The sequence below is a fragment of the Ceratotherium simum genome, chromosome 22 (assembly GCF_057802395.1).
Source record: "Ceratotherium simum simum isolate JZ-2026a chromosome 22, ASM5780239v1, whole genome shotgun sequence".
Lineage (NCBI taxonomy): Eukaryota > Metazoa > Chordata > Mammalia > Perissodactyla > Rhinocerotidae > Ceratotherium > Ceratotherium simum.
Window position 1 is genome coordinate 39,157,026 of NC_141921.1, and position 141,951 is coordinate 39,298,976.

At 46.2% G+C, this 141,951-nt stretch overlaps 5 protein-coding genes across 7 annotated transcripts; 3 read left to right on the forward strand and 2 right to left on the reverse strand.

Annotated features, from left to right (window-relative positions):
- Nucleotides 1-19,852: 19,852 nt before the first annotated feature.
- On the forward strand, nucleotides 19,853-28,472 carry AGMAT (agmatinase (putative)). The gene is made up of 7 exons (XM_004425606.2): nucleotides 19,853-20,160; nucleotides 21,177-21,379; nucleotides 23,529-23,577; nucleotides 24,615-24,810; nucleotides 25,533-25,712; nucleotides 26,937-27,021; nucleotides 27,715-28,472. The coding sequence occupies exons 1-7, from the start codon at nucleotides 19,853-19,855 to the stop codon at nucleotides 27,786-27,788; spliced, it is 1,095 nt and encodes a 364-aa protein (XP_004425663.1). The 3' UTR covers nucleotides 27,789-28,472.
- Nucleotides 28,473-28,558: 86 nt separating this feature from the next.
- DNAJC16 (DnaJ heat shock protein family (Hsp40) member C16) lies at nucleotides 28,559-64,156 on the reverse strand. 2 transcript variants are annotated; one of them, XM_014783889.2, is made up of 15 exons: nucleotides 63,900-64,156; nucleotides 61,873-62,057; nucleotides 57,435-57,501; nucleotides 56,065-56,404; nucleotides 46,267-46,451; nucleotides 44,273-44,377; nucleotides 43,359-43,517; nucleotides 37,852-37,982; nucleotides 35,771-35,954; nucleotides 34,832-35,014; nucleotides 34,598-34,674; nucleotides 33,491-33,571; nucleotides 33,287-33,385; nucleotides 32,524-32,694; nucleotides 28,559-32,000 (listed from the first exon to the last, which is right to left on the reverse strand). In XM_014783889.2, the coding sequence occupies exons 2-15, from the start codon at nucleotides 62,037-62,039 to the stop codon at nucleotides 31,601-31,603; spliced, it is 2,349 nt and encodes a 782-aa protein (XP_014639375.1). In that variant the 5' UTR covers nucleotides 62,040-62,057; nucleotides 63,900-64,156; the 3' UTR covers nucleotides 28,559-31,600. The 2 variants fall into 2 exon arrangements, with proteins under 2 accessions (XP_014639375.1, XP_087302891.1); XM_087446765.1 differs by lacking the exons at nucleotides 46,267-46,451; nucleotides 57,435-57,501; nucleotides 61,873-62,057; nucleotides 63,900-64,156 and having other exon boundaries at nucleotides 56,065-56,133.
- Nucleotides 64,157-65,875: 1,719 nt separating this feature from the next.
- On the forward strand, nucleotides 65,876-88,898 carry CASP9 (caspase 9). Of its 2 annotated transcripts, none has more exons than XM_014783888.2 (9): nucleotides 65,876-66,055; nucleotides 69,383-69,764; nucleotides 75,351-75,385; nucleotides 76,275-76,451; nucleotides 76,915-77,004; nucleotides 78,182-78,329; nucleotides 84,716-84,895; nucleotides 85,522-85,631; nucleotides 86,673-87,453. In XM_014783888.2, the coding sequence occupies exons 1-9, from the start codon at nucleotides 65,924-65,926 to the stop codon at nucleotides 86,760-86,762; spliced, it is 1,344 nt and encodes a 447-aa protein (XP_014639374.1). In that variant the 5' UTR covers nucleotides 65,876-65,923; the 3' UTR covers nucleotides 86,763-87,453. The 2 variants fall into 2 exon arrangements, with proteins under 2 accessions (XP_014639374.1, XP_087302893.1); XM_087446767.1 differs by lacking the exon at nucleotides 86,673-87,453 and adding an exon at nucleotides 87,837-88,898 and having other exon boundaries at nucleotides 65,899-66,055.
- Nucleotides 88,899-90,381: 1,483 nt separating this feature from the next.
- On the reverse strand, nucleotides 90,382-115,918 carry LOC106801108 (chymotrypsin-like elastase family member 2A). Its single transcript, XM_014783740.2, is given in 9 exon segments — nucleotides 90,382-90,491; nucleotides 90,494-90,620; nucleotides 91,612-91,721; nucleotides 91,724-91,756; nucleotides 93,038-93,174; nucleotides 113,362-113,487; nucleotides 114,374-114,471; nucleotides 114,575-114,675; nucleotides 115,879-115,918. Coding segments are annotated over 9 exon segments (882 nt in total).
- A 15,840-nt stretch (nucleotides 115,919-131,758) lies between these two features.
- LOC101387287 (EF-hand domain-containing protein D2-like) lies at nucleotides 131,759-133,757 on the forward strand. Its single transcript, XM_014783739.2, has 3 exons — nucleotides 131,759-131,764; nucleotides 131,897-132,031; nucleotides 133,083-133,757. Exons 1-3 carry the CDS (start codon nucleotides 131,759-131,761, stop codon nucleotides 133,212-133,214), a joined length of 273 nt encoding a protein of 90 aa, XP_014639225.1. The 3' UTR covers nucleotides 133,215-133,757.
- The last annotated feature ends 8,194 nt before the right edge of the window (nucleotides 133,758-141,951 follow it).

Genomic DNA, 141,951 nt, shown 5'->3' on the forward strand with positions numbered 1-141,951 from the left:
ACTGCACTGGTTTAGTGACTCAATGATATCAGGGCCAATATTTCTACAAATCTTTTGGCCTTTCCCCAAGGGTCCTGATATGGCTGGCTGCCTCCACTCCATGCATCTTTTTCTTGTTCGAGGCAGTAGTTTGGCCAGAAGTCCCCAGCAGGTTTCTGCTTACATCTCACTGGCCAGAATTATGTCACCCAGATGCAAGAAAGGCTAGGAAAGGGAGTGTTTAGCTTTTCTCACCTCTTTAAGGACATGGACAGGGGAAAAAGGGTTGAGAATGGGTGCTAAGTGAGACACACATAGTGCGCACTACAGCAGAGAAGGTTTGAAATAACCATTGCAAGTTGAAGGAAGTTGAGCAGAGAAATAATGTAGGATTGCCAGGTGGTGTCAAGGATTCAGTTGAGGTTGGAAACATGAATTGATTAATTTTTCTGTGTTACATTTCTTACTAGTGGTGTTCAGGTGCCCAGGTGTGACATTTTATTTTCCAAAGATGGGCAAGACAGTATCTCCCATCTTATAATGTTCTTCCTACAATGTGATCATGACATTCTTCCCATTAAGAGATGAGTTCTGGGCCGGCCCCGTGGCTTAGCGGTTAAGTGCACACGCTCTGCTGCTGGTGGCCCGGGTTCGGATCCCGGGTGCGCACCGACGCACCACTTCTCCGGCCATGCTGAGGCCGCGTCCCACATACAGCAACTAGAAGGATGTGCAGCTATGACATACAACTATCTGCTGGGGCTTTGGGGGAAAAAATAAATAAATAAAATTATTAAAAAAAAGAAGACACGAGTTCTATGTCCCTCCATTTGAATCATGGCAGACTGACCCTGGCATAGTGTCATTGTGTGACTTCTAAGGCTAGGTCATAAAAGGTGATATAGCTTCTGCCTGGTTCTCTTGGAACACTTGATCTTTTTTTTTTTTCTTTTTTAAACTTTATTTATTTATTTTTCCCCCCAAAGCCCCAGTAGATAGTTGTATGTCATAGTTGCACATCCTTCTAGTTGCTGTATGTGGGACGCGGCCTCAGCATGGCTGGAGAAACGGTGCGTAGGTGCGCGCCCGGGATCCGAACCAGGCCGCCAGCAGCGGAGCGCGTGCACTTACCCGCTAAACCACGGGGCTGGCCCCAGGAACACTTGATCTTGAAACCCACCGGCCATGCTGTGAGGAAGCCCAAACTACCCCAGGCAGAGACCACATGGAGAGAACATGTGTAGATGTTCCAGGCAACAGCCTAGATAAGATCAAAACCAATTACCAGGAAAACCCACCAAGCACATGAATGAAGACACTTTCAGTTGATTTCCACCCCAGCTGTTGTCATCTCCAGCCTTTGAGTCTTCCCAACTGAGGCCCCAGACATCACGGAGCCGTCTCTACTATACTCTTTTTGAACTCCTGACCCACAGAATCTGTGAGCATAATAAAGTGGTTATTTTACATGACTAAGTTTGAGGCGGTTTGCTAAGAAGCGATAATAACTCGTACACTGAAAACAAGAACGGTCAATAAACTCCTAAATAAAAGAGAACTTTTCATTGCAGTATAATATACAAAAAAAGTGCATATTTCTTAAGTGTATAGTGTACGTTTTCATAAACTGAACACACCTGCATGATCAGCACTCAGTTCATGAAACAGAATATTATCATTACCTCAGAAGCCCCCCTTATACTCCCTTCCAATCACTAACTCTCCCTCCTACTCTTCTGCAAGTATAACCACTATCCTGACTTTTAACAGCATAGATTAATTTTGTTTGTTTTTCTACTACATATAAATGGACTTATGCAGCATGTAGTCTTTTTTTCTTTTTAATTTTATTTAGTTATTTATTTCCCCTCCCAAAGCCCCAGTAGATAGTTGTACGTCATAGTTGCACATCTCTCTAGTTGCTGCATGTGGGACGCGGCCTCAGCATGGCTGGAGAAGCGGTGCGTCGGTGTGCGCCCAGGATCCGAACCCGGGCCGCCAGCAGCAGAGCACGCGCACTTAACTGCTAAGCCACGGGGCCGGCCCAGCATGTAGTCTTATATCTGCCTTCTTTCACTCAACAGTAAGTAGGTTTTGTCCAAATCAATGTATGTAATTATAGCTCGTACATTCTCATTGCTGTATAATATTTTCTTTTGTGAATATACCAAAATTCATCCATTCTGTGGTTGATGGGCATTTGATAGATACCTTTTTCCTTGAACCATTTTGAATTATAGTTTCCAAAATTTGCAAGTATGAGTGTCCTAAATAACATAAGCTCACATCTGCAAACCCAGGGTATGCATGCCATGAGCAGTTCTGAGCTCCCCCACTTGCACACACTCCACTCAGAAAGTTTAAGGTATTCACACAGTCATTGAACATATATTTTGAGCACCTCCTATGTGCAAGATATCATTTTAGACAGAGGGATTTGAAGCCTAACCAGACAGATAAGGTCCCTGCCTCATGGAGTGCACATTGTAGTGGAAGTGACAGACAATAACACAAATAAACAAATAAATAAACAAAATAAGTACAGGCTTTGATAACTACTATAGAAGAAATAAACAGGATGATGTCATAGAGACTAACTGGAGGATGGAAGGTTCTGGAATAAATATACCTTAGATAGGATGTTTCAGCGAAGACCTCTCTGAGGAGGTGATATTTGAACTGAGACTTGAGGAATTAGAAATCGGCCATCTGAAGCTTGTAGAGGATGTTTTCAGGCAGAATAAATAGGAAATGCAAAGGCCCCTAGGTGAGAAAGAGTTTGGCATCTTGTTAGAAGAAAGGCTAGGAAGAGAGGAAAAAGTGGTAAATGAGGTCACCAGATCATGTAGTGCCTTGTAGGACATAGTGAGGCATTTGGATTTTATTGAAAGTGCAAAGGGAGGCCATTATGAGGGTTTTAAGTAGGAAAATTATATCATCAGATTTATGTTTTTAAAAGTTCATGCTGCCCAGAAATAGACCCTTACATTTATGGTTAATTAATTTTTGACAAAGGTGCCAAGACAATGTAATGAGGGAAAGAATAGTCTCTTCAACAAATGGTATTGGGACAATTGGATCTTCACATGTGAAAGAATGAAGTTGGACCCCTACCTCACACCATATACAAAACTGACTCAAAATGGATCACAGACTTAAGTGTAAGAGCTAAAACTATAAAACTCTTTAGAAGAAAATATAAGAGTAAGTCTTTGTAACCTTGGATTAGGCAAAGCCTAAGAAGGCATAAGCCTTTTTAGATATGACACCAAAAGCACATGCACGAAAAGAAAAAACAGATAAATTGGACTTTATCAAAAGAGAAAGAGAAACTTTTGTGATTCAAAGGACACCATCAAGAAAGTGAAAAGACAACCCAAAGAATAGGAGATAATATTTGCAAATCATATATTTGATAAGGGACTTGTATCTAAAATGTATACAGAACTCTTACAAGCCAATAATAAAAAGACAAATGACTCCAATTTTTAAAATGGGCAAAGGGGGCTGGCCCCGTGGCTTAGCGGTTAAGTGCACGCGCTCCACTGCTGGCGGCCCGGGTTCGGATCCCGGGCGCGCACCGACGCACCGCTTCTTCGGCCATCCTGAGGCCGAGTCCCACATACAGCAACTAGAAGGATGTGCAGCTATGACATACAACTATCTACTGGGGCTTTGGGGGGAAAAAATAAAATAAATAAAATCTGTATGATTCCAATTATATGAAATACCCAGAAAAGGCAAATCCATAGAAACAGAAGTATATCAGTGGTTGCCTAAGGCTGGCGGGGAATGGAGAAGTAGGGTTATATGGAGAGTGACTGCTAATGGGTACAGAGTTTCTTTTCGGGGTGATGAAAATGTTCAAAAATTGATTGTGGTAATGGTTACACAACAATGTAAATATACTAAAAACCAGTGAATTGAATATCTTGAATGATTTGTATGATATGTGATTTATAGCTCAATAAAGCTATCAAAAAATTTTTTTAAAGTTCATAGTGGCTGCTAAATGGAGAATGGGTTTTACTGGGGCAAAAGGGGCAACAGGAAAATGTTTAGGGGTCTACAGTAGGAGTCCAGATGAGAGAAATGGCGGACTAAGGAGATGGCAGTTGAGACTGAGAAGCAGGTGGATTAGAGGGATATTTTGAAGATTCAACAGAACTTGCTAATGGATTGGACTTGGAGGATGAAGGAGAGGGAAGAATGACTCCTGAGTTAAGAGAAAAGAAACTCGAGAAACATACATTCAACACATCCCGGTAACCAAGATGTATTCCGTCCCTCTGTTGCACCAGGATTCAGACCCAAGATCCCAGTTCTTGAAATGGAGGAATCTTCTACAACCCCCTCTCACTTGGATCCACCAAGCTTGTGTGGCAGAGCCTTCTGCCATCAGCTCTGCTCACTGGCCTAATGTCCCTCAACTCCTCAGTGCCCACCCTCCTGCCTCTCTTGAGGGAACCACTTCTGGAGCAGAGAGCTCCCACAGCTTTTCACCAATCAGCTCCTTTCCTCTCGGGCCTCACCCCTTTTGGACTCTGCTCAGTTGCCTCTTGGGATCTGGCTCACAGTGTGGACTCCCACTTGTCTTTCATCACTCTATGAGATAGACTTTGCACCTCTATTACTTGCAACCACAAATGGCGTGAGACATTTCCAGTCCTTAATTCTAAGTCAGGATGGGGTGGGTGGACCTTGAGAGAAGGCCTAGACAATCAGGGCTTCCAAAAATAATCAGTCCCATGTATTGATCATTGCTGTGTGTCAAGAATCTTGCAGATTATTGCTAACATTTACTGAATGCTCACTTTGTGCCAGACACTCTTCTAAGTACTTTATGTTGCTGAGTCATTTATCCTCACAAAAATCCTGTGAGGTATTATTTCTACTGTACAGATGAAGAAACTGAGGCATAGAGAGGGGTCAGTCACTTGCCCAAGGACACAGAAGTAATAAATGGTAGCTCCAGGATTCAAAGCAGGCAACCTGACTCAAGTCCACAGTCATAACCACTATTTTACACTGCTCCATGTAAGACCTCATTTCATCCTTCTGAAAGCCCTCAGAGATAGGAACTGTTAGTATTTGTTCCCATTTCATGGATAACGAAACTGAGGTGTGGGGATTTTAATTAACCTGCCCAAGTTCACACAGCTAATGAGTGGCAGATTCTCGAAACTGGAAGAAACTTTAAGAGTGAAAACATCTCTTCCCAACCTTTAACTAGAGCACAAATGCTCTGCCTGCACATTACGTGTGGAGACACCTTGCTGTGGTCCAAAACCCTGACTCTCATCACTATATGGTCACTCCAGCAAAGTTTCTTTCTACTTCAGGAATCTTGCCTAATTCTTCTGTACTAGAGAGAACTAATCAGTAAAAGCATCTACCCTAATTGATGTTTTTTTTTTTTTTTTTTGGTGAGGAAGATTGGCCCTGAGCTAACATCTGTCGCCAATCTTCTTCTTTTTGCTTGAGGAAGACTGTCACTGAGCTAACATCTGTGCCAATCCTCCTCTATTTTGTATGTGGGATGCTGCCACAGCATGGCTTGATGAGTGGCGTGTAGGTACACCGCTGCGATCCGAACCTGGGAACCCCAGGCCGCCAAAGTGGAGTGCTTGAACTTAACCACTACACTACCGGACCGGCCCCTACCCTAGTTGATTTTATACACTTGTACAATAGGAACTAAATCCCCCAAACACTGTAAGTACTTGTTTGATATATGCGACCTGTTCCTTTTTTTTTTAAGCAGGTATGTATTATTCTTTAAAATTTTCCCTCATCATCAGTTCCTGGTTGCTCAAAGAAGCCTATCTCACCTTACTGTTTCTGGCATGTCAACTGATAGCAGATAGTGCTCCCTTTTCCCTTAACACAAAAACTCTTTCTCATTTGGTTTCCTATTTCTTAGGCCAGGATCATGTGCGTATGTAATGCAATGCCTTCTCCCTTTCCTGCTTATCTTTCCTAAAATCTGATAGCGTTTCAGTCGCACTATATTTTAGGTCAACACTTCCTGTTCATTTCCAATGTACCTTGTACTCATTGGGTTATCAAAACATTTTGGGTAATTATGACTGTAACTTTAAGCGCCATCATTTGCCTACTCAGAAGTTTGGAGCTAGAGATCAACATGTACTTTGATTACCAGAGTCAGCCCTTGGCAAAACTACAAAAGAGGCCAAACTTTGTCCTTGGCAAGCTCAACTTGACGCTCCTTTCTTGGCTCCTGAACTTTCTCTCCACCTTTTCCTCTTAGTTCTCATGTGCTCCTACTTTCTTCCCCAGCCTTTTCAAAACCTGCTCTCAAGAAAGGATCTGCACTAATTCACAATAAAATACTAATGACTGCTGAAACTCAATATGATCATTCTTAGAGTATTTGCATTTTAATAGGGGATAAAGGTATCAGTCATCAGTTGCAGATTTCTGGGCTTTGGGGAACTTGGTGGGGAAAATAAATTTTCCCAAGAACCTTCTGGATTGACACAAGCCTACTTCACCTACTCTGCTGACATCTGAGCAGGGCTTTGTTGATCTATCCTTGATATACCTAGTTCAATACTTGATATATCTACTTGGTAGTTAACTAAACTGCTCTTTTCTCTCTCTTTTTTTTTTTGTGAGGAAGATCAGCCCTGAGCTAACATCCATGCTAATCCTCCTCTTTTTGCTGAGGAAGAACAGCTCTGGGCTAACATCTATTGCCAATCCTCCTCCTTTTTCCCCCCAAAGCCCCAGTAGATAGTTGTATGTCATAGTTGCACATCCTTCTAGTTGCTGTATGTGGGACGTGGCCTCAGCATGGCCGGAGAAGTGGTGCCTCGGTGCGCGCCTGGGATCCGAACCCAGGCCGCCAGTAGTGGAGCGCGCGCACTTAACCGCTAAGCCACGGGGCCGGCCCCTAAACTGCTCTTTTCTACTCTTCTTTCTCTTCAAGAAACTCCTCTTTCTTCATGAAAAAGTGGAGTGACTTTCTTCTTGGAACACAACATCACAGTTGTGGAGGAATCTCAGTTGTCATGGCTAAGAGTATAGAGCCATCTTTTAAGATACAAAGTGGGTACAAAGCATTCTGAGAGTGGGCACTGCCAATGTCTGAATCACTACAGTATTGTGGGTATGTTCAAAGTCTTTTAGCCACTTGGAAAAACTTTGGTCCACTCAGCATAATCAGCAATAGAACCATATTGGGCATGGACCGCTTATTTATTTCTTCAACAAACAATTAGTAACACCTACTGCATGCCAGACATTGTTCTAGGTACTAGTGGTGCAGCAGGGAACAAGACAAAGTGCCTATCCACATGAAGCTTACATTCTACTGGGGGTGGTAGACAAAGAACATATAAAATGTGCCAGGTGGTGATAAGTGCCATAAAGAAAAAAAACGCAAGCAGCGATAGGGAGTGTTGGGGAGGGGGATGGAATTGTGGCATGCAGTGGTTGCTACTTTACACAGGGTGTCAGGGCAAGTCTGTCTTATAAGGTGACATCTGAGCAGAAGAATGAAGTAGTAAGTTATGAGAACATCCAGGGAGAATACTCAGCACAGGTAATAGCAAGTGCAAAGACCTAAATGAGAAAGCATACTTGCCCTGTTCAAGAAACAGCATGAAGAATAGCACTTCTGGAGACCTATGAATGAGGGGGAGAGTGGATAGGAGCCCACGGGACCAGATTATGTGGTAAGGGATTGTAAGGACCTTGGCTTTTACTGGCTGAAATAGGAAGCCACTGGAGGGTGTTGAGCAGAGAAGTGACATGCTGTAACATGCGTGTTAAAAGATCACTTTGGCTGACTTGTGGAGGAAGTCGAGTGGACTAGTTAGAAGGCTATGACAATAACCCAGGTGAGAGATCATGGGCATTGTGACCAGGGTGGTAGCTGTGGAGGTAGTGAGAAGTGGTCAGATTCTGAATTCATTTTGAAGGTGGAGCCAACAGGACTTGCTGATGCATTGGGTATTGAGTGTGAAAGAAAGAGGAATCATGGAGGGCTACAAAGCTATGTGCCAGTGCCCCAGAGTAGACATAGTACTTCAAACTTCTCTGTTTGCTAGAGGGAAATTTATCAGAATGAAAGGATGATATGGAAAACAACCTCCTGGGCAGTTTTAAAAAAGAAGAGGAGGGGCATCCCAATTCTCTCCTCAAATCCCTTTCATATTGGCGTTTTATTGGCCAGGCCTCACAGGCCTCTGGCGGGGTCCCCACACAGCCTGGTCTGCACACCGGGATTTCATGAACCGACATGTGGATAACTCGGCTCTGCTCCCTGGCTCATGAGAAGCCGAATTAGCTCTCCAAATCCACCATGGAAGTTCTACCTTTCCTATGACTACTTCAGCAAGACGCCCCCCCCCCCCAAAAAAAACCCTCCTCTTGCCCCAGACGCAGTCTCTCTCTTCTAGCCAAAGCTGAATATACTGCCCAACTCAATATGCTTAATATCCCTAATCTTCACTCATTTGTCACGGAACTTCTAGCCGTCCTAACATTGGCTGGTGTTGAATCGGTCGGTCAGAACTCTCTCTGTTCCCACAGGAGGCGGATTTCAGCATCTGACGAGTCTTATTCTGAGGAAATGCTCCTGCACGACCAAACTAGCCTCACGAGTGCACTTTGCACCGCCTTATCGCTTCGCTACAGCCGGCGCGGAAGAGCCTCAACTGCCTGTTTCATCTCTCCTTGGTCACGCCACCCATGGCCAAGCACTTCGTGCGAAGCCGAGGCGGAAACCCAGGAAGCCCTCCTCCGCCCCCATCACCACGACCGCCGGCCCAGATGTTTGCCGAAACGCGCCTGCGCAGCATCACGTGGCTGCAGGGTGATCTCCCAGCGGGCAGTGGCGCCCTCTCACGTGACGCACATCGAGCAATGCCTGGCGTCTGCGCCCTGGGCTCCTGGTTGCTAGGCGACCCCAGCCCCGGCCGGGCTTCCGCTGCTGGGGTTTAACCCGAGAGAGAGCAGTGGAAACTTCAGACACTGCCTATGGTGTTGGACGTGCTGGTGCCTGCGAGGGCTTTTCGCGGGTGCCGCCTTCTCCCTGGCGGAAGCCCCAGTGGCGGCCCGCCGCAACCCTTGCGTCTTTCAGGCTCGATCGCGGGCGTCCCCGCACGCGCGGTGGGGCGCGCTCCGGTTTCTCCGGGACGGCCGGGTGGCTGGGGTGCTGCAGGGCCGCGCTGCTTAGGCCCGGTCCACTCACGAGCTCCCTGCTTTGGCCAGCTCAGCTCGAGAGAATCGGCTCAGGCTCTAGTCCGGGCAGGGGTGTGACTGAGGCAGTGGCAGCCGAGAAACTAGCACCTGGTAGTAGTGCCAGGCGTGGCTTCCTGCGGTTTCCGTGCGGCTCGTGTCAACGCTTAGACTTGTTTAGCAAAAGAAGGGAAATGGGCAGTGGGGACTCTGTGTACAATGCTTATTTCCTGAAACGATTGTTACTTAAATAGTTGCAGACTGAAGGATAACAGATTTCCATTAAAATAAGATAGTCCCAGAAGTGAAAAGAGTCGAATACTTTTTTTGGTGTGTGAGAAAGATCAGCCCTGGGCTAACATCTATGCTAATCCCCCTCTTTTTGCTGAGGAATACCAGCTCTGAGCTAACATCTGTTGCCAATCCTCCTCCTTTTTTCTCCATAAAGACACAGTGGATAGTTGTATGTCATAGTTGCACATCCTTCTAGTTGCTGTATGTGGGATGTGGCCTCAGCGTGGCCAGAGAGGCGTGCGTAGGGTGCGCACCTGGGATCCGAACCCAGGGCCACGAGTTGTGGAGTGCGTGCACTTAACTGCTAAGCCACGGGGCCAGCCCTCCAATACTTTTTAAAAACAAGTTTACATATTTGACGTTTTTTAAAATAGGCCTTGTGTTTGGGATTTATAATAACAGTGGTAGTCTTTTTGCTGTTCAGCATTTTCAATCCAGAAGTGGTTGTGGTGTGCTTGGGACTTGCATGTGGCTCACTGTTTATTAGAAAAATTGATATTTCATGTGCACCTAACTTATATTTGGATTGGGTTTCACTTATTCTCATCAAATTGTGAAATAAGGTGTGTAGGGTTTTTTTTTTCCCATGCATAAGGAAACATGATCAGAGAAATTATTTACCAGACATCAGTGCTTCTCAAGCATGAATGTGTATAGCAGCCACTTGGAGATCTTGTTAAAAATGCATGTTAGGAGTCTTTAGGTCTGGAGCAGGGCCTGAGAGTTTCTGCATGTCTAACAATCTCCCAGGTGCAGAGGATGCTATTGGCCTGATGCATACTTCAAATAGCAATAGCCCTAGGTAATTGCTATTCCTAGGTAAGAGTACAACTCCCTCCTTTCTGTATCTGATTTTGTACCAAACAATTTCTTAACATCTATGAACTTTCAGTTACATATGAAGGGACAGTCATAGGATGGAAATGACAGATAGCACAGATAGTCCACATAGAATTTCTATTCAGCATTCATTTTGGTTATTTTGTTAGTTTGATCATCTGAGAATTTACAGGATTTGAAATAACAAACTTAAAACTATCAACTTTTTTGTTGTTAAAAAGGCTTTAACTAAATAGAGGAGGTGAAATTTCCCCTGACTTTGAAGGACATTCTTCCCTTAGAGGACCTATATAGATCCAGAGTTGACTCCCACTGACTCACCAAGCATCCCCAGTCCTTTAGTTCTTTTAAAAGCTTCATCATTCGGGGCTGGCAGCGTGGCTTAGCGGTTAAGTGCGCGCGCTCCGCTGCTGGTGGCCCGGGTTCGGATCCTGGGCGGGCACCGACACACTGCTTCTCCGGCCATGCTGAGGCCACGTCCCACATACAGCAACTAGAAGGATGTGCAGCTATGACATACAACTACCTACTGGGGCTTTGGGGATAAAAATATAAATAAATAAAATTATAAAAGCTTCATCAAATGATAACACACCCGCAGTTCTGAACACAGAGACTAAGCAGTGAAGACTAGCCAATTTATGCTCTGTGTACGAGAAGAAATTTTAAATGATATAAGAAAAATTAGATATCCAGAAACCCATCACAATGATTTATAGAATTGATGGGATTTCACATATGTAAAAATTAATGAATATCATTATATTATCATTAATGAAAGATTTGAATGTCCCAAGTAGACTCTCTGACTCAGGTATAGTACTGTGATTTTCTTAATGTTTCTTGTGCTTGGGGTTCATTGAGCTGCTTGGATATGTGGGTTTTTGGTTTTCATTAAATTTGGAAAAATTTTGGCTAGTCTTTCTTCAAATGCTTTTCTGTCTACCTCTCTCCTTTAAGGTCTCCAAGTACACACATATTAGGCTGCTTGAAGTTGTCTGAGCTCAATGATGCTCTTTTTTAAAAAATTCTTTTTTTCTTTCATCAATTTTAGATAACTTCCATTGCTGTGTTTTCAAGTATACTAATCTTGGGGGCAATATTTAGTCTACCATTAATTCTATCGAGTGTGATTTTAATCTCAGAATTATAGTTTTCCCAAAGCATGATGACTAAGGTGCCAGTGTTTACCTGGAGGAGATCTCTCCAGATGGTGCTAAAGTACTTTCTGCCTTGTTCAGCATTTTTACTGTCAACTTGGATGAAGTCAAAGAGAGCAGGCTTGTCAAGTGCTCAGTTGACACAGTCAAGCGACAGCACTAATAAGTCAGCTGTCAGGAACAAGTTTCAAAGAGATCTAGACAGATTAGTATGTTGGATCAAAACTAACAAGACATCTAGAATCCATAGTTGAGTTCAAGCAATTAGATGCACCAGGTAAGGGAGACTTGAGTTCATGCGTGAAAAATGAAAGCAATGATTTTGGTTGATTGCACACTCAATATAAATTACTAGCCTGATGTATTTATTAGAAAAGGGAGAGAGAAAACGTTTTTGCAGCTTTATGTTGCATATATAAAGTGGTCATATCCAAAATAAAGGAGATAATTATCCCCCTGCCAAAAATTGTAGTTTTCATCTCTGAAAGTTCATTTGTAATCTTTTTTATATCTCCCATGACTCTACTTAACATTTTGAACATATGGAATACAGTTATAACAGTTTTAATGTCTTTGCTTGCTGCTAATTCTAACATCTGTGTCATTTCTGGGTCGATTTTTATTGATTGATTTGTCTACTCATTATGGGTCATGTTTTCCTGTCTGTTTGTGTGCCTGATAATTTTTGATTGGATGCCAGATATTGTGAATTTTATCTTGTTAAGTGCTGGATATTTTTGTATTCCTATAATTCTTGAGCTTCGTTCTGGGGTGCAGTTAAGGTACTTGGAAATATTTTGATTCTTTTGGGTCTTGCTTTTAAGATCTGTTAGACAGGACCACAGCAGTGCTAATTTTAGGGCTGATTATTCCCCCTGAGACCTTCATGAATACTCTTCCCAATGACCCATAAATTATGAGTTTTTCTAATCTGGCTAGTGGGAATAGGCACTATTCACAGGCCACTGTGTGCATTAAGCACCTTTCCCTGTAGTCTTTTCAAGTGGTCCTTTCCCCAGCCTTGGGTAGTTTTTTTACATACATGTGCTAAGCAGGACTTTGGTGAATACTAGAAGACTCTCTCTCCCTACAGCTCTCTCCTCTCTGGTACTCTGTCCTATGACCTTTAGCTGCCTTGGTCTCCCTGGACTCTCAGCTCTGTCTCCTCAGCTCGGGGACTCCCCTGAGCTCTGCCTCGGTTTTCCTTCCCTGCACTGTAGCCTGGAAACTCAAGGCAGTAAACGGGGGCAGTACTAGGGCTCATCTCCTTTGTTGTCCTTTTCTCAGAGTATTGAAAACCATTTTTTCATATTTTTGTCCCTCTTTTGGTTGTTTTAGGTGGGAAAGTAAATCTGGTCCCTGTTTCTCTATCTTGACTTCTGCAAGTGGAAGTCCAAATGTCACAACCATCTGGAACACTTTTACCACTCAAAACCATTGAATATTGAAACTCTTAAGTTAGGTTGCATACTATTGAACTCACGTCCAATTTATTCCAGGCGAAGACAGCTATTATCTTGTCTTTATATCCCTACAGACTTAACCAATAGCCTGGCACTTGGCTGACACTCAGTAAAAGCTGGCGGATGAATAAACTATTTTGAGTAAACAGCTGTCCATCAGCTTATGGTGTTTTCTTCCAACATTTGTTGATAGGCTTTTGCAATTTTCTTCTTGCCTGCCAGCAGCAAGTGAAAGCTAGGCAAAATGGAAATTTCTGGGACTTGTTATTCATGATTGTAATCATCCACAATATGCACCCTTTAAAAAAGCTTACTTACAGGCATGAGGGAACTTTTGGGGATGATGGAAATGTTCTAAAACTGGGTTATAGTGATGGTTGCACAAGTTTACAAAAAATCATTGAATTGTACACTTAAAAATAGGTGAATTTTGTGGTATATAAATTACACTAAATAAAGCAGTTTTTTAAAAAAGCTTATCTTGAAGATTTCCAAGGTATTTTAAGGTGAAAAAAGGAAGTTGCCAACCACTTTCTACAGACTAAACCCAGTTTTGATTTTTTCAAAAGCCTATATACATTGAAATATAACCTTGATTGGGTAGGGGTAGACTATGATGGACTTTCACTTTGTACAATGCACATATATTACTTTTGTCATGAGAAAAAAGTTAAAGATTTTTAAAGGAAGATTAAAAATTTTAAATTAAAAGAGAGAAAATCAAATAAAGGGCGATACCAAGAGAGAAAAGATCTATTTGACTCATCCACAAGGCAGTGGACAGGATGCTAGATTAGAAATCAGAAAGCCTGGATTCTAGTTCTTCTGTTCTTTGAACTCTTGAGCTAAGACAAATTATTTAGCTGCTGGCTATCGTTCCAGAAACCAGGTTTAAGTGATGAAGTGAATATTTGGAGCCTGGATCTTAAATTTAGTGTCAAAAATGAAGCTCCAAAACAATTTGACGGTAGCTATGGGAATAATGTCCATACAGGGGAATCCTTTTATCCTCTTAGCTATCCAACAAGTGATGAGACTCACTCCCTCCCAACTACTCTGACTGAAACTTTTGACAGGTAAGAGCATCTCTAATTCTGGATCCTGGGGAAGAAATTGCCTTGCAATATACAGCGACGTCACTCGCTTAGCACTTCAATTTCCTCATCAAATATAAATAATATGTATTATTTATTTTATAGGATAATTGGAAGGACAAATGGGATAACATTTATCAAGTGTTGAATTCAGAAGGAAATTGGGTTGTAAAAGCAAGTCATAATAAAACAGAACAAGTACTTGATCATGATACCACTGATGTTATTACACTACAGGAAACATTGTATCATACATGCTTTACTTGTATTAGATCTCTATCTGTACTTCAGGCATTGATCCTTACCCTCCAAACATGTACAGTGATGTTCTCCTGGCTTGAATTGCCCAGCATGAGTTGGCTCAGATGGATTTGGCTAAACAGCATTTTCCCATGTGTCCCAGAGCTTTGTGTCACTTTAGAACTCAGTTTTAAGCTACAGTCCCTTTAGTCATTAATTGTTGAGTGTTCAGTCTAACTAATAACTGGAGTCAGATCTATTTACCCAAAGTATATAGTTTATAATTAATAATCAGCCCTTGCATTTGTCTAATGCCTTTCTGTCTAAGGACCAGTGTGATGATGTACTTTCAGCTGACATCATCACCAGGAAGTCAGGGAAGGTGAGCTCTTACAGTCCTCACTTTGCAGATGAAGAGGAGCTATTCAGAAGTAGCTGACTTCCTTAGAGAGGCAAAGAGGAATGCCCTCTAAAAGAAATGCATAGGAGACTGGCTGGGGCTTGAAAAAAATCTGAGCATTTCTTCAAGAAAAAATTAAATGGTGCAAAGATTACATTGATAGCCTATTGTGTAATAAAATTGGTACAGGCTCAGGATGAAATCAGACTGACTAACCGACCCAAATTGTGTGTCACCTGATTGAGTGATTGGAGGAGAGCTCTGTCCATTTCCTGAATTCTCCTTTTCTTTGGTAGATGATCAAGCACAAGTTTTCTGTGCCCTCTCCTGGCTTGACTTGGAAACTGCATAACAGTGATACTCCCAACTTCACTGGTTGGGACTTTCATTAGATAAATTCATGCTCTCCCCTCCCTTTCTCTTGCCTTAGGAGGCTCTTTTGGGTTAAAGAGAGACAGAGAGGGCCAATTACTTGGCATCTGGATAAAAGTGGTCAGATTATTCAGGCTCCAGATATCCATTCGACAAGCTGAATAGAGAGACTGAACAACCAATCTTTTGTGTTCCAATAGTACATATTATTATTTTCTATATTAAAAAATGAAGCTATTATTGGAGGCAACTCCATGCGAGTGTGTAAAGTATTCTCTGAGGCATTGTTGAGTGTGTAACGTTTTAGGGAAAATAAATAGAAGAGGGGAGATTTTGACAAACTTTGATAAAAGTATTCTGAACATCTCAAAAATATCTGTATTTTTCTTTAGGGCTAGGGGACAAGGAAGGTAAAGATGAGCATTGATGATGTAACAAGGTGAGTGGAGTGTCACAGAAAGCCCCCAGCCAGGCGTCTCGGGGAGGCTGGAGTTGCTGCAGGATCGTTTCTGAGCCTCCACAAGCACAGACAAGTTCAAAGTGTTGACTCCTTCTGAGGAACCCTTGCATCATTCACTAGGCCAAAGGGAATCCACGCGGACAGCTGACACGTACACGGTGTTTACTTCTCTCTCTTTGGCTGTCACAGTTTTTTGGCTGAAACAGTAATCACCCCAGAGCTGCTCTCCACAGCTTCCAGATCTGTTCACACACTGACTTGCTCACCAAACATTTATTATATTACTTGTTCTTTATAAGGCACTGCCCTTAGAGGCCAGCCAAAAAGACGAAGCAGATATTGGAACTTATTAGAACAGTGCTTTGGAACGTTTTTCCTATCATGGCACACATAGAAAATTATACAATTTGTATGTCCTACTGAGGTAAACTAGGGGGTGAGGGTGTGGTTTTAGGGGCATCTGCATGGGATTTGGTAAAAGAATTAATTACATTTTCTACATATTATATAATTATGATTTGAAAAATAAAATGAAAGTATTAGAGACAGCATTAAGTATTGAGCTTATATAAAATTTCCAAATAGAGTATTTTCAAAATTTTAGTTTTCTTCAGTGAATGTAGCTTTTTAATATCAGGTTTTATGCTTGAAATGGCTATCTGCAATAATGACCAGGACTTTTCAAGAAGGATCTCTTTAAGTTCTTGATCGCCATGAGCACTTAGAAACTCAAGTGAGTAATAAAAATTTAAAAAGACATTTTAACATTAAAAATTTTACAAAAGTTAAAATATTTGAAGAAAGGTCTTATTTTCTTTCATTAACAATTGTACAATTGAAATTTCTTGTGATAACATTAATGGATTTTGAATTCAATTAAAGTCTTTCATGTCAAGCATTTAAAATAATGACAGAGCTCTGATTTAAAGCACGTTCCTTCAGGGTTGATATCCATTTGGTATGGACTGGTATTCACTGCTTATGGCTAGCTGGCATCTGTTCTGATTGGTCGATGTCTGCGCCAACTCAGATGTTAAATGTTTTTAATATCACCCTGCCCATAAGCATTGTTAAAGCAGTCACCCTGAAATTAGCTTGGACACTGCTTGGGCATCAGCCAAAAATGGACAGAAATATCTGATACTATGTGAAGACAGATTTGGGTCAGCCTTCTGTAGCTGCTCTGGCCAGACTCTGCCAACCAGTCTCCTGGCTCCTCCACCCCTCACCAGCTGCGTCATGGGTCAATGCTCATTCTCCGTGGACCCCTGGAACCCAACTCGTCTAGCAGGACCCTGGCCCTTGTCTGTGATGTGCAGCAGTGCACCATGCACTGGACTCTGAGGTGGACGCCCAGGGGGTGACACATGGCAAGCAGCAAATGCCGCTGATCCTGCTGCCTACTTGGGATCACAGGGCAGGATGTCAGACTCTGCTCTGCGTCAGTTGTCCTCCGAGGAGCTCCCCATGGGCTGCATGCGCCCAGAGGTGACTGGCCTAGCTGGCGGCCACAAGGGCCGTGGGATCTTTATGTTGTGTCCACCTGTAACCCAATTGCGATACACCAGTGTGCAATGGCCACTGGTTAGGAAACTCTGCAGTAGAGGAAATAAAACATACAATGATAACACTACCTATTATTGATCAATATATGGTTTATGGGGCCGGCCCCGTGGCTTAGTGGTTAAGTGCGCGTGCTCTGCGACTGGTGGCCCGGGTTTGGATCCCGGTCGCGCACTGACGCACTGCTTCTCCGGCCATGCTGAGGCCATGTCCCACATACAGCAACTAGAAGGCTGTGCAGCTATGACATACAACTATTTACTGGGGCTTTGTAGGGAAAAAAACAAAAAAAGGAGGAGGATTGGCAATAGATGTTAGCTCAGAGCCAGTCTTCCTCAGCAAAATGAGGAGAATTAGCATGGATGTTAGCTCAGGGCTGATCTTCCTCACACACACAAAAATAAATAAATAAATAAATATATGGTTTACGATGCTTTCACAGTGGACCTCATCTAATCCTCATAAGAACTACCAGCAAGGGTTATCATCCCATTTTACAGAGTAGGAAATAGGTTCAGAAGGGTGAGTTGCTCGGGTTGACATGTTAAGTCCACACTTCCCTGACTGCGGTGCCTCAGGGACGTACACAGGGATGGCCTGGGTTAGACGATGCGTGATTGGAGTGACAGCTTTACTTGAAAGTTTTTTGGGAAAATTTAGCTGATTAATATAAAATATTTTATGCTAAAATAAACGTGTTATGAAATCGAATGAAAACTGCACAAATTGCAAGAACAAACATGAAACTTCAAAGAAATGTTGTGCTTAATGGAGGGCTACTTTGAGCTATGTCCCCAGACCCGTGGGGAATGGGGATGAGGTCTCTCTTCTGCCATCAATGGTTGAGATACATTGATGGTGGAGCCAGGATTTAACTTTTTTCTGATTCCAGATCCCGTACTTGTCCTAGGCAGAAAATTGTTAAGGTTTTAAGAGTGTTTCAGAGACAGTAGTTTGAGTGTTTGCTTCAGCTGAACATTGGCCATGTGGAGCTGGGAGCTGGGGAGAGAGCATTCCAGGCAGAGGATATGGCCTGGGCAAAGGAAAGGAGACAAGAGAGTGGGCTGTGTAATGTGAACAACAGCTGGAGGGGCAAGTATGGGAAGACGCATAATGGGAAATACGAGTAGCAAGGTGGCTTGGCTTCGGAAGCCTCATCTGGCAGGAAAGTCTAGGTGATACGAGCAGTGATGAGACTAACTGGAAAGCCACAGGAGGGAAGGCCGGAACGAGAGTAGCAGCAGAGGAAAGCGGGGGAGGGCTGGCATGCAGGAAACCATCAGGACTTAACCAAAGGATGGGGCAGAGAGCAGGTTCAAGAGAGGGAGGTGGAAAGTCACTGGCTGAACTGGCAGCCCACCTGAGGTGCTGTCAGAACATCCGGGTGGGGAGTTAGCAATTGGGCGACTGGAGCCCAGGGCTGGGATTTGACATTGTGAATTACCGCCTGTAGGTGAAAACTGCAGCCTTGATATGGAAAGAGATACCTCCGTCAGAGAGGCGGAAGGAGAGCAGGGGCGCACATGGTCAAAGAGGCCCCCCCAGGAAAGTTTAAAGGAAAGGAGTGTTCAGCAGTAGCGAAAGATGGAGAGAGGTTGGAGTCACTGTCACATAGTGCCTGGCACATAGTATGTACTCAAATATTTGTGAGAAGAAGGAAAGAAAAACCAGGAGTAAGAAAATGATACATTCAGGACAAGCAATATGAAAGAAGTATTGGTGGACTCTCGGTAGTGGGGTATTAAGAGAATAACTAAGCGGTGGTTGCATTTGTTCCAGGAAATGGCGGGGACTTACTTTGCAGCCTCTTCCAACACTGAATACCTGGACTGACCACTAGGGAACTTTGCCCCTGGCCTGCAGAGTGGAGGCAGGGCAGGTGTGGGGGTGAATGTGCGACTTTCCTGTAAAGGTTACGATTTAATGCAAACTCAGGCCTTTTCCAGGCAATCTCAACTTCTAGAGATTAAAAAATACATAATACCACCAAGTGGCTCACAGAACTTCATTACAAATCACTTCTTTTTTTCCCTGTGTTTTTTTTTTTCCCCCTTAGAAATAAAAAGAACTACAGACTAGTGGGCTCTCCTCCAAGTCTTTTAATAAATTAGAAACTGACTCTCCGGCAGCCTGGTGGCCTAGCGGTTAAGTTCCTGCGCTCTGTTTTGGTGGCACGGGGTTCGCAGGTTCAGATCCTGAGCGCTGACGGGCGACGGCTTGTCAAGCCATGCTGTGGTGGCGTCCCATATAAAGTAGAGGAAGATGGGCATGAATGTTAGCTCAGGGCCAAGATTCCTCAGCAAAAAAGAGGAGGATTGGCAACAGATGTTAGCTCAGGGCTAATCTTCCTCACACACACAAAAAAGAAAGACTCTGCCTCCTGAGAATTCTACCCAGACATTTCTTAATACATTATTTTTTTAAAATGCATTTCCAATTTCCCTCGCTTAGAGAAAGGGCTTTTCTCTTCAAATCTTTTGGCTTTTAAAATATTACTCTGAATGGGAGAAGCAGCTGCCAAGGGCCTGGTTTTGGGGGCGCAGACCCACCGGGACGGTGCAGACCCACCGGGACGGTGCAGGTGGGCGTGAGTGGGGAGCCCTGGCCCGGCTCTATTTACCAAAATGAGGCAGAGGACGAAGTCCAGAAAGGGCTGTGGGGACAGAGCGGCCCGTTAGCTGGGGCCCCTCCCCCGCCCTTGATCCCCAGGAGGCCCCCGCCCTTTGAGCCCCGGCGGCTCGGGCGCTGGCACACGTGTTGCAGAAGGGCGGGCGGGCGGCATGCTGCTGCTGCTGGCGTCCGGCTGCGCCCGGGGCCTGGGGGCTGGCGGGGGCGCGCGGGGGCTGCGCTCCAGCCGCTTGGGGCGCGGCGCGCGTCCTGCCGCGGGACTCTGCGACCCTGGCCGCAGCCCCAGCCACCAGGCCTCTGACGGCCCCCGGAACCAGCCCCCCAGCGGTGACGTCGTGGCCCGGCCGGTGGGCGTCTGCTCCATGATGCGGCTGCCCGTGCAGGCTTCCCCCGAGGGGCTGGACGCCGCCTTCGTCGGGGTGCCCCTGGACATTGGGACCTCCAACCGGCCCGGGGCGAGGTAAGGCCCGCAGCACTGGGAGACACGTGTGCGCACAGCCTGGCGGCCACTGCGCACACAAAACACGGGGATCGGCATCTCGCTTCACCAAGGGTCAGTTTGGAAGCTGGTGCCTGGCTCCAAAGTGCCCCTAACAGTTTGAGAGACAGTTGATTTCCCTGGTCCCTCATCAGGCAACCCCGAAAGCTCAACACACGTGTCATCCCTTGGTAAAGAAAGGGGGTTAGGGGACCCAGCCTTCACCACGTCCCATCCCTGGGCCTTGCTGGGACGGGGCTGTCAGTAACCCCCCAGCTTACAGTGTCAGAGGACATTACCTTTGAGAACAGAGGAGCTGGCTGCCCCTTCTCAAAACCTCTAGATGTCACCTGCCTCAAGAATTGCTCAAATTAAGGCAATTTTCCTGAGATCAAGTCAGAGGAAGTAAAATCCATTTTCCTAATTATTGAGCATCAGCTATTTTGATTCAGTTTCGCAGCATTACATCTGACTACGGTCTGAATTATAAATGTCACCATTTATTAAATGTCTACTAAGTGCAAGGCACTTTGCATAGATGACCTCATTGGTTCTTACAACAACAGGCTAAGGTAAATATCATTATTATTATTTTACAGATTAGGAAACTGAGGTTCAGGGAGATTAAGAAATTATCTAATGCCGTTTAGTAAATTGGTGATAGATGGGCTCCTAAGTCTGTGCCTTTGATCTCTTCAATATATAGTCTGGATTAGTGGTTCTCAAGGTGGGGTGGCGGGGTGGATTTTGCCCCCAGGGGATATTTAGCAGTGTCTGGAGGCATTTTTAGTTATCACGACTTGGGGGAGGGGTGCTACTGGCATCTAGTGAGTACAGACCTGGGATGCTGCTAAACATCCTGCAATGCACAGAACAGCCCCCACAACAAAGAATCATCCAGCCCCAAATGTCAACAGTGCAGAGGCTGAGAAGCCCCAGTCTAGGAAGGCCCTCTAAACCTCTGTGGTTGGCTCACAGGATGATTCTTCCTCCTCCAGATTTGGACCCCGCCGGATCCGGGAGGAGTCAGTGCTGCTCCGGATAGCCAACCCCAGCACGGGGGCCCTCCCCTTCCAGTCCCTCATGGTTGCAGACCTAGGAGATGTGAATGTCAATCTCTACAACCTTCAGGACAGCTGCCGCCTAATTCAAGAGGCCTATCAGAAAATTATAGCAGCTGGCTGTATTCCTCTGACCTTGGGTAATGGCATGTGCAAGGATGAGTGCAGTTCTCTGTGCTGAGTTTATTTATCATGGACTTGAGTACGGCTCCTTCTCCAGGGCAAGCCACTGCGAATATGCAGCCAGTAGGAAAGAGAACATTGCTAATTCATGTATTTTAACCCCTGGGGAGAGGATATTTAAATTTTTGGACTAGTATGACTGACAGGGATGGACTAGGGTGAGGCACGTGAGGCATTTATCTCAGTGCAAAATTTAAGGGGCGCCAAAGAAATGAACAATAAGTGTTACTGATTTTCCCCTTTTGCCTCAGGCTCAATATGGCTCAGAACAATGCAGTTACTGAGCTATCTTTCTTTTTTTTTTTTTTTTTTTTTTTTAAAGATTTTATTTATTCAGTCTTTTCCCCCCAAAGCCCCAGTAGACAGTTGTATGTCATAGGTTCACATCCCTCTAGTTGCTGTACGTGGGACTCGGCCTCGCGTTGGACGGAGAAGTGGTGCCTCGGGGCGCTCCCGGGACCCGAACCCGGGCCGCCAGCATCAGAGCGCGCGCACTCAACCGCCAAGCCACGGAGCCGGCCCTGAGCTATCTTTCTTTAAAATTTATCATGGATTTTTTTTTGCATTGATTTTGATAAATATTACATTAAAATAGTATTTATCTTGATTATTGAGTTTTTTTAGCATCCCTTAAATTTTGCATCCTGACAAGTGCCTCTACCTACCTCACCTTTGTCCTAGCCCTTGATTCCACGCCTGGGGAAGGCTGCCAACGGGGGCTCAATTGTGGCTTTTAAACTATTTCAAGGACATTGTTTTAATGACTTTATTTGAGAAGAGGACTGCACAGGGGTCTTTTCCTGCTCGTCAGGGTCTATATCAATCTGTAGGGCAGCTTTCCCCTATCCCCCCCACCCTGCCCCTCTCTGACTGTAGCATTTCTTTTTTTTTAAATAATTTTATTTATTTATTTATTTATTTATCCCCCAAAGCCCCAGTAGATAGTTGTACGTCATAGCCGCACATCCTTGTAGTTGCTGTATGTGGGACGTGGCCTCAGCATGGCCGGAGAAGCGGTGTGTCGGTGTGTGCCCGGGATCCGAACCCGGGGCGCCAGTAGCGGAGCGCTCGCACTTAACCGCTAAGCCACGGGGCCGGCCCTGACTGTAGTATTTCTTTCTCTCGTGGTTCACAAATAGTTAAAATGACATGCACCTTTTTCTAAACATCCAAATTTATTTTTTGCCAAATCAGAGGGCCTAGCCTGCAGAGCTCAGTGGTGAGGAGTGTGGTTGCTGGATGGCATGGTTTGAAATCTCAGCTCCACCTCTCACTAGCTATTTATGCTTCATTGTTTCATCTGTAAAATGGGAACAATAATACCACCACCTACCTCATTATGTCCTGTGAGGGGCATATAACAAAAGTGCATATAAAGTGCCCACCATGGTACCTGGCATATTTTAAGCTTTGATAAATGTTAGTTATTGTTGCTGTTAATAATTATCAATAGTAATACTTTTCTAGGCCTGTGCTGTCCAGTAGCCACTAGCCACATGTGGCTATTTAAATGAAAATTAATTAAAATAAAATAAAAAATTCAGTTCTTTAGTTGCATGAGCCACATTTCAATGGCCACCATGTTGGCCAGTGCAGATATAGAACATGTCCATCATTGCAGAAAGTTCTGTTGGACAGAGCTGTTCTGGGCATTTTTACCTGTAAGCCTTAATTTGTTTAATTCCCTCTTTTAAGATTTTATTTATTTAATTTTTCCCCCAAAGCCCCAGTAGATAGTCGTATGTCATAGCTGCACATCCTTCTAGTTGCTGTATGTGGGACTCAGCCTCAGGATGGACGGAGAAGTGGTGCCTCGGTGCGCGCCCGGGATCCGAACCCGGGCCGCCAGCATCGGAGCGCGCGCACTTAACCACCAAGCCACAGGGCCGGCCCTAATTCCCTCTTTTAAATGACAGTGTAATCATCTCAAACATCTAGTGGCCATTTTCCCACTACTGAACAAGATCTTATTTTAGCTGTGGTTATAGTTCTTCAGCCTAATCGAAAGGGTGGCAGAATTGGGCAAATTGAAGACTGTTCTATGTGATACATGGTCCTCTAATCTTATCCACATTCCAGATGTTTTCTTCTTTTTCCTCTTTGCAGGTGGAGATCACACAATCACATATCCTATATTGCAAGCGATGGCAAAAAAGTAAGTCCCAAGTGGCTGGCCCCAAGCGAGGTTTCAAAATTCAGGAGCGAGGGAATGCGTTGTTTGCTGCTAGACGGCACCAGGTGACCTCGCTGGCTCAGGTTATTGGGGCTGATTGGCAATTCCCAACTGAGTTGCTTCCGTGGATCAAAATAAAGGTCGAGCTCCAGGTGTTTCTGTCAGTCACCAGCTGGAAGCCAAGACAATTTATTATTAACACTTCTGGCCACCCCTCTTGCCTTAGATCTGCTCTCCTGTGCGTGCTCAGCATTTGCTTCTGTTTTTGGAAGATGAGCCCTAGTGAAATACACAACCCCAGTTAACTTCAGTTTCTGTTTTGCTTCGAAGGCCAAATGCAAATACTGACAGGCACAGTGGTGGTGTTTGCTGAGCAGAGGCCCTGTTTTTTCCCAAAAGGGCCCCTTTCCCAGAAAATGAGAAGATGGATTTTCCAGGAGTGGAAGTCTACCATGGGTTGACTGACTTTGGTTAATTAGTTTGAGAAAGAGAGAGGAGGGCCTACGCAGCTCCTGAATCCTTATATGGAAAGCACATGTGGGTAGTATTCTCCTTCGGGGTGGGTGGGTACAAGTCTTTTCTCGAAGCTGTGTTTGCCTAGCACTGAATTGTATTGTGTGTTTATTTTGGGTGGCTGGCAGGGTTGATGGAGATATGGAGAGAGAGCTGGGTTGAAGCTGCTTCTTCGTGCCACAGTTGGAGAAATGGTGGCTCTGATTAGTTCAGTGTTCAGTGGAGCTCCCCTGAGCCACCACCCTTTATTCTCATCCTCCCAGCCTTTTCCATCTCTAAGTGAAGAAAATTCTGGGTGACAGGTAGTGAATGGCAGCTAAAGCACGTCTATTTTCTGCCTGACTTTTCTGAGTTTATTATTCTTCTGAGATGCTAAGTGGTTTGAAGACAGAAACCAGTTGCAAGCCCCTCCGTGGCTATGAATTGTCATCAAGTGTTGGTGGCTTGGAGGGTGGCTGTTCTCAGGCCCCAGGGAGCCTGGCCTCTGACTGCCCTGTTGTCATCAGGCATGGCCCTGTGGGGCTGCTCCATGTGGACGCTCACATGGACACGGCCGACAAGGCCCTAGGAGAGAAGCTTTATCACGGGACACCCTTCCGCCGGTGCGTGGACGAGGGACTCCTGGACTGTAAGCGCGTGGTGCAGATCGGCATCCGGGGCTCTTCCATGACCTTGGATCCCTACAGATACAGCCGGAGCCAGGTGACAGACTGAATGCCCTCCCTCTGTCCCTAGCCCCCAAAGACCTTCCTCTCCGTTGCTCACTCAATGGCGGCCACGGATTCAATAGGGGCTTTGCTAATCGAGTTCAGAAAGTGGAGATGAAAGGCTGAATTTGCATCAAGAGAGTCCTGTGGAGCAGAGAGGTGGGAGGATGTTAGTTCACGAGGCAGAGGAGGCCTCTTATCGCTGGGCTGGGGAGACAAGCAGAAACAAACCAAGCCCTCAATGTTGTTGGCTTGGAAAAGAGCTGAGGAGGTCCAAGCCCAAGGCGAGCGGCCGCCGCCTTAGTTCTCAAGCTCATACTCACTAGGCAGAGTGGCCCCCAGGTGATCACACACAACAAGACCCCAACAGCAAAGACCCAAGTGCCCTGCTTTTACAGCGTGCAGAGGCCAGTCTTCTGGACAGAGCTGTCCAGGGGGTGCTGGCAGGAGCTGTCCTGAGTGTCTCTTGCTTTAGCCAAGCTTCTCTCTGATCCCGTCTCCATAGGTCAGCTTTGACTTACTCGCTGTTTCTTTACTTGTCATCCTCCCTCCCTTCCTCACCTGTAACATGGGGATGATGTTCCCTCCTCCTGGGGATTGAGGGTCAAATGTGATGTGCACGTAGGAGCTTAGCATGGGGTAGGCACATGGGAAATGCCCAGTAAATGCTGCCATGCAGAAGCATCGACCTCCCGCTCTTCATTCCTACCTCCTCAGGGCTTCCGGGTGGTCCTGGCTGAAGACTGCTGGATGAAGTCGCTCGTTCCTCTGATGGGGGAAGTGAGGCAGCAGATGGGAGGCAAACCCATGTATATCAGCTTTGATATCGATGGCTTGGATCCCGCCTATGCCCCGGGGACAGGGACCCCCGAAATTGCTGGTCTCACCCCCAGTCAGGTAAGGAGGCTCCACCAGTGACAACTCCTGGGGGTGAGGATACTTAACTCCCCACTTTCCCGGGACTTGTAGTGAGTCTGCAGGAATCAGGAGACGATTTTAAAAGCAGAGCACCTGGGCCTTTACTCTTGTTAGGGCTGAGTGTAGGTTTGAATACTCACTTATTGAAGAATGACTGGTTTTGCCAAGGGCCCTCATTGCTTACCTGGAATACAGTAGTCTTTTATTTGGTCTTTCTGCCTCTGGTCCACCTGTAGTCGGTTCATGGGGACAATATTGTAGTACCCCCTTAAGAAAACTAAACATCTTTTAAAAGTGCGCACAATGGGATTAACCACCTACCAAGGTAGTTCAAGAGTTTTAGCAACACCCTAATAAGGCTCCCTAAGGTCTGCTGAGCGTAAACGCAGGGAGGCAGAGCTGGAGTGTGATTGTCACTAGAAGGGAAGCTGCAGGAGGGCAGCCTTTGTTTTGGTCACTACTGTATCCTTGGAGCCTAGAATATGCCTGACATACAAATAGTAGGTTCTCGAAGATATTTGTGAGTACATGAATGCAGACTGCTTAAACTTAATCAATTGTCTCATATCCTCTAAGAAACGAGGATGGTCATAACTACCTCTTCAGAGCCACCCTCAGTTCCCATCAGAAAATTTTCTAAAACACAATCATTATCCCTCAGCTTTTCATCCTTCCGGGCTTTTCACCTGCAGAATGGAAACCCTTTCAGACAAAGTGACTCTCTTCCACCACTCCCCTCACCTACCCTGTCTTCCAGCCACCTCTAACTGCTGGTACTTCTTCCATCGTGGCGCCTCTGCATGTATCTTTTGCTCTGTCAGGGCCACCCTTCCCCTAGGCATCTGCTTGGTCAGTTTCTTGTGTTTCCACTTTGGAGAAGCCTTCCTCCACCTCTTTGGGCTGATATGTGTGCTTCTATTCTTCTATGCTTGCTTTTCTTGAAGCCCTGAATGCATGACATTGAAATGACTGGTTGGCTCGTCTCCATCATCACACTTTGGAGCCCTCCTCGGGAGCAGAGACCGTGTTGGTCATTTGTGTCTCTGTGATGCCCACCAGTGTGCCTGGCAGTCAATAACTGTTTACTGAGAGAAAGCAACAGTTCCAAGTCAAAAGGTGGGCATACGTTGGGACAAATCCACTGAGGCCTCTATGGCTGCTTTTCCTTGTAAATGCTTACCGCTGTGGCTTGACCTTGGGCAGGCTCTGGAGATCATCCGGGGTTGTCAAGGCCTGAACGTGGTGGGTTGTGATCTTGTGGAAGTTTCACCGCCATACGATCCTTTCGGTGAGTACGCGAGAAAACTGTGATCCATAGGCAGCTGCTAGTTTAAATTATATGAATCTAGTTAATAAGTAGAAGATGGATGGGTCCTTTTGTATAACTTGGGAACCTGCTGGGTATGTCCTACAGTGAAGAAAATAAACCTGTTATTGCACACCTTACAAACACGAGCTCATTAACCCTAACAAAACCCCTGGGAGGTAGCTAAGTATCATTAGCTTGTCCAGCAGTCAGCGAAAGAGAAAGAAACCGGCCTGCAGTTTAGTGACAGGGTGGCACAGTGCCATCCTCCTTTGATATTTCATTGAAAAGTGAATTCTCAAAGGATAAATATTAACATTAATAAAGTGAGGAGTTGGCTGGTTTAGGAGAGAGAGTCAAAGCAGATGCCATCCCAATAATTTTAAGTTAGAAAAGCTTAGAGTTAGGTGTATTAGTCTCAGAGGCTACAATACATACCATTATTATATAGGTTTTCCTTTGGGGGAAATCTGTTCTCAAAGTAAAGAACCTTCTGAATTTTAATGTACTATTTCCAAGTGATGATGGAGCAGAATGCCAGGAGCATGTCTACGGGGTGGCTGGGCGGCCCAGAGAAGAGTGCGGAAGGAGGGACCCTGGAAAAGGAGGCTCAAAGGCAAGAAGGCTGAGGGGTCCTGAGAGGCTCTGTTCACATCGGGTTTTACTTCCTCGTAGGAAACACGGCCCTCCTGGCGGCTAACCTGCTGTTTGAGATGCTGTGTGTGCTCCCCAAAGTGACAACTGTCTGAATCTCGTGTTCTTCAAGATAAAACAACAGAGTGCGTCGATGACAAATCCTCAGGAAGAATTTATGAGCAAGCAGTCTGACTACTAAAGAGTTGATGCCAAGAAAACTTTCTGCTAAAAGTGTCACTGGTGGAGTAAAATCAGGGCATTCGGTAGAACGCGAATCCAAACAGCTCTTTTCTAAGTGAGTTTGGATTAACTTAAAAAAACAAAAACAAGTGGTACTTGTGCTGCTTTGATTTTTTCCTTTAATGAAAGACGGCAAAGGATAAAGGGGAAAAAATAAAGGATGGAGAATTTAGTTCAAGATTATCTAAAAATGAGTGGGATGAAATGAAAAAAAAACCCTAGGAAATAATACTGCATAAACGTTCCGTATTTGTCTAGCATCTTCCTTTGAAATGTAACTGCTCTTCTGAGGAGCTGAGGGCTGCATCTTGATGTGTCTTCACAAACATAAACAAAAAGTTTGAAAGAAAATAACACACAGATCCTAATAAATAAACTTCCCACTCAAAAGCCCAGGAAGTGTCTTCTAACCAGACGCTATCAGCTGGCCTCCAAAGAGCCAATGACACTTCCTTAACCCGCTCCCCGCCAGCCTCAGGTCCACGTTCTCTCCTCTTCAAGCCGACGCAGCCTCTAGGACAATTCCCGAAATCTGCAGTTAAGGCGTGATCGTGAGCATGTGTTGAGTTACATGCAAATTAAATTTTGTTGATGTGTCCATGATCAAATCATCATCTCATAATGCAAGAGCTACCCATAATCATCACACATTAAAATAGTTTATTTCTGTTTCCAGTCTGTAATATTCTTAAAACAAAAATAACATCAGCTTCAGTGCCTGTTCACGATACAAAACAAAAACAACATAAAAAAGACACCATTTGCCAAATAAGTTATTTGTTCCTAAGAGTATCAAAAGTGCAAAATATTCACCTTCTTTTCAGATCTGTCTCAAAAGCATAATTATCCTCCTTGACAAACTGAGCAGACAGATTCAGCAGCTGCCTCGCTGTGTTTGTTTTCAAGGACAACGTCAGGTATTTGGACGTGAGCAACATTTCATCTGTGAAGATGTTTCGCATCAGCTTTTAAAGAATTTTACTTAAAAAAAAGGTCTGAGTGTTCGCTTCTAATCCTTTTCCCAAACAAAGCAAATCACTTAAAACACAATCAGATCCCATTTCTTTTTATATCAGGAAAACATTTATGTACTGAATGAGGAGGAAATCAACCTATTATTTGAAAACTACAATCAAATTTTCATGGTCAGTCAGTGATGGCAGCCAGCCCAGGGGCCTACTGGAAGTCAGGGCAGTCTTGCTCACTGAAATGGCTTATGAGGAGCTGACGAGCTCTATGTTAGACCAATCGTACCACGGACGTCTGGGCAATAAAAAAGTATTTTTTCAATGGGCATGTTTTCTACAAAGACTTGTCTTAGGCCAGTTTTTATCCCATCTGCTAAACATGATGCATAGTCTGTATCAACCAGAAAAACCTACCTTTAAAAACATCAGTGTTGTCAGTTTAAAGATATTTGAAGACTAGGAAGGTAACTTAAAACCAAAATTGGGTCTGTGTGATTACCTACATCATAAAGAGAAATGCGAAAGGGAAATAGTGGCACTGGCTGAGCATGACAATGGCTCATCCATTTGACACAAAAGTAAACAAATTCATGGGAAAGAACATTCAGGAGGAAAGGCTTGGGTGGTCAAGGGTAAAATTCAATTTAAAATAAAAGCTCCCTAGCGTCCTCTTGGGGGACATATCTACCAGCCCCCAAACAGATCTGTAGAATTTTTGGACTGAAATATTTGCCAGGAATGTTTTCAATCCTTTTATCACTTTCCTTTCTTAGTACAAATGGAAGGTGCAGCTGTCTGAAAGTGCTTTTTATTTTAATGATAAAAATTTAAAAAATGAACAACTCTGGGGAGTTTTTGGTTTTCAGAAATTAAGGTCAGGAATCCCATTAGTACCAGAATTTAAAAATAAAAACCTACCACTGAACCAAAACATTATTCATATAAGCAACCTGGCCATAAAAGACCCAGAAAATAAGTCTGAGGACCGGTGCATCAAGGAGTCAAATGAATTCCTTGGTCATTCCCGCCTGGGCCAGGTGCCATGAGATAGGGCAATCAGAGTAAGCATCCATTTTTAGAGGATCATGTGGAAAAATGAAGCCCAGCAGTGATTTGTTTGTTTTTAAATAAAGCTATAGATTCCATTAAAACTAGGAATTCCTGGACTCAATTAATTTATTACTTGCTACGGTAGCTCAATATTTAAATTATTCAGGACCAAATGGCTTCATTTAAAGCAATTATGATTAATGAAAATACCAACTTATTTTGTCCCATCACTGATTTTGACCCCTCACTTTACAAAAGGGTTTGCTTTGACATTTGAACAGACCACTCTTTCAGGCTGTTCAAACTCCACTGATGGCTTTGCCTTAAAAAGGAAAGGTAAGCTCTCGAACTGGCTGGTATAGTCCAGCCTGGAGTCCATCATACCTTGGAGCTGAGCAAGCTGGGGTGCTGATGATAGGTCTGACCCTGTTACTGGTGAAGCAGTTGTTAGTTAAGAGCGAAAACAATTAAGGTGAGTCATCAAAATATAGGCCAGAAGCTCAAAGTAAGCCTTTTGCAAAACAGGAGTCTATCTAGAACAAGTCTTGGTTCACTTGTCACAAAAGAGGACTTGAAGATACAGCACTTTTGGGGTAACAGTGTTCAAAATACAACTGTCGAGAAATTTTAGGTTCCTCGATACAAAGACATGTCTAGCATTTTGCTAAAGAGACACCACTGGAGTGAAGAGGTTCCTCGAGCCCGACTCATCGCAGGTGAATAACGTGTCTTCTGTTTAACATCTACTGGCTTATAGCAGCTTATCTCTACGTTCAGAGAACAAGACTACAAGTTATGGCTCCTAATATCCATACCCTAAAATCGACAGAGGCAGAAAGGCAGCTGAGAACATACACGTAAATGGCTCAAAGTCTTTACAGTACTTCTTGCTGTGTGGATCCCTCCCCGGCTATGTTTAGCGCTGTGGAGGCGGCTGACAGGGCACTCACAAAGGGTCACTTCAATCACTGCCCAGCTCTCCCTTCTCTTGTCTTGGGAAGAAAACCAAACTCACATGCAAAACCCCCCCTCATCCTTATCCTTTTAAAACCGTGGCTGACAAACTGCTGTAGGGGGATACCCCCAAAATATACCTTTGGCCACTTACTACCAGAAAAACCACGAAATGTAAGACTGCTTGGAACCAGGCCTCTTTCAAGATGCAGGGCCTAGAAGCTGCTGTGGGTTGTTCCACTGTTACAGCATGCACCGTGGCAGAAGCACAGCGGGGGCCAGGAGGGGAGGGTGGGGGGAGAGGGGTAAAAGACCCGACCAGCACACCAGGCTCCTGAGGTTCCATCCGGGTACTGCTGCGGGGTTGAGCCCTGTGCTTCTCCCACAGCACAGAGACTGGACAGGGGAGGGTGCTGTGAGCATGTGACAGGGACAACAAAGGAACAGGGAATGAGCAGTCTGTTTTAAATAGTGCGGCATTCAAATGAGGGAAAAAACCCAAAGGAAAATATTTGGATCTAGGGAATTCAACTTGTGGTGCTTGTCATTCCTAGGTTAGAACAGAAAAAAGGAAAGATTCTTCTAGCCATTGTTCTAGAAGAATAATCTAAAATCTATACTCTGTCCATTGTGATAGTTTGAGTCCTAAAAATACCTGTTCACAGGGGCCTGTTAAAAAGTCGGAAGAGTTCAAGTCTCTTTTTGAAATCCTCTCAGTCTAGTTCAGGCCATGATGGGATATAAAACCTCTGTAAGGAGCCTTCCAACAGGCGTTCCATCCATAAGGACAACTTGCTCAATTTTCCTTTGATGGGCTTGGATCCAAGGCCACAGGAAGATTTCCCTCGAGATTCACCCAGATGGAGGGAAGAGTCAAGATCACTGCATGACCCCATGGCTTCCTCCTCTTCGACTGTTTTTTGGGGCTTGAAGAGGCAGAAGTATTTCTTGTGGCCGTTCAGAGCCAGTACATAACCAGTGTAGTCACGTTCCATGAAATGTTTATCATACTGGTTTGGAATCGGGGCTGCATCTTGAGCAAATTCTAATAAGTATTCTAGCCATTCTCTGTGTTTATCTAGACTCAGGAAGGAGAAGTGTAGGCAGCTGCTCCTGGAGGAAGAACAGAATGAGGATTGAGGGTATTTCCGAACATTTAATTGCAGGGAACATAAATACCTCAGCCAAACTTCACATAATAGGAAAAGGCTTTGTGTTGGATGGGGCCCGACTACAGAAAAAATGAAGGATTTCTGTGGGAGCCGAGGGCTTCCACAACAGCTGCAACCCTTCACTTACCCATTTCCCCATCCCTTGCTGGGTGTCACTTTTGTCACTCTTAGAGTCTGACTTCAGGAAAATACACAAGAGCTAAAGATAGTCAGTTTCCTGAAAGGGCTCAGGGAAGAAGACTGAGTTAAGCTCTTCTGTTCAGAACCAAGAGAACAGGAAGTCAAGGGGGAGAAAAGGTCCCCTCATGGTGGCTTAGATTTCTGGATTGGAAAGGTCACAGCCGACACCTTGCATGGGCAAAGAGGAAAGGACGTAATTTTCCTCCAGTCCCCTCCTTACCTAAATGTGCATGTTCTTTCACACACACACACACACACACACACGCAAGCACGCGCGAGCTTACCCAGTGAACGTGTAGACTTCCAAAGCGAATTTCTGCAGTAGGCTGGTCTTGGTGGAATTTGACAGGATGAGGACCACGTTCATGTGGCCTGGCCTCAGGCGTACCAAGTTACTGGTGTATGTTACATCTGTGAGTTCGGTTACCTCCACAAAGCCTTTTTTAGGAATCTTGCTGTGGAGAAATAGTGAGGAATTAAGATGTTATCAGGATAGGGTAATGCTATTACTTTTAAAAGGAATAAGCAGAAGAAAATGCTACGTTCTAATAAGACTAGATATGTTATTTAATATTCTTAAGGCTGACACACTGGCAGGATGGAGATGACCCCACCCTCGTAGTCCTGGGCCTACAAAGAGCCTTTCAGATGCTGCCGTTCAGTCGGTGCAGAAGTGGCTGTAGGACAGGAAGAAGGTCGTCAACACAGTTATGGTGACGCACCACGCTCTGCTTCTGGCTCATCTAGCATCTCTTTGATATGCTTCTTTGCTCTCTGCCCTCGTTATTAAATCTGAGATTGAGAAACCGAAGGTACTGAGTAGAACATAACCAGCCCTGTGTCTAACTGCCTGGAGGGTCTCAGTAAACACTAATCAGCAGTGACTTTTCCCTGCATCCACATCTCCCACACAAGGACAAGGAGCAGAGTTCTTATATAGACTCTCTATACAAGAACTATATACAAAGCAAACACTGCTTTATTAGCCACACGGTCTGTGGGTCTGCTGCTGAGGGGGAGGTGGGTTTGGTGTTTTGTGACAGAAACCTGCTGTTTTCTTTGGTGAAGCTTGGCTCCGTCTTCCCGGCCTTCTCATGGGCTTCCTCTTTATCTGGAGGGTTTGACTCTCGCTCATCGTTTGAGTCACTAAAGTAAGAAAAAAGAAGTTTTGTGGAAAAAAAATACCAACAAGCATGGAGGTTTGGGGCTCACCCTTCAGAAATCACACTGAGAAGCCATGGAGGTATTTACCTGAAAGCCTGAACGATGACGGTGCCGAAGAGGATGAAGAGGGCAGAGAAGACCAGGGACAGAAGGGGCATCATTTCCCGCCTAAAACGAAGTTAAACTCTGGTCAGCTCTAGCTGGGCTGCTGTGATGTGTCGATTAACGATTTTAGGTTTCTTCTCTCTGGCTCAAAAAAAACCCCCCAAAACAAAAAACACCCCAAACAACCCCAAACCAAAAAGCTTTCATATCCACAAGTACTTCCTAATTTCATACAAATAGAGGTTTTTTTTTGAGGGGTGGTGGTGGTGGGGGGGAAGCAGAGATTTTTTTCCCTCACTGTTCTAATTCACAGATAGCTTATTCTAAAGGTTTGATTTTGTTTCTCAGTATAACAGGCTGTGCTTAATAAACTCTGCAGAAGGAAACAGAGGGGTAACAAAAAATTTAAGTTGTGAACATGGAAGGATTCTGATGTTGAGGGTAGTATCAGTGACGAAAAAGTCTGTGGAATTATTTCCTTTATTTTAATAATTTTTTTCTGGCCAGAATAATTCAGATGTGACCCAGAGGGATGGAGTAGGGAGAAAAAGTTGGCTTTTCAAGATTTCTTCTAGGACCAGTGTTCTAAAATTTTATTCACCCACAAACACCCATCAAAGGCCTGCTGCTTTTCAGGTGCTGTGCTGGGTGACATGAATCACAGACATGAACGAGGTGTGGTCTGTCCCTCAGGAGCCCGCCGTCTTACTGGGGGTGGGAGTGGGATATCTAAGTCACTGATTCATCTGCACATCTATACACTGGACTCCATGTATGTCAGGCCCAGGGCTTGGCACCAGAGGTGCCCTGGTGAAGTGGACAGTCCCAGGCCCTGCTGCCTGCAAGGGCCGCCAGGGGTGATCCTTTCTTTCCCAACTAGTGGGAAAGGGTCACTCAGCAAATATAAAAAATATCAAGTTACTGAAAGAGGACAAACGGAACAGCTGTTGAAAGTGTGTAAACATTCTTCCACTTGCCTACACTGAGTATACTCTGAAATCAAAGAAAAAAGAACAAGAAAATTTCAAAGGAAAACCGTGGTCCTGGTATTAGTGGAGAAAAAGGAATTCACCCTAGCAATATTCCTACCAGTTGTTGTGAAAGACGCTGTCCCAGCAGTCCGACATGTAGTCAGAAGCAGAGTAGAGCCACCGGAGGAGAAAAATCTATTGAGAGAGAAAACGGAAGACGGTCAGGACTGAGTCCCTGAGCCCCAAGGGAGAAGTCCCTGCCCCCAACACAGCGCTGTTCCCAAACCTCCGTGTGGGCCCTGGGAGCTCACGAGCCCTGCCTGGAGCCCACTCTCCCAGGCCACGTGCTTACAGGGGCAAGTTCATCGGTCAAGTCAGGCAGCACAGCTTCCGAGGACAGTAGAGCCGGGTCTTTCCGCAGCTGGTCGAGATAACCCAAAAGGATGAATTTATCGCTCTCACTCCCTGTCCAGGGATCCTCCAGGGTTTTATAGACCACCCTTCCTGCCATGTTGCGCCTTTCTAAGATAGACACCTGCAAGAAAAAGAGAGAAAAACCATTAGGTGTCTCAAAAGAATGGTAAGTTGTTTGGTTTTTTTTTCAGGGAGGATGGAAAAAAGAGTCTAGTAAAAGTCATTTAAATGCTCAAACAGATATGGATGAATATAAAATATCTGCAAGGGATTTAAATTTTTCCTTCAAAAGAAATTATTTTTATGGTGACTTTCCAAAACTTCTGTTAAAAGTTAAAGCTCTTTCTTCTCGATAGACTTTGTTTTACAACCTCTAACTTATCATTACATTGAAGGAAACTTTTGTTTTTTAGGTCAATTTTCCATGATTACTAAAATGATGAAAAAGAGAAGAATTTCATGCCTCAGTAGAGAGTGATGACAAAGGAGGGGCAAAGAAGGAGGATTAACTAGGATGGAGTGAAAGAGGCAGAAGTAAAGGAGGGAGGAATTTTGAAAGCATATTATTGGTAGCCTAAAGAAGATTTCACAGACTAGGTCCTGCAACACTAGACCATGGGGAGAAACTGGTGAAAAGGATCAATGCTCTTTGATCTGTACTCATAGGAAAGATGCCTTCTGTGAAGGCCCAAGGCTAAAAATCTAGGAGGTGAAATAATCAGGGCAAAAGACTGTTTTAAGAGTAGGCTTTCAAAACAGGCTCAGAGATTTCTGGATTTCCTGGAACCTGTATTCAAAACTCCTGAGGAAGGAGGAAACAGAATCGAGCGCCATGTGCTTGTGAAGAGGGTGGGGTCAGAGAGAATCCATGACTTACCGCTGATTTCCCTTGAAACGTATCACTGTCTGGTAGGAGGGTGTTGGCAAACTCCTGCTGCCGATTGCTGTAGACGTGCACGAATCTCACCGTGTCCTGTGTGTTTGCCAGGGCAAAGGACAGGAAGGCCTCAAAGGGTTTACTCAACTTGGTAGCCTCGGCAGTCAGTAAAACCACACAGTACCTGCACAACAACCAAAGAGAAGACTTCGTAACCAAGCCCCGAGGCCATGGCTAAAAGCTGTAACGGGAAGTAAAGGTGAAGAAGAGGAGGTGCTCATCTCATAGAAGTGAATACATTTTATTAATGAAAACTGTACGCGGGAAGTTTCTAAGACGATTTCCAAGCCATTAATGACCCGCTTCTTTTCCAGACTGGTGATCTTTTCCCCAAACCAAAATTCACAACACTTAGGAGTTTCTTTTAAGGTGATGGTCACTGAATCTTTGATGCAGAAGGGCCTTTCAGAAGCCATCTGCTCTAGTTCTTCTACCACAGACAGGGCTGGTTGAATCTATCTCAGGCCAGAGGTCATTGAGCCTCATTCTGAAGGGCTTCCTTTGCCATGGTTCCAGTGGAAAGTTGAGCTAATCATTCGTTCATTCTCCCAAGTATTTACTGATCACGTACTATATGCCAGGTAAGACACAAAGTTCTTGCCCTCATGGAGCTTATATTTCAGTGTGGAAGACAGACAACAAATAAACAGATACATCATAACAGTGTCAAGTGTTATGGGGGGCAAAAAAAAAAAAGAAGAAGAGAAGGAGAGAGAGAGAGAGAGTCGAGGCTGGGGTGGCAGTCATACTCCATTAGACAGGCTGGTCAGGAAAATGTCACCTAAAAAGGTAACGTTTGAGCAGAGACCTGAATGAAGAGCATTCCAGGCACACAGCACTACAAGTGCAAAGACCCGGAGATGGAGAGGGACTTCATCCAATTCACAGTTCTAGGAAGATCACTGGCTGATGTGTGGAGAGCTGACTGGAGGGAAACAGAGACTGATTAGGCTAACACGGCGGTCTCGACGAGGGATGACAAGGGCCTGTTCCAGGGGGGCAGTGGTAAAAAAGGTGAGAAGTGGTGGATCTGGGATGTTTTCTAAAGGCTGTGTAACTAATAATCCTTAAAGTCCAGGATATTCTTCTTTATATTTAATTAAAGTCTTTCTTTCTTCTCTCTTAGGTCTCTAGATGTATCTGAAAAGTCTGGAAACATAAGGAAATTTTCTTATTTATTTATTTTTTTTTTGTGAGGAAGATTGGCCCTGAGCTAACATCTGTGCCCATCTTCCTCTATTTTGTAGGTGGGTCACCACCACAGCATGGCTTGATGAGTGGTGTAGGTCCAGGCCCGGGATCCAAACCTGCGAACCTGGGTGAGCGGGTGAACTTAACCACTATGCCACTGGGCTGGCCCCAGAAATTTTCTTATTTTAAACAATATTTTAGGTATATTTTCAAATAATATGATCAATGTTTCTTTCATATCCAGACACCTGTCACAGATGAAACAGTCCTAAATTTAAAGCCACTGACTCATTAATCTGAAAGAGGTATAATAAATATTTTCCCTGTATTTCTAGATTTTTTAGACACTTTGTATGAGTAAGTATACCTCAGCCTTCCCATTCCCAGCTAACTTTAACATTTCCTCGGTACCTGACACTTCCCTACTGTTTAGTCATTGTCCTGGCTCCTCTCCAAGACCCTCTCCAAGACCTGCAAAGACTCACCCTGTGTGGAATTCTCTAGTAGGAACAGTAACTGTCTCATACTCCATGCTTCTTTGAAGTGACCGAGTCTCTCCCTGACACCTGACTGATGTCTACTCATCCTTCAGGTCTCAGCTAAAGTCTTACATCTTAGGGAGATCTTCTCTGACCCCTAGCCAGGCTGACACATCCAATAATTTGGTCTTGGACTAATACACCCTACTACTATCACAGTTGTTAATCAATATTGTTAAGTGAAGAATAACTTCTGACTGTCACAGGGTAGATGTTGAATTGCCCTCTAGTAAAATGCGACGTGTCCCCTCTATTGCAACGACAAGCAGAGGCAAAGCCTTGAGTTCTTACTTCCTCTGTCGGTGAGACCGTTTCACGGGGCAGAGTTCATGGAACAACTTCTGGCTGGTGAGCCTGGTTGCCAATAGATACTTGTTTTGGTTGATGAAGTCGTCAATGACCTGTTTCTTCATACCTCGGGCCTGGAGAAAAACCAAGAAACAGCTGGTTTTTATTCAGTTTTCTCACTGCAAATAGATTTCACTTATAAGCTTAATAAAAAGGCGGCTGACCCTGGCTAAAGTAATATAACCAAATAAGACAGACCTGTTTGAGCAAACAAACATGTGGCTATCTAATTCAACAATGCAGGACCGAAAGTAATGATGTAGCTATTTCAGGTCAAAAGAAAAATCAAGTGCTCTTTTCACTGGAAAACACTTGTATACTGTTTTATGCTGGCAGATTAAAAAAGTTAATCATTTTGAATTTTAGGCAAATTTACTTCCATTCAAGATTTGTAGCAAACTGATCAATTAAAAATAAACTCCAGGGGGCGCTTAAGTTTGCGTGCTCTGCTTTGGTGGCCCAGGGTTTGCAGGTTCGGATCCCAGGCACGGACTGATGCACTGCTTATCAAGCCATGCTGTGGTGGCATCCCATATAAAGCAGAGGAAGATGGGCACGGGTGTTAGCCCAGGGCCAATCTTCCTCAGCAAAAAGAGGATTGGCAATGGATGTTAGCTCAGGGCTAATCTTCCTCACCAGAAAAAAAAAAAGAAAACCACAAAACTCCAAACTAACAATGTTACTAAGTGTAAAATATAAAAGGCAGACTACAAAATTGTATGATGACTGCTTTATTGCTAACTTTCATATATTTTGAAGGACTGAAATTATATACAGCAGGTTCTCTGACCACAATTAATCTAGAAATCAATATAAAACGTAAACCAGAAAATCCCTTTATGTTTGGAAATACTTGGGGATGCAGAAAAAGTATTACTTGGAGAGTACTGTTAAAATGAATATAATAGAACAGAAATTAATGAACTAGACATTCATATCAAGAAGTTAAAGAGAAACAGCAAAAATATAAAAGTAGAAAGAAGGAAATAATAAAAACAGAAATCAATGAAACAAAACAAATATATAACAAGAAGAATTAACAAAGCCAAAATTGGTTCTTTGGAAGAGCTAATAAAATTGACAAACCTCTGGTAAAACCAATCATGACAACATGGGAGACGGCATGAGTAACTATTACCAAGGATGACAAGGAGGAATCACTACCTATGTTGCGGAAGTTAAAAAAAAAAGTTGTTTAAATCTGAAAATTTAGATGAGATAGAAAAATTTCTAGAAAAATACAGCAATATCCGGGAAAAAAAAAAAAAACTTAAATAGTTCTATAACCATTAAAGAAGGTGAATCAGTAGTCAAAACTCTTTCCTTGGGCCGGCCCTGTGGCTTGGTGGTTAAGTGTGCGTGCTGCAATGCTGGTGGCCTGGGTTCGGATCCCGGGTGCGCATCGAGGCACCACTTCTCCATCCATCCTGAGGCCGAGTCCCACATACAGCAACTAGAAGGATGTGCAGCTATGACATACAGCTATCTACTGGGGCTTTGGGGGGAAAAAATAAAATAAATAAAAATTAAAAAAAAAACAAAAAACAAAAAACTCTTTCCTTAAACACAAATTCAAGGCCCAGATGGCTTTATAGATGATTTCAACCAAAATTTCAAGGAACACAATCCAATATTATTTCAAGTCTTGCTGAGAATAGAAAAAGGGAGAACACACCCCAACTACGTTCATGATGCCAAGCCCTACATGGGCATCATGAGAAAGAGAAGTTACAAGTCAATCTCATTTCTGAACATAAATGCAAAAATCCTAAACAAAATGTTAGCAAACTGAATCCAGCAATATATTGAAAGCATAACATGAATCAGGATCCTGTTGGATTTATTTCATGAATGCAAGTTGGTTTAACATTAGAAGTCGAACTAATAAGATTTAGCACATCAGAGAAGATTAAAGAAGAAAAAATCAGGATAATCTCAAAAGATGTGGAAAAAACATTTGATAAAAATCAATACCATTCGTGTCAACAGTGAATAGAAGGGAACTTCCTTAATCTGATAAAGGATATCTACAAAAAGCCTTCTGCAAACATCATACGTGTTGGGGAAATGGAGATCGAGAACAAGGATGGCCCCACCACTACGTTTCTATTCCACGTCACACCAGAGGTCAGCAGTCAGGTAACAAAACAAAATAAAATAAGGGCTGGAAGAAGAAGCAAAACTGTCATTAATCTCAGATGATATAATTGTGTACTTAGCAAATCCAAATGGTGGTAGAAATGAATGACTAAAATCAATAAGAGAGTTTAGCAAGGTTGCTGGATACAAAGTTAGTATTTAAAAAACACTTGCATTACTTAATACCAGCAAACAGAAAATGTACTAAAAAAAAGATGTCCTTTAAACAAGTATAAAAAATACACAGAAATAAGCTGGAAAAAAATATGATCTTTCTCAAGACTATTATAAAACCTTATGGAGACATAGTACAGAAGACCTAAACAAATGGAACAGAGATATGATGTTCATAGGTTGGAAGGCTCCATTTTGTCAAGATGTCTCTTCTCCTCAAACTAATGTAAAGAATCAATACACACCCAATAAAACTCCAATAGGTTTTTTTTGGTTTGTTCTGATGGAACTTGACAGAATTTAAAATGTAAAAAGTACAAAAACCCAAGAACAGCTAAGATGCTTTTGAAGAAACTCCTCACCCCCCAAAATCCAAAAAACAAAGTGAGATTTGCTTTATCAGATATCAAGACTATTTCCTGATGGTTTATACCTAAATATAAAAGGCAAAATCATAAAGCTTTTAGAAGCTCAATGAGTCTTCATTATCTTGGTGTATGGAAAGATATCTTAAATAGTAAAGAAAAAGAACCAATCATAAAGGAAAATATTGATACAAGTGAATATATTAAAAGCAATAACTTATGTTCATCAAAAAGTCACCAAATACAAGAATATATTCATAGCATGATTAGTCAAATAACCAAAAGCTGGAAAGACGCAAATGCCTGTCAAGAGGAGTGCACAGATATGTGGTATATTCTTACCACGCTCCACAGATGATGTGTGAAACTCACAAACATAAGCTGACACGAGCCAGACACAAGAGATATACACTGCATGATTCCATTTGTATAAAATTCAAAAACAGGCAAAACTAGTCTATGATGCTGGAAAACCGGAGAGCGCTGACCTTTGGGAAGGAGGGGAAGTGATCGGGAGGGAGGAAGAGGGGACCTTCTGGGGTGCTGATAATATTTTATTTCCTGACCCAAGTGATACTAACATGGATGTATTCATTTTGTGATAATTCACTGAGCTCTACACTTCTGATCTGTGCACCTTTCTACATGTGTATCATACTTCAATAAATAATTTAAAAAGGGGGGGTTACCATAGAAAGAATGAAAAGACAAGCTACAGAACGGGTGAAGATATTTGCCATACATATAAATAATAAAAGATTAGGAAAAAAATGACTATAACATATAAATGAACTTCTACAAATCATTAACAAAAAGGCAAATAATTCAATAGACGAAAAAAGAGTAAAAGACTTAGGCATGTTACAAAAGGGGAAATCCAAAAGGCCCATAGACACATGAGAAGACACTCAGCTTCCTTGTAATTAAGGGAAATGCAAAGCAGAATCATGACCAGATACCATTACATACTCAGTCAACTCAGAAAAATTAAATTGGACTAGCGTTGGCAAGGATGTGGAGTAATGGACCTTTTACACATGATTGGGGGAAATGTAAATTGGTACCATCACTATGGAAAACACATTACCTAGTAAAGTTGGAGATTTGCATATTCCAGGATCCAGCAATGCTGCAACGAGATATACCCTAGAGCATGTTACGCTGATGGTCTGTCATCTCCTTCAGAACACAAGACAGGGAGTCCTGCTGGTTTTGTTCAGCGCTGTATCCCCAGCATGCAGAGCAGTGCTGGGCACAGAACGGGGACTCAGGAGTACTCTTTTGCTGAATGAATCTAGGCAATTGATACATTATCACCCAATCGCTTTTCTGAAAACCTGGAAATTTCCGAAGCTTCCTCTAGCAAGGCAAAAAAAAAGGGTGCCTGTTTCTCTATATGCTCAACATTACTGAGTATTTTTATTTTTAAAATCTTTAACAATTTGATGGGAGAAGAAATAAATTTGCCTTTCTTTGATTATTAGTAGATTCAATTTCTTTTTTTTTTGCTGAGGAAGATCAGCCCTGAGCTAACAACTGTTGCCAATCTTCCTCTTTTCGCTTGAGGAAGATGGTCGCTGAGCTAAGATCCGTGACAATCCTCCTCTACTTTGTAAGTGGGACGCGGCCACAGCACGGCTTGAGGAGTGGTGCACAGGTCCACACCCAGGATCTGAACCCGTGAACCCCGGGCCGCTGAAGCGGAGCATGCGAACTTAACCACTAGTCACTTGAATCTATTCTCAGAATTTTCTTCATATTCTTAGCCCATTTTTCTTGGGAAGTTTTATTAAAAATTTTTTGTTTTATTGAGGTGAAATTCATATGACATAAAATTAACCATTTAAAGTGTACAATTCAGGGGCATTTAGTACATTCACAATGTTGTGTAACCATCACCTCTATCTAGTTCCAAAACATCTTCATCTCCCCAAAAGAAAACTCTGTACCCATTAAATGGTCACTCTCGGGAAGTTTTGGGTTGATCTCCTTGATTAGAAGAAGCTCATTAGAAATTAAAGATATTAATTGCTTTTATATTGGTTGTAAATATTTCTCCAGCTTGTTTAACTTTAAAATTTTAAAATTTAAAACTTATAATCAAGTTATTAAGATTTTCCAACAAGATTTTTCCTAATGCTTTCAGCTCTTCCTTATCTTAAAATCAGATAAGTATTCACTTACACGTTCTCTAAGTTAGTTTATGGTTTTTAAAATTCTTTTTTATTATTGTTTTATATTTAACTCAAATTTACTTTTGTAATTTATTTTATTTATTCCTAAAATTTATTTTAGAATAAGATTATTGATTTTCTAACAGGAGCAATTTAGAGGTAAAGTATTATTATTATTTATTATTTTATTATTGTGGTAAAATATACATAACATAAAATTTACCATTTTAATAACCCTTTTCAAGTGTGTAATCCTGTGGCATTAAGTACATTCACATTGTTCCGTAACCATCACCACCATCCCTCTCCAGAAGTTTTTCATCTTCCCAAACTGAAACTGTACCCATTAAACACTAACTTCCTATTTCTTCCTCCCCCAGTCCCTGGCAACCACCATACAACTTTCTGTCAAAAGCTTATTTTTTAAGCAAAATAGGACCAAATCAGATGAAAAACAAACTTGCTTTTAAACTTTGTGCCTCTGCAGGAAGAAATTAAAAACTAGTTTCTCCTCCTCACCTGCTTTGTTCAATTTTGCTGTTTATTTATATGAGATAAAACGTGAAAGCAATTTTGAAATGAGGCGACCCTCACGCACCTGGATAACATCTGCAGGCTTGTGTGTGTGTTCTTTAAAGACCAGGATGGTGGGGGCATAGACATTGACGTTGTACTGCCTCGTCATCTCTTCCGCCCCTCTCAAACCGACATACACATATCCAAACGACAAATAATCTTTGTATGCAAAAGCAGTCAACTGTTAGGGTGTAATAGAGAGGAAGAAATTAAATTGACAGCACAGCATGTCAACTACTAATCAAGTGTACTTGTTCACACCAGGGGATGGAGATGAATGCTAACTTATATAGCCCACTCGGGCTGCTATACCCTTGGACACTTGTAGGAATTCTACGGTGTTCCATGCACAAAACTGTACCAACAAAGCTGAACACAACTAATTCTTTTTTCACAGCTAGAGCAAAATATTCATCTTACTGAGATCTGTACTGGGTGGGAGGCATGGGGTGTTTAAGGAATTACTTGTACCCCAATTCTGTAAGATGGCAGTGACCATGCCAACGATTAAGCAGGGAACTTTGCTCTCCCATCTCACGTCACAGTGATAACCAGAGCTGTGCTAGAAGCACAGTACAGAGTTTCATTCAGAGGGCAGGTGTGGAGTCAGACAGGCTTCAAGGGAATCAATATTCACCATGCTGCAGGGAGATCTTGGGTGGATCACATAACCACTCTAAGCTTCAGTATCTTGGTCTATAAAATGCGGATAATATCTGCATCAGTGGGTTCTTCTGAAGATTAAATGCTATTATGTGTGTGGAAAGCACTGGCACAGTAGTAGCATCCTTTGGTGCTCAATGTACTGCGGTTAAGGCAAATTTCTGGTCTTCAAACATTTCTCATGGGATGAGCTATTACTTACAAAAGGGACAATCAGGTTACAAGTTCTTTCCACCAAAATAAGAGAAAATGTTACCCCAGCCCCTAAAGTACCTTGTAGAGCAGTGGTACAACGGGCATTTGGTCAAACAGAAGGACATGCGGTTTATTCTCTTGCTGCCAGCCAGAGAGGAATCGGACATAATTTTTATTTGTAACCTTAAATTGAAAAGAGCGTGTTAGTTTGAATATTTAGTTCTCAACAACTGTATTATAATCCAGTCAGGAGATAATTAAACAAAATCAAATATGTGTAAAAGATTGTTTTGTAAAAAATAAAAAATGCAGACAAATAATCTTTTGTCATCCTTTGACTAAAAACAACAGAGATACTGATTTCATATTTTCATGTGTTCCAACTCTTATAGACTCCAACTCTTACTGTTTATGCCTTAAAATAATCCTGAGAGAACAAATAAAAAACATGAATAAATCAAATTTCTATCTAGAAATTTTTCATAATTTAAATAGTTTATCAAAATAGTTTATCGTTTCACTCTGCTTCTAGAATGATCTATATAAAACCTGAATCTGATCATTTCACTCCTCTGCTCAATGCCCTTCAATGGCTCTACTACCTGCAGGCCAAGGCCCAAGTTCCTTAAAGGAGGCCTTCTGAGGCCCTCACAGATGTCTGTGAACCCCTCTAATCTCGTCCTCTCCCACTCACTAATGACCACTTCACACAAAGCACGCTGATTTGTGTCCCAGACCTCTGCCTGCGTGGAACTCATTCCCTACTTCTCTCTCCTCACCTGGCAAACTCAGTACATGGGTCATTTCTGCCAGGAAGCCTTTCCCAACTCCCTAGGATGGGCTCTCAACATATCAGATGGAAATAATCACCCACTAGGCTGGAAGCTCCTTGAAAAGTATCCTCAGAAGCTATCATAGTACCTGGCATAGAACAGATATTTTATAAATGTTTGAGGACCCATCAGGACAACCTATCATTGTTTTAAGAGCCTACAATGCTCTCTGACAATTTCCTTTCAAGCTAACTCCAACAAATATTTCTTCTGCAGATAACGATCCTTGTGGGACAGTCTATGAATAGTGCAGGTAGAAATATGATAGAAATGTCTGTATGTTCACTCTCTCTGGTATTGTTAAAGAAACGAATCTTTTTTTTTTTTTTTTTGTGGGGAAGATCAGCCCTGAGCTAACATCTGCCAATCCTCCTCTTTTTTTCACTGAGGAAGACTGGCCCTGGGCTAACATCCATGCCCATCTTCCTCCACTTTATATGGGATGCCCGCCACAGCGTGGCCTGACAAGCGGTGCGACGGTGCACGCCCAGGATCTGAACCGGCAAACCCCGGGCCGCAGCAGCGGAGCGTGCGCACTTAACCGCTTGCACCACGGGGCCGGCCCCTGAAATGAATCATTTAAAGCGAAATAAGAATCCTGTTCTAGTTCCTTTGACCCCTAAGCTAAGATACTGGGAAAAAAATATTAGATGCTTCTTAAATATAAAAACCATAAAGTAGTATGAGTTCTTTGTACCTGGCTTCTTTAGCTCAATCTTTTGTTTGTGAAATTTATTCATATTGTTGCATTACTATTAATTTTGAGGGTTCCAAAAATAATAGTTGGTTTCATGGAATCTGGTATTTTCTATAGATATGATCATTAAATATATAACCAAATGTAATTTAATTTGAATACTTTCATGAGACAAATACCTTCAAATGAACAAATCCATGAGTCCGAAAGAAATCCTTCATCCTATGTTGTGATCTAATTTTTTGTTTAGAAAATAAGAGTCACTGTCATTTTAGGCTCAGATTCCTAGGACAGTGTTAATCTGCAAGGTGGTTATTAATAGGGATGAATTCTCTCAATCTGTGCTTCGTCTGTTTCAATCTTCACTCTCCTACAGATTTCATTTAAACGATCTGGTTTGTGTTATTAATTAATTAATATGTGTCTTGCCCTGCTCAAAATGAAACTCAGGTCTGAGATGACCACAGATAGAGTCCAGGGCAGTCAGCAGTCCCGGGCACCTTGTAAACTACTTTTCCAGGTTCTCCTCGACAGGTACTTACTTTTTCCACCAAGTTCCCTGGAAGAAGACTCTCTACAAACTGTCGTAGGTTCTCAAGGACAACTGCATTATGGAAGAAGGAGATTTTCCCATTTATGATTCCCAGGATAGAGGGTGTGCTGTGTGCTCCCAGGTGATGGGCCAGGCGTCTCTCGTACCCAGCATGGACCACGCCGATTCCTACACCTGAAAAGTATGGAAGACCTACATAAAGGCTTTTCACGTCCCCATGGCAGCTGAAGAAATGCTGCTAAGTAACCTATCGGTGTGAAATTGAAATCATGACCTAGTAGGAGGGGATATTTCCTAACAGACTATCTAGCATTCTTTCAGTGTTGGAATTGTGGATTGGTTCAGTTTTTCTGCAGAGCGATCTGGCAATATTTAAGAAGAGCTACAAATCTTTATATCCTTTAGCCGATTATTTCTAATTTTGGGAGTAGATCATGAGGAAATACTTCAAAAGAAAAGAGAGCAATCTGTTCAGTGTTCCTGTTCATAAAGAAAAAAATCTGTAAACAATCCCAGGGTTCAACTACTTGGCAATGGTTGAAAAAAACTATGACTTATTAATAGGATAGAAGTCAGAGTCTTCTCACTCTTCAGAGCATAGCTTTCTTTTATATAAATTATTTTATGGAGATTTTAGAAAATACAGATTTTTAAACAGAGAAAGGAATTAAGCTAAAATCACTCAAAAGCTATATCCCATATAACTACTGTTAACATTTTGGTATCTATCTATATTTTTCTTATACAAATATGTGTGCGTGTGTGTCTGTATATACACATTATACATAAAATAAAACAGGATCACCTGATCCTTACTTCACTTAATATTTGAATAACTTTTCTTGTTCTTTTATTCAACCAATATATTTGGAGGACCCACTGGAGATAAAATATTAATAGCCAGTAAATATCCTTTTTCTCTTGTATGTCTAATAGACTTCTCAAGCTTAACATTTCCCCAAATGAACTCCTGATCTCCTCCCTCAAACTTGTTCCACTCAGGCCTTCGCCATTTTAGTTGATCGCAGCTCCCTCCTTCCCATCACTCAGGCAGAAAATCTTGAGTCATCTTCAACTTCTCTTGTCTCTCACATCCCACATCCAATCTGTCACTGAGTCCTGTTGGTGCTGTCTTTTTAAAATAGACCAGGAATTCGACCATTTCTTTCCACTTTCATTATACTCCCCTCTCTGAGTCATCATCTCTCTTCCCTGGGTTGCTGCAATAACCTCCTAAATGGTGTCCCTGTTTCTCCTTGTCCCCCTACAGCCTGTTCTCAACATAGTAGCCAGACTGCTCCTTCTAAAATATAAGCACAGATTATGCCACTCCTCTGCTCAAACCCTGCAGACTCCCCATTTCATTCGGAATAAAAGCCACACTTGTCACAAAGGCCGAAAAGACCCTTTGTGCTTTGGCCCCTGGCCCCCTCTGACCTCCTTCTTCTCCTACTCCTCACACTCACCTCGCTCCAGCCCCAGCATCCTTGCTCTTCTGTAAACATCTTGGCATGCCCCTGCCGTAGGACCTTGGTGCTGGCTGTTCCTTCTGTCTGGAGTGTGTATGTCCCCGACATCCGTGTAGCTGACTCCTTCACCACCTGTGAGTCCTCCTCAACGAGGCCCATCTGGCTACCATATTTACCTGTACTCCCCACACTTAGGATCCCCCTCAACCCATACACCTTCTCCCTTTCCATAGCAGTTATCACCTTTCAACATTTCATACACTTTCCTTATTCTGTCGATTGTTTACTGTCTTTCTTCCTCTGCTAGAACGTAAGCCTCATGAAGGCGGGATCTTTGTTTAGTTCTCTGATGTATCCCAAGCACCAGCACAGAGCCTGGCACACAGTAGGAGCTTACTGAAACTGGGCCATCAATCTATTTAACCAATTCTCTATTGTCGCATGTTGCCATTGCTTTTAGCTTTCACTATGATAAGGCATTTTGTTTTGATGGGCATCCTTGTACATCTTTGTATACACATCTTTGTGCACTTGTGTGATTATTTCCTAATTAAATTCCAAAAATGGAATTGCTGAGTAAATGGCAGGAATCACAAACTTAATACTTTAAAACTGCTGAGTATACAAACAAATCTATCTGCAGGTCACTGGACTGTGACCCTTGAAGAATCTCAAGGGCAGGAAAGGAGGAACCTTAGATATCACACAGTCCACTCCCCTCATTATACAGATAAAGTAAAAGATTCACAGAGGTTAAATGACTTATCCCAGTTTGCAGAGCTGATAAAATTGCATAACAAGAATCCAAACTGGACGTTCTAGAGCCAAGTCTGGTACACTATTATACCACACTAGAGGCACTGAAAATAACTATGGAACAATGTCAATATGGTAAGAATGATGTGAGCAGAAGAAAGCACAAGAGTAGAGCAGGTGCATATACACTGAGAGATTTGGTCTCATGTGAAGCCAGAAGAAATGTCACCTAGGAAGGTCAAGAGGCCACACAGCAAAGGCCCACAGGTGGAATTATCATGTCTCGAGCCCTTTCTAGTTAGAGCTTTACATACATGATCACTTTTCATACTCACAGACACCCTGAGTGGTATGTATTGTTACCTTCACGGATGAGGAAACTGGGGCATGGAGAGGCTGAAGGGAACTTACCTGGCATCATAGTGTGCAGTGGAAACAAGATTTGCCCAGGCCCAGCTGACTGCAAAGCCTGGCTCTTTCCTGTCTCCAACGACCTCTTCCACCCCAGGTGTTAAACACTGGAGGGATCAACTTCTTAGAGACCGACTCACCCTAAATGACTTTACCAGGGATTGGTACCTAGACCAGACGCCAATTTATTAACCGATTCTGGGGTAGACGCCTTTCCAGTAACTGCACCATTCAGGGTGCCCTCTGCCAGATTCTGGGATACACAGGGACCAGAATCAGTCATCAGAAAGGTGGCTGGTGGGCCTGGAAGCAGGGCAAGGGAAGCAGGCAGTCTCGGGAGAGCAGAGGCAAACCGAAGAGATCCTGCGCGCTTGCTGTTCCCTCTAGTCTTCCCCTAGACGCCCCTGAAGCTCATTCTCGCCCCCTGCAGGCCGCCTGCTCCACAAGACCTTCCTCGTCCGCCCAATTTAAAACTGCAGCCTCGCCCCCTGGCGTTGCCTAGTGCCCACCCTGCTTCACGGCGCAGTCTCACCATGTGACAGACTGTATGTTTTATTTATTTGTTTGTCTCCCCTCACTAGAATAGTAGCTCCGTGAGTGCAGGGATTTTGGCTACTTTGTTTACTGCTCTATCCCTGAGATCTAGAACAGTTCCTGGCACTTAGTAGGCACTCAACTTTTTTTTAAACAAATAAATTAATCAAGTAAAGTATTTGAAGTCAGACAGATCCAGATTCAAATCCCAGCTCTGCTACCCATTAGCTGTGCAACCTTAGGCAAGTCATTTAACCTCTCTGAGCCTCAGTTTCCTTTTTTGTAAAATCGAAAGAAGTTGTTGTGAGGATTAAATGACATAATATAAAAAAGAAACTAACCCAGAGCCTGAAATATAGTAGGTGCCTAATTAACTACAACTATTATTATTATTTCATCCAGACCATGGTGAAGTCTGATACCGAGACTGTCTCTTATGTGAGTGGGATTTTATCCTCCAATAGACTCTGCCTCTGCCTCGTGCAGAGTGGGATAAACAACGTCAAACCCTTGCTCTTTATGTCGTCCTTTCGCCACCTTTCCTATGCTCCCATCAATACAGCTTTTTTCCAGTTAAAACAGAATACAAGTGATTAGGTTTCATTTCTTTTACTTAAAATCACCTTTGAGTCCTTCGAATTATATACATCACCTTTATTATATGTAAGTATTTCCAAATCTATAAAAGATACTTTCTCGGATCATTTCTACAGAGGACTTCGAGTCTTACTATTATAATCCCATTTCTAAATTCTAGAAGCATTTTACTTCTACCCTTTAGATTAACTATCATAAGGATTAGAATAAGGAGTAATAAATATTTGGTGTTTAAATTTGTGGTATCTTCTCTCCTGAAAAGATATTTAAGGGCATAATAAGAAGTCCACAACTCTTTTCAAGGCCAGATCTACCCTACCCTTTCCCTGTCCCCATCCAAGCTGGGAAGGAAGAGTAAGAAAAGGTGGCAGCACTGTTTTCTCCCTAAGACTCAAGCTGGGAAATGACCATGAGGACTGGTGCTGACTTGGGGTCTCTAAGTCACAGTGAACAACACAGTTTCCATCCCCTCCTCCTCTGCCTGCAAATGCTCCGCACTCCAAAGTTCAGGGGTCATAAAACAAGCTCAGCTAGGACAACACAAGTACAACTATTCACGTGTCCTCATCCTGATTCCGCATAACCTGGCTCCAGGTGACAGGGACGTGCCCAGATCCAAATGAACTTTCGTAGCAAATTTAAAAGAAAGGCAAAGCATACCTGATCTCTTTCAGAAACATTATTTGATTTTTATATGGATTGATGTTTCTGGCTAATCTGCAGATCCTGGGGAATTAAAAATACTAATATTTTCTCCTCTTTTTGAGTTTGTAAGAGGGTCTTCTTTCTGTACAGTACTGAAGATCTCTGTGTCACGACTCTATTTTGAGGTGCCAAATTATATTTGCTTTCATTATGCAATCCTAAATGTCCATCACATCCTTTAGGGAAATTCTTTCTTTTTCCTCTCTGTAGCATACACACATTCATGTTTCTTTCTACCTCTGCATATGCCTTAAGGGATATACAGAGCCAACTGGGAGAACATACGACTGTCAAATCTGGCTAAATACAAACCTGTTAATAAACAAACTACTAAGATGCAAAATGATGTGAAAGAGAACAAAATCAAGGACACGGAGCTAAAGCAGAAAAAAACTTTTTTTTTCCAGTATCTAGGTATACCATTTTCCTAGACAGCAAGAAACTGTTATATACTTAGCAATTCCTTGAAAGAGAGGAATTATTCCTTCTTTTTAAGTAAGAAGTCATGGTGAATCATCACTGCATCATCATCCAAATTGGGTTTCCCTCAAATGATGTTTGATTTCAAGACATTCAACCTCCCTGACACTCTGGCAGCTCTGTCTGCAGCTCCCAGTGAGCACTGAGTGTGCTGTGATGATTCAGGATGTCTCTTATTTGAGCTTCCTGGTGCAAGGACCAGGTATTACTTATTTCTGAAGCAGTGCAGCACAGTGGTTAAACGAGTGAACCCAGGAGTTAGACTCCTGGGTCCACATCCCAACACAGCTATTTATGAATAGTGTGACCTTGATTATTTCCTTAACATTCCTGGGCCTCAGTTTCTTCATCTGTAAAACAGGGATAATAATAGTCTCTCCCTCATTGGATTACTTTGGGGATAAAGACAATCCATACAAAACATTTAGCACAATGCCAAACAACTGAAATGCTCAAGGAAAACTATTATTATAATATATACTTTGATGTCTAATATAGTATGTGGTTCATCAAGAAAAAAGTTTTAAACAAGAACATGGAATGAATTCCTTGTCATCCTCTACTTACTCCTGCAGTACTATATTATTCTGTACTTGCAAATGTGAGGCTGGTGTGAATTCTCCGGGTAAGTACTTTCTCTTCAACTCAACAGTAAGCTTCTCAAGGTCAGGGGCAGTGCGGACTATTTATGGGCCTTCCCCCACAGCATCGTGTCTATAAATGTTGGATGCTTTTGCACACTAGTTACTACCAAATTGCATGACTGAGGTTCCACCTAAATAGCTGCAGCATTTCTCCTTGGGGTAGAACTATTTCCTTCACATACAGTACTGCAACTCAGGCATTTTATGTTACTCTGAGACAACGACCAAGTTTCCCCAGACCTCTCAGCTCATCTTTGATTGTCTGCTCCTTCTGTCAACTAAGAATAGAAACATTTTCTGCAGTAACTGTCTTAAAGGATAATGTTGCCTCCCCTGGACAGGGAACGGCCCTAGGTATTGTAAGGATCTCACCTCGATGTCCCCCAACCGTAACCAAGCAGAAGCTGACTGTCAGGAATCTTCAACTAATCTGAAAGTTCCAAAGAGGAAAATGGTTTAGAGACAAGACTAATCTAACACATTGAGCCAAATCTGCCTTCCAAGGGACTTGAGGGGTGGAGTGGAGGAACAGACTAAATATTCAGTAACTATCACTAATATGGATCTGAATCCAGCTTCTTCCATCCTTGTCATTTTGAATCCTGACTATCAGGATTATATAGCACAAGAACCCCAAAGAATGGCAAGATCTTCAATCATCAAAGAGTTAAGGACACTGAAAGGCAGTACAGCATTGTGTTCAATGTATGGACTGTGGAGCCAGACTATCTGGGTTTGAACCCCAGCTCTGCCAAACGCCAACTGTGGGACCTTGACAAGGTACCAAAAGTGAGCTAAGTATCTGCAAAAGATGGATGACAACAGCACCTGCCTTGAAGGGTTGTTGTTTAATATGAGTTGATACTTATAATAGTGCCTGCATATGGTATACTCTCAATGAATGTAAGCTATCATTACTATAACACTTCTGCTATTATTTTCACATCATCACACTCAGTATGTCCAAGCTGTAGTTATTATTTAGAACTATTTCTCTCCAAATTCAACTCTTCCCTGTATTCCCTGCCCATCCAGTAGCTCAAGTCAGAAGGCAGAGTCAATCTTGACTCCTTCTCTCCTTTCTTGCTCATTTCTCATATTCAAATGGTCTCCAGGAGCCAGGTCCCTCCAGACCTCCATGATCCCACCCCCTAGAAATATTCTTCACTTGTCCTCCTCTCTCTATTCCTACTACCCTAGTCTAGGCCAATAGTTGCTGTCTTGCCAGGGCTGGTAACCTCCCTGTCTCTATTTTCACCTTCTTCAATCTGTCCTTCATGCAGCTTTAAGTTAGCTTTGAAAAGTGTAGCTCTGATTAGATCACTCCTCTATGTAAGTACCTTTCTTTCTTTTTTTTTCTTTTTTAAATATTTATTTATTTATTTATTTTTGGGGTGGGGGGAGGAAGATCAGCCCTGAGCTAACATCCATGCCAATCCTCCTCTTTTTGCTGAGGAAGACTGGCCCTGAGCTAACATCTATTGCCAATCCCCCTCCTTTTTTTTTCCCTTGGTCTCCCCAAAGCCCCAGTAGATAGTTGTATGTCATAGTTGCACATCCTTCTAGCTGCTGTATGTGGGACGCGGCCTCAGCATGGCTGGACAAGCGGTGCGTAGGTGCGCGCCCGGGATCTGAACCCGGGCCGCCAGTAGCGGAGCGCGTGCACTTAACCGCTAAGCCACGGTGCCGGCCCTGTAACTACATTTCTTGGCTTTATTACATACCATAAAATACAGTCCAAAAAACGGGCACTTGAAGAGGAGTCAATCATAGTCTCTGAATATTCCTTTAGTGATATCTTTATTAAAGTGGATGAAACAGAATAAGAGTCTTTTCTTTTTAAGCCTAGGATTTCCAAAGTCAATTACAAAATAACGTCCAGCTTCCTTAGCCTGGACTTGAAGGCTCCTCACTACCTGGCTCCCAGCATGCTCTTCCTGCTCCCTCCCCTCTCACCTACACCAACTCACACCCTGCTGCTGGCTCTTCCGTGGACGCTCTTTGTTTCTCTGTCTGCACTGTTCCCTCCGCCTGTAATGTTACTCCTCCGTTTCCCGCCCAGCCAGCTTCTAATCTCCTTTTAAGAATTAACTAAAAATAAGTCAAAAGTTGGTGCTTGATAGTCAGTGGGTTGAAGAAAGTAGACTAATACATTTAAGAAAGATTTTTAAAAGAAGTTTATAAAATAGGTACTTTAAAAAATTTTACTTTGGTAAACCAGAAAACTCAGTTAATCAGAAATTCTCTAAGGTTCATTTATTAAGTGCTTAACATGTATCAGGCACTTAACATAAATTTTTCTCATTTAATCTTTATAACAATCTGTTGGTTTGATGTTATTACACCATTTCAGAGATGAAGACACTTGGGTTAAATAATTTGTCCAAAGACACAAAGATAGTAAATGACAGAGCTGAGATTTGAACCCTGGTCTATCTGACTCCAAAGCCTGTGGTCATAATGGTAACCACCATGCTACACTGCTTCACATTATGTATGTTTGCCTGGCACATTTAAAATACAATATTGGCTCTGATCTGACTCTGGTGTAAACACACTGCCATCATAAATTATGCAATGGTTTAATGCTTATGCTCTGCTCTTGGGTCTCAACGTCAGCTCCTAAGACTGAAGAGGTTAAATAGTCTTCAGCATGCCACCTCGCATGGCATAAAATGCAATTATGCTTTGTGATGAAGAAGCTGTTCAATCCAGGTGCTCCCACCTGATCTCAACCTCTCATTCATTCATTATGCACCAACAGCAAGCATCTACCGACTGCCCACCACATGTAAGACATTGTGCTAAACTTATTCCCTCATCTTCCAAGAACTTCTTTATTCAATCTCAGGAAAGCATTTCAGCAAATCTGAGTACCCGAGTGCCTCTGAACAACAGGTTGAAAATTTCTGTCTTAGAATAAATGAACTGATGGTTTTCAGTTGTACACTCTCTCCAGAGAAATCCAGGCCCTTCAGCCCCTATGGTTGAGTGTGTCCCCTTTTAGTTCAAGAGTAGGTCTGCTAATACCTACAAAACACACACACACGCACACATTTAACTCAGTAATTCCAACTTTTAGGAGTTATTAAAATAAATCTCCTCCCTGGATCACTAAAATTTTCCTGGCACTAAGTGGTAACTAAGAACAAAGGAAAGGCTAATCTGTGATGGAGAGTGGGACCCCATGCCCATTAGAGTGTTATGGGCTGCACTGTGTCCCCTTCAAATTCATATGTTGAAGCCCTAACTCCCAGTACTTCAGAGCGTGACTGTATTTGGAGACAGGGCCTTTGAAGAGGTAATTAAGTTAAAATGGGGATGTTAGGGTGGGCCCTAATGCAATACGACTGATGTCCTTCTTTATAAGAAGAGATTAGGGCACAGAAAGAGAGTGAGACACCAGACACAAGCACACACACAGACGATCATGTGAAGACACAGGGAGAAGGCGGCCATCTGCAAGCCAAGCAGAGGCCTCAGAAGACACGAACCCTGCTGATACCTGGATCTTGGACTTCTAATCCCAAGAACTATGAAAAAATAAATTTCTGTTGTTGAAGCCATCCAGTCTGTGGTTTTTTTTTTTTTTTTTTTTTTTTTTTTTTTAAAGATTTTATTTATTTATTTTTCCCCCAAAGCCCCAGTACATAGTTGTCTGTCATAGCTGCACATCCTTCTAGTTGCTGTATGTGGGATGCGGCCTCAGCATGGCTGGAGGAGCGGTGCCTCGGTGCGCACCCGGGATCCGAACCCGGGCCGCCGGCAGCGGAGAGCACGCACTTAACCGCTAAGCCACGGGGCCGGCCCAAGTCTGTGGTCTTTTGTTATGACAGCCCTAGCAAATTAATACACAGAGCAAACACAAATACCATAAGAATGATCTGCAAATCCTACCAGCGCTAAAATGGACGCTTGCGGGCTGCTTTGTTCAAGCAACAATTTTTAAGCTTCTCCTATATATCAGGCCCCCAACCATAGGAGACTATATGGATAAAGCTTCCAACTAGTAATGCAAAACGAAAGCAGTTTATACATTTCCCCTTTCTGAAATGTGTCCCTGGAAAACACCAGTCACCATGAATTTGTGAAGAGAAATCGCATTAACTGCTCCTTCTCCTCAATATCCCATAAAATTCAAAAGACAAAAAAGTCACCTTCTCTTATATAAACAGAATAAAATGATCTTACCCAATCCTTCCAGTTCTTGAACGACTTCTTTCCAAACAGGCTCGATATGAATACAGCTAAAGCACCAATCTGAGGTGATCTTAATGAGGTAGGGTTTCTTGAAGCTATCTGGAACCACTTCATTCACATAATGTGAAAAGTGCAACAAATACTTTTCATCGATTGAGTCCCGCCGCTCAGAATTAAAAGGGAAGTGAAAAAAAGACTCATCAAAATAAAAATTTTCATGGAAATGGCGGAAGTGATACTCTCGCTGCTGTTGCTGCTTCTGGTAGCCCTGGCTCTCTCCGGCATCTCCATAGTGATCATAATTTGATCTCTTTTCTTCATTGGAAAGAATCTAGGAAGAAAGGGAAAAAAATACGAAATCTGTGAAATGAAAAAAAAAGGTTCACCCAAAGGACTTTCCCATAAGCAGCTTGCAAGACACAGGAAGAAAATAAATGTAAAGATATGACATGAGTAGATGTTCTAAATGCAGTTACTCAACATACCAGGAAGCTCTTCTCTCAACAGAAACATTATTTCAAGACCATAATACTTCAATCATTTAGATACTCATGCTCAACTTGGCTTTAAAGATTCTGAGCTATCATAATACTAAATACATCAGTAAAACAAAGGAAACTGAACGTAATGTTGATTACCAGGGCTCAACCACAAGAAAATTGACTTGTCATACCATATAAGTTGGAATAATTCAAAGCAAGATGTGAAAAGCTGTGAACACCAAAAAGCACCACAGAATTGAGTTCAGTGTCTTTTGTGTTAACTGACTTTGTTTTACTTAGAAACAACTTTGAAGTCTAAAATTTGAGAACCTGTTTTAGGATGATGTGTCATTCTACAAACTAAGCACTGTCTGTTGAAGAGCATTACCCTTCACAAATCAGGAACCATGGTCTTATCTTTTATGCATCTTTCAGATCAACCTACTTCAGCTGACATGTTGGAAAATTGTTGAAAATCTTGTGTTTAAACGTATTTGTAACCTTGTGTCACTGTAATAAATATAGGCAAATTGGTCTGTGATTCTTTAACATAAGTTTCTAGTATATGTGCTGCTGAAGTGAACATGTAATGTAAGTTTCTAAAAAGGAAACAGAGATACATTCAGGGTAATTCTACAATTCCAATTAAAGCCTTTAAAGTAGGCCAGGTTTTTCAAGAAGAAGCGTTTAGGCACTAATTTCAACATACTGGATGCGGCCAAATATGTTCTCTCTACCATTGTCTAGAAACTGGGTCAAGGGCACAGGGAACATGCCCTTTCTGAGAGGACCTGACAAAACTGATCAGAGCTATTTTTATTTTATCAGAGGCATATTTTATCAGAGCTAAGGGACGCATCGCAAAGTTTGCCACGATACCTCGTAAGCCTTGCTAATTTGAATGAACTTGTCTTCTGCTCCAGGATCTTTGTTTTTGTCAGGATGCCTGAAACACAAATGGGCAGGCAGTGAGAATGGACTTAATGTTGTACACGTGGTCGATTAACATCCCTGTATACACAGTTCACTACATCAGAGGCAAATGGAAGGCCATTGTGTTAGGACAGCTTCTTAATAAATGGTAGAAGCAATTAGTTGCTTCACATTGACTATAACAAATGAAACTCTGAAACAGGCAATTTACTCCAAAAGCACTTCAGCTGGGCACATTTTCAAAGCACCAGATAGCACAGCAGCATTTCACCAAGGAAAGGTGGGATATGTGCATGTCTTCACGTTGCTCCCAAAGGCTGCTAAAGCTGGCTTGAGGCTAAAGTCACTTATCCATAAGAACCGACTTCTTTTCCCAGGATGGCAGCTTTTCATCCCAATGTTAGAATGATACCAATGAAGGTATTTCTTCTGACAACTCAAGGAGACACAGGAAATAGCTTTTAGGAGGCACTGTGAATTTTAGTAACAACCATGTTCCAAAGAGCATCTTGCTGCTGATGTTCAAATTAGAACATTTCTGTTTTCCTTATTACTCTGGTTATTCCATTTTGCCTGTGATTGCCTTTTACCTATAAATGGATAATGATTTCAAGGCCACAAGTTTTAAGATGTGAGAAAAGTCTACAGTTTAAGTAAAGTGGTTTCAACGAATATTAGAACATTTGCTATTATATACAGCTGGCAATTAATTGTATCCATCTTGTGGTCATATATTATTCTATAATCTGCTTGTGTTTATACCAATTTCAGCTTTGGGGATTTTAAAGTCCTGGAAAATAGGGGCTGGTTTTACTTCCTTAGAACCCCCTAAGATCTAAATCAGTGTTTTATACTGATTGATTTTTCAATGCTCATCTTATTAAGAGACTATTACAGAGCTTATTCTTTATGTAATCACTTCTGCTAACTTCTAAGTAAATTTCCTCTAGCAAAGGTTCTAGAAAGAGAAGCAATCCACTGGGAAGCAAATGACTACTAAAAACAGCACCAAGTACATTGGAATAAAAAAATTTACAACCTGACCAACTTATTCTAGCAGGAATATGTTTGAATGAATTATACCACATATTCTGATTTCTCCAAAAATAAACTTTAAATGACTGGCCGTTGAATTTAGACATCACTTTTCTCTTAACTATTTAATCCTTGTTATGAATATTAGTGGGAAAAAAATCTCAGCTAGGTATAATGAAAAGAGTATGACTTAAGGAAACAAGATGGTGGTTCCAAAGCATGCTTCTGGATGACAAAAAAAAAAGTGCTTTAAATATTCAAACTTAGGCTAAAGGCTGAGAAGAAAAAAATTATGCAATCACGCAAATGAAGATTTCACATACAGAACTCCGCAGCGGGAGAAAGGTAGGAAGGGGCTTTTAAGGAGAATGAACCAAAGAGAGAGTTGTGAGGGGAGCTGGGTTAAAACCATAGATCCTGAAACAGAGGGAGCCAAGGCCCAAGGACAGGGAGGAAACCACAAAACAATTTCAGTTTACAAGGAATATTTTCCTAATCGCAGGAAGATATCACAAAGTTGAAAACATTTAGGAAAGGATAAATTCAGCTCTAGGAAGTACCGTTCAATGTTATTTTCAGCGTACAGGAAACATTTCACAGACTACAATATAATATACATCCTTTAAACTTCAAAGTGAAGAAAATATCATACTTGGTATCTACTGGCTGTCTAGCTAACTCTAAGGGAATAAAAACAAAGGTAGAAAAAGAAATTTAGTCAAGTATTAGACAAATCAGTTTACTACTCAGGTGACTGACCATGTTACACGCATTTGCTTCAAATCAAATTTTATGACACCTTTTTCTTGGGGTGGGAGGAGTTGTTTATTTTGCTATGTAGATGACAAAACAGAAGTACCTATGACAGAACTTAATTATTGGGAGAGAAATGTAGTTTACTTGAGAGAAAAAGTAAATTTAAATGGTTTCACCAAGCAAGGGGAAAGCTCTTGAGAAGTCTAAGAAACACTAGTAAGTAGTAAAACATCGTAGAGAAAGGCTACAAATCCAATTCCACAATTAACCACTCTCCTGCTAGAGCTCATTCTGAAACGTCAAACTGGGAAACACCACTATTTTCAGTGTATATGAAACCATATGAAACGAAACAAACTATTTCAGCGATACAACACTGCCATGGCCCAAGGAGTAGAAACTAATAGTACAGTGAAAATACAAAGGTAAAGTAAAACTTTAGACTTTCACTGGATGATACTCTGTATATTTCTACGGTGACGAATTACTCCTAGAGAGAATCTAATTAAGGAAGAGAAGCATATGATTCATTTAATTAATATCCTAACACCCTTTTCAGCTCTGGAAGTCAGAAAAGTCAAAGCTGTACATTTTTTTTTGAGGAAGATTAGCCCTGAGCTAACATCTGTTGCCAATCCTCCTCTTTTTCTGCTGAGGAAGACTGGCTCTGGGCTAACATCCGTGCCCATCTTCCTTTACTTTATATGGGACGCCGCCACAGCATGGCTTGATAAGTGGTGAGTAGGTCCGTGCCCCGGATCCGAACCTGTGAATCCCGGGCCACCGAAGCAGAGTGCGCAAACTTAACCGCTACACCACTGGGCCAGCCCCAAAGCTGTACATTTCAACAGGTCCCATATACCCAAGCTATCATTTCTGCTTTTAAAATGTTGTCAAAGGCCATACCCTGTCCAAAAGAATGTTGCTTCCTTATGAATTCATTGCCGATTTATATTTTTTTCTTTAAACATAAAGAGGCAAGAGTTTGAAATGATGTAGAAAGCAACTTTGCTGTAAAGAGAGTCCCTGGAAAGAGGCCACGCTTAATTAGAGATTGTGTTTTTAGAATCCAGCTCTGGATTCCTTGTGATATGAATATGGTCTAAAGCGTTTATGGATTCAAAACATTATATTCTAAAACTTTTCCCTTTACTGCAACCAGTTTAAAACTAAGATACATCTTTTATTGAAGAATAATGGTGTCAGGCAGAGTCATGCACAGCCTGCAGTGTCATTTGCATGTGTCAGCTTTGCTCCTGTGTAACTTCCTACCCACTCAAACATTAACCCACTCACTCATACTTCTGCCCAGATGGTTAAGTGATTAAAAAACAAAAAAGCAATAAACCACCTGTGGGTGCAGAAGGTCAAACTACGTATGAAACCCAGAGGTAATACAGACTTAACAACTCTGAGCCTAGATTTCCTCACCAATAAGACAGGGACAGCAATATCCTCCCTCATGGGGTAATTATGAGGTTTAAATGAGATAAAAAGCTGGGGCCGACCCAGTGGCACAGGAGGTTAAGTGCGCGCACTCAGCTGTGGCGGCCCAGGGTTCGCCGGTTCGGATCCCGGGCGCACACCAACACACTGCTTGGCAAGCCATGCTGTGGCGGTGTCCCATATAAAGTGGAGGAAGATGGGTATGGATGTTAGCCCAGGGCCAGTCTTCCTCAGCAAAAAAAGAGGAGGATTGGCAGATGTTAGCACAGGGCTGATCTCCTCACACAAAAAAATAATAAATAAATAAATGAGATAAAAAGCATGGAACCTGGAGCCTAGCAGCAGTTGGTGCTCAATGATCGTTCCCATCCAAACCTTCTCTCATTACTTATGGTTGGTTCACCAAGCTTGCAGTCGCCTGTGCCCCTTCCATCCTTTCCTCCTCCTGCTGCTCCCCTCCAGCTATATAATCCAACACTTCTGCTTCTTTGGCATGTCCAAAGCATTAGTGCAAAAAATTGATGACGTTTGTTCAAAATAAGTTTTAAATTTATTGCTATCCCGCTAATTCACAAACACTTGTATATTCTCTAGCACATACAATATCTACAGGTGAAATTATGATTTTTCTATAAGATAATTTTTAAAAGTCATGTACTCAGTTCCTGAATATTCTTTTTAAATTGAGGGCCAAAAGCTCTAAAACTTTTTTGAAGGCTTAAAAATTAATAAATTAGAGAATAGGACTGGATAGTGTTCCCTTTAGCAATGACACTCATAAAGAGTTACTTAATGAATAACATCATGGGAAGGGTAGATTATTCACTGTTGATTACACACATATTTTTAAAATTAAAGTTCCCTCCTACTTTACTTTTTAACATTAAATATGTTAACAGTGTCCAGGGCAATTCTTTAAGTCAAAGAATTCCTAAAAGGGGGTTTCATAGGCTTTGGGTCTCATCACTAAAAATTATATAATACCATGAACATTAGTTCTCCCAAATAAAATATTTTAGACAGGTATATATCATATATTTATGGAACACAGAAACAGAAACAAATTAAAGCTAACCATACTTTAGGTTTCATTCCCCTCTAAAACTGCTTAGCTTATATTAAACTGCTATTTCTTTGTTTCACCTACCATTCCCGGGCGAGCTTCTTATAAGCCTTTTTAATATCAGCCTGACTGGCTGTTCGGCTGACCCCTAGGACTCTGTATGGGTCAAAATCCAACGCAGAGAGAATTTGCAGGATCAGAACCAGAACTATCAAGAACTGCCAGGAAAGGCTCAACTTTTTCACTTCCATTTCTCTTCCTTTCCAGAGCTGAAATGACGGAAGAGGCAATAAGTTTCAGTGGTAGAAACCTGCACAATCTTGTTTTTTAGGTAAAGGTATAAGATATACAGATGAAAAACAAAACAAAGATACTCTGCAGGAAGTGTCAAGCTGTTTGACCATATTTTTTAAAATTAACAATCTTGCTACTATTTTTGAATATCACAAATAAGACCTACTATAGATGAAAAGATGAGCATTAAGAATTAATAGCAAACCTCCAGAATCCTTGGATTAGAAAAGCTTTAGAAATGACTGAAAATGAATGAATGAAGAAATAATAAGCAAATGTGGGAAAACATACATAGGAAAATCAAGGCGACTACATCTCAAATACACTATTGCACTTATTCTGACAATAATAGTTAAGCTTAAAATACGTGGCTTAGGAATACCTCACTGAGTACATGCTAAATAAATTCATGAAACCATAAGATTTACCATGTGCAAAACTACAAAATGAGACAGTTGTGATGTTCTTACGGGTTAAACAACGACAAATATGAAAGTGAAATACTCTCAAAAACTGTGGGGTTATGACTTAGTAAGCTCCAATTCTCTTCTTTCTCACCATGCCCACTCAAACAAGAAAATGAGCAGCTGCTCTTGAATCATTAGCATATGGTCATTATAAATGGAGATCTCAGAAGAGAAAAAGCAGGGAGAAAAAATTTGGTTTTCCACGTGAAGAGGGATTAATGGCAAAAAAAAAGTAGACCAGGCATGGTCTTCAAATGTTAAATCTCCATTTCTGGTGAGTGTAGTGACTGAATTCAGTGTGGGTTTTGGAAATAATCCTGGCTGGTTAACGAATAAGATAGTGCTATATTGCGCGGACATTTACACTCCAGGTTTACGATCTTTGAGATATCATACAAAGATTTTTCAAGGACCATATTTATCTGGACTTCTCATAAATTACCAAAGTTTTAAGGTTCAAGGGTGACACCTTACTTAAGGGGGTCAAAGCTGTAACAGCGGTGGATGTTGACAAGTGGAAGTCTAAATGCTGCATGGGAGTCCTCACGAAATTGACTACACTGACGGCCAATGTTTGGGACTGCGTGCATGCTGACTAAAATCCTAAAACAAACCAATTTCTTCCTTGTTAAGGCAACTATAACCTATTCTCATAACACGTACAGCGCGCTAAAAATCGGGAAGGCGATGTAGCTACTGGTTTAGCACATGGGCTCTGGAATCAGACTAAGATTGGGACCCGTCCTCCATCACTTTATGACCTTGGGCGAGTTACTTAAACTTGCTAAGCCTCAGTGTCCTTATTCATAAAATGGGGGTGAATAATACCACCCTGAAGGGATCACTATGGGAGTTAAACGTATGTAAAGGATTTACTGAACACAGGGCCAAGAGTCAATAAGTGTACTTATGATCAGTATTTTTTCTACCATGCAGTGCAATCACTGTCTTATTCAACTGTGTTAGTCGCCTCCAGCTGGAGGGCCCAAGTGCCGGGGAGCTGTGAAGTTCTTTGGCTGACAGCTCGACCGTGCCGGCCTCAGGGCAGGAAACAACCTGCCCAACAGGTAGGCTGCCGCCTTCGGGCAATATCCCTGGACCCGGCAGCCGCTCCCAGAGACCCGCTCCGGGTCTTGGCCCCGCCTCAACCTCCCTCCGGAGGTCGCAAACCTCCAAGAGACAGCTGCCTCCCCCGCCGCCCCCCGAGAGCCCTGGGCCAGGCCCTGTCGGTTCCCGGTTCCCCCCGGGCCCAGTGGGGACCAGGAAGGAGGAGGAATTGACGGGAGATCCCTGCGTCTGCCTGGCCCTGCCGCATCCGCGGCTCCGCGCGTCACGCCGGGACGGAGTTACCGGGAAAGGGCACCGGCCTAAGCGGCTGCAGCGTCCGTGCTCCAGTTAGTCCGTCAAGCCAGGAGCCTCCAGTCCACACCAGCGCTCGCCGGGGCCTGGGGAGGGGAAGGAGGAGGGGACAAGCCGGAGGCGAGTCACGTGACACTTAAAGGCTTGGCTCATCGAAGGCGCGCACTGAATAGGTCCAAGGCTTCTGCTTTGCGAATCTGTTTTGACCCTTGCCACCCGCCGTCTGCGCGTGGACCTGGCGCGGTTGCCATAGGAACGAGGCGCGCTCTAAGGCTGGATCCAAAGGGATGGTCGTGACCAAAGAGGCCAAAACGTGCCTCCTAGTGAGGCGAAGTCGCGATGCATGATGGGATGCCCAAAAGACCTCCCGGTCTAGGGAGGAGTTTCCACTCCTACCAGGAGATGGCCCTCGTCTAGCAACAGTTGCTAGGGTGGGGAAGCAATAGCTGGTCCCTGTTCTCTTTAACCGTATTCATAGAATGCTAGAGTGTCAGAGTTGGAAGGGACCTTAGGGATCTTTTCTAGTCCAACTCCTCCATATGCTGATGGGGATACTAAGGCCCAGAGAAGGACAGGGACTTGCCCAAGGCCTAGACTCCGGGACTCCTAAACCCATTTACCAAAAAGTGAGCTCCACCTAGAATGCACCAAGCCCTGCCCTTAGCACGGGAAAGGGATATGTGTGTAGTGGTGGTGGTGGTAGTGGAAGAGTCACAGGTGAATGAGGTAAACTTTCATTGAGCCAATGAGATAGTTTCCTTGGGTATTAAAAAGAGATTTGATATCCCCCTGCTCTGTTTTTATTTTTTTGATCTCCTTTGCATTTATCACTATCTAACATATATCTTTTCTTTGTATTGTTTATCGTCTGTCTCCTCTCACTGGAATGTAAGCTTGTAAGGGCAGGGCTTTTTGTTGTTTTGTTCACCTGTATCTTCTTGGTGGCTGCACAGACCTCAGCACAGATAGGATCTCAATAAATATTTGTGGAATAAATGAATGAATGGGTCTGAGGTATTGCTGCTCAAGAGAATACATTCTAAGGCGGACTTGAGTCAGGTTCAGGTTTAAATCCTGCCCGCCTCTGCCACATACTACATCTGCGACTTTGAACGTTGACCACTTCCTTGAGCCCCAGCGTCCACATCTGTAAAATAAGGGAAAAGAATAGTACTTCCCTGGTAGGATTGTAGTCAGGGATAAATGAGATAATGCAATATAAAGTGGCTAGCACAATGGCAGGGGCTTAGCAAATGCTCAATAAACAGGAGCAGTTATTTTTGAAATGTGGAAATGAGCCGTACAAACAGGGAGTTGAGAGGACTAGATTTCTGCCAGTTTTTTTTCTTTGTGGGAGGTGCTGGGGTAGGAGGGAGAGAAGAAGGGAATGGAAGACTGTGTAATGTGGGCTTGTGTGGATGAGACACGGGAGTCTGGAACACTAAACTACGAGATCTGGGCATGGAAGTGGGGCAGGAGAATTATGGTTGTATTGTGGGCACGGGAGAGGGCTAGATGGCAGCCATACCTGGGAAGGGGTTGAATGGGGCGGGACAGAGCATGGCTCCAGGCATGGCTGTCCTCTTACCAGCACTGGGACTCCCCCCGAGTATGTAAAAGCGGAGCGATGGTGAATTCTGGCTAAGGGCTGGCAGCGGCGGTGCGGGGGTGTGTCCTGGGGGCGGGGCAGTGACGCGGGGGCGGAGCCTAGAGCGGGGTGGGGCATCGAGGGTGTGTCCTGGGGCGGGACAGGGCTCGGAGGCGGAGCCTAGAGCGGGGCGGGGCATCGGGGGGTGTGTCCTGCGGGCGGAAAGGGCGCAGAGGCGGAGCCTAGTTTGGGAGGTGGTGCGGCGGGCTGGCCTGGGGGGCGGGACCTGGGGGGGGCCAGGGGAGACGTGGGGGCGGGGCGCAACGCGGGGGCCTGTCCGGGGGCGGATCTTGGGGAGCGGGCGGGGCGCGGCGGCCGAGGCCCGGAAGCGGACGGAGGCGGCCCGGGTCCCCGTCGTCTGCCCGCCATGGACGAGGCCGACCGGCAGCTCTTGCGGCGGTGCCGGGTAAGGCTGGTCGGCGAGCTGCAGGTGGACCCGCTCTGGGACGCTCTGCTGACCCGCGAGCTCTTCACGCCCGACATGATCGAGGACATCCAGGTGCGCTCCCGCCCCCGCCCAGCCGGCGTCCCCCCCGCTTCCCCCTCCGCGCGCAGACTTCATGTCACAGATGGGGACAGCGAGGCCGCGCGGAGAGGGTTGCTGAAACCACAACATGACTTAATGGCCGAGCTCCTGCCCTCCCTCCCCGGTCCGTGCCACCCAGTACCCACCTTTTTAGGAAACACTGTGTGCGAACCCCGTTTCCCTCGCGGCGTCGAGCCCACGAAATCGGCCAGCGGAACCAACAATCCCCAACACCTCTTCGAGGGCTTGTAAACTGATTCCACGCCCTGCACCATCAGAGTACACTGTTAGCTGCTGCAGCACCGTGCTTCTTGTCAGGAGGGAGGCATGTGTGTTTTTTCCTCCTCTAGCGTGGAGGTTCAGGGCACCCACTTGGGGGTCAGACTGCCTGGCACTGTGTCTTTGAGCAAGTCACTTTTCCTCTTTGAGCCTCAGTTTTCTGGGCAGTGAAATGGGGACAACAGTAGGATTGTTGTGAGGGCTAAATGAGATAGTGAAACAGTATAGTGTCAGGCACAGAGTTAGGGCTCACGGTATGGTGGCTGGTTGTGCCCTGTCTCCTTTGGCTAGCCCTTCTTGTGTTAAGTTTATGTTTTGTAAGGGGTTTGGGGGATGAGGGCCCTATGCAGGTGATGAAGAAAATAATGAGGCAAACATTAGAGGTTCTATTTAAAAGCACTTCATGTCTTTGTCTTATTTGCCCCTCACCACCGGCCTGTGAGGTGAGGAGGGTCCAGGAGGTATTTCCTACCACGAGGTGCGTTGGGTCTGTGTGGCTTCCTGGAGGCCCCTGGCCAGTGCCCTGTCGGCTATTTGAAGGCAGAATGTCCAGTTTCTGCATCATCCGGGAGCTTGGCCTGACCTGCTGAGGAAGTCCTTAATGGGACAGGTATCATATGGAAAATTGCCAACGAATAATAACATTAAAAGAAGTCTTATGGGGGCCGGCCCAGTGGCTTAGCGGTTAAGTGCGTGCGCTCTGCTACTGGCGGCCCGGGCCCGGAACCCCGGGGGCACACCGACACACCCCTTCTCTGGCCATGCTGAGGCCGCATCCCACATACAGCAACTAGAAGGATGTGCAACTATGACATGCAACTATCTACTGGGGCTTTGGGGAACAAAAAAGGAGGAGGATTGGCAATAGATGTTAGCTCAGAGCCAGTCTTCCTCAGCAAAAAGAGGAGGATCAGCATGGATGTTAGCTCAGGGCTGATCTTCCTCACAAAAAAAAAAAAAAAAAGAAGTATTATGGGTGCCTGCTGTGTTGCCTGTACTGAGTGGAAATGGTTTGAGGCCATATCCTGGCCTTCAGGTACATTCACAGGGGTCACAAACTCAAATGCCCACGGAGGCCCCATGAATGGGCAGTATGACAGGCAGCTCCCCAGCTCCAGCTGAGCGTGGTCATACCAGAATGCTGGTCTGGTGTTGCTGGACTTGTCATGTTTTTAGAGAAGCTGGAAATTTTGATTTCAGTGTCAAATTCCCTGATTTTTTTTTTTTTAAATTTGTTAAATTTATTTTTTATTTTTTTTGTGAGGAAGATCAGCCCTGAGCTAACATCCATGCTAATCCTCCTCTTTTTGCTGAGGAAGACTGGCTCTGAGCTAACATCTATTGCCAATCCTCCTCCTTTTTTTTTCCCCCAAAGCCCCAGTAGATGGTACTATGTCATAGCTGCACATCCTTCTAGTTGCAGTATGTGGGACGCGGCCTCAGCATGGCCGGAGAAGCGGTGTGTCGGGGCGTGCCTGGGATCCGAACCCGGGCCGCCAGTAGTGGAGCGCACGCACTTAACCGCTAAGCCACAGGGCCGGCCCATCAAATTCCCTGATTTTAAATGTTAGCCACAAATTCAGAATTTTTAAAGAACGTCATTTGTACAACGGGCTGCCATTTTGCTACACCTGGTATGGCGGAGCCACACGGATCTGGGTCCTCATCCTGGCTTTATTACGTATAAGCAAGTTGCAACACCTTTCTGTAAAGTGGGGATAGTTGTAATAATTGTAATTTAACCCGTTAAGGTTATTGAGGGGGACTAAATGAAATGATGCATTTAACACAGTGTCTGAGTGTTCAGTAAATGTTGAGAGAAATGAAAACACCGTGATCCACTTGCAGAGAAGTGGGCATGGAGCTGTTTTGCTAGTGAGCGTTATCTTCTCAGTGCCACTGTAGGTCTGCTGTTCAGTATAGTAGCCATTAGCCACATGTGGCTATTTCGATATTAATCTGAAGTAATTAAAATAAAAAAACTCAGTTCCTTAGTTGTATGACCCAAGTAGCCACATGTGGCTGCTGGCTACCACATCGGACAGTGCAGATAAAGAATGTGTCCATCACCACAGAAGGTTCTCTTCGACAGCGCTGCCATAGGATGTTTGAGGACAGGGTGGAGTCTCATCCCTGTGGGTCTGAGGAATTTGCCCAGTGCTGGGTCTCAAAGGATGACCAGCAGGTAACCAGCATCTCCTCCTGCTCCCACCCTGCTCCTTGCCTCAGTGGCTGGCCCCGCCATCCCGACACCTGTCAGCCTTAACCGTTCCTGCATCTTCACTGTCCACCCAACCAATGCCCAAGTCTGGTCGATTTTCCCTCTGTATTTCTCTGGTCTGTCGTCACACTTCTGCACCATCTTTACTGCCACCCGACCTGGCTGTGGCTCCCTCCCTTCCATTGTCCACCTGCCCCCAGGGTGATTTTTCTAGAAGGCACATCTGACTCTGACTCCCTTCTTAAAACTCTTCACTGGCTCCTCACAGCCCTCTTGGCATGACCCTGCAAATGCCTCATCCCTCACTACTGTTCCCCACCTCTGCTTACATATCTCATTTCTCTGAATTCACTGTTCACTTCCTAGTGTTCCCTGGGGTCTCAGCTAAGACATCCCCTCCTGGAGGCCTCCCTGACCTCCTCCCCCAGGGCTGAGTTGGGTGCCCCTATACCCTCCCAGTCCCATGTGCTTTCCCTCCTGGCGCTTCTCTCCTGGCGGTGTCACTGTTGATTTGTCTGTTTGCATCCCCCACCAGATGTTTGCTTCTTGAGGACTGAGACTGTTTGCTGCTGTATTTTCAGCACGTAGCAGAGTGCTGGGCACATGGTAGATGCCTCCAAAATACTGAATGAATGGATAAGCAAAGGCAGGCGAGTGGCGTACACTCAGTGCACCTGCAGGCTCAATTTTTGCCTATGTGCCTGATTGTTTAGACCTATGATATACGGGAAATGGGGGGACAAGGTGAGAGTCATAGGAAAATGCGTAGGTAATAGTGCCATGTCTTTCTTTCCAAACAGCGGGCAGGCTCTGGATCTCGGCGCGATCAGGCCAGGCAGCTGATCATAGATCTAGAGACTCGAGGGAGTCAGGCCCTTCCTTTGTTCATCTCCTGCTTAGAGGACACAGGCCAGGACACGCTGGCTTCATTCCTGAGAACAAGTAGCCACGCAGCAAAGTGGAATCCGGAGGCCGTCAGAACCCTGAACCTCATGCCTGTGGTGCTCGGACCAGAGTTGCTGAGAGAGGTGAAGCAGGATCCATTGAAGCCGACCCCAGGAAAACTCACTCCAGTGGTGGTGGGGCCAGAGGAGCTCTGGCCAGCCAAGCTCAGGCCAGAGGTTCTCAGACCAGAGGCACCCAGGCCAGGGGACATTGGTTCTGGAGGATTCAGTGATGTCCGTGAGTACCAAGAGAGTGTTGGTGGGTGAGTGTAACGAGCTGTCATTGGGGAGTGACCACTGGTCCAGCGGGCAGGCTGAGATTCAAAATTTAATTTTGGTGTTTTCTTTCTGAGTACTCATAGAGGATGGGTGGAATATTCTGGAGGTGTTCAGGAAAGCCCTTCCTGTGAAAAGCATATGTTGAAGTCTCTTTTGGATGTCGCAGGTTTTGATCAGTGTTTCTAGATCAAGCTATTGTTTAGGATTTACGTTTGGGTCTGTGTGGGTAGTGTGCACTAGCCCAGGTCTGGGTGCAGGAGAGAGGCCTCTGCCTGTCAAGAGTCTGCCCTCTGCTGGCATGGTACACATCCTTCCCTCCCAACAACCCTGCAAGGCAGGTATCGTTAGACCCATTCTTGTCGATGAGGAAACTGAGGCTCAGGGAGGTTACATAATTTGCTTGCAGTCACAAAGCTACATCCAGTAAAATGCATAAATCCTGAGTACAGCTGGATGATTTTTACCAACGTGTACACACAGATAACCAACCTCTAAATCATCAAGATACGGAACATTGTGGTGTTCTGTAAGACTCTCCTGTGCCTCTTCCCAGTCTATTCCCACTCCCCTCCACCCAAAGTTATCATTATTCTGATCTCTATCACCATAGATCCCTTTTGGTTGTCCTCTAACTTCACTATAAATGAAATCCTAAAGTTTGTACTCTTTGAGTCTGGTTTCTTTCACCATCATTATATTTGTGAAATTCACTCATGTTGTTGTGCATATCAGTAGTTTGTTCTTTTTCATTGCTAGGTGGTAGTAGTTCCTGTTCTGAATCATCCACAATTTATTTAACCATTCTGTTGATAGACATGTGGGTTTTCAGTTAGTGCTTCGTTTCCATGGCAGCACGTGGAGATCTCGCACCTCTTATGTCATGGTTGCCTAGTGGACCATTGTGTGGTATGGATGCTAATGATGATAATAATAGTAATGGGTAACCTTACTGAGTGCTAACTTTTTGCCAGGCATTGTTTGGAGTGCTCACATAAATGATTTAATTTAATCTTCTCTACTCTTTTGTAAGGTAGGTGGTACAGCTTTCCCATTTTACTGTTGAACAAAGTGAGTGACAGATTGAGAAATGACTTGCCCCAAATCACATAGCTAGTGAGAAGTGGAAACAGGAGTGCAGTCCAGGCTTCCCCATTTTGTCTGCTCTGCTGTCTAGCCTCACGTGTGCCTTGCACTGTATTTTATTTATCCAACCCCTGTTAATGGACATTTGTGTTGCTTCTGCAATGGCCTTGCATGTGCATCTGTCTCTGACTGGGGATACGTTTCTAGAAATGGAATTGATGGGTTCAAAGGTAAATGTACCCATCTGATAGATGCTGCCAATTTGTACTTCAAAAATTTGCCATTTTATAATCTCACCAACCATGAGCAAACGTGACCATTTTTCCACACTCTTGCCGACGAGTATTAACACTTTTTCCCATGTGATGGGGAAAAAGTGAAATCCATTTTCTGTGCTGAATAACTGATTTTGGACAACCCATAAAAAAGCAGAGAAACAAACATGATGAGGGTCTAAGGAAGAAAACTGTTTCTGGAATTGTTTGTATGCATTATTATCCTACTATAAGGAGGCAGACAAAATACAAAGTCCAACTATTATCTGGTTTGGGGAAATATTAATTGGAGTCATTTAGGACCAACATTCTGGACTTGAAGCTTCCTGTTCTGTTGTAAAGTACTTTGTTTCCTGTTTGTTGTGAATATTTATTCCCGGGGGAGCTTAAATCTGAAGGGTAAATAATAATATCAATAATAAGATCCACTTCAAATGTCTGTATTACTTTAGAGTATACACAGTGCTTTTTCAGGTCATCTAAACCACCCTGTGCAATGGTAGACAGGGCAAGCCCCTCTGTTATTATACCCTATTTACAAGAGGGGAAGCTGGGCTCTGAGAACAACACAGTCATAAAGTGAGTTTAAGTGCAGAGCTAAGACTCTGGCCTAGGTCTTCTGGCTTAATAGAGTGACTGCCTCATTTACCTGATCTGCTGAAAGGTATCCTTTTAGGTATTGGGCCTTAGTTTCTCAAGGTAGGTTTCATGGTGACCTACAAAGGATCTTTGTTACTTTCTTCCTTCTGATAACTTTGGGCTTAGTTTATTCTTCTCTTTCTAGTTCCTTGAGGTTTACAGTTAGGTTGTTTATTTGAGATCTTTCTTTTTTCTTAATGTAGGCAATTATTGCTATAAACTTCCCACTTAGAACTGCTTTTGCTGCATCCCATAAGTTTTGGTATGTTGTGTTTCCATTTTCATTTGTTTCAAGATACTTTTTGATTTCTCTTTTGGTTTCTTCTTTGACCTATTTGTTGTTCAGGAGTGTGTTGTTTAATTTCTACATATTTGTGGATTTTCCGGTTTTCCTCCTGTTATTGATTTCTAATTTCATAGCACTGTCATCAGAAAAGATACTCATGCCTTTTGACTAGAGAATTTAATCTGTTTACATTTAAAGTAATTATTGATAGTAAGGACTTACTAATGCCATCTTATTAGTTGTTTTTTGGCTGTTTTGTAGTTCCCTTATTCCTTTCTTCCTCTCTTGCTGTCTTCCTTTGTGAATTGAAGATTTTCTGTAGTGGTATGCTTTGATTCCTTTCTCTTTATTTTTTGTGTATCTACTGTAGGTTTTTGCTTTGTGGTTACCATAAGGCTTACATAAAACATCTTATAGATATAACAGTCTATTTTAAGCTGATAACAACTTAACTTTGATCATATAACTCTACCCTTTTACTCTCCCCCATTTTATGTTTTTGATGTCACAATTTACATATTTTTATACTGTGTATCCATTAACAAATTATTGTAGCTATGTTTATATATAATACTTTTGTCCTTTAACCTTCATAATAGAGTTAAGTGATTAATACTGCACCATATTACAGTATTAGACTATTCTGAATTTGACTGTATACTTAGCTTTTTCAGTGTGTTTTATATTTTCATATGTTTTCATGTTACTAATTAGTATCCTGTCATTTCAGCTTAAAGGGCTCCTTTCAGCGCTTTTTCTAAGGCAGGTCTAGTGGTGATGAACTCCCTCAGCTTTCGTTTGTTTGGGAAAATCTTTCTCTCTCTCTCATTCCTGAAGGACAGCTTTGCTGGGTAAAGTATTCTTGGTTGGCAGTTTTTTTTCTTTCAGCCCTTTGAATATATCATCCCACTCTCTCCTGGCCTGCAGGTTTCTGTTGAGAGATTCACTGATAGCCTTAAGGGAGTTCCCTTATATGTAAGGACTACATATATGTAAGGACTTTTTCTCTTGCTGCTTTTAAAATTCTCTCTTTGTATTTGATTTTAGACAGTTTTATTGTAATGTGTCTTGGAGAAAATCTTTTTGGGTTGAAATTGTTTGGGACTATGAGCTTCATGAACTTGGACATCCAGATCTCTCCCCAGATTTGGGAAGTTCTCAGCCATTATTACTTTAAATAACCTTTCTGTCTCTTTCTCTCTCCTTCTGGGACTCCAGTAAGGCATAGATTGTTTTCTTTTAATGATATCCCATAGTTCTCATAGGCTTTCTTCACTCTTTTTCATTTTTTTTCTCTTCTGAATAGATAATTTCAAATGACTTGTCTTCTATTTCACAGATTCTTTCTTCTGCTTCATCAAGTCTGATGTTGATGCTCTCTATTGCATTTTTTAATTTTATTTCTTGTAGTCTACAGCTCCAGAATTTTTGTTTCCTTTTTTAAAATAACAAGACCCAATTCAATGATTTTAACATGAATACTTTTTAAAAAATTAATTTTTTTTTTTTTGGTGAGGAAGATTAGCCCTGAGCTAACATCTGTTGCCAGGCCTCCTCTTTTTTCTGAGGAAGATTGGCCCTCAGCCAACATCCACGTCCATCCTCCTCCACTTTATATGTGGGACGCCTGCCACAGCATGGCTTGATAAGCGGTGTGCAGGTCTGTGCCTGGGATCTGAACCCGTGAACCCGGGGCCGCCAAAGTGGAGCGTGCAAACCTAACCACTCTGCCACCAGGCTGGCCCAATTAATTTTCTTTTGTTGTTTAGTTCTTTTTTATTTCTCTCTCTGTTAAACTTCTCATTTTGTTCATGTATTATTTTCCTGATTTCATTGAATTGTCTTTCTCTGTTTTCTGGTAGCTCACTGAGCTTCCTTTAAACAATAGTTTAAATCACAGATTTCCATTTCTTAGGGCTCAATTACTGGAAAATTATTGTGTTTCTTTGGTGGCTTCATGTTTCCTTGATTTTTCATGTTCCTTGAAGTACTGAATTGCTCTCTTCACATTTGAAGAAGCAGTCACCTCCTCTAGTCTTTACTGACTGGCCTCTTCAATGCATCCAATCTCGGATTTTTTTTTGCTCCAGTGGTGTGTTAGAACTTCTCCACTGGACTCCTGGACTTCCACAAAGGACCTCTCATTGGTGGGTGATTGTCAAAATCGGTGTTCTTTGTGGGGGAAGGCAGTAGAAAATTCTTATTCTGACATTTCCACTCTCTTACTTTGTCGATCATTACTGCTAGTTGGGGAAATAAATAAATTCCTCAGTACTGAATAATGGTTATATTTCTGGGGTGCAGTGGAATTTTGGAAATGAGCAATAGTTGCAGAATTAAGGCTGTGGACTGATAGGAGTCTTCAGGCTAGGTAAAACCATTCCTAATTTAAAAAATGGGATGTAAATGCTTTTCTGGGGTGGCTTTTAAACTGGCGAGACAATAGTTCCCAACAAGGGGAACTCTGAGCAATGACTGTCACCATCATTGGATCATGAGTGTAGGCTCCAACACGACTTGGAGGTAGCCACCATGTTCTCTTTGTTTAAAAAAGAAAAAGAATGTCTCATAACCTTATAGCTGGCAGCTAGTTGACTTCTTGCTAATTGAAATGAAAACTCTTTTGACATTGAAGGAAGATGACCAGCTTTACTCATGTATTCATTCTGCAAATATTTCCTGAGGACCTACAGTGGATTCCACAGAGAGGGGGCATCTGCTCTCCTGGAGCTTCCCTTACACCTTTCTGTTCTAGAATGTCACATAAATGGAATCACAATGTATATGATCTTCTGGCTTTTCTTACTTGGCATAATGTTTCCAAGGTTATCCATGGTATTGCTTGTTATCAGTAGCTCATTCCTCTTTAGGCTGTGTAGTGTTGTTCCCTTGTATGGCTGTATCACAATTTGTTTATCTGTCAACTTGTTGATGGACGTTTGGGTTGTTTCCAGTTGTGGGCATTATGAATTAGGTTTCAGTGAACATTTGTGACCAAGTCTTTTTATGCCCATTGCACTCATTTCTTTTGGGTGTATACCTGGGAGTGGAATCGCCGCTCAGTGGGTGGGTGTGGTTTAACTTTATTAGAAACTTCTGACCGGTTCTCCAAGGTGGCTGTGCCCCTGGACCCCCACAAGCAGTGCGTGAGTGTTCCCGTGTTCCCGTTCCTCCGTTTCTGTGGGGGCTGTCCTCACAGAGTCCCTTGCCCCTCCCCTGTTGGACCTTGACATTCACATTTTCCTTTTCTCTCTCTCTCCAGGTGCTCAGGAGAGATGGAGGGGAAATGCCAATTTGGTGAGTCTGCACGTGATTTGGGGCTGGTTGTGTTGGCTTTGGGCCCTTCTGCTCTCCCCTTCCCAGGTCCTTCCCTGCAGCTCTGTCGGGAGCCCAGGGAACCCAGCCCAGCTGGAGGGAGGGTCCCAGGCCCCCTAGAGCTCCCTGACCCCAGCACAGCTCTTTCTGGAGCAGATTGTCCAACCCTGCTCTTTCTTCATCTGTGAAGTCAGGAGGTCAGACCTAACGAGGGGTGGGCATCAGAATTGGCTGTGGCACCCAGTCCAGACCGTCACTCACTCTCTCATTTGCAGCATTTGTTATGTGACTCCTGTGTGCTAGCCCTGGGCTCTGTGCTGTGATACCTGGGAACAGACCACTTGTGTTTCTAGCCTGATGGAGCCATCAGCCTAGCAGAGGCCAGTTATACACAAAGAAATATATAAATATGAATAGTGTTAAGTACTGTAAACAAAAGGAACAGACTGCCATGAGAGAGCATTACAAGGGAAACATTAAGGAAGCAGTGAGGGTGCGCCTGGGCACGATTCTCAGGTGCTCCCCGGACCAGACGGTCTGTAAGGTCCTTTTGGGGTGAATGTCTATGGGTGTCAGATTTCTAAGCTAGCAGCTCCCGTCCCTGAATACTGCGATGGGAGCTACTCTTCCCTCCCAGGTTAAGCTATTTGTACATCACACAGCTAGTGCTCTCCCCAGTCTGTTTCAGTCTGCTTGCTTCTGCCTAGAATGCTGGGTGTAGACCCTTCTACTCCTTCAGAGACGGGGCAGATCCCATTTTCTGACCCATCTCTCCAGACTGTCAACCACATGAGTGAAAACCAGGGAGTCACCTTCTCTCCTGGGGAGTGTTGTGAGTCCCTGGTTCACATTGGTCCTTGTGACTGGACAGGCATACGTTCTGGACGCGGACCCCTGTGGCCACTGTCTCATTATCAACAACGTGAACTTCTGCCTCGAGTCGGGGCTCAGCACCCGCACCGGCTCCAACATCGACTGTGAGAAGCTGCAGCGGCGCTTCCGCCTGCTGCATTTCGTGGTGGACGTGAAGGGCGACCTGACTGCCAAGGTATGGTCACTGTCTGTGGAGAGAGATGGGGCGGGTGAGGCAGTGTCCTGCAAGGGACCCCCAAGGCAAGCGACTCCCCAAGGCAAGCCCTCAGGTCTGTAGGACTGTGTGTGGGAGGCAGTGGGGCTTGCCAGTTCAAGCTTCAAACTCAGAGACACCTGGGATGAGGACCTGGTTGAGGACTGGCTATCCCGCCACCTGCTGTGTGACTCCTGAGCCTTGGTTCCTGGTCTAGGTAGTAAGATAGTACTCACCTCACAGGGTCATTTTGGGGATTCAATGAACAGTGCCCAAGCATGGCACCTTTTCCCCAGGAAAGGTGGCTATTTTAGCTGTTATGACCCTCATTACTTCATTATTGGCCCTGGGAGCAGGGACGGTGCTCTGCACAGGCCTTCGCGTGGGCCCAGGACGGGGGCCTGGTCTGTCAGTGTTCTGGCTCACCTGCAGCCTTCTCTTGTAGCAAATGGTCCAGGCGTTGACAGAGCTGGCGCGGCGGGACCATGGTGCTCTAGACTGCTGTGTTGTGGTCATCCTCTCTCACGGCTGTCAGGTAGGAGTCTCAGCTCCTTGGGCCGGTGCTGGGGAAGGCTGCATAGAGAGGCTGTGCAGGAGCCCCAGCCCTTCCCGTGTCTAAGACACCCTTGGCTTTGTGGGAAGAGCCATGGAGCCCTTTCCACCTCCCGTTGTTTTCTTGGGAGCCATCTGGCCCTCCGAGGAGTTGGTCGCTCCTCCTGGGTGGCGCAGTGTTCCTGGAAGAAGCCATCTGGGAGAGGCAGAGAGGAGACAACCTCTGCTGACAAAGCTCCTGCCCCTGCATTTTGTTCAGAGCTCCTGCCTCGGTGGTGCTGGGCATTGTTCCAGGCCCTCTGCTGCTGGCTGGGAGTCAGCACACTGGGACCCTCTCTGGGCTTGGCCACATGTGCTGGGTCATTGTGGCCAAGCCCCTCCTCCTTCCTGGGCCTCAGTTTCCTCATATTTTAAGTTGAGGGGTTGGACAGATCAGAGATTACAAGCTGGGGGCCTTTAGTCCCCCTCTGGGTTGCAGTGTTTTCAACACTGGCAACTTTTACACAAAAATCAGGATTTCCAGCTTCTCTTGAAAAACCACAAAGATCTGGCCTTATCAGGCCAGCATCCTCACAGAGAAGACTGGGGCCTGTAGCTGGGCAGGGCTGCCTCTTTGGTCCTTTCATTCACGGTGTGGCCCTGGACCGGCAGCGTGGATCACCTGGGAGCTCGTGAGAAATGCAGACTCTCAGACCCCACCCCAGACCTCTTCATTCAGAGCCTGCACCTTAACGAGATCCCCACGCACATCAAGTTTGAGAAGAATTGACCTCGGGCAGCAATTCTCAACGTTTAGCTGCATCAGAGGTACCTGAAGGACCAGATTGCTGTCATCACTACCAGGGTTTCTGATTTAGGAGGTCCGGTGGGTTCCAGGAATTTGCATGTCTTACAAGTTCCCAAGTGATGCTGCTGCTGCTGCTGGTCCAGGGACCACACTTTGAGAACTGCTGATCTGCAGGAAGCTGGTGGGCATTCTCCAGTTAGGCTGTCTGGCCCCTATAGGCATGTGAATTTGAGAACCAACCTGCCCTGCTAAATCAGCCTCATGCCCCTGGCTGGGACCTTCTAAATGCTTGGCCCCCACAAGGCCTCTGAACAGGCTGCTGGATTCCTACCCCAACTTCTTGATTTTGTAACCAGGATTCTTGGTCTTTTAGGCTAGCCACCTCCAGCTCCCAGGCGCTGTTTATGGCACAGATGGCTGTCCTGTGTCCGTCGAAAGAATTGTGAACATCTTCAACGGAACTGGCTGCCCCAGCTTGGGAGGGAAGCCCAAGCTCTTTTTCATCCAGGCCTGTGGTGGGGGTAAGCAGGTCCTCAGCCTCCCCGCGGACGAATCTAGTGGGAAAGGAGCTGCCACCGACTTCCTTCTCTACCCTGCCCCTCACGATGTCCAAAAGGTCCCTCCAGGCAGTCAGAGGGTCCCAAACATGGTCACTGGTGTCTGAGTGGCAGCACCTCCATCTGGCTAGAGTAGGCCTCAGCTTTGACCGTCTTTAGAGGTCAGAGTCTTCCATCTCAGTGCAGTAGCATTAGGGGCTCATTTAACTTGGTAACTTCAACTCTAGAGACGTGGGAAAAACAGAGCAGAGGGGAGAGAAAACAAACTCTCTTATTTTCCTTATCATCATTCCCCCAACCTCCATCAACCCCCTTTCCATTATCAAAGAGAAAGGGAGGCCAGAGCTGAATTAATGATTAGAATTCCCAAGGGCCCAGAGACTGGGGATTTCAGTAATTTTTAAGGATTATTTGGATTGTTTGTAGTTTTGCCACATGCCCTGACTTTAAACCTAAGCCCTATTTCACTGTTACCTGGTTTTGTTATAAAATAAAAAAAGAGGGAAGAGAGAGGAACATTGTGTGTCCTGGATTACGGGACATAATGGCAGAGGGGGGTAACACTGGGAATTCTGTCCCAGGGAGTCAGTCCCCTCTGCCCAGGGCTCTGCAGGGGCGGGGATGCCTGAAAAGCATATCAGTTCCTCGCCCTCAGCCTGATCTGCCAGAGGGGCGGGCAGTGTTACACGGTCGAGCTCTCCAGCTTCCCATGTAGGGGCTGTCCAGGCCAATGATTTGTAACATGGACACCTGTGGCATTTGCTGCACACGTTCGTCTGTCCCATACTATTCCGCGTTGGTGGGGGTGGGGTGGGGGGTTGTCTAGGACAGCAGGCTCTGGTCACATGATCATCCAGTAAGTGTTTATTGAGCACCTGCTGTATTCACCAGGCTGTGTGTCAGGTGCTGGGGATCCAGGACAGACAGGGTCTCTGCCTCCTGGAATTTATAATTGGACTGGAACTGCATTAAGTCACTGTCATGACCCATGCCCATAACTTGGCCATGAGTGACTGAGAACACTGGGTTAAATCCTGGGTCAGCTCCTTACTCCCTGCATGACCGTGGGCCAGTTACTGTCTAGAAGTCTCGGCTCGTGGGGATAATTACAGAGCCTACCACACAGTGTTACTATGATAATATCTCATGCACGAATTAGTGCATGTATAGCGCTTAACACAGCACCTGGTTCCTTTTCATAACTGCAAAGCTGCCCTCCCCCCTCCCCCAACCCCAGAGGACCCAGTCACATAAGTGCCCCACCCCCCCATCACCAGCTCAGTTGTCTCAGAGTAATGGTGACAGGAAGGTGGCTGCTGCTCTTGGGGTTGTAGAAACCCTTTCTAACTCATCTTTGTTCTTATGATCCAAAATGCGTGGTCAAGTGATGGTCTTACTCTGAGGCGCATGGTCCTTCTTTCTCCCTTGAATCAAATGAAAGACGAAGTGGGCAAGGGCATTATGAATGAAGGGCGAGCTGGGATGCTAGCTTTCTGGGAAAGTTACAGTTAGCTGGTCTTGCAGCCCAGTGCCCACCCCACTGTCCATTCTCAGTAGCAAGGAAGATCTCTGGTGTGACTCTCTGGACTCCTTAATGGGGCCTCCTTGGTGATCTGGCCCAGGCCACTTTGCCTCCTAGAGCCTGGCGTGCTGTGTCCGCCCCAACTCTGCTCAGTCTTCCCGGGATGTCACAGGCTCTGGCTTGCTCTTCAGCCTTTCCCTGTGCCATTCGTCTGCCTTGTCTCCTGGCCAGCTCTTAATCATCCGTCCTTCTGGTTACAACTTATTGTCACCCCCTCCAGGAAGTCTTCCTTGCACAAAGTCAGGGTGAGCTGGCCCTTGTGCTCCTGCAGTCCCTGTTCTTCCCCTGTCATAGCACTTTCTCCTTGTCTTGAGAGGGTTTCATCCCCTGGTCAGCTCTCCGAGGGCAGGGCCAGGCATGTCTGCCCTACAGCCAGGTACCCAGCGTGGCACAAAGCTTACAGTATGGTTGCATCTTATGTGGATTCTTATCATTTCAATTTGAAATACAACCATATAAAAATAGCTGTGAGCAAAATTAAAGTACTGTAGACTCTGCCATTAAAAAGAAAAGAAAACAACTCACTGGGAGCAGCAAGATTCCAAAGCTGGAATGCAGTCAGTGAGATGCCACCTTTGGGTCCCTGCTTAGCCCCGCAGGCTGCGTGACCTTGTGTTTAACACTGTTGCCACATGGGGGCGCCACTGTCAGCTGAAAACAGAAATGCCGAAATGTCGTGTTCTCTATCAGTGTGCGTAGAGAGGGTGTCCTGTTGTTTACATGCATCAGAACTTCTGCCCTGGATTTTGGTGACTCTCGTGTTGCTATTTGAAAATTCACTGTTGTGGGGCCAGCTTAGCGGTTGAGTGCGCACTCCACTACTGGTGGCCCGGGTTTGGATCTCGGGCGCGCACAGACGCACCGCTTCTCCCGCCATGCTGAGGCCGCGTCCCACATACAGCAACCTGAAGGATGTGCAACTATGACATACAACTATCTACTGGGACTTTGGGGGAAAAAAAAAAAAAAGGAGGAGGATTGGCAATAGATGTTAGCTCAGAGCCGGTCTTCCTCAGAAAAATGAGGAGGATCAGCATGGATGTTAGCTCAGGGCTGATCTTCCTCACACAAAAAAATAAATAAATAAATGAAAATTCACTGTTGTTACAATTTAAAATAATTTTAAAATCCTCTGACATGTGATCCACCCTTTCATTAAGAGGTAGTGCAGGCACAGAGTGGAAACACGTGCCTCGTGGTCGGTAACTTAGGTATGGAATGTTGGTGAGTGAGTAGCGTGCTACAGCACAACACAGCATGCTCTGTTAGGGCTCCGTTAGGCTGAGCTGTTAACTTTGGGGCCACCCTTCAGAAGTTTAGAGATGGTGCTGAGAAGGCAGAAGGAAGAACAACATGCTACAGTGATTGTGGATTTTATGTGCTGAGGGAACAGCTCCTCTTCCCGCTGTATGTTTATTCTTATGAGGGAGTTAGTCTCACCTTACCGGGAGTTTTGAGTTAATCAGGCTCTTTAAGTGTTCTTTAAATGCTGTGCATTAAATGCATTACCCTGTAGGCGAGGCCTTCACATCAGATTGTAGAGGAGGATGACACACAGCTAGCATCTCCTGTCTGACCCACGCATTCTCTTTCTCCCACACTCCCCTCTCAGATCCCATTGTCTCTTCTCCGTTTTTCACTGGCAGTCCCTCTGCCCACCTCTGTCACCTGAGGCCATTCTTATGGCCTCCCCCTCTGCAGTGCCCCCTCCCCCGCTGCAGTGCCCCTCCCCCTCTGCAGTGCCCCCTCCCCCAGCTGCACCCTGTGGCCAGGCAGGCCAGCAGCAGTTCCACGCTCACATCTCAGGTCCCTTCCCCTCTTCCACTTCAAGTCATTCCCAGACACCTTAGGCAGATTCTAGAATCTCAACCGAGAAAACAAGCAGAAGCAGTGACTTGAGTAAGCCATAGCATAGTCCAGCTTTCAGATCTAAGGCTTGGGGCCTCCATGGGAAGAGGCAGAGGAGTCGAGAGGCAGAATCCTGGCTCCTGCACATTAGCTGTGAGAATGCAGACAAATTACCAAGTTGCCGTGTCAGCTGTAGGAGGTGAGAGATCAGTAGATGCTCGGGTTATTATTATGGGGCTGCCAGAACCATCTCTGTCCTGTCTCTGTCCCCTGCAGATGGGACCCTAGCTTCCCTGGGATAAGAGAGAATTGCTCGTAAGAGCTACCTTATTTGGTATTCGTAAGACAGAAGCCAAGAATGGCGATTTTTCTCCCCCTGGTTGTCTTAAAGGGGACACTGTGATACAGTGGACAGTTTCCTGCATTATATTCGCACCCCCCTACAAAAAAGAGAGATGAGTTTTATATCATTTTTTTAATCCCAGTCTCAATGTAAATTGAGGGTATCATTTTTTCAGTTTGGGCGTTTAGCTCCCCAGATAGAAGGACCCCATCTTCTTTTATGTCTTCCTCAGTGCCGTGTTGTACCCCAGGGGTACTCTGTGTGTGTCTGTGTGTGTGTCTGCCATCTGTGAGATAATCAACGATTTTAAAGAAGGCTTTGTAATAACCTGTGGAAGATCCTCGTGCTGATGTGATAAGGGAATAAGGCACGATTAGTTGAACCTGCAAATAACCAGGTAAAAACAAATCGACAAAGGACTGGAAGGAGATGCAGCTAGCTGTTAGTCTTGGTTGTCTCTGGGTGCTGCCAACACGGCTAGCCTCTGTTTTGTTTGCTTTGTTGTGAATCATTATGTTGAGATTTAATGTGTGATAGGGAAGAGGCCACAAATGTGATTAAAAAAAGCAGCCAATTCCAAAATGGCCAATGTAGAAAATATTGGTAGGTAAACTCATGAGACCGAAAGTAGTTCATGCTCATTAAAAAACAATAAAAAAAATTAAGGAGGCTAGCCCCATGGCCTAGTGGTTAAGTTCGGCGTGCTCCACTTTGGCGGCGAGTGTTCACGGATTTGGATCCTGGGTGTGGACCTACACCACTTGTCAGCCATGCTGTGGTGGCAACCCACATACAAAAAAATAGAGGAAGATTGGCACGGATGTTAGCTTAGGGCTAATCTTCCTCAAGCAAAAAAAAAAAGGAAGATTGACAACAGATGTTAACTCAGGGTGAATCTTCCTCAGGAAAAAAAAAAGAAAAAAGAAAAAAAAATCAAAATCAAAGCCTTCAGGGGTATGTAAGGGCAAAAATTAAAAGTCTTTTGCCCATGCCCGCTCCCAGTCTTGTTCCTCAGAGGCAGCCACTGTTAACAATTGGTGTTTCCTTCCAGACTTTTCTCTCTCTCTCCTTTCTGTTTCTCTATCCACCCATCATTTATATGCCAAATGGATCATACTTTATATACTGTTCTGTGACCTTATTTTGGTAACTTTTTTAAAATTTAAAAACATTGTGGTAAAATACACATAAAATTTACCATCTTAACCATTTTTAAGTATATAGCTCCATGGCATTAAGTACATTCATATTGTTGTGCAACCATCACCACGATCCATCTCTGGAACTGTTTTCATTTTGCAAGACCGAAACTCTGTCCCCATTAAACACTAGCTCCCCATTCCCCTCTTCCCCAGCTCCTAGTAACCATTCTATTTTCTTTTGGTGAGGAAGCTTGGCCCTGAGCTAACGTCTGCTGCCAATCTTCTTCTTCTTCTTCTTTTTTTTTTTGCTGAGGAAGATTGCCTCTGAGCTAACATCTGTGCCCATCTTCCTCTATTTTGTATGTGCGATGCCGCCACAGCATAGCTTGATGAGCATGTGTCTGTTCACGCTCGGGATCCGAACCTGCGAACCCCGGGCCGCTGAATCAGAGCTCGTGAACTTAACCACTATGCCACTGGGCCGGCCCCTCCATTTTCTCTCTCTATGACTTGGACTACTCTAGGCATCTCATGTAAATAGAATCATGCAGTATTTGTCTTTCTGTGACTGCTTATTTCATTTAGCGTAATGTCTGCAGTGTTCATCCGTGTTGTAATGTGTCACAATTTCCTTCCTTTTTAAGGCTGAATAATGTGACTTGTTTTTTAATCACATAAAATTTACCATTTTAAAGTGTACAATTCAGTGGCATTTAGTGCATTCACAATGTTGTGCAACCATCACCACTGTCTAATTTCAGAACTTTTTCATCACCCAAATAGAAACTCCACACCCATTAGCAGTCCCTCTCCGTTCTTGCCTCCTCCCAGCCACTGGCAACAACTAATCTGCTTTCTTCTCTTTGGATTTGCCTAGTCTGGATATTTCATATAAATGGAATCATATTATGTGGCCTTTTGCATCTGGCTTCTTTCACTCACATGTTTTCAAGGCCCATCCACATGGTATTATGTATCAGAACTTCATTCCTTTTTAAGCCTGAATAATATTCCGCTGGATGTCTAAACCACATTTTGTTTATCCGTTCATCTGTCGCTGGACCCCTGTGTTCTTCCCACCTTTTGCCTCTTGTGAATAATGCAGTGATGAACATTGCCGTACAAGTTTTTCTTTGAATACCTGTTTTCAATTCTTTTGGGTGTATACCTTGTAACTTGTTTTTATAGCTGTTTTTTAAATTTCTGCATCCCTCCCCACCCCAATTTTACTTGAGTGTGTAAAACTTTTGTTGTAGTAAAAAAGTAAAACTTCTGTGTTGGTTTCCTGCTCATGTTTGCCCAGCACTGGAACACTGGCTCCAGAGGAATCAGCTGGTCTCAGGCTGGGCAGGCTGGGTGGCGCCAAGACGCGAGGAGCAGGGGTTCTGGTCTGTGTGTTACAGCGACAAGTGGTGTCTGTCTCTGCTTCCTGCAGATCAGAAGGACTATGGATTTGAGGTGGTCTCCACTTCCCCCGAAGACAGGACCCCTGGCAGTGACTCCGAGCCAGATGCTGCCCCGTTCCAGGAAGGCCCGGGGGCCTTTGACCAGCCGGATGCCGTGTCCACTTTGCCCACAGCCAGTGACATCTTTGTGTCCTACTCCACCTTCCCAGGTGAGCGCATCCTCCCACCCAGCGGGTCCTCCCATCTGCCCCAGAAGCAGCCGTGTTGTGAAGAAGACCTGGGTGTGAGTCTTGGTTCTGCCACTTGCCACCTGTGTGACCCTGAGAAATTTACTTCACCTCTCTGAGCCTCAGCTCAGGGCGAGGCAGGCGAGGGGCCTAGGATGCAGCATTTAAGGAGGCACGCACCCTTGGGTTTGTGTGCCTCACTTGCTTCACCCTCGTCCTTGCCCTGCCTCGGTCTTGTCATCTTTAAAATGGGAATAGTAATCATACCTCAGGGGTCGTCGTGGGCGTCAACAAGGTGGCTGGCATATCACTGAGCACAGAGCCTGGCACATGGCGGGTGTGACAGGTGTCAGTTTCCTTTCTTTCTTATCCCTTGGGTGAACACTTGACTTCTCCAAGCCTTGGCCTCCTTGTTGGGAAAACAGGAATCATAATCAAAGTCACAAGGTGGTGGCGAGGATGACATAAGATCACGAATGGGACAGAGTGCAGAGACGTGGGCTGCTACTGCTGGTTGTGTAAATGGGTCAGAGTCTGGAGGTGGCCCGGCCTGCATGTGTGGGCTGGGGGTGGCTCTGTAACAGAGTTCAGCCTTTCTCCTTCCCAAGGCTTCGTCTCCTGGCGGGATACCAAGAGCGGCTCCTGGTACGTCGAGACCCTGGATGGTGTTTTTGAGCAATGGGCTCACTCTGAAGACCTGCAGACCCTCCTACTCAGGGTGAGTGCTGAGGGGAAGGAGAGGAGAGGAGCAGTGTGTCCTCCTCAGGGCCAGGTGGGAGAGAGCAAGACCCCAAGCCCAAACCAGAGGTAAAAGATGGTAACCCTCCTTTGCTCTACACCTTGGCTTGCCGTGAGAGTTGGTACTCTTGCTTCTTTTAACGTGAGATGTTACTGCCTGCGGTGCCGTATGCCCCTTACTCAAAGGGCGACCTTCCTCGGCTCCCCTGAGGTCCCCAGGCTGACACCTCCCATTCCCCCCACTGACGGAGCTGGTCCTCAGCTCCAGGGTGGGATGGCTCAGTGGCCAGAGCATGGCACCTCCTGAGGGCAGGTTGTGGGGGCTATCCCTGCACCCTTAGCCCCAATGCGTAGTCATCTACTCTTGACCCTCAAGAATCGTGAATCTGTCTTAGTATACCCCCTTCTTGGGAGGCCCAGTGAGAGGACAGGGAAGGAGGGCCAGATAGGGCCTCACTGAGTGAAGTCCCCCTCAGAGCAGTTGCTTTCTCCAAGGGTCCCCGAGCACACGTGGGCCCTTCCTGCTCTCCTCAGGTATTTCATGTCTGAGAAGGGGCTGTCAGGGCTGGGACCGCTCTCTCCCCTGAGGAGGCTCTGGCTCTGTGCTTTGCTGAGCGGAGTGGAGAAGAGCAGGCCCGCCACCTAGCACAACTCTAGGGGGCACCCTGTGCCGTGGCCCCTGGCAAGTGAACCTCAGAGGCAGCTGGGCCCTGCAGGGTAGGGGTGAGGGTGGGGGTCTGTCAGGGCTGAGCAGTGCACTCGGCTCCTGAGCCCCATCTCTGCTCAGCTTTTATTCAAGCAAACCTTTCGATATGATTTGAACTTGGTCGATTTTTGAATTGTGAAATTTTGAATTTTGAGTTTTTTAAGCTTACAGTTGAGATGTTTGTTCTCTAAACGTCCCACTCAAAGGGCTGCAGTAGGGCTGGATCAGTGGACATTCCCCCCAGCTCCTCTTTGGAATTCTTACGTCCATCAAGAGAGCTCACAGACCTCCCTCCCTGTGGTCATGTTTTCACAGGTCGCTAATGCTGTTTCGGTGAAAGGGATTTACAAACAGAGTCCTGGTTGTTTAAATTTCCTCCGGAAAAAACTTTTCTTTAAAACTTAATGAGGCCAGGGCCCCTCACCCTGCCTTACTTTTTACCCCACAAGCTTCCCACTCCAGGCCCGGCGGCGGCTGAAGCCTGGGCCTTCCTACAACTATAGCTGTCACGCTTTGAAGGGTTTTGTGGCCTGTAGAGAGTCTGCTCTTTCCCCACCGGTGGCAGACAGGCTCTTAGGAGCTTCCAAACTGGAGACAAGTGACCGGTGCTGGAGGAAGAGGAAGCGGAAGAATTCCATGGACACCATGTGGCTCTTCACCAGTGGCTGGTCCGTGGCTAGTGACCGTGGTCTGTGACCCCTGTATTTTCCCTAGAGCAGGGCTTCTCAGCTTCGGCACAGTTGATATTGGGGGCCAGATAATCCTTTGCTGTGGGGCTGTCCTGCGCACTGTAAGACGTTAGCGACTGCTCTGTTGTACCCACTAGATGCCAGCAGCACCTCCCTGAGTAGTGACAGCACTCTTCAGTGTGTCTTCACACATTGCCAAATGTCCCTTGCTGGGCCCCCACTTGAGAACCACTGATCTGTCGGCATTTTTGGCTATAAACCAACCAGCATCTCTCTTAGATCAGCAAGTTGGGCGTGACTAGAGTCTGAACAGCTGGAATCTGTGAATCCTAAGTGAAGTTTTCAAAATTATTAATCTTTCCTGTATTGCAGTATTCTTAAAAAAATAAATCTTAGGTGAATATGGACTCGCTTTTGCCTATTTCCCACCTCATTTTGCTCCCACTCTTTGTTCTTCCTTATAAAGGAGACTCTTGCTTTTCTTGAAACACTTCCCCATCTCTTATTTCATTTGACCCCCCCCCATCCCAGGAAGGCGACTGGGTGGGAACCATGTGCTCAGGGAGGTCAAGTCGCTTGTCCAGGGGAACACAGGTAACCAGTGGAGAGACCTACCCGGACCCAGGTCTTCTGAGTCCAGTCTGTGCCTCCAGGTGCCTTCCTGGCTGAAGGACCCCTGCACCTAGGGTGACCGTGCTGTGCGACAGGGAGCTGTTGGGCTTCCCCAGAGAAGGCTCCATCCCTGAGGTCTTTTAAGCTGTCCTGACCTCAGCCTGTTTCTTGCTTTTAGGGCCCTGGACATGAGGATGGTTTGGTACTGAGACTTGCACAAGATGTGATGCATGTCGTTGTGACTTTATTAGTAGTATTTTCCTTCTGTGACCTTTCCAAGTCTGAAGCAGTCCTGGGGACTTCTGGTGGTTAGTTATTTGCAATCACCTGCAGGACACACATAAGAAAATAATCAGGGTAACCTAGCAGAGCAGAGCTGTGCTTGGCAGTTCCCTGGCTTTCTCCTTCCGGGCTCTGTGCTGCTTCTGTGAATCAGAGGCTGCCGGCGATGATGCAGCTCTCGCCTGAGGATCTCCAATAACCTTCGGGAGAAAAAGATATTATCCCAGCTTTTCAGTGACCTGCTGGGGTCATCCTGTAAAGAGGGGTCTTAGCCTGGAGTCCTGTTTGGGTTTCAGGGTTGGGGGTGGTGTGAACTCCTAAAAATTATATGCCCAATATGGGAATGGGCATGTTTTTAGATTTCATTTGTTTCTCAAAGGGTTTGAGAGCCTCAAAATTGTTAACAACCACTGCTGTTTGCAAGGCCCAGTTATGCATTGTGGGTGGGGCTGTCACCTGTTTTCAGAGGCTGTGTAGCAGTTATATTTTAACACCCCAACTCTGTGATCCAGTGATGCTGCTGGATCTCTATAGCACAGATACTCAGAGCAACGTGCAAGAATGTGTGTCTAAGAATGTTTGTTGCAGCCATGTGAGAGTGGAAACTGGAATATTATTTAGCTGTTCAAAAGAATGCCATGGACATATGTGCTCACATGGAAAATGTGAGATGGTGTGAAATGAAAAAACTAAGCTGAATGGTAGGATGAGTAAAATCCTCTTTTTGGTTAGAAGACAGTGTGTACATATATAGGTATTTTATATATGCACATAAATAAAGTCCAGAAGACTACACACCAAGCTGTTAATAATTATCTCTGGGGGTGGAATTAGAGATGTAAAACAAGGAGGGACTTCTACTTTTTTACTTGATATACTCCTATATTCTTTTAATATTTTTCCAAAGAATATGTATTACCTTCTAAAATAAAAATAAAGCTGGTGAATGCTAAAGGTTCACGTGTTGCTGTCATTTAATGAACACTTGTTGAAAGGATGAACGCCCTTCGCCACCTGTCTCCTCCTGTCGCTTCCCTGCTCATGCCTTTGTTGGCAGCTGCCTTGTCACCTGTCTGGGTTTGTCTGGGCAGGTGCTCCCAAGCGCCTGTGTGTGACTCCAAGCTCCACGTGGCGTGACCTGGGCTGGGACCACTGCAAGGTTTCGCTGGCCCTTCTGCAGCTGCGGGGCAGCCTCCCCCAGAGGACAGCTGGTTGCTTGGCTGTGCCACTCCTGGAACCCGTTCCTGGGCATATGTGCCTGCCCTGGCTGCTGTCCTGTGAACGCAGGGCCTCTGCCCACCCGAAAGCCTTGCTTTCCCCATTGATCCCCTCTGACATCTGGCCGTGCTCGCAGCTGCGGCCTGCTCTGTTGTGCTTGAGTCTGCGGCTGGGAACAGCTGATGCTGGAACAAAAAATCAGGACGATTGCTCTGGCCCCTGCCTTGGAGACCCCAAGGTGCTGCCAGGACCAGCTGCACGGTGACTCACGCAGCAGCTGGGGCTGGAAAAGGATCCTGGGATTTGGCTGGGAAAAGAACCTCCAAGCAACCTTCCCTCCATTCAGTCTTGGGCCAGGCTCCTTTGAAATGCTGGTGGCACCTCAAAAGCTGGACTCGGATTTTCCTCTGCCAAAATGAATCACAGCTTTTCCCCAGTTGACCAAAAAACCCTATAAATTAATGGCCACTCTGTTCTTGATTTTACATTTTTCTCCAACAAACTTTTCTGGAACCTCTGGGGCCTGGCCTTTGCCAACCTCTGTTGGCAAAGTAATACCGACAGGCGGCCAGATGAACAAGGAGCCGGCAAGTATTAATGGGAAAACATGGAGGCAGCCACCTGCTTATTTTGACAGTACCCGTTTGACAGTGGTTTTTCTGTGACCATACGTCCACGGCTGTGGTTTCATATTTGATTTCATCACGGAGTGTTGGTTTGATTCAATTGAATCAAACTTAAAATTTGATTTTAAACTTAAAATTAATTTTAATTGCAAATTAAACTTAAAATAATGAAACCAGATACCAGCTTTCCCTTCTTTTGTGGCTCTGCCACAAACACCACACAAGTCCTGCAACTTGCTCTGGCTCCTAAAAATGTGGAGGAGTCCTGGTCGAGTTCAAGTCTCATTTTACAGAAGAGCAAACTGAGGCAGTGGCAATGCCGGAAGGTGGGTAAAAAAGTGCCCCCCCCGTCGGCATAGACTGCCCTTCTCTTCCCTCCTGGCATCCATGACCAGGTACAATAAGCAGAAAAAAACTACCCCACTAATCCTAAGGAACTGGCTCTTAATGCCTTTGTTTTCAGCCTCTTTGAACAAGGCCACCCTGTATGTGCCTTTTCACTCAACTTTACCCACACAGCAATTGTAGGGGCCTGTGGGGCGCCCAGCAGGGGTTGCCCAGGTCTGCAGCCTCCTCTAGGGGGGTGCTGCCTAGGTCTCAGGAGGAGAGTGGGCATTGCCCTCGTGGGACCAGGTGAGCAGGGCAGGCAGGGCCCATGGGGCCCAGGGCTTGTCTGATTCTTACCTGATTGATCCAGTCAATGTAGTTGAGACGCGTGTGAAGACAGAGGGCTTGTGGTAGTAGTTGCAGCCGAGGGAGGACCCGAAGCTGACTATGCCGTGCACTTGCCACTGGCCGTCAGCCTCCTGGCAGTTCAGTGGCCCGCTGGAGTCCCCCTGAGGAAGGCCAGAGTTCTGTCAGGAGGGACCTGGGAGCTTGGATGGCAGGGGCAGAGGCTGCCTATGAGAACCCCATGTGTGCAGTGCAGTGGTATCGTTCCATCGTGGGTCGCCATGTTCTCTGAGGCCAGCTCTCGTGGTCACAGCTCAAGATGGTGCCATAATGCGGACAAGAGCTAACATTTATTCTTTCCATGCGCCTGGAACTGAGCCAAGCACTTTATATGTCTTATCTCACTTAATCCTCACAAAAACCTATGAGGTAAGTGTCCTTAGTGTCCCCATTTCACCGAAGAGGGAAAACTGAAGCCCTCAGGGGTTGTGACTTGCCCGAGGCTGTACGGGCAGTAAGTGAGGCTGAGACTGCATCCCAGAGTTAGAATGCCATGCACTTCACAACACCATCGGCCATTTCCTCCCACGATGAGGGAGTTTCCCCGCGGTGCAAGTCTGTGTGGGCAGAGAGTGTAGAGACCCAGTGTGATTTGAAGGACATGTGAAGCTCCTACTCTGTCCCCGCTCTGCTGCAAGGTCCACCACAGAGCAATTCCTTTTGGTTAAGCCACTGTCTCCAGGTAGGCTCTGTGGCAGCTACCACGAGGGGACATGCTGGGCGATCAGTGGAATTAATTCACCAGATAAACTCAAAGTCGCAGTAAAAAGGCCCTAACCCAGAGCATATGCCCCTGGGCTCCCTTCTGACACAGAGAAAGAACAGGAGAGATGACCGTACTGAGAGACCTCGAGGAGACCCAAGCAAGGACTTCCCAGCAGTGATGGGGGTGGACACTACAAGGAGAATCTCAAAACATCTTTTCTGGGTACTACAAGGACAAAGGTCAGGGTCTCAAATGTCTGGAGCTGTTTCCGGGTGCTTCTGCCAGCAGGTGGGAGAATGGACTCTAGGATCCTGAGCGCCTCTCCCCACCCCAGCCCCATTTTGTTGCAGAGGGGGCCGGGGGCGGGGCACCTGACTTTCTGCACTCACATTGTAGCTGGAGATTATGCCATCGCCCCCAGCACAGATCATATTGGTCTTCACGGTGCTGCCCCACCAGCCAGAGCTGGAGCATGTGGCATAGCCCACAACAGCAGCTCGCCCTGCTGCAGGATGTCAGGAAGACCCCCGTTGGCTGCATGAGACCAGAGAGAAGGTGTTATAGGGACAAAGGGACTCCTGCGAACAAAGGAATTGGTGAACACCTACTGGGTTTTATGCCCAGCCCCTTTCTTTCTGGTCCTTCTTACTTCTCTCCATCCGAAGGGTTGCTATGGGAGCGGCCATGTTTGTTTGTGCTGGACAGACATTGTCCAGTGTCCTCACCATTGATTGGTTAGTGTTATGGCCTCTGGTGATTGGTTCAGGGATGAACACCTGACTCAAGCTAAGCTAATGAGCTCCTTCTCCTGGGAAATAGGGATGAGGACCAAGAGATCTCTGCCAGAAAGGATGTAAACTTGGGAGCTGTTAGCAGTGGCTGCCGTTTTCTTTTAGGGAGAGAAGGATGAAATGGGTATGCCAAGAAAAGAAATTCTGAGAGAGTTTCCTGAGTTTCTTCAAGTTTTCTAGTCCCCGATTCTTTCCTGTTCCTGAAGCCTGGCTGTGTCTCTGGCCTTGGTTGAGACTCTTAAATCTTTATAACAAATTCCGTTTTTTGCTGAGCTAGCTCCATGGGTTTCCATCGCTTACCTTAAATATGATGGTGAGCCTGCTGGCATTTGGAACCCCCAGGATGGAAAAAATATTCTGATGTGGTGAAGGTAGAGCTTTCCTGATGCCCCCCAGTTACACTGCGACCATCATCTCCATTACTATTACTACTGCTACTAATGGCAAGGACTAGTAGTATTATAATTCTTCACTTCTGCTTTGTTAGGCTTTTCAAAATATGCTAATCCTCACAGTAAATATTCATTCCTAAATGGCAGATAGGATATTGAAGCCAAGACAAGTTAAGCAGCTTGCCCAAGACCACTTGGACCCTTCCTTGGCCCTACCTGCCTCAGATGCAATATTTCCTGTCTGGGTGTTTTCTGAAATGAACAAGTGGCGGTCCTTGTATCTTGATAAGCTTCTTCTCGCTTCTGATGAGTTTCCGTGTGTTCTTGTTTTTGCAGATAGATGGTCAAGAGGGCAATATTAATTTATTTGAGTGCATGTGTGTTGATGTAACTCTGGAAAAATATGTCATGTATACTTATAAGTTTATATCATTATGAAAAAAACAATCACTCATCTGCATGAGCCTTCCTCGAGTCTTCCAAACCTCTGATCCGTCTACGCTGTCCTGCCTCTCCAAGGAGCCACCATTTCATCCAAACACCCTGAGATGATGAGTGGGGAAAGAGCCCCCTGGCTGGACGGGGGTGACAGCACCTCCCTCCCCTCCCTGCTGCTCCCGGCGCCCACATACTCTGCAGCCTTCCCCAGCCCGTGACATAGCAGACGTAGTTGTTGGGTAGAATGCTGCTGGCTGGCGGGAGGCAGCCCAGCCGGATCTTGTCAGTTAAGGAGACGGAGTTGGCCAGTTTGAGCAGAGCAGTGTTGTTCCTGGGTTGGTAAAGAGGCAGAGCATAAAGAGAGGGTTGACTGTTCCTGCCCCAATTTCATTTCTGATTCTAGCCCTAGCTGGAACCATTGAACCCCAACCTTGGCTAGCCCGATTGTGAATCTTCCTTCTGTCGGGGCTGTGATGGATTGGGGAGCAGCTGTGGTTAAACCCAGGATTGCATTTGTCCCTCGTGGAGCTTGGAGCCCTAAATTCCCCTAAGCCCTTTCAGGGGAGTGTTCAGAAGAGGGCGGGCAAATAGGTTTTGTCTTGCAGCGTCCACTCTGATGGATTAGCCGTGGCTGCCTGGTGGGCTGTGTTGACAAGGATGCTGAGACTCTGTCCAGGGTCAGCAAGGAAACACATCCATGGTTGCTTGGTGACATCTGTCCTGTCATACACTTCCTGTGTTTGGTTTAGAAAATGGCAAGAGGTGCTCAGGTCAGAGGCCTTTCTGCCTTTTACTCTTAGCTCTCCCTTCCACCTTGAGCTCTGCCGCCAGATTCATCCCTTTGTCTCACTCTCTTGTCAAGGAAACCGTTAGTGATTGGCAGATTGTATTTTCCACGATGGCTGCAATGAGATCTCCCATCGTATAGGTTCTTGTTACGATGTGATGTTGACACTCCATTCACCGAGAAGTAGGATCTGAGTTTCTTCCATCTGGATTGGGGAGTTGGGGTTGAGGGCCTGTGATATGGTGGAAGTGACACTATGTGACTTCTGAGACTAGGCCACGAGAGAAGATATAGCTTCTCTCTGGTTGTCCAGGACTCCTGTTCTTGGAACTCAGCCTCTGTGCCATGAAGAAGCCCAGGCCACACAGAGAGGCCACATGTGGATGGTCTGGACAAGAGTCCCAGCTGACAGCCAGCATCAGCCCCTTGTAGGTGACGGAGGAAGCCTTCGAGATGCTGCAGCCCTGGCCACTGTCTGTCTGCAAGCCCATGAGAGACTCTGAGTGAGAAGTGCCCAGCGGAGCCCAGTCAGACCCAAGAGATCATTACTATCCGTGATTGTGGCTCTTTTAAGCCATTATGTTTCTGAGCGATTTGTTATAAAGCGACAGATCACCCGAAGAGTGACGCCCATTGATAGGACAGATATTAAAGGTCCTTAGGGCCGACAGCCTGCTCAGTTCTAACACACTTTCTTAGCCATCTCTCCCATAATTCCTCTTCACTATGCTCCCTTCCTGCTGGACAGCTCTGGTCACTGCCCCAGCACCATCTGCCCATTCTGTGACTGTCCCTTGTCCTGGCACTTCCCCTGACTTGAAAAGCCCCGTCTCCACTCTCTGCCCACCATGTCCTCCCCATCTCTCAAGGCCTTCCTTGACGCATCCTGTGTCGTTTTATGGCTTTCTGGTGTCTTGGGTGTGTGCCTCACCCAGTTGTCAAGCCCTTTGAGGGCAGGGACCGACTCACAACTGAGGGACCCTCTGCATCCTCTGTGAGCCATCATCAGCGCTGGACCACAGCAGGCTGACTGGATGAGGGAACGCCGAGGGTTATGACCACAGGGCGTCCTCCTGCTCTCCAGGGGCTGTGATGAGGAGTCTTCCGGAAGATCTGGCAGAGTGAGCTCTCTGGGCAGCTGTTCATGAGTGGCATCTGGGGCTGCAGAAGAGGCCATGCACGTGGATAAATTACGCACATTTGAAGTGAAGGCTGGGGTGCTTCTTTCTAGAGACACTTCTGGAACTGCAGATTGGGAGAGGATTGAGAGAGGAGAGGATGACAGACACCTCTGGTTCTGGAAAGATGATGGGGAAGCAGGGAAAAGGATGATAACTTTCTTTCTCCAGGGGGAGATGATAAAAGTGTGTTGAAGGCCTGCTAGGATCAGGCTTTCTGCTAAGTCCACCCTACCTCATTGAATGCTCCTTTCTAAATCTGTAACTTCATGGGTCATGGCTTCCTCATCTGTGAAATGGGGGTAATAATAGTACCTCACTCCTAGGGCTGTTGTGAGGAATAAATAAAGATCATCCATGGGAAGTGGATTTAGCACAGTGTCTGGCATGAGGCAAACACTAAGTGCTCGTTTGCATGATCGTGAAAACTCACTCCTGGGGTTGGCAGAGAGCTCACTGGGAAGGCATCCCAGATTGTGAGTTTCTGGAGGGTTGGTGGTCCCCAACATTCCTGCCTGTCCTAATGGAAGACTGTGTTGCTGGGCAGAGCCACCATTGGTCACTGGAGTGCCTATGCTTGTGGGGTTAGAAAGGGGAGCTCCCTGACCTGCAATGAGCTGCTCAGGCTTAGGGGTTACCCTAAACTTCACAGGGCCTGGGGCCTTGTGTGTCTCACAGCTGTTTCCCTGATGCCTAGAACAGGGCCTGGCACATAGTAGGTACTCAACAGATATTTGTGGAATGAGGACGTATGTGAGCCTATGGCTCTGAATTTTGTTTAGTGCCACCTGGATCTCAGGATCAGTGATCATGAAAGAAGCCTACTTGTCCAGCAAATATCCCGTAGCTCTACTATGCGCCTTCTCCCTGGGTGAGGGGCTAGAGATTCAGGGGTGAATCCAGTACAGCCCAGCCCTTGCAAAATTCCATCTAGAAGGAGAATCAGACGTGAGCTAATCTCTAATGCAGTGAGCCAAGTACCTCGACTGGGCCTGCACCTCGAGAGTGGGGATGGGCAGGAGTGAGGGGTAGATTCTGCCAGAATTCTGATGGGCAGGACCTTCTCTTCCTCTTCTTCCTCTCCCTCCTTTCCCCCACTTCCTGGGACCACTCCCCATCACCTCGAGGGTTCAACATACAGCCCAGCAGTTACACTTCTTTATTGCACTATTATTGCACTACTCCTATGACCAAGAGCTCACACATGTGGCTTCTGTTATGTGCCAGGCCCTTTTCTAAGTGCTTCCCACACATTATCTCATTTAATCCTCACAGCAACCCCAGAGGTAGGACTGTAATTATCCTCATTTCACTGAAGGGAAACTGAGGCACAGGAAGCCTAAGGAACTTGTGCAGGACCACACAGTCATTCATCATATCTAAGCCATCGGGCTCCAGAGCTCAAGCCCTAACCACTACCCTGCACTGCCTCAGTCTCAGGCTTATGGCCAGGAGCTCCCTGACAGGTGGCATGGTGAACTGCGCATCTCTGTGTGTCTAGCACCCAGAGTCCAGTGCCCAGCATGGCGTATGGTACACAGCGGGTGCTCAGTAAAGGCTCCGGGTGAACATAGGATGGTCCGTGCTCATCTAAGAGGAAAGGTGGGCAGGGGAGGTGCCATGTCCCTGCGGGGCGGGGCAGAACAATGGCTGGGAGGCTTTGGAGAGCTCTGAGACCCTTGTCCTTGTCATCTTCCTGTGCACATTACCCCCAGGCTGTCCCTGCAGGGTGTCAGTGCTTCTTTGAGAATGTAAAAGGCCTTGTTGGGAGGGGTTGCAGGGTGGGGGAAGGCAGGAGGGACCGTCCTACTCCACTAACAGTCCTGGGTCCTGCAGGCCCATCGCTGTGTCCCCAGGGCTTGGCACGGAATCGATACATGGTCAGTGAGTGCCTGGGGTGGACAGGGAACCTGCAGGCTTAACTGAAAGGAGACCTAGGTTGCTCTGACAGTCTTTGGCTCTCCCTCCCCCAGTGCACAACCCACCCCAGGCATCTTGGGGCCGGCTCCACTGCTAAGAGGGCAGAGCTCTCTCCTCCTCCTTACGGAAGGAGCAAGGAGGTGTGGGGTTGTGCCCACTGCCTTCTGCGAGACCCCCCCACTGTCTATGCTTCCACCCACCCTACCCCCAAGTGCACCCCGACAGAAGGCACCCTTTGGAGAGTTGGCTGGAGTTCCATTCCTTGTGTACCACGAACTTGGAGACGGCGACGGCCAGTGAGTCCGACTCCACAGTGGAGAGGCTGTGCCTGCCCAGCACCACGCGATCTGTCCTGGAGGAGCAAGGAGAAGGGGGCCCAGCACAGAGGGTCAGCTCTGGGCTGTCCTTTCCTTTCTCTGGCCCCTACGGGCAGGGACACCCCAATGCACTGTCTCCAGAGGCCTGGCTTTGGATAATGCTGCGATGGGCCCAAGTAAGCGACTGCTCCGCCAGCCACTAGAGGGCGCTTGGGAATCTTCTTCCCCCCGGGGCACTCAGTTAGTTATAATACAGCATAACTGTAACTATGTAATAATTCTAACGATACTATACTGACTATAAACTATAATATACAATAAAAGTTAGAATACTATAATCTCTATATAATTATTGGGGAAATGAGATGGACACAGAGAGAACAGCAGTCATTTGCCCTCAAGGGCATTTCTTAGTTTAATCCCCTACCTCTCCTTTTTAGGTGGGGAAACTGAGGCTCAGGGAGAAGTAACTGGTCCAGGGTCTTACAGCTGGTTAGTGAGAATCTAGGGCTAGAAGCCAGGACTCCTGACTCCCACGCCTCTATCATCCTCCCTGCACCTCATGGGGCTTATAAATGAGGTGGGGAGAGGGCCCATTCCCGCAGAGCCACCCCGACCAGGGGAAACTCCAGCATGCTCCAGCTGCTGTGAGGTCAGCAGAGGTCTAGGGAGGGAAGAGGACAGTGAGCATCAAATGTCGGAGAACATTTTCTTTCCCTTGTGGGCCTTTGTGCTGGTAAGAGTTCACTTTTATTGAGCACCTACTGAGTGCCAGGCCCTTAACACATCATCTCATTTAATCCACACTAAATTCTGTTATCTGCTTTTTTGCAGGTGATGCTATTGAGGCTTGGATAAATCATTTAAGTTGCTCAAGGGAACCCGATTCCGAATCTGGAGGCCACATGTAGTATCCCCAAGAGGGCAGGAAATGGGCCTCCCCCTCCCCCATATTCCTCCTCAGTGCCCTGCATGGGGCACTCAATCTACGTCATGTCATGACAAACAGGCCGAAGATCGACCAAAGCTTGTTTCTGGGCCAGGCAAGTGGTTATTTGCAAGGCTTCTTTATAGCGGATGTTCAGGCCATTTGGGCTTCACCTCTTGGAGATGAGTGCTGGCCGGTGGGGTGAGTGGGCTGGGCGACTGGGGAACAGCCGTTCCCTGATGCAGTGGGCAGCTGTCAGGACCCAGTTGTTGGCCACCAGGGACCCTTGGCAGGAGTGGCGCCACTGGCCATGGTTGCTGTACTGCGGGGAGACCTAGGAAGAAGCGCAGGCGCTCTGGGAGCTGAGGGAGGCAGGCTCTCTGGTCTTCAGCATCCCCGAGAGCAGGGCACTCGCCTCACGTGCAGACTTTAAGGCCCCACCAAGAAACTCAGTAATCAGGATCAGTAACATTTAATGCAATATTAAAAAGAAATTCACACCAAAAAATCCATGATGAACAAAACATGAAAAATTTAAAGGCACTATTTAAAAAAACTCTGTTTTGAACGTCTTTCTGCATGTGATTGTTGGGATTTTCCCCTTCTTGGGAGCTATTTCCTAGGACTATCGCGCCAATTTAAAATGTCTGAAGCCCAATCATGATTTTCCTCCCAAACCTGCTCTTTTCTGAGGGGCCTCCGCGTCTCAGTGAATGGCAACCCCACTTTACCAGCTGCTCAGGCCAAGACCCTTGGCATTACCCTCGACCCCTCTCTTTCTCTCGGACCCTCACTCAAACCCACCAGCAAATCCCGCCAGCTCTACTTTCAGAAAATGAGGGGAGAATGCTGCCTCCTTCTTACCTCCCCTGCTGATCCCAACCATCTTCATCTTTCACCTGGATTGTTATTTTAGCTTCCTGTTTGTTCTCCCTGCTCTCACCCTCGCCCTTCCCTCACCCCATATTTCCTCAGCGCATCAGCCAGGATGATCCTTTTAAAATGTAAATCTGGTTATGTCTCTTCTCTGCTCAGACCCTCCAGTGCCCCCCACACACAGTGTAAATCCCAAAACCCTACGATGCCCTACAAAGCTCTCCATGACCTCCCTGACCCCATCAGTTCCCACTCCCCTTTGCTCCAGCCACTCTAACTTCCATCAGGTTCTGCAATGCATCAAGCCCACTTCTGCCTCTGGGCCTTTGCACTTACTCATCCTTCTGCCTGGAATAATCTTTTCCCGGGTATTAGCATAGTTTTCTCCTTCACTTCCAACAGGTCTCTGCTCAAGGTGACCCTCCCCGAGAAGCCTTCTACGACCACCATATGTAAAACAGAGCGTGCACATGCACACGTGCACACTCACGAACATACACATGGACACACATGTCACTCTTTCCTCTTCTGCTTTCCTCTTCATCATAGTATCTTTCATCACCTGACATGTTATGAATTTATTCCTTCAATTTTTTATTGTCTCACTTCTCCACTTACTATAAGTTCCTTGATTTTTTTCCGACTGCTGTATTCCAGGTGCCTAAAACAGGGCCTGGCACATAATGGGTCATTAATAAATACTTAATTGTTGAACAAGGGGGTGAATAAGCAAACGAATGAATGAATGAGTGAATGAGTGAAATCACTAGGGCAGGGGTCTGGTCTGTCCTGCAGAGCTTGTCGCCTCTTGCTCTAGTTTTTCCCTGAATACTAAATCCACACATAAATGAGAATCCGAGAATGCAGAAGTGGACCTTACCCCACAGAGCTCCTCAACATTTTTTTTGGAAAAAAATTTGTTTCTGTTTAGTTTGGATGGTTCAGTAGGTGTGGGATGGAACTTTAAGGTGGTTGCATTGGCACTAAGTCTCTGACGAAGCTGTCCCAACTCCTTCCTTCTTTTCAAGTCCCTGCCAACAGCTAAGCAGAGAGGAGGGAGGTGACAGCAGCGCCTTGACTGCTCTGACCATGGTTCCTGTGACTGTGGAGGAAAAGCAGGAATGATGCCTGCCTTTTTCCAAATATTCTTGTTTCTGATTAGCCACTTGGCATTTTCTTGTTTGCTCGACACTAAGGGACTTTAGAAGAATTGGCTTTTTAAAAAAATGCTTAAAATGAGACAAAATGAAAAAAAAAAACAACAACACCTAAAAGGATTCCCCCACCCCAAAGTCTCAAAATAGGCTGAAACCATCCTACAGTTGTGAAATTGAGAAATAATATGTCAACATATTATTTGTGGGCAGCAAAGTGTGGCCAAAAGAGCAAGGATTGAACCAAATTTGAATCTCCCTTTCCCCAAGGCTAACTGGGTGACTTTGGGCAATTATGTAACGTTTCTGATCCCCAGTTACTTTATCTGGAAAACGGGGATCATAATGCCCACCGTGTAGAGTTCTTGGGATGGTTAATAATCACAATAGCTAACACTTTAAATGTATAATAATTTGAGCACCTAACATGTACCAGACACTGTTTTGAGCTCAGAAAGTGAATCAGCTCACGTCATAATCACAGCCATCCCATGAGGCACTATTATTATTCTTCCCATTTTACAGATGAGTAAACTAAGGCAACCGATAGAAATGTGTACAATGTGGTCCATGCCATAGGGGCTGTTAGATACTATTAACGTTATCCCTTGAGAATGGTAAATTGAGTTGCTCCATGTCACGCAGCTAGTATGTGGTGGAGCAGGGATTCGAGCCCAGCTCGTCTGGCTCCAGAATCTGTGTTTGGAAACTTGACACATTTGTTTTAGTTCTAAAGCACCGAGCCCTTTAGTGTTGAGTGTCTGGAGGATTGTGACCTAGAGCCACAACCTTGGGGTGCGTGTGGGAGAGAAGAGGCCTCGCAGGCAGTGCAGAGCCCAGTTATGTTAGTCTTGGCTTTGCTTAAAATTTTGATATTTTGCTCCTTCTCGATTTTGTTTTTGCATTTAGTTCGATTTTTAAAAATAATTGCCTTAAAATATTGTTCCTTTTGGTTACTGAAATTTGGGTCACCCCCTTAACTTTTGCACCCAAGATGAGTGCCTCCTTTGCCTCACCCTAGTCCCCACCCTGCTTGACCTGCCCACCCACCCCAATAACATCATCTCCCCAGGGAAGCGGAAGCAGGAAGTGCTGAGAGACTCTTCCAAGACTAACGTTCGATGGTTCCCAAGGCGAGGCTACACCTGTCTGAGCAGTGTCAACTGGTCAGAGGGTGAGGAAAGGTTTTCATAGGCAGCTCTCATTGCTCTCAGCACAAGGATGACTCTGCTATGGGGGGTATATGGTCCCTCTTCCAACTTCCCAGAGAAAAAAGATTGTGGGAGTGTGAGAAAAGTAAAAGAACTGGCAAAAGTCCGTAGAGCCAAGTACATGAATTGTGAAATCCCAGTCTATTATCGAAGCTCTCTTCACTGAGGGGAAGATGAACGGACGCTCGCCATTCCCTCTGCGAAACATACCAACTGCTGCATGGGGCGCCCTGAACCCCCACGGCCAGCACTGATGTTGTCACCTCACCCCCATTCAGCTCCTTTGTTCCCAAACCTGTTTATGCCAGTTGTGCACGTATTGCAATTATGTAAATCGATTAAACATGTAACCAATGAAATATGAGTTCAAAAAGAGAGTCCTGATTTATATGGAAAGTCAGTTACATGCTTGGAAGAGACCAGGTAACTATGACTTTAAAAAACTTGCTAAATACAAACTTCTGGTTATAAAATAAATAAGTCCTGGGGATGTGAAAAAAACTGTTATTGAATTAGGTGTGTGTGAGGAAATGAAAAGATTGGGAAAAATGTCATAAAAATCTGGAAGGGCTCATTCAGACTGCTTCCTGACTGTCTCAAAGTCATTGCTCTATTTCAAAGATATGGAATTATAGGTGATATATGATGGGAGTGGTTTATATGAGACAAACAGTTAAGAACTCAAAAGATTGGTGAGCAATGTATATTTACAAGTTTTAAAATAAAATAAAATGTTTAAAGAATATATGTGTGATTTCTAATAATTTCTCTATCACCAAATTTTCAATCACTCAGTCCCAGTCATATCAGATAAGAGAGATTTTACTATATTTATTTATGTCAATGTAAGCCTCACATATTTCCTTTGGGAGTCCTACTAATAGAAATCAATACCTAGTCATTTGTACCTGTGCCCCACTCAGCATTTTAGTCTCAATATCACTGATTATTTCCTGGTAAGGAAATATTTACTTTCATTGATAACATGGATTTGCCTGTAGTTAAGGATTAATTTGCATAAATAGCACTGATTGATTCCTTAAAGCAAGAAATATTTGCATAGGTGTGATGAATAGTTCAGAGGACAAGGGTACATTTGTAAGCAAGCATATGATTGGCTGACAGAGTAAGAATATATTTGTGAATTTGTGTATGGGTAGTGGGGTGGGGCAGCTCCTTCTTGAAGCTGGTGAAGGCACCTCTCCTTCCACCCCCAGGGTTGACCAAGGCCACAGAAGTGTGTATTATTGGTGAGTTTTCCCATCCTGCCCTGTGAGTCCCCACCAATTCTATGCGTTGCCAGCACAACAGACCCCATGGCAGAGGGCAAAAGGGTGATGTGAGGTGGGTGGGGGCAGGGAGGGAAGAAGTGGAGCACGGGTGACTCACCTGCCAGGGCCAGCTGTTTGGCCTCACGTCTTCACCTCCAACCGCCCTGGGGAGTTGGGGCAGGTAAGTGGGGAGCCCACAGCTGAGAGCTGTGAAAAGAGAAAGAGTTGTGAGTCTGGGAAGCAGCGACCTCAACCATGTTACCTATACTCACTGCATTCCCAAACCCCAAATAGAAAAGCCTTGTTCTAGAAGAATCCCAAGATTTCATAGAGTCCTTCTCTTTGCTCCACTTCTTTCGAACTTCACTCCATCTTTCTTATAACCACAGGACTGAGTCCAGTGGGCTCAGGGATGTCCCATTCCCAGTCCCACCAGGGGACTGGGAAAGTGCCTCTGGGCGACAGGGCTTACCTCCAGCCACCAGTGCAGACAGCAGAAGGGGCCTGATCATGGTGAGTCCGTAGGAGTCTCGTAAGTGTGGCCCTGGCTAAGGCCCTCGTTTTATGAGTGGGCTTATTGACTAGAGGTATACTAGGTGTACACAAGATGGGGATTTTCTCAAATGCCAGTGAAAAAAAGTGTCTGTGTTCAGGGGCCGGCCTGGTGGCTCAAGCAGTTAAGTGCCTGCGCTCTGCTGCGGTGGCCCGGGGTTCCCCGGTTCAGATCCCAGGCGCTCACCAAGACACTGCTTGGCAAGCCAAACTGTGGCGGCATCCCATATAAAGTGGAGGAAGATGGGCATGGATGTTAGCCCAGGGCCAGTCTTCCTCAGCAAAAAAAAAAGGAGGATTGGCAGATGTTAGCTCAGGGCTGATCTCCACACCAAAAAAAAAAAAAAAAAAAAAAAAGCGTCTGTGTTCAAATATTTTTTTCTATATTCTCCCACCTGTCACCTTGGAAATACTTTGAAAAAGATGGCAAAGGTGGATGTTGAAATATGGGTTCAATCTGCCTTCAAGAAATTACATTATGTGTTTGGGGAGGAAGAAAAATATTGGTTGTTGGTTCTTGGAGTTCTGTTTTCTAAGAAGAGATTAGATTGGCACACTAGACAAACAGGATTCTAGGCCAGTGGTTCTCAAGGGGCTGGAATTGCCCACCAGGGGACATTTGGCAGTATCTATAGAGATTTTTGGTTGTTATGGCTGGGGCTGGGGTACTATTGGCATCTTGTAGGTAGAGACCAGAGATGCTGGTAGACATCCTACAGTGCACAGGACAGCCCATCACAAGGAATTATCCCACCCCCAATGTCATGGTGCCAGGGTTGAGGAATTCTGTCCTAGGCCATGCCATGGCTTGCTGTGTGACCTTCGACAAGTCATGTAAGTTTCTAGGCGCAGGGCCTGCCCATCGGTGAAAGAGGAGAGGCAGCCCTGCTCTGTGACCACAGACTCTGCCCTTTGCCCAGCCAGAAAAGCAGAGGAGAAAGTGGATTTCAACTGTTAAGACCTGGGTTCAAGTCCTGGCTCAGTCAGATTTGAGCATTATAGCTTAGACAGGTCCTTACCTTCTGGGCCTGAGTTTCCTAGGTAGCAATCCAGGCCCAGATGGCAGGATTGTCACCAGGGTGAGAAATGGGTGTGGAAGCATTTCGTCACCTCCCAGGATCAGGCGAAGGGGAGGGAGGTTGGGGTGCGGAATCCCGTTGGACTGGCCATCAGAACCCCTGGGTTCTGGTCCCATCGCTACCCCAACTCCCTGTCACAGTTCGGACTCCTGTTTATGGTCTGTAGCACTCACTACAACAACACACTGTTTCTGAAGTCTCCTGTTTTATCTTAAAAGTTCATGTGAATTTGGCATTCTGCTCCACGTAGCTGTGCTTGATTTCATATAAAATTAAGTTTTGTCCTGGAGGAGGTCACTGAACAAACACCAGTTTGGCACATGCCAAGGGCTTGCCGGGTGAGCTTGGGCAAGTCAGGTTCTCTGGCCTGGGGCTGCCCAGCTATAAAACAGAGAGAGGGACACAGGCCCAGTCTGTTTCAGCACGTTGCTGTGAGGATTTGAAAGTGACAGAAAACTTCATCAAACAGGCCTAAGCCAAAGGGTCATTGATTGAGCCACAAAATGGAAAAGTCCAGGAGCAGACTGGCTTCAGGCACAGGTGGATCCAGGGCTCCCATGATGCCCACAGGATGTGCCTTCTCTCCATCTTCTGGCTCTGCCTTCCACTGTGAGGGTCTAGTCTCAGGCTCCATTGAGTGGCCTGCAGCAGCTCTAAGTTCTCCCTTCCACGGGAACAAGACGGCTACAGACTCTCTTGCCCAGGGTTTCTCTACTGGGGCACTACTGACATTTTGGGCAGTGAGTCTTTGTTATGAGGGCTGCCCTGTGCATTGCAGTATGTTTAGCCGCAATCCTGGCCCCCACCGACTAGATGCCAGGAGCCCCCCACCCTCAACCAAATCACAACAACCAGAAATGTCTCCATCATTGCCAAATATACCGTGGGGAGCAAACCACCCCTTCTTCCTCTTTCCCTCCATTTTGCTGATGCAGCCTCACACCCTCCTCCTCAAACCCGGCAGGGAGGGAGTGACAGCCTTCTGGTAGCTCCTGCAGAAGGCCTGCAACTCTGATTGGACCTGCCTCAGGTCACATGCCCATCCCTGAGCCAATTGTTGTGGTGGGGAAGGGATGTAACGTGTGGGTTGGCCAGGCCTGGAGCAGAGGCCCCGCCCCTAGATCAGGGCATGAGGCTGCACCCAGACCACGTGTAGGAGGAGGGGGAGGGGCGGCAGTGAAACAACAATCCAGGCTTCTGGAGAGGGAATGGAGGCTGGAGAGGCAGAGAGCGGGAAGCCGTACAGCCCACTTCCCGCTCTGGGGCTCAGTTGCCCATTTATATGTTGTTGGACAATAAGCCAATCTGTAAAGTTCTCAGCTGGGCTGGGTCCTCGAGGACTGGGTGGGGCCAGGGAGATGCAGACATGAACTTCTCATGGCGTTTATGACTCATTCAAAAGGATTCCTCTGAGAAGCCATAGAGCTCAGTGGGTAGGGGCTTGGTTTACACCTCGGCTCTTCTGTGTAGTGACTCTGTGGTTTGCATCCTTGCTACTCAGAGTGGTCTGGACCAGCTGCATCAGCATATCCTGGGGGCTGGTTAGAAATGCAGACTTCCCCACCCAGACCCAAGATTCAGCATCTGCCATTTAAGAAGATAGGCAGGTGGGTCTTCTGCAGTTAAAACTTGGGAAAAACCCGGCTAGGGCCAGTTTCATCTCTCTTTCTCTCATTTTCTCCACCTGTCAAATAGAAACAACAATTCCATCTCTCTCTTAGGGTTGTTGTTAGAATTAACAGTTATACACGTAAAACACTGAGGATAGTAAATGTGTAATAAAATGTTCATTCTTAAATCCATAGACCTGCAGACCTCAGATTTCAGAACAGCACAGAATTCCTCAAACTTCTCCATCAAAGTGTCCTAGTAGATCAGGGGTTGGCAAACCTTTTCTGTAAAGGACCAGACAGTAGATATTTTAGGCTGTGGGCCGTGCGGTCTCTGCTGCAATCAGTCGACTCTGCTGCTGCAGTGCGAAAGCAGCCACATGGCCATAGCTGTGTTCCAGTAAAACTTTGCTTACAAAACAGATTTGGTTTGCAGGCTCTCGTCTGCAGTAGAGTAATGGCCTGGGGTCTAGCACGCAGCAGTCACACGACAGCAAAACGTCTCTGAAGTCTCCTTCTGCATCTGGAAAGCTTGGTCTGAATTTTGCAGCTTACTTCAACGCATGGCTGGGTTATTTTGATGTAAATTTTTTTTCTTCCCACACAACGTTCATAGAAAATTGATGCTTTGGGAAGATGCCCTGTGTTTAGTCTTTGCCTTTAGGTGCCCCCTGGCCCAGCACCATGTGAATCTTTGCAGAACATGCCCCATCCTGATAACAGTGAGCTTTGAGGAACTGGCCCCCAAGGCCTGCTGGGAATGAAGCTCCCTCTCCTAAGGAATCAAAGGGAGAGGGAAGGTTTGCTAATGGGAGCCCAGGGTGTGAGGTCAGGATTGGAAATGACTCCTCCTATCACAAGCCTCTATTATTTCATTGGCTTCTAATAGGGAGAAGGGGCATGTGCCCATTTTACAGACGAGGAAACTGAGGCTCTGAGAGGTTAAGTGACTCACCCTTGTGACTGCCTGTCAGTGACAGAGTTCAGAGCTCCAGCCCAGTGACTGCCCTCCCTTCTACCCTCCCATAGTTTATGCTATTAATTTGTGTCTGAGGGCTGGCCCTGTGGCTTAGTGGTTAAGTGCGCACGCTCCGCTGCTGGCAGCCCGGGTTCGATCCCGGGCACGCACCGACGCACCGCTTCTCCGGCCATGCTGAGGCCACATCCCACATACAGCAACTAGAAGGATGTCCAGCTATGACATACAACTATCTATTGGGGCTTTGGGGGGAAAAAATAAAAAAATAAAAAATTATAAAAAAAAAAAAATTTGTGTCTGAGACAAAGTGGCTGTGGTAGATTGTCAACATGGCCCTTCACTCCCTCTCCACCAAGCCCGTATCCACACCTTTTCCCATGTAACTTTGCAGTGGCCTCCCAGGAGGGGGATGACAGACACGTGGACCTGAACTGCCCCAGCAAGACTCAGACTTGATCAGCCAACGCCTAGCTGACACCTAGATATAGGAGTGTTTCCGGCCAAAATCAGCAGAGCCACCTAACTGACCCCCAACGGCCCCCAGAGGTGTAAGCAACGAATGCTGGTCATTGGAAGCCACTGAGGGTTTGTGGGTGGCTGTTACCCAGCGCTATTAATTATGCCAGCCGTCGCTGATACAGTGGGGGCAAGCCCTTTGTGAACAGCTGTGAGCAATAATTCTCCTCTCAGATTTCTGTCCCTCTGGACTCATTGCCAGCTGTCTCAGGCTCGTCAGCACACCCACAGCCTATACCCTCCCTGGCAGAGCTGCTGGAGGACTTCAGTGTTCGAGGGGGTCCTTAAGATTTGGGGACGAAAGGCAGAATAACGTGGTTGTTGGTCACACAGGCTCTGAGTCAGACTACCTGGGTTTAAGTCCTGGTGCCCATGACTAGCGGTGTGATCTCGGGAGAGTTCTTGTCTCTCTGAGTCTCATTTCATCATCTGTAAGGGGGATAATGATAAGGTTGTCGTGACTGTTAAGTGAGGTCGTGTATGTGAAGCCTTGGACGGTGCCTGGCACACAGGGTACCAAGTGCTCCATACACACCAGCCACAGCGCTGCGTTAGATGCCCAATGGCACTCCAGCGGGTCATTGGCGCGTGGGGCTCTCAGCCCCCAGGGCCAGGGGCTCCCCTGCCGAGGCAGAAGGTGGAGGTGGGAGGCCAGTGCCTCAGTGCCCACTTTCCCTCGCCTCCAACCACTGGTCTGTGACTCTTGGACAATGTCCCCAAATCCTGGCTGTCCCCCCAGCCAGGTCCCAGGGAGTCCTTCCCACCCCTCCCTTCCTCCTCCCCTACAGCCCCACAGCATACTCTAGATTTTGCGAGAAGGGAGGGGTGATGGTGGATTTATTTCCTATGGCCGCTTTAACAAATTACCACCAGTGCAGTGGCTTAAAACACAGAAATTTATTCTCTTACTCATCTGGATGGGAGACATCCACATCAGTCTCTCTGGGCTAAAGCTGGCCGGATCCTTCTGGAGGCTCTAGGGGAGAAGCCCTTCCCTTGCCTTTTCCAGCTCTAGAGGCCGCCTGCATCCCTTGGCTGTGGCCCCTCCCTCCATCTGCAAAGCCAGGCGTGGGACATCTTCACATCTCCCCCTGACTCTGACCCCTGCTTCCACCATCATGTCCCTTCTGACTGATCCTCCTGCTCCCTCTCATAAGGACTCTCGTGGTGACATTGGGCCGCCTGGATAATCCAGGACAACCTCCCCCTCCCAAGATGCTTAACTTAGTCCCACCTGCAGAATCCCTTTTGCCTTAAGGTGACATATTCTCAGGTTCTGGGGATTAGGACGTGGGCGTCTCTGAAGGGCTGTGATTCTGTCTCCCACAGACAGGCGTTGACTCTTGGACACAACAATGGATCTTGTCCCTGAAGCTGAGAATTTTACACTCTTGTCAACACACAGAACCATGGCTTACATTTCACCTTTTATGAGCTAATAAAGAGTAGTTTTGGTAATTCAATCACATTCCCAAAGTTTATATGGATTTGGGACTGGGGGGCTGCTGTTCAACACTGCACGTGTGCTCCTGCATAATTACTGAATGATGCTAAAGTCCCTCTTTCCTCTCCATTTCTGCCTTGGTTGCAGTCACATGAATTTTCGTGTAGACCATAGCAGCAGCCTCTTAACTGGCCTCCCGGCCTCTACTCCCACCTGCTCCAGGTCACCCTCCATACTGCTGTCAGGTGGATGCTTTAGTGTGGACATCTGACCACAGCCATCAGTTCTCTATCTAAAACCCTCTATGGCTTCCTATTGCCCTCAGAAGAAAGTCCCAACAACCCCCTACCATGGCTATAAGGCCTTCTGTGAAGGGCCCTTGCTCACTCTCCAGCCAGATCATATGCTCCTCTCTGCTAGGGTGACCCACCATCCCAGTGTGCCCGGGACTGTCCCAGTTTTAGTGCTGAAACTCCCATGTCTTAGAAAACTACTCAGTACAAGGACTGTTGGTCACCTATCCCGGCCCCACGCTTTATGCTCTAGCGACACCAGCTGCTTGCAGATTCTTCCAAGTCATCGCTGTGACTTTGCTCTGTTCTTCCCTCAGCCGGGAAAGAGACCCCTTATGTTACCCCCCAGGGCATCAGTTAGGAGCATCCTGAGCTGCAAGTGACTGACAACATGACTACAGTGGTTAAAACAAATGCAGTCTCATTTTTTTCACAAAATGAGACATTCAGAGAATGGCTGCTGGCGTCGGATCTGCAGCCTCTGGATGTGGGAGCCCATATCTCTGCAATTCTCTTGGCCACAAGATGGCTGCCTCAGCTCCGGGCATCATGTCCATATTCATGTTCATCACAGGGCAGTAGAGCATGGTGGTCAAGAGCGTGGGTTCTAGAGCCAGATCTAGACTGGATCCCAGCTCCATGACCCCCTAGTTAAGTCACCTTGGGAAGTCAGCAACCATCTCTAGCCTCAGTTTTCTCATCTCTAAAATGGGGATGATGTTAATAACAATATACCTCATAGCATTGGTTTGGAGGTTAAGTGAGGAAATACATGTAAAACCTGTAGAACAGCGCCTGGCACATAGTAAGCACTCAAGAAATGTTTGCTTTTATTTCATTATTATCACTGCAGGGACCTGAGGACGGCAAGTGTTTAGCATTTATAACCTCCAATCCGGAGACAGGCACAGAGGGAGGAGGCTGGGAGTGAAGTTTGGGTCAAGCAACCAGCAGGGCCTTCTGTACCTTCTATTCCAACTTTAAGGCATCACCACATCCAAAAAGCCATCCTGGACTCCTGCCAACTGACACTGGTTTCGGTGCCCCCTTTCTGTGCTCCTTGTCTGTGCTCCTATCTTCACACGTACACCAGGGAACTCAAGGATCTGCCCATTGGTCCATCTCCTGGAGAGCGGGGATCCTGTCTGAACTGTCCCCACAGGTCGAGGACTGAGCTGGTGCCGGGCTGCTTGTAGGCCCCATTGCTTGTTGAGTAAATAGTCTTTACTAAGAATCGCCTTGGCATAGTAAGGTGTGGGATGAACGCCACGGTCCCCTCTCCAGGAGCCAAAGTCTAATGGGGAAACAGGGCAACTCGTGGACCAACCATGGGCAGCTCAGCCGAGGGCTCTCCTAGGAGGAGTCCAGAGGTTGGGCTGGGGTCCCTCCCTCCATAGATCAGCACATTCTCAGGAGCACCAGGGTCAGGGGTCAGGGTCCCCACTTGGACTGTCCCTCACTGCTCACTGGTCATTCTCTTTTTGATCCCACTTGCACTCAGTCGGCCTCGGGAGGGCTCTACCTTCCCTGAGCCTCCGTGGCTCCTGCATTACTGGCCGTCTGTTCCCATCAGCTGGCCCAGCTCTTTCCTGTCTCTGGGCCTCAGTTTCCCTGCCTGTCTAACACACTGAAAGCTTTTCCAGCTCTGACCTGCTGTGACTATGTGTGGAAACCATTGTTTTCCTCAAACCTGTACCTCTGGGGGCTGGGCTGGGTCACCCCCTCCTCCTGGCCTGTCACTGCGCCCAGCACAGGGCTGGCATGAAGTCAGGGCCCATTAAACACTTCCTGACTCCAAGGGTCCAGGCTGACAGCAGCCGTGGGGTCTGCCTCGGGCTGGGGGGCCCACTAGGGAGCCTCTTTCTCAGGGAGCCCGTGGTTGTCCCTGAGCACAGGGCATCCTCCTGTGGCTGGCCTCTCTGGGCTGGGGACGCTGTCCTTGGGGAAACCCCATCCTCCCCTGCAGCCGGGGGCCTGAGCACCCAGCAGACTCCTGTGGAGGCAGGATCAGGAAGAGGGTGATGTGATCAGGGCCACAATGGGTCACAGTTGTGCAATGTTGGGGGCCAGTCTCTGGGGTGTCCTTAACTCTTGTGGACTCTTAGGATCCCCCTCCACTAGCCCCCCAGCAGCTCCCTCTGAGGCCTGACCAGCCTGGCTGAGGTGGCGTCTGTCTGCAGCCCTGGGGTGGAGAGGGGCAGCCCCTAGAGAGCCCGGGAACCCGCAGGGGAGGCGCGAATCAAGAATGCAGGCGGCTTGTGGGGTCTGAAGGTTTATTATGGTTGCAGGGGCTTGTGGCCGTGGCTCCCAAGGATGAATCATCAGCGTTTATTCTAGAAGAGCAGAGAACAGGGTGAAGCAGTCAGCAGTGTGTGTGCCCCACTCTGGAGCAGTGTAAGGCTCTGCAGGGAGACTAGGCACAGGGGAGCATGGCAGGCGCCCCCAGACCGTGACAAGGCTCGCGCTGCCCAAGGAGTCTGAGCCCCCTTAGCATTTGAGACCACTGTGCAAATGGGGCTCAGAAGACATCCGGCCCCCAGTCTGAGAGCCGCCAAAACAGAGCAAACCTCTGTTCCCCCACCCTCATATACACAGCCGTCCCTGCTGCCCCTCTCCTCTGCTGGGCCCTGCTCTCATGGGGCCACGTGTCACTTTTGGGGGGTCAGGTGTGGAGCCTGGGATTGGGACGTAAATATTTGCTGAAGCCAGTGGATGAATGGATGGAGAAGTTAATACCATTTCCTTCGTCACATGTGACTCAAGGCCTGCGTACAGCAAGCACTCAGTACTTCTTGAGTGAGTGAGTGAACGTGTGAATAAGTACAGGAATGAACGAGTGAAGGAACCAGCAAATGCATGAGTGAGTGAGTGACTGAATGAGTGCAGGAGGGAGCGAAGGACAGGGTGAGAGAAGGGGAGGGGCTGGTGGTGCAGGAAGGGGGGCTGCGGGCGGGCACCCACCTGGTTGATCCAGTCGATGTAGGCGGACACCCAGGTGTAGACTGAGGGCTTCTTGTAGACATTGCAGCCCCGGCTGGAGCCGAAGCTGACGATGCCATGTACCTCCCGGGACCCGTCGTCAGCCGGGCAGTTCAGCGGGCCACCCAAGTCCCCCTGCACCAGACCAAGCAGACCTCAGCCACCAGGCCTCCCCTGGAGGCAGGCTTGGGAAGCAGGGGCGGGTCAGGGTGGGGGATGTGGGTTGGGCTCTCAGTCTTGCTCCCCCCTGTTTTGGCTTCAGCCCGTCCATGGTGAGGGAGGCAAAGAAGATGTGGTTTAGGGGTGCCTTGGCCTCGTTCTGGGAGGCCCTGGGGTGTCAGACTAGCTCTTGGTTTGCTGTGTGGTTTTGGGATGATGATAACCCTCTCTGTGCCTGGGCTTCCCTAACTGCTCAGGTCACCATGTCTAAGACTCTCTGAGCTGCCCGGAGAGGTGAGGATGCTGGGCGCCATGTTGGAGTCCTGGGAAAGTGAGGACGGTGGGAGTGGGGAGAGGGTCTTGTGTTTGAAAACAAGGACAGTCCGTGATCATTCTAGATGTTTCTTGGTTCTGTGTGCTACTCCCTAAGTCCTCAGGCTCCCGGGACCGATGGAGATGATGGCATGAGGAACATGTGTAGGGACTTCAACGAAGTCTCTTCTATGTTTGTTAGACTCATTTAGTCCACATAGCAACCCTGTGAAGTGCTTACCACATCTCCATTTCATAGACGGGAAAACAGGTTCAGAGAGGTTAAATAGCCTGTCCAAGGTTACATAGCTACTCAGTAGTGGGATTGGAACTCCATCTCAGACACTCATGCTCAACTCCCATGTTCTCACCATGGTGCTGGGGGAGGGTGACAAGTTTCTCCTGAGCCTCCTGGGCCCAGCCGGGGCCCAGTCTCCTCTCCAGGAAAGGGTATGCCCATGTGGGTCTCCCCACTTCTCCCTCCTTTGCCCTCCTCACTGCCGCCTTCTGCTTGGCCACCTGGAGTAGGAACGGGGCACAGGGCCTGGACACTCACATTGCAGGATGAGATGATGCCATCACCCCCGGCGCACACCATCTGGTTTGTCACTAGGTAGCTCCACCAGTCCCACTGGGAGCACGTGGCATATTCCACTATAGGCTGCAGGCCCTCTCTGGCCGAGCGACTTCAGGCAAGACACTGTGGGGGCCTCGGGGTCTTTATTCCCTCCGTCCCGAATCTTCTGGGACCCTTGGCCAATGAAGGTGATGGGAGGGGTGTCCATCTTCACTTAGCATTTTCCCAGTTTGCCTAAAGGAGTCACCTGCTGGCTGCTCAGGGCGAGGATGGGGTCCAGGGACAGGGTGGGGGCAGGCTCTGCAGCTCCGGCTCAGGGACCCTCCTTCGTCTGTGCTGTCCCCACGGGCCACAAGACGGTCAGTTGACCACTCACCACAACCCGGAGGAGCTGAATTGCCTGTGGACAGAGATGCTGTGCATACCCACAAACAGGGAGCCTTCCTCATCCTCCAACGACACATTGTGCTTCCCCAGGCCCACGCGGTAGGTCAGGGTTTTGCTGAAGAGGAAAGGGACTGGGTCAGGGTGGCCTCCTGCCCCTGCCGCCAGCCAGTCGGGTAGAGAGGGAATCGGGCCTTTGGTGACGCAGCCCGGAGACCACGGTGGGAATCATGTAGGGGAAGGAGTCTCCATCCCCCTGACTCTTCCCAGTGCTCGGGGTGAGGTCCCTGGTCCTGGAGTCAAGTCCGCTTGGGCTCCGAGGTGGGGAGCCTCGGGCCTCAGTTCCCTCCTCTGTGAGGTGGAGAGAATGTCGAGCTCCCCTCCCAGGGCTGCCGTGAGGATGAGCTAGTCCAGCCACAGCTGCCTCTTCCTGCGTTCCTCTCTGAGTCACCTCCTCTCCCCTCACAATCCGCTCCTGCCTCACGGGCTTCCTCGTTATTTCTCACACATCCCAAGAGGCTCCCTCCTCCAGGACTTTGCACTGGCTGTTCCCTCCACCTGCAGCACCCTTCCCCAAATCGACGATTTCTTCCCTCACTTCCTTCAGGTGCTTCTCAAATATCTCCCTTTCAGAGAGAGCTTCCCCCGGCCGCCTCATTCAAAATAGAACCCCTTGTACTTTTTATCCTCTTCCTGCCTCATTTTTCTTCATTGCCACTTGATACATTACATATTGACTTGTTTAATGGTCTGCTGCTCTGTCTTCCACTAGAATATCAGCTCCCGAGAGCACAGATTCTGTCTTCACTGCTGTGTTCCCTGGCACATAGTAGGTGCACAATGAGTACTTGTTGAATGAAGAAATGAACGACTAGGTTACTGGTTACAAGTAGCCTGTTTGTCCAGGGCCTGGAGTGTGTCATGGACGCTCAGTACAAACAGCTCGTGAGGCTCCCGCGCCAGGGCGATGGACGGTGGGCTCTCTGGGCGTCATCTCTACTCACTTGATGCAGTGGGCCGCTGTGAGGACGTGTCTGCTGCTGATCAAGGTGCCACCGCAGGTGTGCCACCACCCGCCAGTATAGCGGTACTGGAGGGAGACCTGGAGGAGGGCGTGGGAGGGCCACGTGTCAGCCCCCAGGGACCCTCACCCCTCCACCCTGTCCACCCCACCTCCCACAGAGCACCCACAGTGCTCTGCTCACCTGCCAGGGCCAGCTGTGGGGCGTGGCGGTCTCTCCTCCCACCACCCGGGCTGATAGGTTGGGCGAGTAGCTGGGGACCCCGTCAGAGTCCTCGCAGGAGGCTGGCGAGACAGGAGAGACAGAGCACAGGTGAGCGGGGCTGGCATCCCCACTGGGGAAGGGGCAGGAGGAAAGAGCACAGACTTTGGGGCTGGGCAGACATGGGTCCAGATTTTCCTGTGTGACTTTGGGGAAGCCATCTAGCTCTCCGGGCCTCAGCTTCCCTTTCAGCAAAACGGCAAGAACAGCACGAACCTGGTGGTGTGTCCTGAGAACTAAATTCGACAACGCACATAAGGAGTTTAGCAAAAGGCCTGGTACAGCGGGAATGCTTCCTACATTGAAGGAAAGAAAAGGGTGGCTGGTATGGGTGTGAGTGCCCGGGTACACCCGTGCCCTTCATTCCTACCCTGCTGTCCCCTTTTAGGCCACAGCATAAGGGGTGTGTGAGCCCTGAACCCAGAGTTCCAGGCTGTCATAACTGGGAGCCGTGCGGGCGGTCAAAAGCGTGTGCCCCGCAGTGAGACAGACCCAGACTCGAATTCTGCCTCTAACCAGCCTTGTGATCTTGGCAAGATTCTGGGCCTCGCTGAGTGTGGTGTCCTCATCTGCAAGGTGGAGATATTAACAGACCCTGCCTCTCAAGTTGTTGTGAGGATCAAATTAGCTCCTGCATATAAAGGGCTCAGCGCAGTGCTTGGCATATAGTAAACACACAATAAGCAGGAGCTGCTATTATTACTGTTGTTGTTGTTAGCTAGGATGAATCTTAATTAAGTGCTCTCATTTGCCAAAGGAGCCAAGGAGATTTAGAGAGGTGAAGCGGCTTGTCCAGGTCCTACCGAGAGTGAGTGACATTGAAGCCAAGTTCCTTGATTTCTATTCTGGGAGAAGGCCGCCAAAATGGGGGAGCAAAGAGTCCCCAAAGGAGAGATGCTGCCATGGGGACAGGTAGGCCCCGACGGTCCCTGGAGTGAGCCTAGGATGAGGCACCTCCTGTGTCCCTGGGCCCACGCTCGGTGGTTTCCACCCTCACATCTATCCTGGGGAGGCAGATCATCAGCTCTATTTTGCAGACACGGAAGCAGAGCTGGCAAGTGGCTCATCTGACACACAGCTGGTCAGCAGTGTCTGAACCCACATGGGACCCCAAAGCTCCTTTCTGGAGCCCTGGAGAGCAGAGGGCCCTGCTCCTCTCCTTGTCCCCGGAGGCCAGCTGGGCTCACAGCCCCCTGACTGCGGCTGGTCCCCGACCCTCAGCTTACCACAGGCCAGGAGCACAGCGAGGGTGGTGATGCCCAACATGTCGTGAGCGCTCAGGACCCAGTGGCTGTCGAGGCGGGCGGGGCGCACTTATAGGCAGGAGAGGGGTGGACCCACCTGGTCACGGCTGAGCCCCCCCATGGAGAAACCTGCTCTGACAAGGCCCTTTCCCTGACCTTGGGTGATTACTGTTTAATTGGGGCAGGAAGCTGGGCTGGCTCAGGAGCACGGGTTGCCCAAACATCCTGAGACGGAGCGAATCCTGAGGTTGGCAGGTTTGGGGACCCCACGCCCTACTGGGAGCCTTGCTCATTCTTTGTCTTAGGAGTAGAAAGAATAGACATTCTATCTGCTCATGAATAGTGAGGAAGCCGAGACTCAGAGGGTCGGTGACCGTCCAGGGTCACACAGCAGGGCAACCACAGAACGAGGATTTGAAGTCAGTGCCTCTCACACCGGTCTGGGGCTTCACACTGCTGCCACACAGCCGTCCTCCTCTGTCCGCATAGCTCTCTGTTGCTTTCTGTCTTTTTCTTTCTCCCTCATCGACTCATATTGTCTGGTCCTGCTCTCCAGCACCTCCTGCCCAGGCTGTGGAAGGAGGCTAAGGCCCAGGCAGCCCCTGGAAGATGCTGGGTTGGCCAAATTCCTACCTAGAGCAGCTCAGTTGTCTCCCCACCAGGCCCCCCTGTCTCCCGTCTCTAAAATGGGCGGACAGGCCCAGATGGACTCTAGGCTCCTTCAGTCCTGAGGTTCCATGACTTGAATGTCAAGGTTGAGTGGCAGACATCTGTTTGTGACACTTGGCGTGGGTCCAAAACACCGTGTGCCCAGAAGTTCTACAAGAGCCCTGGCAGTTTGGGGTCAGCGTGTCCCCTGAGCGTTGCTTAACCCACTTGCCCCCAGGCCTGCCTTCAGCCTGGTTGGGTAGACCCTGCTCTTCCTCCCCCTCCTACGCATCCGCGTGTTCCTGGAAGTTGTTTCCTGAGCTGGGCCCACTGGTCACCTTAGGACTCATCTCCCAGGAAGGAAACTCAGACCGCTACGCCCCCTGCTGTGAATGTGGTTATTTGGGGGAGAAGGAGGAGTCTCACTTACATATTTTATTCAGCTTAAATTCCTTTTTAAAGCGAGCACGTGTTACTTTGGTAATATAAAAATCAATCAAGTTCTATTAAAAAACAACAGCAGAGAGACGGGGAATGTGAGGCAGTGTGAGGGGGCGTGTAGGCGTCTGTCCTGCCATCATGACCTCAGGCCTCAGAGCTGGGGTGTCTGGGGGACCTCAGGCTGCGGGAACTTTCTGTTGCATTCTAGAGGCTGGTCCCGACAGAGGGGTCAGTGGCTACTGCCTGATACGCCTCAGACCCAGAGCTGTAGGTGTTCAACCTCAGCAAAGGGTCACCCTGGCCTGGGGACTGCCCTCGTAAACAGAGATGTGGACTGAGCTGGGTGACAGGTCCCGGGGGCTGGCAGGTTTTGGGGTCAGGAGACAAGACTCTGGTTTCTGTCTCAGTCAGTGACCTGCTGGACAACCTCACGCAACCTCTTTGGGCCTCAGTTTCTCCTGAACAACTTGGGAAAGTGATTAACTGGGCTTCTATATGTGGGAATTTGCCGATTTACACGCAGACAGATACAGCAACGTCTGCGCGCCCATCTCAGTTGGTGTACATGCCCATAGATACACGAGCACACAGGGACAGGCAGACAGACAGACAGACATGTGCACAACAGTGTCGTACATATAAAGCATTCGGTTATACATAGATACATGCAGAGCCACGTGCCACTCATTCATACATGTGCCCAAACATGAAAATGGCCTCAAATACACAGGTGCACAGATACTGAGGTGCCAGATAGAGTCATTAATTTTATTGGTTTTCTTTTTAATGTTTACAAAGAAACTGACGTTTTTTGGGAGGGGGGTTGCTGGCTGCTCTGGAAAGTGCAGACAGTGTGAGCTGTGGGGGAACTTCCTTGTCTGAGACATTTACCAGGTGGGGCCCTTATGTAAGGCAGCACTGACTATTGTACTTGGAGAAAAATGAGGTCACTTTAATCTACTTCAGATGCTGAAAACGGGATGCTGAGTGCTCTGCCTGGCGTTGGACCAGACTCCTGAAGGACGGAAACCCAGAGCGATTGCTTCCTAGCTGTGTGACATGTCCTAGTGACTCAACCTCTCTGTGTTTCCACACCCTCCTCTATAAAATTGGGGTAAAAAGTATCTGCCTCTTAGGGCTATTGTGGGGAGTGCCTGGCATATGGCAAGCACTGTGTAAGTGTTGACTGTTGTTATTATTGTTCTTATGAGGAAGCTCGTGTCTGGACTGTCTCTGGGCCCTTTGGCCTTTGTGGGTCCCTTCCTCCATCGAAAAGTATTAAACATTATCTTTTATGACTACATGGGTATAAAGACTAATATAATCCAGTGTGGATTATGTTCATTATTTTTCATGCTGATTTTGAAAGACACCAAAACACTTTTGTGGGCCCTGAAGTTATTGTGAGCTCCAGGCCCTGTGTCCACTGTACTGCTGGACAATCCGGCCCTGGCTGTGCCCCTCCTCATGTCGGGTTATGGATGACTGAGTGGCTGAGAGAGACCTGGGGGAATGTTCTGTGGGGCATTCTGAGAGCCTTCTCTGGGCCCTGCAGGTGCCCTTAGCTGTGGCCTGGGGCAGCCAAGGAGAAAACTGTGTTTTCACTGGGAGCAACTGGGCAGAGGAGGGAGCATCTCTGGGCATGTGCACGGCTGGTGCCAGCCCCTCCTGACCTGGCCCTGGTGCAGGGGGCGGCCGGTCAGAGGACGCCATCACTCCAGTGGCTCAGACTGCCTAAGTGATGGTGGGGACACATGAGTGGCTGACCTGATTTTCTGGCCATGGTGACCAAGACTGAAGAAGCAGCCCCAGCAAGGCTTGCGAATATAAGCTGAGGGGAGCCCTGGGGGAGAGGACTTCCTGTGACTGGAGGGGAGGGGGCTTGGAGCTGGATTAGCTTGAGTCCTTAAAGATGTGACTCTTCCCTGTCCAGACTGTGAGGCACTGACATACTGTGTACACCGAAGCCTTTCATTCATTCATTCATTCATTCAATCCCCCCACATACTACATAAAGCACCTACTATGTGTAGGCCCTGTGCTGGGCTGAGACTACAGAGATGAGAAGACCCTACTCAGCACTGCCGGAGCTCCCTGCCAGGCAGGGTGATCAGTGTTTCTTGGAGTGTTCTAGGCCAAGGTCTGGGAGCCCTAAACAAGAAGAGGTTAGTTCTGGGTGGGAGCTTGATGGGTTGTGGGCTGGAAAAGGATTCCTTCTCTACAGGCTCCATGTCCAAAACAAACTCGAGGACTTCCCAGCATGAGGATGCTAGAAGCCCCACCCCCATCCCACTGAGCGTCGTGTTTTCCAGGGCCTGGAGTGGGGCCTCCCAGAACTGGGACCTCAGTGTCCCTCAGCCACTCAGGGCCAGACTGTGCTGTAAACATAACCATGAGTGACTTGGTGGAGGCTGGGCTGAGGGGAGGGGGAACTCAGGAGAACAATGTCAAGGTGAGGAGTGGGGGTGATGAGAGCCTGAGAAACAGGGCAGGTGCACGGACTTGGCCCATAGTTTAGTCACGGGGACGGGACTCTCGGGTGGCAGCTGTTACATCCTGGGTGAGGCACACTGAGGGGTCGGCCTGGGGGTTGGCAGGGTTTCTCCTCAAAACCAGGTGGAAGTACTGGGGGTTCACCGAGTGGGTTCAGTGGGGCTGAGTGAGGGGGTTGGTGTTTGGTTACAGGGGCTTGGACTCAGTGGAGGGACAGCTTACTGAGAGGGCGGGACCTGGGAAGGGTTTTAAGGAGCTGTCTCCCTCTCTCACTCTTGGCCCCTAAATCACTTCAGGCCTCTTCATTCTTCAGCCTGCCCCTTCTGCCCCGGCTGGGAGTGGGGGGGTCTTGCACAGACCAGGGCCGAGAGCCCCCTCCCCACTGAGACCTGTTGGTGGAGGGCCCTGGCGTGGGACAGCGGCCAGTCTCTCACATTCTGAAGGCTCAAGGTCTGTATTCACTGCTGGGCCAGCTGGGCGGGGGCTCTGGAGCCTGACTCTTAGCCCTTTTCTGTCACCAACCTCTGTCCCTGGGGTCTGAGACCCTTATGCACTAGAATATTGGTTCTGATGTTCTTCCCTTGGGGCAGGAGTGTTGAAAGGTGATGCCTAATCTAACATGCCATGTTAGTGATGGTGGCATCTCAGGCATTGGGTAGCAAGTGTCGGTGGCATTCCTCAGGAAAAACACGTCAAGGACACAGCCCTCCCTGTGAGGAAGCCAGAGGCAGAGGGCACCCTGGCTGCTGTGGTACCAGCCACGCCCACCTGGCGGCAGCAATGCCCTGCCTAATCCCAATTCCCACCCGCACCCGACTCAGGTTGCACCTGGGAGAGGGGGGGCCCTACCTGGAAACAACAGACCCAGTTAGAGCCTCATCTGTCCAAAGCCACACAGGGAGCACCCTGCTTTTTCCTTGTCACCCCACCTCACCAGCCTGTGTGTGTGGTGGGCGAGGCTAGGGGTGTCTCTGTGTGTGGGAGAGAGTCTGGGGGAGTCTAGGGTGCATCAGTCTAGAATCCCGATGGCCTTGGTACCACTCCCAGTGTGTGCCATCCTCTGAACTCACCAGGCCTGATGGCTGCATGACTGGGGGCTCAGGCGGAGGCTGAGCGGCCTGGGCCCGCACCCTGCCACCCTGCATGCTTGTGTGCCTCTGGAGGACTCTCTGGCTCTCCCTGTTCTTGTCTGGGAATAAAACAGCCCCTCCTCATGGGCGGGTTGTGATGATTAAATGAGTTAACATGTGCAAAGGGCTTAGCCTGGCACCTGGTGATAGCGGGTGGGCATGAAATTCAACTCTCTCATTAGGAAGGGTCCCCTCTTCCCCCTGGTGTCTGACATGAACGGGACCCACCTGAGCAAATGCTGCCCCAGCATCCAGATTACCTCGTCCCTGTCCCCTCCTTTTCCCATCCCTCCCTACCCCCCCCAACAAACAAGAGCCACACAGACGTAAGAATATAGAATTTTATCTTATTTTAGCTAAAGAAAATAATCATACCACCAAATGAAGAAGTAGCTTTATTTCCTTTTTGAGGGCATGAGAAAGGAGGAAAATAATAAAAAGCACTACACCCAAGGAAAAAGACCTTGTTATACTCATCTGTATAAACATATCTGCTAAGGCAAACGCAATCCAGGGCCAAGGCTGCTGCACTGGGGTCGGTCCCTCCTAAACTCTGCAGATTCTAAGGCCAAAAAAATAAAACCTCTGCAAGTCCAATGGGAGTCTCAGGGACTCTTGGGGCATTTGACTAAAATAAAGCGTTGTCGAGTTTAAAAAGCAGTGACACTGTCATGACGCACACTGAAAGTTGCATCACTGTGGCCTTGATGGCTGTTCGCTCATTTGGACCGGGTGACGGGCACGGTTTCATGACACAGCAACAGACACAGACAGACACACAGACACGCACACAGGTTTCTGAGCACGGGGAGCAGCAGAGGACCGGGCTGTTGGCACAGGCATGACTGAAGCCCCACAGAGATGGGCATAGGGTGGGCTGGGGTCCCTTGCTTCCTCAGGGTGTGGGTGTGATGGGACAGGTCCCGTCGCTGGTGACAAGGTGGTGGACATCACCGGGGGAAGGATGGCGTGAAACAGCTGCACGAGGCCCCCTGCTCTCCACCGCCTGGTCCATGCAAACCACTTAAAGCACTTCTTGGACGCCTCCTGGAGAATGGAGATGGGCGCTGGGTTCCTTCCCTATGAAGGGCCAGTCCCTCTTCCCCACCCTGCTCTCTCCAGAGCCCCTGGGACTCTCAGGCTATTGTGAGGGGTCTAGGGAGTGCTGTTTCTGCCCCCAGAGCCTTCCCTGCCCGTGATCCATGGCATGGCTGGCAGAGTGTGAGCCCGTGAGGTAAATTGGCACAATTGCCCCCTCACCCTGCCAGGCTGGGCCCAGAGAGCTGGGGTTTCCAAGTCAGCATGGGGCGCCAGGGGCCTGGGTCCCTTTGTGAAGATGGAGGTCTCCCGCCTTGACTTCAGCAGAGGGGAGGCAGGGCTGGAGGAACAAGTGCTGGGGGTGGGAGCCATTGTGCCTCTGATCAGCTCCTTAGGCCCAGCTCTATGGAGCCCGCCACAATTCTTGCCATCTGTCACTCCCCCAGGCTAGGAAGGGGCTCAGAGGGCCCCAGAGGCAGTGCAGCCTGCTGGTTAAAGGCAGGTGGCCTTTGAGTGGGGGAGGAGATGAAAAGGAAGAGGGACAGGGGAGGGGAGGAGTGTGTGGGGGGCAGGCACATTGGGCAGGGAGTGCCCTAGAGCCAGGAGCCAGGCTTGGAGCAGCAAGCAGCAGTGGAGCAGGCAGTGTGGCAGCCAGGGGTGTGAGAGACAGAGGAATCGCCAGGGAGGGCTGGGCCAGGCAGGGAGCCAGCACTGGTGTCACAGCCTCAGGAACAGCAGAAAGGAGCGAAGAGAGCTGGACCACCTCTGCGAGACCCCTTGTTACTGAACATATACACAGGTTCTTTACCCACTACACAAGAGGGGCCAAATAAAAACTGAAATGCCAGACTTGTGGCAAGGAAAAGGTGTTTGTTTCACGTGATGTCAGCCGGGAGACGAGAGTGAGCCCTCACATTCATCCCATCTCCCTGAAAGATGGGAGCCGAGGGCTTTTAAAGGTTGCGAAGAATGTAGCTGCTTGAAGGGAGGAGGAGCCTGTGGCCTTGTGAGTTGGCACTTTCCCACCAGCCTGTGTTTGGCCTTGTGAGGTTGCTTGCAGGGAGGAGGATGGTCAGATAAGGGAATGCACTGGTGGGTGTCCGTGGTTGTCTGCCTCCGTGATGGGTGGTGAATCCTGGTGCCAGGAAGGCAAGGAGTTGGGGTCCGGGAAGCTTTAGCTTCTCAGTATTCTCTGGATATCAGTTTCCCTGTAATAAAACTTCAAAAGCCCATAACTAGCCAAAACTTCAGTGTAAGCCCAGTGTGAGGCCACCTTGGCTTTTAACAATTTGTAACTTCTGTTTGCCTCGTGAAGTTCAGGGATACAAAGGCTTAAAAAACCAATAATTACATATGAATGCAACTTAGAGAAGCAGGGAAAGGGGATGAGTGCTTTTGGTTTTCACCTCACATATGCTGGGTTTAATGTAGGGGAACTGATATCAGGGCTGGCATCAATTCCCCCCTATTTTATGTTCATTCCCTAGTCTTGAGGGATTTGGGACAATGACCAATCTAGCTACTTCCTGCTGAATTGGGGTGCAGATCTGGTTTAAAGGAATGAAACTGTTTAGCACTTATTTGGAAATATTTTTTTTGTTCCTAGCTTTAGGTTGACATTTTGTGTTAGTAGAAGTTTTGTACCTTGTTTAACAGTTTGGAGCAACATTTAAATGCACATTAAGTATCTGACCAGAAGGATAAGAAGTATAGACAACCCAAATGTTAACAGTCCCTGAAAAATAGATGTAATTCCTTGGGGAATCCAAGAAAACAGTCCTGAAAACCAGTCTGGGCCTGGTCCCTCTGGGGATACCTGCTGGTAATGGGCATAGCTTGTTCCATCTCATTGATCCAGTCTCTTAGTAAGGAGGTGGTGCAGGTGGGCTCCCAAAGTTAAGCCTATATTGTGTACTTAACCATGTATTTAATAAGAACATTTTTAGATAAACAAAAAGAAAAACCAAGGTTAATGGTTAGAGCAAATTATAAATTAGTTCCTGAGCCCAGAGGAAGACTTCTAGAAGTCAGGGTCAAAGTGTCTTTTGCAGTTCAAAATGTCTCTGATGGTGTCATTGGGTGCTCAGATATCTCTCTGAGTGGCTTACAGAGCAACAGTCATGAAGAATGTTTACATTTGGACTATCCTGGTGCTCTCCAGGTTTATATCAAGTTGTCCAGCCTCAGTTTTCAGGGCTTCAGAGAAAAGGGCAGTTTCAGTATTCAGTGATTCCAAATGAAAATGATGGAAAATGTTAGTTTGGAAATTTGTACCAGATATGTTAGGAAACTAGAAGAATTCAGGATCCAGTCCCGTTTACAGGTAGAAAACAAAACTTCAAAGACAATTAACACATCCAAAATCTAACATCCACAAGTATGTATTATAGTTTCTATTGAAACATCATTTTTCTCTCTAAAATCACCCTCATTTTTACCAAAGATAGCCAAATTAGGACTCATTGGTTTGTAAAATGTCTAGTTTCAATAAACTTGGCCCAATTATTTACATAAGCACAGCAAGAATAGTAATTGATCATATCGACTCTTTGAAATCTGCTTTGCTGGAACTTGTCATAAGGAATCTCAGACTGAACTTTAAAGACCTCTTGAGGCCAGGAAAGACAGACCAAGGACTTGTCATCAGACTCTTCCTGCAATACCTACAGATTTCGGTGAATTCCTCTCCTCTTTTGAGGTTCCCCAAAATATTGAGGTTCCCCAAAATATTGAGGTTCCTTGCACTTGCCAGATAAGTGATGTTCCTTACTTACCCAGTAAGGTTGCTGTTCGGAACTCGGTAGGCAAGATACCAGGCCAATATTTCCAAGTGGCTTTATTACACAAAGTCCAATCTTTGTCTCATGTTTTATTCTTTTATTTTTTCTAGCACTTTAGGAGAAATTTATCTTTTTTTAACAAAACAAACATATTTCCATTATTGATACCATTTTTACTGAAAACATATTTTACTTTCCTTGTATACAAACTTTTTAGAAATATGTGCTTTCTCATAGAAAATTTCTCAGCATGTACAAAATATGTTTATCAATAAACTTAAGCATGTTTTAGTTTCTCTGAGATAAGAAACCAAAGGCAGACGAACCTATGCCCAGTAATCAATTTTTATATTTTATCTTGCTTGGATAATGACCTAGATACTCAATAAATTCCTATCATTTAACTTAATTTAGCAAAACTCTAAAGTTTTAAGTTCCAAAAAGATTTTGTAAGCTATTTTTAAGCATATATATATCACAGAACATAGTTATTGCACCCATGCACCAAAAAACTCTTACCCATTTTTATTTATCTAAATCATTTCTTCCAATATATGTCTAGATTACTCAAAAAAATTTTGTGTGATATTAAAGCAGTTAGCCATCATCTTAAGTTGTTTTAAGTACATACACCAGAACACATAATTATTGTTAAAAAGCTTCACCAAAAACTTTTATCCTTTTTCATATCTATTTAGTTTACCTGTCCTCAACAATTATATTTAGATTGTCTACAAAAATCTCACGAGACGTCTAACAAAATCAGCTATTATTCCACGTTATTACTTTTGCTGATACATTTTGTAACAGAGAAAACATGTCTACATCATATCCAATGTTGATAACTCTGAAAACATGCCTATTTTAAATCAAACCAGCGAACTTAAAGAGGCTTTCATTCACCAAAGATCATTTTATATCATGTAAAATAACTTTGCCTTTTAGAAGTTTCTGCATATTAATCCAAGACTGCGTTCCATTATGAGAGGTTTTGAATCCTCTCTTTTAAGGGTGATCCTTAAGATGGACTCATCTGAAACAGAGGTTCCCAGAACGGTCATTACAATTCCAAATTATCTCAAAAGTTTACTTATTTTCACTTGTTTAATTTTGGATCAGGAATTTGGGAAGAGTTGAAGTAGGGAAGCTTAGCAAGAGAGGAAAGAGAAACAGCAGATTTGGTTTCAGCTGCTGGCATGTTTATTTTCTTTTAAAGAGGCAGTAATGTATTCCTGATGTTATTTAGAAGCCTCAAAAAACTAAAATAGGCTTCCCGTTGGTTGTTTAACCTTGTAGCTGGCTTTTTCCAATTGCGTATGTAGATACACCAGTTTTGCTAAACTGAAATGGCCCCATTTGGGCCATTTTAAAGTGAGATCTGATTTAGCATGTTTAATTAACAGTGCCCGAAGGGTGGATTTGTATACTCTTACAATATCAGGGACAGGAAACATTCCCCAGTGAGACATAATGTCTATCTCCGTAACATAATCTATAATACAATTGGGCAGAGATGCAATCACTTTACATAAAACCTATTTAAACACACTAATTTTTACAAACCTTTATCTTAGTTTTATCAACTCTTATACCTCTAATTATTACTTATATTAGAATTCCATTAACAAGTTTTGGTATTATAATATTGTGTAGGGGAAACATTCCCAGCCAGACATAACATTCATTTCCAAAAAAACATTCAGGCAAAGTTGACATAACCTCTTCGTACAATAGGAGCTTAAACACTTTAATCTTTGTATCAACCTGAGCAGCCTAACTGTTGCCCCAAACAATTGTTGGTCAGGTTTCTCATTTTGATTTCTACCTTCTGGCTTTTTAAATTTTTTCAAACTGGGGTGAATAGAAGAGGCCTGTCTGAGGTCCTTGAATGTTGGGGGGTCAATAGGGGGTCCATTTAGCCCACTGAACCTTAGGCAGTGTTTTCTTAAAACCTTTGTTTTAACTTCATTCATGTCTGTTCTATTCATCCCATTTTCCTTTTAACTAGCTAAAGATTTCCATCCTCTTGGGATGAGTCCTGTGACTCTTCCCATTTTGATTTCTCTTTGTTTTCCTCCCTTTAATATTTGTCTTATTTAATCCACTGCCTTACCTTTTTTTAAATTGTTATTTTTAAAACACCTTTAAAAATTTCCACCATGTTGAAAAGAGTCCGTTTATTTTTCTTCTGCTTTCTTTTATTCTTTCGTTAACTTGATGTTTTCATCAGCATCTGTAAGACCTTGAGAAGAAGCTGAGACCCAAAGTTTGATTAAGTTCTTAGACAAGTCATTGTATTTTCCTTTTAATTTGGTCTTTTTTTATTGATGTCATAATAGTTTATAACATGTGAACTTCTAGTTGTACATTATTGTTTATCAGTCACATATAAATGCATCCCTTCACCCATTGTACCCATCACCCAACCTCCTTCCCGCTGGTAACCACCAAACTGTTCTCTCTGTCCGTGTATTAGTTTATCTTCCACATATGAGTAAAATCATGCAGTGTCTGTCTTTCTCTTTCTGGCTTATTTTGCTTAACACAATACCCTTCAGGTCCATCCATGTTGTTGCAAATGGGACGATTTTGTCTTCTCTATGGCTGAGTACTATTCCATTGTATATATATACCACATCTTCTTTATCCAACCACCAGTTGAGGGACACTTAGGTTGCTTCCACTTCTTGGCTATAGTGAATAATGCTGCAATGAACATAGGGGTGCATAAGCCTCTTTGGGTTGTTGATTTCAAGTTCTTTGGATAGATACCCAGTATTGAGATACCTGGATCATAAGGTATTTCTATTTTTAATTTTTTGAGGAATCTCTATACTGTTTTCCATAGAGGCTGCCCCAGTTTGCATTCCCACCAGCGGTGAATGAGGGTTCCCTTTACTCCACAGCCTCTCCAACATTTATTTTTTGTCTTGGTGATTATAGCCATTCTAATGGGTGTAAGGTGATATCTTAGTGTAGTTTTGATTTGCATTTCCCTGATGACTAGTGATGTTGAACATAGTTTCATGTGCCTATTGGCCATCTGCATATCCTCCTTGGAAAAATGTCTGTTCACATCTTCTACCCATTTTTTGATTGGATTGTTTGGTTTTTTGTTGTTCAGTTGTGTGAAATCTTCATATATTATGGAGATTAACCCCTTATCGGATATATGCTTTGCAAATACTTTCTCCCAGCTGGTGGGTTGCCTATTCATTTTGATTCTGGTTTCATTTGCCTTCTAGAAGCTCTTTAATCTGATGAAGTCCCACTTGTTTATTTTTTTCTTTTGTCTCCCTTGTTTGAGTAGACGTGGAATTCAAAAAGATCCCTTTATGGCCAATGACAAATAGTGTACTGCCTAGAGTTTCCTCCAGGAGTTTTATAGTTTCAGGTCTCACCTTAGGTCTTTGATCCCTTTTTACTTAATTTTTGTGTATGGCGAAAGAAGATGGTCCACTTTCATTCTTTTGCAAGTGGCTGTCCAGTTTTCCTAGCACCATTTATTGAAGAGGCTCTCCTTTTTCCATTTCCATTTCCATCTTAGATCCTTTGTCAAAGATTAGCTGTCTGTAGATGTGTGGTTCTATTTCTGGGCTTTCAATTCTGTTCCATTGATCTGCGTGTCTCTTTTTGTACCAGTACCATCCTGTTTTAACTGTTATAGCTTTGTGGTATATTTTGAAGTCAGGGATTGTGATGCCTCCAGCTTTCTTATTTTCTCTCAGGATTGCTTAGGCTATTTGGGGTCTTTTCTTGCCCCATATGAATTTTAGCATTCTTTGTTCTATTTCTGTGAAGAACGTCATTGGGATTCTGATTGGGATTGCATTGAATCTGTAGATTGCCTTAAGTAGTATGGGCATTTTAACTATGTTTATTCTTCCAATCCATGTGCATGGGATGTCTTTCCGTTTCTTTATGTCATCATCGCCAGCTCTCAGAGAGCTCCTGGCTGTAAGCTTGGCAGCGAGGTAGTGCAGGGTAGTGGTTAGGGCTTGAGCTCTGGAGCCTTAAGGCTTAGACGGGAATAATGACTGTGTGGTCCTGCACGAGTTCTTTAGGCATTCTGTGCCTCAGTTTCCCTTCAGTAAAATGAGCAAAATTACAGTGCTATCTCTAGGGTTATTGCAAGGATAAAATGAGAAAATGTATGGGAAGCACTTAGAAAAGGGCCTGGCACATAATAGAAGCCACATGTGTGAGCTCTTAGTAATAGTAGTAGCGTAATAATAGTGTAATGAAGAAGTGTAAGTGCTGGGCTGTATGTTGAACACTGAGGCAATGGGGAGTGGTCCGAGGATGTGGGGAAAAGGAGGGAGAGGAAGAAGAGGAAGAGAAGGTCCTGCCCGTCAGAATTCTGGCAGAATCTACCCCTCACTCCTGCCCATCCCCACTCTCGAGGTGCAGGTCCAGTCAAGGCACATAGCTCACTGCATTAGAGATTAGCTCACGTCTGAATCTCCTTCTAGATGGAATTTTGCAAGGGCTGGGCTGTACTGGATTTGCCCCTGAATCTCTATCCTCTCACCCAGGGAGGGGACAGACAATAGGGTGAGTGAATATTTGCTGGACAAGTAGGCTTCTTTCATGATCACTGATCCTGAGATCCAGGTGCCACTAAACAAAATTCAGAGCCATAGGCTCACTCATGCTCTCATTCCACAAATATCTGTTGAGTGCTTACTATGTGCCAGGCCCTGTTCTAGACACTGGGGTAACAGCCAGGAGTGAGACACACAAGGCCCCAGGCCCTGTGAGGTTTAGGGTAACCCCTAAACCTGAGCAGCTCATTGCAGCTCAGGGAGCTCCCCTTTCTAATCCCACAAGCATTGCTACTCCAGTGACCAACGGTGGTTGTGCCCAGCCAACACAGTCTTCCATTAGTACAGGCAGGAATGTTGGGGACTGCCAACCCTCCAGAAACTCACAATCTGGGATGTCTTCCCAGCGAGCTCTCTGCCAAACCCAGGAGTTAGTTTTCACAATCATACAAACGAGCACTTAGTGTTACCCTCATGCCAGACCCTGTGCTAAATGTTTCCACGGATGATCTGCTTTACTCCTCACAACAACCCTAGGAGCAAGGTGCTACTATGACCCCACTTCACAGATGAGGAAGCCATGACCTAGAGAAGTTACAGATCTAGAAAGGAGCATTCAATGAGGTGTGATGAACTTAGCAGAGAGCCTGATCCTGGCAGGCCTTCAATGCACTTTTATCATCATTGTCGCCATCTCCCCGAGGGAGAGAGAAAGTATTCCTCCTTTTCCCTGCTTCCCCATCATCTTTCCAGAACCAGAGGTGTCTGTCATCCTCTCCTCTCCCAATCCTCTCCCAATCTGCAGTTCCAGAAGTGTCTCTAGAAAGAAGCGCCCCAGCCTTCACTTCAAATGTGCATAATTTATCATGTGCATGACCTCTTCTGCAGCCCAAGATGCCACTCTTGAACAGCTGCCCAGAGAGCTCACTCTGCCAGATCTTCCAGAAGACTCCTCATCACAGCCCCTGGAGAGCAGGAGGACGCCCTGTGGTCATAACCCTCGGCGTTCCCTCATCCAGTTAGCCTGCTGTGGTCCAGCGCTGATGATGGCTCACAGAGGATGCACGGGGTCCCTCAGTCATGAGTCGGTCCCTGACCTCAAAGGGCTTGACAACTGGGTGAGGCACACACACAAGACACCAGAAAGCCATAAAATGACACAGGATGTGTCAAGGAAGGGCTTGAGAGATGGGGAGGACATGGTGGGCAGAGAGTGAGGAAGGAGCTTTTTAAGTCAGAAGTGCCAGGACAAGGGATGGTCACAGAATGGGCAGGTGGCGCTGGGACAGGGACCAGAGCTGTCCAGCAGGAAGGGAGCATAGTGAAGAGGAATTATGGGAGAGATGGCTAAGAAAGTGTGCTAGAACTGAGCATGCTGTCAGCCCTAAGGACCTTTAATATCTGTCCTATCAATGGGCATTACTCTTCTGGGTATCTGTCGCTTTATAACAAATCGCTCAGAAACATAATGGCTTAAAAGAGCCACAATCATGGATCGTAATGATATCTCGGGTCTGATTGGGCTCTGCTGGGCACTTCTCACTCAGGGTCTCACTGGGTTGCAGACAGACAATGGCCGGGGCTGCAGCATCTCGAAGGCTTCCTCCCTCACCTACTGGGGGCCGATGCTGGCTGTCAATGGGCCTGTTGTCTGGACCATCTATATGTGGCCTCTCCCTGTGGCCTGGGCTTCTTCATGGCACAGAGGCTGAGTTCCAAGAACAAGAGTCCCGGAGGACCAGACGGAAGCTGTATCTTCTCTCGTGACTAGTCTCAGAAGTCACATGGTGTCACTTCCACCATATCACAGGCCCCCAGTCCCCACTCCCCACCCAGACCCTACTTTTCAGTGGATGGAGCGTCAACATCACATCATAACAAGAGCCTATACGATGGGAGATCTCATTGCAGCCATTGTGAAAAATACAATTTGCCAATCACTAACGATTTCCTCGACAAGAATGTGAGGCAAAGGGATGAATCTGGCGGAAGAGGTCAAGGCGGAAGAGAGAGCTAAGAGTAAAAGGCAGAAAGGCCCTTTGACCTGAGCATCTCTTGCCATTTTCTAAACCAAATATGGGAAGTGTATGACAGGACAGCCATCACCAAGCAACCATGGATGTGTTTCCTTGCTGACCCTGGACAGAGTCTCAGCATCCTTGTCAACACAGCCCACCAGGCAGCCACGGCTAATCCATCAGAGTGGACATTGCAAGCCAAAACCTGTTTGCCCGCCCTGTTCCAAACATTCCCCTGAAAGGGCTTAGGGGAATTTAGGGCTCCAAGCTCCACCAGGGACAAAATGCAATCCTGGGGTTTAACCACGGCTGTTCTCCAATCCATCACAGCCCCGACAGAAGGAAGATTCACAATCGGGCTGGCTGAGGAGGGGGTTCAGTGGTTCCAGCTAGGGCTAGAATCAGAAATGAAATTGGGGCAGGAACAGTCAACCCTCTCTTTATGCTCTACCTCTTTACCAACCCAGGAACGACACTGCTCTGCTCAAACTGGCCAACCAACACCATAAGCGACAAGATCCAGCTGGGCGGCCGTGGCAGCATTCCACCCAACAACTATGTCTGCTACGTCACGGGCTGGGGAAGGCTGCAGGGTAAGTGGGCGCCGGGGGCCCCAAGACTTGGGAGGGGAGGGAGGCGACATCACCCCTGTCCAGCCAGGGGGCTCTTTCCCCACTCATCATCTCAGGGTGTTTGGATGAAATGGTGGCTCCTTGGAGAGGCAGGACAGCGTAGACGGGTCAGAAGTCTAGAAGACTCGAGGAAGGCTCATGCAGGTGAGGGGTGGTCTTTGTCATAATGATATAAACCTATTTCTCTGGAAGGCCTGAGGCTGGGCCTGGCTGTGGCCAGGGACTCCGGCCCCTTTCCCTCTCTCCCTGACCCCACGCACATTTCTCCCTGCGCAGTTGCTCCTGATCTTCTGCAAGGCAGCGGCTGGGGAGCTGCAGGAGGACAGTGGGCTGCACGTGCTGGCCCGCCTCTCCGAGATTGACGTCTCCACCGAGGGCGTCAAGGGGGCCAAGAGCTTCTTTGAGGCCAAGGTGAGGAACGGGAGGACGTGTGGAGCCTGGGGTCGGGGGGCCTGACCCTGGCTCGAGGAGGGCGGTGACTGGGCTATAACAGGACCCTGGGTTAGCTCGAGGGCCAGCGCTTCCCCTTCCTGTCCCTGCTGAGGCTGCAGACAGGAGACAGGAAGCTGACACCCCGGCCGAGCTGGGCAAGGCCCACAGTGTGCCCTCCTGGCTCTGTCCCCTCCCATCCAGGCTGTGATCTTTTCCAGCTTCCACTTTCTGTCCCTGTGCCGGGGGGTGGGTAAGGGGTATGTACTGTCAGAGAGGGGACAGGGACCACTTTGAGCTGCCCCTGGCACACAGAGCCACTACCCCCAAAGGACTGGGCCTTAAAGGTGGGCCCAAGAGACAGCAGAGCAGGCCCAGAAACACAGCACTGGCTCCCGGGGCCTCTCAGAGACTCCGCCCACCTGCCACAGCCTGGAGGGAGGCTGTTGAGCCCCAGAGGCCACCTACATGCACAGCACCCTTCCCTTTCATCACACATTTAGATAGAGGGGACATATATGGCTCCTGGGTCTCGCCTACCCAGGGCCCCAGGGCACCTGCCTTTCAATGTTTCTCCCTCTTCCCATGTGAGCTAAGAACATTCCTTCTCAATGCTGCTCCCGCCTCCCTTTGGGCTTCTAGGGTTGATGGGATGTTTCAGGTTCATCAGTGGGACCAGGTGTGCAGCTGGGCTCCCCAGGACGGGAAACAGGGTGAGGATGGCAACCTCAGAAGCTCCCACATCGAGGAGCCATGCCATGCAGCAGCCACTGACTGTGCGGTATCTCTTTTAATCCTCCCAACAGTCCGTGAGGTCAGAGTGACTGAGCAGCAGGCTCTAAACGGAGAAACTGAGGCTGAGAGAGGTGAATGCAGTGCCCGCCCCAGGGCCAGAGCTAGTGAGAGGCAGAGCTGTGCGTGCGTTGGTGCGAGGGGCACAGCAGAACTGCAGGCTGGAAGGACCCCAGAGCAAGCCCACAGTGGAGGCGCAGAGACCCCGCCCACCGTGACCCGCCTGGCCCCCTCCCCCCAGGTCCAGGCCATCAGTGAGTCCAGCCGCTTTGAGGAGGAGCTCAAGGCGGAGCAGGAGGAGAGGAAGAAGCAGGCGGAGGAGATGAAGCAGCGGAAAGCAGCCTTCAAGGAGCTGCAGGCCACCTTCAAGTAGCGAGGGGCTGGGCCTGACCGCACGGCCCTGGCTCCAGTGCCCCATCCAGCAGGCGAGGGCGGGCACACTGGAGGCCCAGCCTGCACCCTCGGCTCTGTCTGAAGGGACAATCCTGAAAACCTAAAACACCTGTGCACGGAGCCAGTTGAGGGCCTCACACAAGTGGTCCAGCCTCTCCCCGCTCCTTTCTGCTGTTCCTGAGGCCACGACACCAGCTCTGGCTCCCTGCCCGGCCCGGCCCGGCCCTCCCTGGCAATTCCTGAGTCTCTCTCACACCCCGGCTGCTCCGCTGCCTGCTCCAGTGCTGCTTGATGCTCCGAGCTCAGCTCCTGGCTCTAGGGTGCTCCCTGCCCCCCCCACACCTCCCCTCCCCTGTGCCTCTCCCTTTTCACCTCCTCCCCCACCCAAAGGCCACCTGCCCTTAACCAGCAGGCTGCACTGGCCCTGGGGCCCTCTGAGCCCCTTCCTAGACTGGGGTGTGACAGATGGCAAGAAGTGTGGCCGGCTCCATAGAGCTGGGCCTAAGGAGCTGATCAGAGGCACAACGGCTCCCACCCCCAGCACCTGTTTCTCCAGCCCTGCCTCCCCTCTGCTGAAGTCAAGGCGGGGGACCTCCATCTTCACGAAGGGACCCAGGCCCCTGGCGCCCCATGCTGACTTGGAAACCCCAGCTCTCTGGGCCCAGCCAGGCAGGGTGAGGGGCATCTGTGCCAATTTACCTCACGGGCTCACACTCTGCCAGCCATGCCATGGATCATGGGCAGGGAAGGCTCTGGGGGCAGAAACAGCACTCCCTAGTCCCCCCAGAATAGCCTGAGTGTCCCAGGGGCTCTGGAGAGAGCAGGGTGGGGAAGAGGGACTGGCCCTTCATAGGGAAGGAACCCAGTGCCCATCTCCATTCTCCAGGAGGCGTCCAAGAAGTGCTTTAAGTGGTTTGCGTGGACCAGGCGGTGGAGAGCAGGGGGCCTCGCTCGGTCCTTTCACACCATCCTTCCCCGAGTGATGTTCACCTCCTTGTCACCAGCCCTGTCCCATCGCATACACCCCCTGAGGAAGCATGGGGATCCCAGCCAGCCCTGTGCCCATCTCCAGATGGGCCTCAGCCACGCTTGTGTCACCTGCCCGGTCCTGCTCAGCTCCCGATGTGCTGGCTCACATGTGTGCGTGTCTGTGTGTGTGCGTGTGTGTGTCCATTGCTGTATCATGAAACCGTGCCCGTCACCCAGTCCAAACGAGTGAACGGCCGTTGAGACCACAGTTATGCAACTTTCAGTGTGTGTCATGACAATGTTACTCCTTTTTAAACTCGATAGCTCTTTATTTTAGTAAAATGCCCCAAGAGTCGCTGAGGCTCTCGTTGGACTTGCAGAGGTTTTATTTTTTGGCCTTAGAATCTGCAGAAATTAGGAGGTACCGACCCCAGTGCAGCAGCCTTGATCCTGGATTGCATTTGCCTTAGAAGACATGTTTATACAGATGAATATAACAAGGTCTTTTTCTTTGGGCTTATTGCTTTTTATTTTTTTCCTCCCTTCTCACACAGAAGAAAAGAAAAAAAACCTACTTCTTCCTTCGGTGGTACGATTATTTGTTTTTTATTGATGTCATAATAGTTTATAACATTGTGAACTTTTAGTTGTACATTATTGTTTATCAGTCACCATATACATACGTCCCATCACCCCTTGTGCCTGTCGCCCAACTCCCTTCCCCCACCACCAAACTCTTCTCTCTGTCCGTGTATTGTTTATCTTCCATGTATGAGTGATATCATATAGTGTTTGTCTCTCTCTTTCTGGCTTATTTTGCTTAACATAATACCCTTCAGGTCCGTCCACGTTGCTGCAAATGGGATGATTTTGTCTTCTCTATGGCTGAGTAGTATTCCATTGTGTATATATACCACATCTTCTTTATCCAACCACCAGTCGAAGGACACTTAGGTTGCTTCCACTTCTTGGCTATAGTGAATAATGCTGCAATGAACATAGGGGTGCATAAGCTTCTTTGGGTTGTTGATTTCAAGTTCTTTGGATAGAACCCAGTATTGGGATACCTGGATCATAAGGTATTTCTATTTTTAATTTTTTGAGGAGTCTCCATGCTGTTTTCCACAGAGGCTGCACCAGTTTGCATTCCCATCAGCAGTGAATGAGGGTTCCCTTTTCTTCACAACCTCTCCAACATTTGTTATTTTTTGTCTCGGTGATTATAGCCATTCTAATGGGTGTAAGGTGATATCTCAGTGTTGTTTTGGTTTGCATTTCCCTGGTGATTAGCGATGTTGAACATAGTTTCATGTGCCTATTGGCCATCTGTATATCTTCCTCGGAAAAATGTCTGTTCATATCCTCTGCACATTTTTTGATTGGGTTGTTTCTTTTTGTTGTTGTCCAGTTGTGTGAGTTCTTTATATATTATGGAGATTGACCTCTTATCGGATATATGCTTTGCAAATACTTTCTCCCAGCTGGTGTGTTGTCTTTTCATTTTGATTCTGGTTTCATTTGCCTGCAGAAGCTCTTTAGTCTGATGAAATCCCACTTGTTTATTTTTCTTTTGTTTCACTTGTCCGTGTAGACATGGAATTCAAAGAGATCCCTGTCTGACTGATGTCAAAGAGTGTACTGCCTACATATTCTTCTAGGAGTTTTATAGTTTCAGGTCTCACCTTCAGGTCTTTGATCTATTTTGAGTTAATTTTTGTGTATGGTGAAAGAAGATGGTCTACTTTCATTCTTTTGCATGTGGCTGTCCAGTTTTCCCAGCACCATTTATGGAAGACACTCTCCTTTCTCCATTGTGTGTTCTTAGCTCCTTTGTCAAAGATTAGCTGTGCATAGATGTGCGGTTTTATTTCTGGGCTTTCAATTCTGTGTGTCTGTTTTTGTACCAGTACCAGGCTATTTTAACTATTATAGCTTTGTAGTATATTTTGAAGTCAGGGATTGTGATGGCTCCAGCTTTGTTCTTTTTTCTCAGGATCTCTTTGGGGTTTTTTTTGCCCCATATGAATTTTAATATTCTTTGTTCTATTTCCGTGAAGAATGTCCTTGGGATTCTGATTGGGATTGCATTGACTCTGTAGATTGCTTTAGGTAGTGTGGACTTCTTAACCACATTTATTCCTCTGACCCATGTGCATGGGATGTCTTTCCATTTCTTTATGTCATCGTCGATTTCTTTCAATAATGTCTTATAGTTATCATTGTATAGGTCCTTCACCTCCTTGGTTAAACGCATTCCTAGATATTTTATTCTTTTTATTGGGGTTGTAAATGGGATTGTCTCCTTGAGTTCTCTTTCTGTTAGTTCGCTATTAGAGTATAGAAATATAACTGATTTTGGTAAGTTGATTTTGTACCCTGCAACTTTGCTGTAGTTTTTTATTATTTCTAATAGTTTTCCAGTGGATTCTTTAGGGTTTTCTATATATAAAATCTTGTCATCTGCAAACAGTGAGTTTCACTTCTTCATTGCCTATTGGGATTCCCTTTATTCTTTTCTCTTGCCTAACTGCTCTGGCCAAAACCTCCGGTACTATGTTGAATAAGAGTGGCGAGAGTAGGCACCCTTGTCTTGTTCCTGTTCTCAGGAGAATGGCTTTAAGTTTCCCCCATTGAATATGATGTTGGCTGTGGGTTTGTCATAAGGCCTTTATTATGTTGAGGTACTTTCCTTGTATACCTATTTTGTTGACAGTTTTTATCATAAATGCATTTTGTATCTTGTCAAATGCCTTCTCTGCATCTATTGAGATAATCATGTGGTTTTTATTCCTCGTTTTGTTAATGTGTTATATCACATTGATTGATTTGCGGTTGTTGAACCATCCCTATGTCCGTGATATAAATCCCACTTAATCGTGGTGTATGATATTTTTAATATATTCCTATGTTCGGTTTGCCAATATTTTGTTGAGGATTTTTGCATCTATGTTTGTCAGTGATATTGACCTGTAGTTTTCCTTCTTAGTATTGTCTTTGCCTGGCTTTGGTACCAGGGTGATGTTGGCCTCATAGAATGTGTTAGGAACTGTTCCATCTTCCTCTATATTTTGGAATGGTTTGAGAAAGATAGGTATGAAATCTTCTTTGAATGTTTTGTAAAATTTTCCAGAGAAGCCATCTGGTCCTGGACTTTTATTTTTTGGGGGGTTTTTGATTACTGTTTCAATCTCTTCATTTGTGATTGGTCTGTTCAGATTCTCTATTTCTTCTTGATTCAGTTTTGGGAGGTTGTGTGAGTCTACGAATTTATCTATTTCTTCTAGATTGTCCAATTTGTTGGCATATTGTTTTTCATAGTATTATCTTATAATCCTCTGTATATCTCTGGTGTCCATTGTAATTTCTCCTCTTTCATTTCTAATTTTATTTATTTGAGCTTTCTTTCTTTTTTTCTTAGTGAGTCTGGCTAAGGTTTGTCAATTTTCTTTATCTTCTCAAAGTACCAGCTCTTAGTTTCATTGATCCTTTCTCCTGTTTTTTTGGTTTCTATTTCATTTATTTCTACTCTAATTTTTATTTCACTCCTTCTGCTGATTTTGGGCTTTCTTTGTTGTTCTTTTTCTAATTCTGTTAAGTGTAGTTAAAGTTGCTTATTTGGAATTTTTCTTGCTTGTTGAGGTAGGCCTGTATTGCTATGAGTTTTCCTCTCAGGACCACTTTAGCTGCATCCCATGTGAGTCAGTATGGTGTATTTTCATTTTCATTTGTCTCAAGATATTTTTTGTGTGAGTGAGGAAGATCAGCCCTCAGCTAACATCCATGCCCATCTTCATCTACTCTATATGGGACACTGCCACAACATGGCATGACAAGCAGTGCATCCGTGCACGCCAGGGTTCCTAACCCGCGAACCCCAGGCCACCACAGCAGAGCGCACACACCTAACAACTTGCGCCACTGGGCCAGCCCCTGTCTCAAGATATTTTTTTATTTCTCCTTTAACTTCATCAATGATCCATTGGTTGTGCAGTAGCATGTTGTTTAGTCTCCAGATCTTTGACACTTCCACAGTTTTTTTCTTGTACTTGATTTCCAGTTTCACAGCATTATGGTCAGAAAAGATGCTTGTTATGATTTCAATCTCCTTAAATTTATAGAGGTATACCTTGTTTCCCAACATATGGTCTATCCTTAGAATGTTCCATTCATGCTTGAGAAGAATGTGTATACTGCTGTGTTTGGATGGAGTGCTCTGTATATATCTATTAAGTCCATCTTGTCTAGTTTTTCATTTAAGTCCACTATTTCTTTATTGACTTTCTGTCTCAATGATCTATCCATTGATGTAAGTGGGGTGTTAAGATCCCCCACTATTATTGTGTTGTTGTTAATATCTCCTTTTAGTTTTGTTAATAGCTGCTTTATGTACTTTGGTGCTCCTGTGTTGGGTGCATATATATTTATAAGTGATATGTCTTCTTGGTGGAGTGTCCCCTTTATCATTATATATTGCTGCTCTTTGTCTCTCACCACCTGTTTTATTTTCATATCTACTTTGTCTTATAGAAGTATGGCAACACCTGCATTCTTTTGTTTGCCATTAGCTTAGAGTATTGTCTTCCATCCTTTCATTCTGAGCTTGTGTTTGTCTTTAGAGCTGAAATGTATCTGGGAGGCAGCATATTTTAGGATCTTGTTTTTTAATCCGTTCTGCCACTCTGTGTCTTTTGATTGGAGAATTCAATCCATTTACATTTAGAGTGACTATTGATATATGAGGGGTGAGTGTTGCTACATTATTGCTCATGTTCCAGTTCTTTTGCATTTGCTTTGTTTTTTCATCATGTGTGTTTTGGACTACCAATTAGGTTTGGATGTTCTACATGATAGTTTGCTTGGTTTTCTCCTTAATTATCATACCTGTCTCTATTCTGATTATTTGTTTAGTGATTACCATGAGGTTTGTATAAAAAGATCTCATAGATGAGATAGTCCATTTTCTGATGGCCTCTTATTTCATTAGACTAAGTCAATTCCATCCCCATCCTCTTCCCCTTCTAAGTTATTATTGTCACAACTTATTCCATCTTGTATTGTGAGTTTGTGGGTAAAGTGATGAGGTTATGTTTATTTTTGGTGTTTTCCTTCCCTTAATCTTTGATGTTATAATTAAGTGTTTGCTAACCTATTCTGATAGAGAGCTGCAATTTTTCTGATTTTGTCTACCTATTTTTCTCCTTGCTCAAAGCTTTGTATTCCCTTTCTCTCTCTTTTTTTTTTCCCCAGGCATGAGGGCCTTCTTGGGCATATCTTGTAGTGGGGTCTTGTGCAAATGAACTCCCTTAGCTTTTGTTTATCTGGGATAGTTATTATTTCTCTATCATATCTGAAGGATGTTTTCACTAGATAGCGTATCCTTGGCTGAAAGTTTTTGTCTTTCAGAATTTTAAATATATCATTCTCTTCTCTCCTACCCTGTAGAGTTTCTGCTGTGAAATCCGCTGAAAGCCTGATGGGAATTCCTTTGTACATTATTATTATTATTATTATTATTATTTTTTGGTCTTGCTACCTTTAATATCTCTTCTTTGTCATTGACTTTTGCCAGCTTTATTACTATATGTCTTGGAGAGGGTCTTTTTATGTTGATACATTTAGGAGATCTATTCACTTCATTCACTTGTGTTTCCAGCTCCCTCCTCATGTTTGGGATGTTCTTAGCTATTATTTCTTTGAACAAGCTCTCTGCTCCTTTTTCCCTCTCTTATCCCTCTGGAATACCTATAACCCTTATGTTACATTTCCTAATTAAGTCAGATATTTCTCGGAGAATTTCTTCATTTCTTTTTAGTCTCAGTTCTCTCTCCTCCTCCACCTGGAGCATTTCTGCATTCCGATCCTCTATATTGCTAATTCTTTCTTCCATATTTTCAGTTCTGTTCTTTACAGATTCCAGATTTTTCTTTCTTCTCCATTGTGTTTTTCATCTGCAACATTTCTGATTGATTTTTCTTTATAGTTTCAATCTCTTTTGTGAAGAAGTTCCTGATTTCACTCAACTGACTATATGTATTTTCTTGTAATTCGTTGAGCTTTTGTATGATAGCTATTTTGAATTCTCTGTCATTTAGGTTATAAATTTCTGTGCCTTTGGGATTGATTCTGGGTGCTTGTCATTTTCCTTCTGGTCTGGAGATTTAATATATTTTTGCATACCACTTGAGAGTGTGGCATTTTTTCTCCTCATGCTGAAAATATCTGGTTGCAGCTCCCACCTGCCACCACAGGGTGGGGGCCAAAGCTGTGTAGTCTGAGCCCTCTGTGATCCGAGGGCACTCTGGCCCACCAGCTGTGCTGGAGCACTGGGAAGGGGGCAGGGGATCTTTCTTTCAGCTGCCCAATCCCAGGGGCTTCTAACTCTTCCCTCACTATCTGCTCTCCTGGGGTGCTAGCTTCATGAAGACACCCCCACAACAGTTCAGTCTTCTCCACATGGGAGTTTCCCATGTGCTGTGAGAGAACTTGGATAGTGATGGTTTCCCTGCAGAGGGCCGCCCCTCCACCCTCCCTCTCTGAGAGCTGCAGGGACCCAGAGTCACTGCTGTTGGGGATGGAGAGGAGTTCTCCTTACCTCCTTCCACTCCCTCTGGGGGTTGCAGCACATCCACCTTCAGATATAAGGGTGTGTGGTTCTCTCAGGTATCTTTTGTGTTGTGTGAAAGTTTTCTGTTGGTATATGAATGTCCTTTTTGTTGTATCTCAGGGCAGGAAATATAAGGGGAAAGGTCACCGTGCCATGATGCTGACGTCACTCCGGACGTTATCCTACAATTATTTTTTTAACTAAAATAAGATAAAATTCTATAGTCTTTTTTTTTTTTTTTTTTTTTTTGTGGGGAGATCAGCCCTGAGCTAACATCCAATGCCAATCCTCCTCTTTTTTTGCTGAGGAAGACTGGCCCTGGACTAACATCTGTGCCCATCTTCCTCCACTTTATATGGGACGCCGCCACAGCACGGCTTGCCAAGCAGTGTGTCGGTGAGCACCTGGGATCCGAACTGGCGAACCCCAGGCCGCCGCAGCAGAATGCACGCACTTAACCATTTGCAACACCGGGCCGGCCCCTAAAATTCTATATTCTTATGTGTGTGTGGTTCTTCTTGGTTGGTGGGGAAGAGGAGGGGCAGAGAAAGGAGGGGACAGGGATGAGGTCATCTGGATGCTGTGCAGCATTTACTCAGATGGCTCCCATATCATGTCAGACCCGAGGGAGAAGAGGGGACCCTTCCTAATGGGAGAGGTTGAATTTGATGCCCACTCACCATCACCAGGTGCTAGGCTAAGCACTTTGCATATATTAACTCATTTAACCCTCACAACCAGCCCATGAGAGGTGCTGTTTTATTCCCAGACAAGAACAAGGAGACCCAGAGAGTGCCCCAGAGACACACAGCCATGCAGGGCAGAAGGGTGCAGGCCCAGGCAATTCAGTTCCCCCCTCAAAGTCCTCACCCATCCAGGCACCATGCCTGCTGAATTCAGAGGAGGACATGCACTGGAAGGGGCAACAAGGCCAGGGAGATTCTGCCTAGGTGCCACCCAAAGACTCTAGGCGCCACCCAAAGACTCTCCCCCACACACAAAGATACCCCCAGCCTCTCCCACCACAAACACAAGCTGGGATGGTGGGGTGATGAAGAAAGAGGGGATGCTTCCTGTGTGGATTTGGACAGATCAGACTCCCAGTGGGGCTCAGACTTCCCATCTCTTTGATGCGAGGATGCGT

What these genes read in the sequence shown, in the direction of transcription:
- AGMAT (XM_004425606.2), top strand. Translation starts at nt 19,853, where the DNA reads ATGCTGCTGCTGCTGGCGTCCGGCTGCGCCCGGGGCCTGGGGGCTGGC. An exon ending in TCCAACCGGCCCGGGGCGAG is followed by an intron (nt 20,161 to 21,176) that starts GTAAGGCCCGCA and finishes TTCCTCCTCCAG; the next exon opens with ATTTGGACCCCGCCGGATCC. An exon ending in CTGGTCTCACCCCCAGTCAG is followed by an intron (nt 25,713 to 26,936) that starts GTAAGGAGGCTC and finishes GACCTTGGGCAG; the next exon opens with GCTCTGGAGATCATCCGGGG.
- DNAJC16 (XM_014783889.2), bottom strand. Translation starts at nt 62,039, where the DNA reads ATGGAAGTGAAAAAGTTGAGCCTTTCCTGGCAGTTCTTGATAGTTCTG. An exon ending in TCAAGAACTGGAAGGATTGG is followed by an intron (nt 46,452 to 56,064) that starts GTAAGATCATTT and finishes CATACTTTTCAG; the next exon opens with GTGTAGGAATCGGCGTGGTC. An exon ending in GTCATCGTTCAGGCTTTCAG is followed by an intron (nt 33,386 to 33,490) that starts GTAAATACCTCC and finishes TTCTTACTTTAG; the next exon opens with TGACTCAAACGATGAGCGAG.
- CASP9 (XM_087446767.1), top strand. Translation starts at nt 65,924, where the DNA reads ATGGACGAGGCCGACCGGCAGCTCTTGCGGCGGTGCCGGGTAAGGCTG. An exon ending in ACATGATCGAGGACATCCAG is followed by an intron (nt 66,056 to 69,382) that starts GTGCGCTCCCGC and finishes CTTTCCAAACAG; the next exon opens with CGGGCAGGCTCTGGATCTCG. An exon ending in GGAGGGGAAATGCCAATTTG is followed by an intron (nt 75,386 to 76,274) that starts GTGAGTCTGCAC and finishes GTGACTGGACAG; the next exon opens with GCATACGTTCTGGACGCGGA.
- LOC101387287 (XM_014783739.2), top strand. An exon ending in AGAGCTTCTTTGAGGCCAAG is followed by an intron (nt 132,032 to 133,082) that starts GTGAGGAACGGG and finishes CCCTCCCCCCAG; the next exon opens with GTCCAGGCCATCAGTGAGTC.